The following is a 139,584-nucleotide window of genomic DNA, read 5'->3' on the forward strand; positions in this document are numbered from 1 at the left end:
ATGTAAGCTTCATATTATAAATAAATAACTATATATAATAATTTTCAGCTGTTATTTGTTTAGAAAATTATATATTTAAGAATTATAGAACAAGAGAAAAATAATACTGTAATAGTAAAAGTGTTTGTAAATAAACAAAAAAATGTTGTATAAAACGATTATTCAGTCCAACTCATCACACATTTTTTTCCATACTAAACTAACTAAGAAAAAAATCGTAATGTATACAGATGAAGCACCAGATCGATCTTTGATAAGGTATTGAGAGTAACACAAAATTTTTGACTGAAGTTTTTGTATAAAAAAATTTTTTCCAAATATTATATTCTTTAATTACACATTCACTTGTGTTTAAGTTCGAAACTCTTATTTATTACGTTTTAAAACTTTCCAATTCGTTTAAAAACCTACAATTTTTTTTTTAATTTAAATTTTCAAGATGCCGAAATTTTGAATATTTGGAAAAATGACAAAATTAGTTTATAATCGTGCTCATTTAGTTATTAAATTATTTTAATGAAAGTGATATTATTAGTGGGTTATTAATATCATTAAAAGTAACATTAAGGTAAGCGGTTCTTTTTCGTAATTGTGTTAAAAACTTTATTAAATTCATTTTTAACTTTTACTATTGTTACTTATAGGTATAAAAAGTATTATTAAACTAGTAAATCGCGCAAATGAATCACACACTGGCATTGTAAAGTGAAGGAGGAAATGTAGAATATAGAAATATAAAATGGAACCGTAATTGTAATATGGTAATGTTCCCAAAACTGCTTCTATTGTTATTACTGTTCCTTCTTCCCTTCCTCCTCCTCCTCCTTCTTCCAAATAAAATCCAAATTGAGCTTGCTGCTTCAACAAGAATTTTAAAATAATAGCGTAACATAATATTTTTATGAAATTCGGTGAGTAATTATTTCGTTAGTTACTTTTTATTACATTAAATAAACGATATAAGTAACATTTTACATTTTTCTTTCCAATTCTCATCTAATTTTGTTATTAGATATTGGCTTAATGTTTTATAAAATTTCTTGAGAGCAATGGAATTTGTGTAATAGGATGAGAATTTGTTGAATAAAGTTTAGCACTATACTGTAATTATTTAAGGTGGGCAAATTTTCTATTTAGAATTAAGTAATATACCTTGATCGTATGTTAGTTGTAAAGAAATGGTCGTATGTACCGTAAATTAATTGCATTGTTTTTTTTTTATGTCTTGCTTAAGGAAAGAAATTCTCTAAAGATTAAACCTAAAAATAGAGATTCTATTACGAATATTAAGTAATAAATTTTAGCCACAATTCGAATTCCAAACTATTTTCTAGAAATAACCGGCATATAACCCCTTTCGTGTTTCGGACTGTTTCGTGAAACTCTTTTTGACCAACCATTAATCGTTAATCACATTCATCACATTTTTAACAATATAAATTTGTGGCTTTTCTATTTTATTCTTTTGATTATTATCATTCTGCTTTCTAACTTATTCATTCGATAAAAAAAGACGTTGTTGAAAGAGATATCGTTACACTAGCGGTATCAATCTACGAAATCTTAATGATATTTAAAAAAGTTCTAATTTTGGAAATGTTAACAAAGTCAAATAATTTTGTGTAAACCTTTTAGATTTACAAAGATAAGGAGATAATGACTTAAAAAAGGATTTTTATTGTATCCAATTACTAAAAGTAGCGTAATAAAAAATTCTCTTAAGAATTTGTAAAAAAGACAAATGGAACACATAATATTGTATAACCATGTGGGCCAGAGTTAAACTTGGCACCGAATATTTATAAATGCCGAAATGTTGCCAGTTTTTTTTTTACTGAAAAATTTTAATCTTAAAATTCATTCTTTAAAAAATGAGTTTGCAAAAATTAACATACGATTGTTTCTATATTCTTTTTAATAAACATCTTTACAATGATCGTTCAACATTATTTACCTGTTTATTTGTAACTCGATCCTGGGGTGAAATGATAACTCGTTTACTTTATGCAAATCCTTTTGAAAATCCAAAACATAAAAAAAATCATATTAGAATAATCTCAACATTAAAAAATTTCTTAAATCAAAGAGAAATGGATCAACTTTCTCGCAATGGAATTATAATCAAAAATGTACGTAAAACGTTTTATAATTATCCTAAATATTTAAAGGTATATAATCAAAAAAATATAAGAAAAGTAATTTTAAATTGGCTTGATATTAAAAAAATAGAATTAAATGATGAAACTAAGGATAATATTGTTTCATTATTTCATTATATGCTATTAAGACAATGTGAGAATATTAAACAAATGAATACTTCTTCAACTTCGTTAATTAGAAATATTTTTAATAATCGATTTATTGAGAATTATATTAAAAATTTATCAAATTTAAAATCAATTCAATTTGATTTTGTTGGAGGTGAATTAAATAATAGAATCTTCTTGGAATTTTTAAGAAAACTTTCAAATATTTGTTTAAATCTAGAATATTTACAAATTAATATAGATAAATATAATTCAAATCCCCAACCAATTAAAGAAATTTGTTCAATTATTAAAAATCAACGTAATCTTAAAAGATTTAAAATATCAAATGACGAATCTCGTACACATGCCTTTCGAACATCAAATTCTCAAAATAAATTATTAGATGATATATTCTTATCTTTATATTCAAAAAAAGATTCTCTGGTTTCATTAGATTTCGTATATATTAACTTCAAGGGAGTCTCTTTTTTTAAGAATCTTAAATGTTTGTCAAATTTAAAATATTTAAGATTTCGTAATTGTAAAAAGATAACACTAGATAATTGTGAAGAATTAAGATCTTCATCTTTTGAACTTTTGGAGTTATCAATTCAATCCTCAAAATTAAAATCTGAAGTTAAAATTATGATGATCGAATATTTGGGTGGATCATTACGTAGATTAATGATTGATAAACCTACTATTCCAATTATTGACGCATTATTAAATTATTGTTCATGTCTTGAAACATTAGATATTAAAATTAGTTCAAATGTTACATTACAAGTATTGCAAAATTTTAGTAAATTAAGTAAATTAAATATTAAAAATTTAAATATTACTAGTTCATCTGATTGTAGAGATAGTATCTTTAAAAATTTAGCACAAAATTTACCTACAAGTGTTGAAGTAGTATCAATTCGTTATCCTCGTTCTTATAATATTAAACAATTTCTAGATAATGTTCATTGTAATTTGACAACAATTAATTTACAAGATAATATTAATTATAAACCAATTTTGGATTATATTGAAAGGAGTAATAATCATTTAAAATTTTTGGGAATTGCAACATTAGAAAATAAAAGATCAAGTGCATTGAAGATGATTAAAGATAAAGGTATCAAGGTGGTGGAATTTAATAGTATTTATAGAGAAAGTGATTATGAATAGTTAAAATATTATCATTATTATTATATATATATATAATTATATATACATCATATTTTATTTCAATTGTATATAATAAGGATGGGTATTGTTAAAAATAAAGTAAACATTGGATGTTATTTTTGAATTATATTTAATATTTATTTATTGAAATTTATTATAACTTAATAAAAATACAGTCTGCCCTCGATATAACGAATTTGGTGTCCGGGCCGATCAGGCCTTCGTAATACAAAAATTCGGTAACACTATAACGAAATATTCGGTATATCATAGCGAATAATCGGTATGCCACTATAACGAATTTTCATTATATTATACCGAATATTCATTAAAAATTTATTATTATTTATTTTAAGAGATAATTATAAATAATAAATTACACGATTTTAAAATTTTTAACAACATTTTATTATACTGAATTATTTATGAAAATGTAACAAAAATTGAGCCTCTTAATTACATGAATAAATTTACTTAATTATATTAATATAACTATCAAGATTAGTCTGTTTTGCAGAAATAACCCGTTGTTTTAAAGCTTCTTTTTTTAGCTTTTTAACAAATTTCAACTCTTCTTTTTTTGTATCAAAACCGTCTTCCTGTTGCTCTAAATATAAAATCACCTTATCATAAAATTCAATAGCTTCATTATAAGTAATGGTTGGTAAAGGAATCTCCTCTACTTCCTCTTCTTGATTATTATTGGAAAGAACGGTTTTCAAAATTTCTTCATTGGATATCATTTCCGTTGTAATTTCTTCCCTATCACATTGAATAAATTCTTCAGCAGTAAAAGGTTTTTCAAAATCAAGTTTATCAATCAACATTTGAATCTCTTCCAATTCCTTAATATGTGTAAGATAAATTTAAGTATCGGCATGGTCATTGGAGTCATGGTCATCATGGACATGATCATCATGCTCACGATCATCATTTCTAACTTCGTCTCCATCATTATCTTTAGGCAGGATATCCGCTTTTAGCCAACAGTTTTCAATGGTAGTTTTTGTAACACTATCCCATGCACGTGCAATATATTTGATGCATTTTTTAATATTAATTTTAACGGGTTCAGTGCCATATTCATTAAAATTATCATATGATTTGACTTGATTGTGTAAATATAGCTTTCGATATTGTGCCTAAAATAAACAACGAATTTTTAAAATTTCAAGTATAAAACATTACTACATTCTGAATTGAATGTTCATTAATTGAAGCTTACCTTGAAGCTATTTATAATACCTTGATCACATGGTTGGAGGTGTGCAGTAGTGTTTGGAGGAAGAAATTCAAGCGTGATATTTGTAAGGCGTGTGGTTTCAAATAGAGCATGAGTTAGAGCATTGTCGACTAAAAGAAGAATATTTTGACCTTGTGTTCTCATTCGAGCATCAAGTTTTTTAAGATATTGGTTCCAGATCGAAACTTGCATCCAACTTTTTGGATTCCAGTGATAATCTACTGGAAGAGTTTTCTTATTGATGTTTTTGAGGGCTCGAGGGTTTTCATATTTGTGTATGAATAATGGACATAATTTTTCACTCCCAGTTGCATTGCAAGTAAGCAAAACAGTTACACGATCTTTTAACTGTTTTGTTCCAGAAATTGGGGCATTAGAAATTGTACGACTAGGTCGCATTTTTCAAAAAAAACCTGTCTCATCACAATTAAAGATGTCTTCAGGGCATAATTCTTTAAAACTTTACGAATTTCTTCACGCATTGTATCAAGTTCTTGAATAGGTGCACTTGCTGCTTCTTCATGCATGTTGTATTGCCTAAGATTGTGCCGCTTTTTGAAATTGTCAACCCAACCATTTGACCCTTTGAATTTATCTTTTCTACACAAAAAAGCAAGCTCTAAGGCTTTGCTTGAAAGAATATCATCATTGATGATAAGACTGACTTGAAGTGCACTTTCTACCCAAAGAGTTAAAGTCTCTTTAATGATAGGAAAAGGAATCTTTTTTTCGCGTCGTAATCCAGCTTGATGTGAATCAAGATCTACAACAAGCCAACGGTCTTTTTCCTTTAAAATATCACTGATCATTCCTTCACTAACCTCATATTCGTTGGCTAGTTCTTTTTGTTTTAAGGAGGGAGTAGAAATTTTTTTCAAACAAATTTCTTTTTTTTGTGCTGCTGTAAGAGATTTACGTTTTCTGGGGATTCCATTAAGTTGTTTATTACCAGGTTTTACAGATTTGGCTTTTAGCATTTTTAAAAAATATCCAGAGTAACAATGAAGTGTAAAATAAAATATGAAGTATGAAAGTATCCATTATAAATTAATTTTATGATGTGTGGTTACTACATTGAGAAATATTTCATGATAAATAGTCCTTTATAGTAAGATTCATTTCGCAAAAATTCTTCAGTATATTCATAAAAATTCAAAAAATTCGTTATAAAAAATAATTCTTCGGTATATTCATAAAAAAATCAGAAAAAATCCGTTATAAAAAAAATCTGTTATAAAAAGGATCATTTTATATAAGCATGTTCACACACTTTATTTCGTTAAACGTTGTATGAAATTTAATTAGTAAAGTTCGGTTTGACAAGGTTTTTTTCATATGTCAAAATCTGTACCACGCTAAAGATCCGCTATATCGTGTTATTCGTTATATCAAAATTCACTATAAAAAGGGCAGACTGTATATATAAACAATAAATTTAATAATAGTATATTTATTATCTTTTTATATATCTTATGCAATATTATTGTTTAATAGTTAAAAAATTTGTTATATATGCTTTAATAAACTTTAATACATTCCATTTAAAATCAAAAAATAATACACATAAATGCATTTCTAAAAATTTTTAATTATAGTTTTATAAATTATTCTTATTCTTTAAAAATTTTATTGAATCTATAAGTACATACAAGAATCTTTATCATATGGGCCAATCCTTGGAATCTAATTTTTTTACACAAAAATAATTTTATTAAAGCAAATATAAATTATCATTTATATAAGAATAATAAATTTATACCAGATAATGCAAAAAAAACTAATTAATTATATAATTTTTAATTTTTTTTTAATATAAGATATCATTAAAATTTAAAAGATCAAATATAACTCTCATGACAAAATCATTGATAATTCTTCGTAGAAATAAGCTATACAAATAAATTTACATTCATTTGAAAGAGAAAATCGAGATCTATCTAATGAATCTAAAATCAAGTGAATTGAATCACTAGTTGTTCAGTAATCACGTTCAGTATATTATTGAATTTTATCTAAATTTGATCATTAATTACTTCACATATAGTGATTAAATTTGAATGATCTTTGCTCCCTAAGGTGATGCCAACTTTTATCTTTAAAATAAATTAAAATAATTCGTTTAATATATGTAGATGTTTAGGAATCATCAATTATATTATTAATATAAAATTTTATAAGTTTGATAAAATCTGATATAAAAATTTTATTAAATACCTGTAGATGCAAGCTACACGAATGAAATTATATTCATTTGAAAGAGAAAATTGAGGTCTATCTAATAAGCCTAAAATTGAATGAATTGAATCACTGGATTGTGAATAATTACGTCTAATATATTTATTTTTAATTTTTAAATTTGATTTGACTTTGATCGTTAATTACGCCTCATCCAGTGATCCAATTTTCCTGATCTTTGATTCTTACGATAGAGCAAATTCTCAGCTTTCAAATGAATGTAAAATGATGACGTTAGCATATCTCCAGGAATAATAATGCACGATTTTGTCACTTGCATAAAGTCCGATCTGAAAATTTTATTTCTTACCAAAAAATGCTTTCATAAGAGAATCCCAAATTCTTTTACTTTATTTAAAAGATTTTATTTGCCATTTAAGGATTTTAGTAGAATAAATCTAATAAAATAATTTTAAAAGATAAAAAACAAATATATAATTAGTTATTTTGAAAAAAAAGAATATCTTATTATTCATTTTACAACTATTTTACATCATAATTATTTTTTATTTGCATGTATTTTTTACAAAGAAAAAACAATAAATTAAAGCTAAAAATTATGAAAAAATATGTCTTATCTATGTATATAAAATATTAAGTTTTTTCTTTTACTTACCACTTAAAAATAACTGCTATATTTGCTTATAAACTTTTTTGTCATATTTAATAAAAGTGAATAGAAAAATGATGGAAAAGTGATGGGAGTGATGGGGAAAAAGAAGTGGTTATTACCGTTATTTTTGAATATTGATTAAAAAAATTTTTTTTATTTTTTATTAAATCTGAGTTACGTAAATATGTAACACATATTTAATTTAGATTTGTGTAATGTTAATCTTACTAAAATATTAAATTTTTATAAAAATCTTAATTTAGACTAATTCCAAAAATCGGCACATATGTGAAATCTGAAATATAATTCCGGCTGAAATTAACATATTTCACTTAAATATGTAATTTCAGCTGAAAATTATAATTCAGCCAAAACGGAATGCAGATCTTTCCTTTTTTGGCGATAGCCATTCCACAAAAATTGATTTTAGTGTGAACGACACTGGAATTTTGTGTAACATCACTTTTCTTTTTAGGATATTTGTTAATTTCTGCTAAAATTAAGTGCATAATTCTGGTCAAAATTACATACGTAATTTCAGAATTACGGCATTATGGATTAGTTATGGCATTAAGACCTAATTACAGTATTATGACCTAATTATGGCATTACAACCTAATTACAGCATTACAACTTTTACTTTTTAATGTAGATAAGTTGCAACCTATTATATATGACACTGTATCTTAATATTACAGTTATGGCTAGCATCTTTATACGCCATTTTGTATTAAGTGATTGTCTGTTACTTAAAAGCTAAAACACAAATAAACGAATTAATGTGTTTGCTGATTGCTTGTAATAATATCAGAGAAGGCATTTACCTATTGTATTCGATTATTACTAAGTCTGCAACTGTTGGTAACTCTTTTGGAATTAATACTCTTGAGCAAACTTGATTCCATGTCTTTTCAAAATATTTGATATATTTTGTTTTGAGTTCACCGCAATACATAATCGATGATAAATACCTGTAGTAGTCAAATGTGTAATATTGCATAAAAAATACGTGCAATATCATATTAATGTCTTTTGCATAGGATAAAGTTAGGTTGATTTTCAATTTTTCAATTGCTTCTAATTGTAGCTTATGAAAATCAGCACCAAGGCTATAAACTCCACTATAGCTAGGGATTCTCCATCTAAGAGCATTTTAATATTCACCTTCAATTTGTCAAATCTTAGATTTTTGAGTATTGAAGATAGGCCTTAGACTTTTGTTATAAAGAGAAGAAATGACAACATCTTTCTCATCATTATCACTCCAGCAATACGATTAGGAGCAGATATGTTGTGTCCATCCTGCATTATCCATTATAAAAAAGAAAACGAGATTAGAGTGTTATCAGAAGATGACACAAATGACATTTCTAATGCTTACATCATTCTCAGAAATATTATTTATGGCAATATTATCAGTGATATGGTGCGTAACATCTAAAGTCATCAACAGTCCAAAATTTCAAAATGACGATTGTCACGTGATTTATCATGTGCAACAATTTTTATTGGATAAGAATAGCTGAATTTTGTTACATCGTTATATAAAAAAAATTATTAAAAACAAATTTAATCATTTGTAAATTTATTTAACTCTTCCAAAACACATTCTGGAATTCTTCTGTGAGATTTATATTTTTTTATAGCATACTCCACCAATTTTCTATCAATATCTTTTCTACAAAGGTCCATATAACACCAAAATTTTCTTGAGAACTTTCTAATAGTTGTTAAGTTTACCGAATTAAGACTTTCATAAACAATTTTTTGTAACCCCTTCCACAAATAATCACAATTTTCACATGAATATCTTTTAGCAACACCCCAATACCTCTCAATAAAGTTTAATTTGCAGTGAAATTTAGGGGAAAAAATGCATTTATGGCCTGCATTTTCAATTAATTCCTTAATAGCGCCTTTTTGAGCAATAAAATTTGGTTCCAAAGATATTATTACTTGACGTGCACAACAGGTAGTTCTTGAAATGTCTTGAATCTTTTCTTTACATTCTTTGCAGTCTAATATTAATCCTCCAGGTGGCCATTTTTCATACTCTATTAATACTTGTTTAATTCCCTTAGGTTTACCACGAAGTTTTTCATCATGATATGTTATTAGAAACACCATTGTTTGTAACTGATTATTTGGCCCAAAGTAAGTATTCCGCATAACTGGTTGTTTACTGCTTGAGTTTAGGTTCATTCAGCTTGCAACTAAAGCATCTTTGCTAAAAGCAGCATGATTGGAACTATTATCAAAAGCAAATACAGCTATGCAGTCTGGATATAAAGCTTCAAAAATAGAGATTGCTTTACATTCAATTTGTTCAAGAAGATGTTCTGCTGTCCAATAACCCTCTTGATTTATGCCAGGTTTTAAAAAATATCGTGCTTTTTCAGGTATATATGGATGCTTTTCTATATCAGCTTGTTTCAAATGTAGGCGTCCATTAATCTCAGTTAGAAATTCACTTACCATTATAGATCTCCTGTTTCCTTTTTTTTGAAGTGGCATCTCACCATTTTTAGTCTATAATCCATGTTTCCCATCATTTGAATAAAAAATGCATTCATCATGAACCACAAGAACTCTTTCTTTTTCTCCTTCAGGTAAGTTAAGGTATATCTGATCCATAAATTCACCTTCATATTTGAACATGTATTTCTCATGATTAAATATATATATTTTCTAGAAATTCTTTTCGATATTGTAAAACGTCTTTTTTTTCATGTTCATCATAGTAGATTCCACGATGGTATTGTTGAAATGAGTAACCAAGAACCTTAAGCCTTTTATTTTTATATAACCAACAAATTTATTAATATTAATTAATATAATACTTGCATATTTAATTTTAGAATACTTACATCTTGTTGCAGTCATTATAGTAATAGATTTTTCTCTAGCAATTCTAATAGCAGGAAATAATTCATTTTCAACAAATTTTTTAAATGTAGTTGGTGTAGTATTGAAGTTTTGTTTTCGAATCCAAATATGAATTCTTTCTGCAACATCTTCATCATCAATTACTCTAATCATTTTTTGATGTTTCCTGTGTCTAGATTCTGAAAGTTTATTATTAAGTAACCAGTACTTTGTAAAGTTTTAAATTTTTCATGCTTTTTATACATCACCATTAATATAAATTTTTTGAACAACCTTTAAACTAATATCCACCTTTTCACGTCCATTATTATTATTTAATAAGGTAAGATATTCAAATATTACTCTTTTATAATTGTATTCAATAACTGTTAATTGATTATGTTGTTTTTTTAACTGTTCTTTTAAATCTTTTATTTTTTCAGTTATTTGGTAATTACGTGAACAAACAACTTCACTTTCTAAGTCACTTAAATTCGTATCACTTAAAATATCATTTAATGTATCTTAATTAAACAATTGTAAATCGGTAGCTTGGGTATCACTGTTATTAAAAAAATTTGTAATTTTTTTTGTGCCAGCTGCTGCTTTAGTTAATGAACCACTTGGACCATATTTATCATAATATGTTGACTTTGGTGTTTTACCTATCTTATATGGTTCTCATTTTATTTTTTCTAAATGATTGTCATCTTTCCATATCAAGCCAAAATTTTTTATTCTTTGATAAATCTTAAGTTCAGCTTCCATATTCTCCAGATCATCCCATTCACTATCATTATCATCACCTCAATCTTCATCTTCATCAAAGAATTCTTCAACCAACGCATCACCACTGTTATTATCAATTAATTGCTGGCTATTCTTATTTGCTTTTTTATCAAATTTACTATCTATGGTGCGTATTTGCTCCTTTAATTTTCTTTTCTATTTGAAAAGAAGCGGCATTTGCAATTTTTCATTGTTAAAAAAAAAAAAAAATTTTAACAATATTTTATAGTGATTGATTATTGTCACGTGATTATAATCTCGCATTTTTATTGGTCGATTTGTAGATTTACCCCTGTAAATACCCCTGCAAAATTAGTCTGAATTTGGCCAACTAATATTAATGTACCATATTTTTAAATGCTAATAACTTCATAAATAATTAAGTTAATTGAAAATGTAAGCCGATTTTCTGAAAGAGCACAGCATAAATTATATAAAAATCGGTTTAATTATTTAATAATATGCAAATTAAAAATTAGATACATTTTAAATATATGCTAAATTTTTGATAACTTTAGGTATTACGTACCATATGACTCTACGATTAGATATGGGAACAGTTCGTTCAGTTCCATTTTTATTCACCGTCGGTTACATATAAGTTCCCATTAAGAAAAATATGAGCTATATGTGTCAAATTAAAGACATCATATATTGATTATGAATTAAAAAAATTTTGATTGGTTACCAATCAATAGTTGATTCATGATCATCATAATTTTGATATTGATCATATTTTGAACCAGTTTTTAGAACTGGTTCGGAACCAGTTCAGTTCAATTTTTAAAAGTTACTTCACTAAAAATGGCCAATTTTTTGAAATATTTTTATGACCTAGATACAATAGCTTTCAAAACAATTGTGCAATTATTTTGTAAAATTTTTAAAATATATCAAGATATATTTAAGGTATTTTTGAGATTAAAATATTACTAAAATAATATCAAAGTTAATTATATTATAATAATAAAATAATAAAAATATTAAAAAATTATTGTGATATTATTTTGAGTTATTTTTATAAATCTAGATACAATATAATTACAAAATAATAGCAAAAATATAATAAAAATATTTTGATGTATTAAATGTATTTTTGTAGTATTTTAAAATTATTACAAAATCATTTCAAAAAATTGGCCATTTTTAGTAAAGTATTAAAAATTGTTTTAACTTATAAATTTTCTTTTTTTTATTTATTGTAAAAATATTAGTGTTTCTCTATTTCCCAATAAGATTTTTGGCTTATATAAGTTCAAAACTCACAAGATTTTGATCAGTTCTAAAAACTGCTCAAAATTACGTAATCAAATTGACCCCATTCCTATTCACGATAGGACAATCTTAAATAATATGAACCAAATTAACTATTATTTTGAAGACTGATGTTAACAATTTATGCTAACCTTATATTTAGTAGAACTTTCTCCTGTCTGTGTAATGAAAGGATTATGGTCATCTTTGTATATTATGCCTATATTAAAATTACTGTAGTCGCTTGGCTTTAAAAGGAATACAGATTAGAAATGTATTGCTTTACAATATAATACAGAACGTAAAACAAAATTGATCAGTCAGGAACTGAGCTACGCTCAAAATCCTGAAAGAATTTCTTGTAGAATTCAAGTCAAGAAATTTACTGAAAAAAGAGATGAATCAGTTTTCTTCTCCTTAGCTGAACTAGATGATTTGTCATCTACTCTTCTCTGTCATTCTGAAGTTCATCCTTTATCAACTTCAATAGTAGTAGTTTTAATCTACACCAGAATTATTTTCGTTTATGATCAAATTTAGGGAAGAGTCTGGTTTCAAATTATTGGCTAAGAAATAAAGGAAACTTACGGGCTTTTGTTTTTTTTCTTCTCTCATTTCTTCAATGCCTGATTGTTTACGATTTTTATAAAATCTTTTATTCTCTCAAATAATATTGGAAGATCTACCAATTTGTATTTCGTTACAGGTCAGATCACAAGATAAAAATACATTTTCAGCATTTATCTCTTTATTATCCGCCATGTTATGATGTTTTGATCTAGGCAAAGATTTCAGCCAAAAGTTATCACTTATCAAGGCGTCCCATCTTTTTAGAATTAACCTTATATGAAAAAATATATAAGTTAATATATCATGGCAATCAAAAACTAAAAAACAAGAGGACTAGTCACAAGCTGACTACAGCAAAAGCGAAGTCCATAACCATGCAAAAATGAAGTTCTATGGGTAGCTGTAGCCAATGGCAAAAGCGAAGTCCATAACCATACAAAGATGAAGTTTTATGGGTAGCTGTAGTAGCGGAGGTGAAGTCCATAACCATGTGAAGATGAAATTCCATGGGTAGCTACTGCAAGCAAATCTGTAGTTACATAAATTATGGGAAACGCTAACCTGAAATTGTTCTTTGAGATGTATTGCATTTTTTTTCACTTCTTCTATGCCTTGTTCTTTTATCTTCTGCAACTGTGTGTTAAATCTTCTTATTACGCTCACTTTATCTAAACTGAAGTTGCTTTTTTTCCAAAACTCGTGGTACTGAACCACGTCCCAGTTATTGCGCAGAGTGTTCAAGAAATAATCAAACCCCGGTCCAGGTTCTTAAATTTCAGATAACATGTTTTATTGCGTGAAAAATTTGTTTCTGGTTATTAGACCTCTTTTTTATTTATACTCGTCGAACACATCTTATATTTCCAAATAAAGCAAGTATATCAGATATTGCAATAGTTTAAACCTGATATAGAAGGTGCGTCTGAAGTTTTCTGATTATCACATGAACATTTGATATTTGGCTAAAAATAAAATAAAATGCGTTCATGTCACGTCTCTTATACATACATTGACCTGACGAGCAAACTACAAACTGTTAAAGATTATATAACATCTCCATTATTCTGGTAACAGCAAAATAGGAAAAATATGGAATATACAGTTAAAAAGTAACAAAAAGCTAAACACCATAATAACACTAATAATTAAGATGAAAATAAAATCACTAAATTAGCCATCTCTTGCTATTCTAAGACACCAAGTTTCATTCTAGAAAATCATGGTTTACGAAATAATTCAGGATGATTTTTGTAATTCTGTAATTGTCACACCAATGCACAATGTAAATAACAGTTATACAGACATACAGTACAGTACTGGTATCAATTGGGTTGTGATGTTTTATGCTGTGAACCGTATAAAATTTTTTGGCCTGATTTAGTGAAACTAAGCTATGCTCACCGATATTAAAATTATTCTTGGCTGACTTTATGTAGTTCCTACCAAAACGCAGAGTTTACAGGATGATCATTCCCATGACCGAACAGGTAGTAAGGTGATGATTTTGTCACATGGTCACGTGATGGCGGCGGTTCGCATTTATCTCAGCGACTTATACAATATAATTTTTATTCAATAACTAAAATTATAAATACCAATGGATGATAAATTGCACAACACCAAAAAAAATCTAGATTCTTTTTTTATATTATTTATACTAAATGTTGTACGTGTCAACAATGAATGATATACAATTATACATATTGGCCGATTGGAAAAATGACGTGTGATATTTTAAAAGGTTTTTTATAGCTGTGTGTAACATTTGCAAATTGGTAATGAATGATATACTGTATTATTAATTCGGGGCGTGCAAAATACGATATATTTTTTTAGGTTGTTGATTAATTAACTTGTCAAAAAGACTAAGATTTTATTAGTAACACAGGTAACACATTATAATGAATATTATAAGAGTAATTTACTTGAACCCTTTTTTTTATTTGTAACCATAATGCAATATATTAATATATATGTGTTATGGGGGATTAACAAATAACAAGCTATTCTGAGAATATACGGAAATAATTATCGTATTATGGAAAGATGAAAAGGAATAACTTTTTTTTGTGACATGGGCAAAGACAACAACCGGGAAAGATCCACAATCCACAAAAAAATTGTAAGCCAAATCGGAGTTATCATTATGTAATAAATTTTTTTTTTTTATATTGTAATATAATAATGGTAATATGGCAACATCACCTTAAAAAGGTCCGGAATTTCTAAATAATAAAACGATATTTAAATTGAGTATCAATAAATAATAACAAACTCAAATAAAATATTAATAATAAATAATCACCATATATATTAAAATTGAAGGGGAGAAGGAAGAAAAGAAGAGTAGAAAAGGTAATAAAACTTAAATCGCCCCAATTCCCCAAATAATTAGGATCTACTTTTATTATTCTTTTTCTTTGTTTCGGGCTTTTCAGCTAAACGACACGAAAGTTTATTTCAAGTTGTAAACAAATTGTAAGTCGTTCGCGAAAAATAAATAAGATTTAGAAAGAACGGTAAATACCGGATAAACAAGACCATCAAAATATATTTTTCTCCTCCTTGTGTATGTGTTTAAAAGCCGCGAAAAAAAATGATCAAATGATGATAATCCTAGCTAAATATGTTTAGCTAAAAGGAAATTCAACTTTAAAAATAATGAATGAATTAAAAAAAAAAAATGAACTCAAAATAAAATCTATTTTTATTTTTCTATTTTAATATTATCATATTTATTTGTTCACTCATTTTGTTGGTTAGTTTCAACTGCTCAATTATTTATTCTTTTTTTTTTTATTATTATCAATTATAGCGCTTCACTTAAAACTTTTTTAATGTAAGAGATTAATAACAATATTTATTTTACATTAGTAATAATTATATAGGGAACGCCGGACTTTAAAAGTCTTACGCTAATCTTACTGCGAAATAACCGGCGAATAAGGCATGAAATTACGATACAAGACTACAAGAGATTACCAACTCAGATCGATGATTAATTGGAATTCATATTGCTTTATTAAATTAAGTTATTATACATTAAATAAGCTAATATATGGACAATATTAACTTTCACAATAATATGATTAACAAAAAAAAATCTATCGACAACATTAAAAAATTGGTTCTCATAACCGTCCGACCTAGTTTCAAGAAAATTTACAGAAAAAATTGCTAATATTAATAATCAACAGGTTATTTAAAGAAAAAAAAGTTAAAATTTGGGACTACCATTTATTTTTACCTTACAAATATATAAAATTTTTAAATAAAAATACCGTCCACCGACCTCAAGATTTTAAATCCATGAAACGAGAACCAATTTTTTAAACATTGTGTCGCCTAATTTTATATATACGGTTTATAGACTTGCTTCGTTAAACTGTATACAGAATTTTATTAAAGTTTCGTTATATTAATAAATAATTTGTGTAACAAATGATTAACTTATAATGCCACATGGTAATACAATTTCTTGTATGAAAACATTAATAATCATTGCATTGAATTTTCTTTCATCTTTTTGTGAATTGACGATCTTTTTTTTTTTTGAAACTTTTTTTGAAACACTATTACTAGAGTCTAGACTCTAGAGTAAAAAATATCATCGATTGTTTACCATCCCTATAAAAAATTTTTATCCGTTATTTCTGTAAAAACTCCGTCTTTCATGGATCCATTCACAATTCCGGAAATATGAGCCTTTTACGGAAAAAGATGGAATATAAAAAACGGGCCGACATTTTTTACAGAGCTATAATGTTTAGGACATTTTTACGCTTACATTACTTATTTTTATGCATAAATCCTTTTAGATTTACATCTGTGCCATTTATCTTACGTTATACGCAAATATAAATACAAGTATCTTTTTTTTGAGCCCTATTAGAGTTCTAAAAAAAACTATTATTAACTCCTTTGCTGCAACATTTATTATTTACATGAATTATAAGTTCTCCCATTGCGTTTTTTTTTGGACCCTACTACAAGAGATTTTTTTTTAAAAAAATATTATTAACATGATCTTCAGGCATTTCTTTTTATGCTATTTTTATGTAACCTTATAAATGTACCGTAACCATTTTATGCATTAATCTCCTAGTATGTTGTCAACCTTTTTATTATACCATTTATAAATTTCTTTAAGGGTTCTAAAAAAAACTATTATCAAACTTCTTTGCATAACATTTGTTATTTACATGATCCCAACCCTTGGCCATTGCAGCTTGCAATTTTTTTTTTGGACCTACGAAAGTTTTTTTTAAAAAAAAATGGTATCGAAATAAACTCCAGAATAAGCAATTATCGGTTAATAACAAACTCTTTTTTTAATTAGAAGGGAACACAATTTTATATTTTAAAGTTGTGTTTATGTTTGCATCAAATTATAGATCATGATGTACTATTTATATATTTGAATGTAATCGAAATAAAGGATTATGCCGAACAACTTTTTTTTTTTTTAAACATGCTTGTCATAATTGTCATACCGTTTTTTGATCCTTTTAATACACCTTAATACACACCTTAATATACCGATGAAATTATGAAAACGCGAATATAAATACAGGTATTTTAAATCTTATCAACCTCCCAAGTCCCAACCTTGCAATTGATGACCTTTTAATTGTAAAAAATATTATCACTCTCTTTGGCGTTTGGCCAAAATATTTAACATCGTCCTCTATAAGATACCAATCATTGACTTGTATTTATTATTTCTCTTTTTTTGGTTTCATTTTTTCTTTTTGCTATTCCTCTCTATTAAAGTTCATGTAAAACATATATAGGCACATTCAGATTTAATTCAGTTCTCTATATTAAAGTTCATATAAAACATAAATATAGCACATTCAGATTTAATTCAGTTCTCCTTTTAAGAAGAAAAAAATCTAATTTCTTCAAGAATTTTTATAAATATATAAAATTTTTACAATGGATCATGAACAACCACCAACAAATCAAACAATAAATGCAACTCAAATGGAACGTGCTCCTTCAAAAATTCCACGCGATAACTTAAACATTTCTTGCGACTTTTCAGATACAACATCTAACAATCCATCGTCCTACACTAGTTTTGCTATTCGTAGACGCCGAAATCAACGACGGTTAAGACATGAAATTACAATTAATACGTATATATTGAATCACATAAGACGATTACCGAGACAAAACACAAACGTTCCATTTACAAATCAATTTTTTAATGGATCCACTTTCCCCTAAAAATGATCCATCGCTTATTAATTAAATAACATATCTTCGCTTACGTTTAATCGAAATCGTTATTCTAATTCCGTCCGCATTCAAACGCAAAATCTGTATATGACATATCTCAAACATCATTGGCAAATCTACTCACTTTCGAAGTTAATTTTATCGATCTAATAATCTTCATAACAAAAAATTTCGGCAAAATTTATGTATCGAACATTATTCGTTAATAATGATCACCACCAATATTTTATTATTTAAATATGTTAAATTAATACATACACAAGTATACATTTCATTCAAACAAATACTTCAAAATTTTTACTATTTTCTGAGCGAAAAATTAAGCTTATTCCATGATTTTTTTAATACTACTATTATTAATATGGATTGTTGTATAAGTATATATTATATTTTGAAACTTTTTCTTTTTTTATTTTCTCCATGAAAATACTGTATCCGACGACTACTATTAGTACGTTTTGGTTCTTAAGACTATAACAGTCACTGGACATTTCCGGAATCAGGGTCACTAATTAAATTTAATGTGACTTGTCGATTTATGATTTATTAGTAAATACTGGTTTTTTCATCACATGTAAACTTTAATTTTTATCCAATAAAATTATGCGTAAAAAAATTTTTTTTTCTTACAGACACGCCGATATAATTTTCCAAGGGTTGTTTATTAATGAGTTAGAAGAATCTCTCCTTGAAGTTGACTATTTTTTCGTTAAAATACTATAAATTTACAAATAAATAAATAGAATATTTTCACCTATAAAAGCAAATTTAACCTTCAAAACTATACTACTTTTATTTAAGATCTTGTTTTTAAAAGAAAATAATATTATTTTAGTTGGTGGCCGTCATATAAATCTGATGTGGGAAAAGGATAATAGAAAAAAAGTTGGTGAAGTTTAGAAGTTTCTGTATTAAACTAAACATTTTTTTGGTTCTGACGCTTAATGTATAATAAAGAATTCACCTTCTCAGCTTTTTATCAACAACGTATGTATAAACTTCCTCTTGTTATATTAAGTCAAATGACAAATTCTATATAATAATATATGCAAACAAATTTATATTGGTTTAAATTTACTGTTTATTAAATTTTATTAAAATCGCTATTTATAAAAAAAAATTGACCATAATTGGCACATATAAAACTTTGGTTTCAAGCGAATTGAGATGGTTTCATTTTACCACATATTCCCAAATAGTAGATGAATGTATGATAAAATTTTCAGAGTTCCCCGAAGCTTACCATATATCTGCAAATTAAGCCCAAAGCTAATTTTTGTGTTACACCGATTTTCACTATATTATTTTTACATTATATTCTAGTTATCTCGAACCAATAAATAAATAAAATTTATGGATTCGCCTAATGTGAATTAACTGCAAATGATCGACATCGTGTCCGTTTCTCAAATCACGGGATGATCGGCTAATTAGATTTCACTTCCCGCATTGCATTCTCGCTAAAGGTCCAGCACATTTCTTCATAAAACTGGAACTCTCACAATGTAAAAACATGTCATCTGTTGAGTGGACTGACGCCCAGGTTTGCTTTCTCATTGACGAGTGAAAGCTGAGTATCATGCTACTCCAAATAAAATGTAACGACTTTTTTGGGATGACATCGCTAGACAAGAATGTTATTCCGATCAAGAGGAAAAAATTTGCAACCCTATTTTTTCCTTATGCACCACATAAAAACGTATTCTTTGAACTTACAGGCGCAGTAACCGATGCACAATGATGGTAACTTAGCCGTGGTATTAATGTTAAAAAGGTAAAGATGCGTCATTTTATTATTGTGTATTAAACTTACTTTATATACTGTATATTTAGATATTATAAAAAATTTTACAGTGAATTTTACAGTGAATTTACATTAATATAAGTAAATAATGGGATGAAAATAGCTGAACTGATCCTAATGAATTAATTTCTTCACTTGTGGAGATTCCGGAAGCTTACGCATAAAAGATACTTGTGTAGGTGGTGTAGATTCACCACTTGGATGTTTTCGATACTTGTAATCCTCCGAAATTTTCCCAACCCGTTCCTGTCATTGTAAGGGCAAATAGAAGTAATAAGCAAAATACCTTATTGTAATCTCAAAGAAGAGCATACCTACCTCCAAAGCAGCTAAATGACCTATTGCCGATTCAGCTAGTGGGATTGTGGTCTTGTCGGTCACAAGTCTGGTTGTTAAAAAAGGCCACGAACGATATAATCCGTCATATTGTAAGTCCATGAAGAACGACTCCATTAACTCCCCTGGTTATCACAGAAATTAATAAATATATCATAAAAAGTAACAAAGTAAAATATATTATATATTACAAGCGTACATACCCATATTCAGAAATATCCCAGCTTCACCTGGACCTCTCTTAGTACGAAGTTGTAGATTAATCGATTTTCGGGCCTTTAATTGTGCTTTTATTCTATCCTTCTTTTGTTGTAATGGTGTATGACCTAGTGGTTTTATCTCCGAATTTAAAATTGATACACCGTCTACTGTACAGGATAAATCCGGCCTTTTTTTTGAGCCCTTATCAGCGCGGTTCAATCTGAGCTCGTATTCTTTTTCGGGACCCGTAAACAATGGTCGACTTATCGGATGAAGGAACATACAAGTATGTTCGTCCTCGGATAGTTTTATTGGAGCAACACACTGAACACAATTAAATCTATAATAAACAATATATAAGCAATAAATTTATAAATTATAAATTATATAATAATTTTATAGACTTACAAATCATTAAACGAGCACGCGACCGCTCTGCTCAAATCCGAACTTTCACAATCCATAAAAACATTTTTATTAACTAAATGTCCACGAGTCGCATTGTAGAGAGATAATGAAATCTCAGGCGAAAGTGGAGGTTCGTTTAAAACGTATGGATTGGCGTTTGTTATTTCCCTCCACTCTCGTTTCGTAAACATGGGGTACGGGCATGGCCAACAAAGTACAATAATTGATGATAACGCTCTAAATGCAATGAGAAAAAAGAATAATATATCCTGACATAATCATTTGTAAACATGCTTCAGAAAACTTACAAAAGTTCGTAGATATTGTCATATTTTAAGCCCTCCCTCTCCGCCCTCTTGATCACTTCTTTTTGGTACTGCCGAAACCGATCGGTTACGTTTATACAGCCAACTTTCCACTAAAAAAAAAAGCGAATTGTGAAATACGTAAAGTAAAAGAACAAAAATCGATGCGTCATACTTTGCATGTTGGTTCGCGTTCTAGCTCTACCGAAATATTAGCTAAATCAAATTTTATTACTTCATCGTCTTCATGATCTTTAGCACCCTCATCGGAGGGAACCTCGAAGGAAGACTTCTCGCTGTTTCTTAATCGCGGATGCTCCACGCTATAAGTACTCTTCACGGTCTTTTTTGACTAAATACAGAAAAATGTACATGAGCTTTTACGTTCTTGTAGCTTTCACCACCTATAATTTTTTACCTTTTTACGTGTAAAAACGTCTTCTTCGGTTTCATTTCCTCGTTTATTAGTTGGTAATTTCACACCTTCGTTTGAAATTTCTTGTAAATATGCATACTGTCGCAGAAAAAAAAGCATTAGGACAAGTAGAACTTTGATATTTAAACATATTTTCAATGAGAATTATCATACCTCATCCTCGGATACTAAAAACGATTTATTTTCGGAACCATCTATAGTTGAATTTTGGATTTCATCCTTGTTACTCCCAGGTAGTTCTTGATCTTGGTTTACTTTAGTTGCAGTTAATTTCAAGCTTGAAAGAGCACTATCATTCAATGTAGACGCGTATGATTGGCTTTGGCTTGTAGCTTGAGCAATCCCTTTAATCTGTTGTATTCAATCATAAGATAAAAATTGCGAACAATTTGTTTCAAATGTTTATACAGTTAAATAATTACTTGAAGAATTTCCAAATTCATCTTTTCTTTATCTACCTGAAGAGCACACATCTTGTTTTCAATGGTAAGCCAAAGTTTATCTATATCGTTGCCTTTTTTCCGTTGATCCTAACAAACATTAAAAAAAATTTTATTAGTTTGATCTTAATGAACAAAATATTTTCTGCGAATCAATAGCAACAAGTGCTACATCAAGCCACAGCAAGCTAAAAGCCACACTTCCTAGCCATGGATGCCTAACAGACATTTAGAGTTTCTACTCACTAATAAAAACCAGAGACTACAACGAGCTAAAAGCCCATCAGAGGAATAGCTAAAAGCCATACCTCCTTGTTATAGATGAAACATTGAATTATGCCCGTATAACAGCAATGATTTGTTTCATATAAAAACTCTTATTATGACGTAGCATTCAAACAAAAAAAAATACTAGAAGTAATTTACTTTAATATCAGCCAAAAGGCTCTTTGCTTTCGTAACTTTTTTATCGTCTGAGCATTTATTGACAATCGCACGGAGACCTTTGGCGAGTGTATCTGAAGACTTATCGTAAGCTAGATTTACCGGATTCCTTTGGATCCACTCTATATGAAATTGTAAAACATCCCAATCTTCTACATCGGTTTCGTCAAAATAAGCGTGCCATGAGTTAGCCATGATAAACGAAAGAAAATTTCTGGGTTAATTTAAAACGAAATATAAAAAAAAAAAATCTTTCAAGAGTTCAGACACGCGCCGGTCCGAAATGTGAGGAGTGATTTTACGCGTCACTGATCACGTGTAAGCACGAGTTCACACTAAATTATCTGATTTTTTTAGTCACACAATTCGAACGTGCCAGACACGCACATGGGAATAACCAGTCTCGACAGACACAGATCTGCCAATCACATTTGCTGATGCGTTTAAAAGTGATTTGTTTGCATTTCTAACGAAAAGTGGAATTCGTTCCCGGCTAATTAATTATAGTATTAAATGAAGAAATACAATATCAAAGACTTCTTAGACCTCAAATATTTCGTACACAACTCACAATATCTGAGAATAAAAGCGAAAAACAATTTTTGTAATAACTCAGTCAAACATAATGCTAGAAATGTGATTACTGCCATTGGATTTCTTATCGCAAATGAATATCTTATTTTTTGTGGTAAATGTCTAATATGTCTAATAAAGTGTTGACTAGTAGTATCGCCTATGATCTATATTTTTTTGATTGATTTATTGTAACAGGTATATTTTTTGTTTAACTAGACTGCTTATCAAAAAATTCTTCAACTTGCATATACTGAAGAATTTCTAGAAATTTTTGTGATAAATTTTTTAATCGTAATTCGATTATGATGATGATTTTGACATAGTATTAAATAATATCGAAGAAACTTTAATAACGTTAAATTCTAAAAATGAGGATAAGTACTAATCTGATTACCTGATTTATTATTTTTTAGGCTCACGATAAGTTATCTGTAAAATTTAAAGAAATTGCAGAAGGATCAAAAAAACTTAGTAAATTCGTATTACATTATCAGTTTATTTTTAAGAAAGATAAAATAAAAAATTCTTTCTCTATTCAGGTGTAAATGACTCTCACGAACCTGATTATCAGTGAAGATGAAATTACTCGTAATATTCAAGATCTTCATCTACGTAGTGGAAAGCGAGGACGCGGTTTATGAAAACAGTCCGGAACATCTAACGAATCTAATGTTTCATTAGAGTAAGTTTAAAAACAAAAGACGTATTTATTTTAAAAAGCCTATTTTGATTAATAATAATTGTTTGTTATATAATAGCGCGATAAGAAGTAAGTTAGAAAGAAACAACGCGTGTATGGGATGATAAATTGACAAAAGAAAAGATGGAAAGTTTGGATTATAGTGAAGATAAAAGTGATAGCGATAAATCGTCATCAGTAGATCCGCAAAATTTGGTTGACCTAGATTAATTGGGTCAATTACAACATGGGTATTATGAAGTACTGAAGCTGATGATGATGATGAATATGAAGAGGATGATTATAATGAAACAACAATTCAGCCAAGAATAATAGCGGATCTAGCATATTTCCATTTCTAAAAATATCACTAAACTGAAAGAAATTACAGAACAGGACCTCGTTAACATTTAATTAAAAAAATGTTGCAGCTGATATTGCCATTTGTGATTCCGTTGTGAAAAACTGATAGGACAAAAGACTGGAAGCTTTAAGAGTATGTTATTAGTATGTTTATTCTTTGAATAAATTTTTGTTTAATTTTGTCATTAAAAATTAATTTTAACTTAAAGAGGAATTTAGTCAACTGTGAACCATTCTGTGGAAATGTCGTTGAAACGTATACTCACCTCAAAGACATCAGTTTATTTGCTACGTGATATTGTGCAAGCTCAGTCTGATTCACGTCCTTATACGATTTACTTTATTGGAGTAACGGTGGGTTAAATTTTGTAAGATAAATAACAAAATTAGAAAATGCTTACATACTTATAATTTATATAGGTGTTGGTAAATGTTTTGCAAAGGGACTAAAGTTTTAATGTCCAAATGTCGAAGAGCTCAATGTGAGAAATCAATTTATGGAAGATGATGACAATCCGAGAACTATTCAGCCCACTTCTAAAAGTGAAGGATGTACTGGGTTATCCAAATGTTGGAGAGATTATATTTGGGAGATACCGATTAAAGATTTCTTGGCCGCGTCAGATGAAGTACAATGAAGTTGTCTTGTGCCTAAACCAAATCAAGTTATTTTTAAATCTGAGCAAAGAATATTTCGCGTTATTTTATCAAATTTCGGCTGCATCATGGCTTGATTGATGCTTGAGTTGGTGTTGGAGTTGTAAAATTACCCACATTTATGTCAATGAAATTTTAAAAGCTATAGAACAATGCAATAAAATGTTGAATTGGCGATGTATGAAAGAATTACGTAAAACTATAGTATATGATTCAGGATGGAAAATTCTTTTATGATATTGTAAACAGGTTCGCAGGACATTTTAGACACTAGATATTATGATTGATGAACTCGATCAGGTTATTTTGTTTTTTTACGAAATAATATTTCTTTAGTTGTTGAAATCGGTTAATTTCATTCAGGATGGCAGATTTAACAGTGAGTCATAATGTGAATCTTTATTTTGTCTTATTTTTTTTTTTTGATTTATTATTAATTAATTATAATTTTATGGTTCAAAGACTTGTTTCTGTTTATTACAAAATGGATTAAAGATCCCTATTGCAGCATGTAATACTTTTAAATCAGGTGCCATAGAACAATTAAGAGTATATGTTGCTTTAGGTCAAAATTCAAATGTTGACGCGGATATGGAAAAGATGCTGCTGGGATAGCAAAGGATTGCTATTAATTACGGTGTATGTAAAATTGACTCTAACTCTATGGTGGAGAAATTTGTTACTGACATATATTTTTACATCTTTAGCCAAAACAAATAAATTTGATGTATGCAGGACAACGAACCATTAATGAGAGTGTACGGTACCGATCTTAATACATGTTGGTCTTTTTGTTAACTAATTTTAATTTATACTAATAGTTAGTTTCAATAGATAATCCCGACACAATTATATTCGCAATGAAGCCGTTGATCAACTTACGAATTTTAATTAAGCATTAGAAGATTTTTCTGGGTTACAAAATCCAAGACATATAGATGGAATGATGATGATAAGGTTTAGCGGAAATGTCCACGGTAATCAAGTATTAGTTTAAATTTTTTTATTTTGGAACGATGACTTGTACAACCGGACAACCGATTTATTCGTTTGGATTATTGGTGATCATTTATTAATGGCTAAATAATTGATATTTTTTTTTATCGGTTAATCCTTTGATACAATAATAATAACATGATTTTGCAATTTATTTTTTATATCTCTGATTTAATATTTAAATAATTTTTTTTAAAAAAAATTTATTATATATAATTGTAAATTTTAATTTAGCATACCAAGTAAATATATAACTTTAAAGTAATTTTTTTAAATAAATAATATAATTAATTGTATAAATAAAAATTAAAAATTAAAGAAAGAAAATTTGAAAGTCGGAAAATAATTTTCTGGATATATTTATAATTTTTTTATGTAACATGCAAAGGAATTAATTAATTTTAATTATTTTTTTTTTTACAGATAAAGCATGAATCAGATTATCAAGTAAATAATGAACTATAGTAAAATTAAACCAACGCAAAATAACATGCAGGAATTCTTTACTGTGTCCACGAAAAAGTTTAAGTATGGAATGATTGCCATTAATGCGTTTAATTTATACAATTTATACACGCGGTTTTGGACGTAACAGTCATAACACTTTGGGTGCTGTCAGATTACCTAATGTTTTAGGGAGGCTACAAATAATACTATATAAGGAATATAACATATCTTGTCTAGGTAATGTCAATGTGATAATCCTTGCTTATATAATCTCCTAAGTAATAGATTGAAACCATTATCTTAATGGTTACCCTACGGACACATCAGGAGTCAATTGTAACAATTGTAATAAGATCACGTGTTAGTGCATTAAAGTAGGATTGACGCGTATTTATGTGTGTGCCCGTGACGTTCCTGATGAGGGGGTTTTCTTATCTTAATATGAATCTACACTGATAAAATCAAATGATTGATTTGAAGTTTAAAATGAACCAATATTTGTGGCTCACGCGAAAAAAAAAGTCCATTGTTGCGAAAAAATTTTTTTTTTATTTTTATTATTTTTATTATTTTTAAGTTTTTTTGTATTACGTCATCTTTGCCCTGATTGTTGGTCACCTGAAACGATTAAAATTGATTTCTTGCCCGACATTTTTACGATAAATAATTTGAATGACAAAAATGTCCAAGATAGACTTACTAAAATAATAAAATGATTTAAAATGTACAGTTTAATTTTATCATATTATAAATCGTCATTCCGATTTTCTCGTTTGCTTTGTGTACAATTGAGTTTGTACAATATCAAATTTGACACAAAAAAAAATTGATTAAAGGTAATAATAATATAATATAATAATAAAAGCAAATCTAATCGAAATTTTAAAAAGCAAATATTATGCGTAAAAAATAAAAATATAAATAAAAAAATTTTTTTTTAATTATGCAAACGTGTGGTGTGTTTGGTAAATAATACATACCACATAAATTTAGTCATAATAAATTAATTATATCCTATCTCTCGCAAATTAATTTTCGCTTTGGGAAAACAGGTATAACTTTTTTGTACCACTCACTAAATAAGAAATGAGATAAATTCCACTATAACTGATAACAGTTGAAATTATATAATTTAATTTAATATAAAGCTATCTTAGTTAAAAGATTAGGCTTCATACAATTACATACTGTACATTGATACAATTGATATATGGGTGTACTGAAAAATTGACATTGTGATATTTATAAATATTTTTTTTGCAATTTAAAAAATATTTACGTTATTAAATAAAAGATTATGTATATTATATATAATAAAAATTATATATAAATTATATTGTATATAATAATAAAAATCATTTCTTTTATATATATAATAAAATATATATTTAGAAACTTTAGTAAATAAATTTTTTTTTTTTATACCGACCAATGATATAGTAAAAAGTGAGAAAACGCAGAGGATCAGTTAATTTTTATATAAAATAACCCTCTTGGCGTCTAACTCAAATATTCAAAAATTACTTTATTTCCTGCTTTCATGACTTTTTATTTCATATATTTTTTATTTTCTTTGAAAATTAAGTAGAAATTCTTACACTTTTCTTTCCCAAATTATCTTTTAAAAGTCTCTTTTTTATATGATATATATTTATGTATAAATATATAAAAAAGAGACTGCAAGATTATTTTTAATTCAGTTCTCACCTTGAAGAAAAAAAAAAGAATTTAATAAACTATTTCGAGAGAACATTTCTAAATTTATTTCAAGAAAATTTAAAAATATATAATTTTTACAATGGATAATCCTTCAAAAATTCCATGCGATAACTTAAACACTTCTTGCGACTTTTCAGATACAACTTTTAAAAATCCATCGTCCTACGCTAGTTTTGCTATTCGTAGACGCCGAAATCAACGACGGTTAAGACATGAAATTACAATTAATATGTATATATTGAATCGCATAAGACGATTACCTATGCAAAACACGAACGATTTATTTACAAATCAATTTTTTAATGGATCTACTTTCCCCTAAAGAGTGATCCAATCGCTTATTAATTATCTTCGCATACGTTTCGAAATCGCAAAATCTGAATATATGGCAAATTCGAACATCTCAAATATCGTTGGCAAACCTATTCACTTTTCGAAGTTAATTTCATTTTATCGATCCAATAATATTAACGGCAAAATTTAAGTTCGATCATTCATTCGTTAATAATGATCAACATTTGTATTATTTCGTAACAAATATTATGTCAATACACAATTTATTATTGGCGAAAAATTTTTATACTACTATTATTAATATGAATTGTTTGTATACGTAATATATGTTAAAACTTTTTTTTTTTTGGAAAATTATTTTATTTTTTTAATATATTTATTAGTGTATTAAATGTTTTACGGGTTATCAGTTTATCATTATCGCGTAAATGTGTCCTTTGCGTTTTTATTTATTCATTCATTCATTCATTTATTTATGGAGCCACGTTAAACTATAAAAAAAAATAAAAAATAAAAAATTTATTTATTTATATTATGAAAATTTTTTTTATTATGATAAAAACTATTTACCATAGACTTTATTAAATTTATTAAGGATTCCACTATTCTTAAACAAATAGTGAAGTTCTTGTCTTTATCAGAACTCGATGAACTAGAATTAAATATGGATTTTGATCAGGTAGACTATTATTTGATTGTACAAATGGTAGAAATGATCGACATCACAAATCACGTGAATGTGACATTTTTCTGTGATACTGAGGAAGTTATATTATCCGAAGAATTTTCTATTGTTGCGCACATCTATCCACTTACGTCACATTGTTTATGACGTTTTCGTTTCATAGTTACATACCTAAAAGAGTAATTTATACTGTACGCCAGTATTATGCCAGTTACTAAAAAGGTTTTGTACACGGTAATAAAAAAGACGTACGATACTCTACAAATTTATCGCCTGATATTCCAAAATTATCAATATATAAAGGATACGAGAAACTTGTTTTAAAATCATTACTATAAGTTTTAAATTATGTGGGAGTTTGAAACTATTAATCCAATAAAGCACGTTCTGAGGATCAGTGAAAATCCATCTTCTATGAACAAATGGATAACATTAATCACAGTACTCTCTTCATTGTTAGAAGCAGTATTACTTCCAGTATTAATTTCTCTGACATGGATAGCTATATACAAAATAAAACGTAGAATGAATGGTAGTGAGTTTAGATTATGCATGCAGGCTACTCATGGCAATATGTTTAAGCTTTTCACGGAATTGATTCCTAGACATAAAAGGTTATCAATGATAATGTTTGGATTTATTATATTATTGTCTATAATGATCATATTAGGGAAAAATATACCAAATGTTTTGCTTGCACAGGTTATTGGGTTATATAACTTCACAGAAATTTCACATATAAATGTGAATTTGTTTAGAAACGATTCGAATTGCACGTATACGTCATGTCTTTCTGATTTAGATGAAGAAAATTTTGCGTTGGTTAAAAATTCTACTACATTAAAAAATACTTTGCGTATGCATAACGTGAAAAACACTTATTTGAATTTAAGTGTTGATAATACTTTGTATGCAGTACGTGTCAAGATCAACACTACGTCATGTGGGTTTGCATTTAATGATTATAATAAGTCTAAGTCAATATCTAGTCAAAATATGGATAATGTGACGGATACAACTTTCATACCTACATATGTTTATGAATTCTTAGTTGACACATATAGATATTTTAATGGTTTAACGGCTTACCAATCAGAAATTGGTTTTAATATCAATATACAAGATAGATGTGATATACCTTTTAATATGTTGTATATTTCTCCCAATTTTAACCCCAATGTTACAAAACTGGGTAATTTGATAAAAAGTCGATTTGATGTAAATCGGTCAATTGGACGTACGTGTCGAATGTCTTTTGGTTGTAGTGCAAGTGTTGAATGGAAAAACATGCAAATAGTTGGAACTACGCCAGATAATATAAAATTATTGAAAGTGGATTTTAATAACAGCTTATACAAACTCGAGGAATTATTTTCTACCAATGTGCGGGACTATAGAAAGGTTGGAAAATGCTTCGGAGAAGGGCTTATGGATAACACTTTAGATAAAATGGTTACATTTCTAACAGATTGGAGAGAAATTATAAAGTACAAAGGAGGTAAATACAATTACAACCTTTTAAACGAATTTGAAAATGTATTATCACAATCATTGGTATCATCAGTGCAATCTATGACGAATGATATCAACGTTTACACTGTTCAAGCAAAGAAATTGGAAGCTCCGGGAATTTGGATAGAAATGACTATTTTATCATTAGCAATATTTTTTGTTTGTAGTATTTTAATGTTAATCTTGACAACCAGAAATGTAAAAATGTTGCTTCCACTTAGTGTATTGGATCTTGGAATCATAACTAATGTTATATTCAAGGAAGATGGTTCTAATACAAAAACTTCTTGGCCATTTGAACTTGATTCTTATCAAGATGAGTCTACACATTTACTTACGGCAAATGAAATTAGTTAATAAAATAATTAGTCAGTGGTATTTAAATAAATTCATATGAGAAATACTATTATAATAACAGGAGAAATTATTTATTTATTGTAGTCGTATAAAATTCGAGAATGAATAGTAGATATAGTTAATTCTATTTTATAATAACTAGTGCATTCTTTTTTGAATCCCTTTTACTTCATATAAGATTAAATAAAAAACAAGTATCGTATAGTATCACATGTATGCTATGTATGGTAATGATTTCATACATAGTAGCATACATGTGACACCATACATGCATTATACATCGGTATTAAATAGTAATGGCGTTCAGGGATTGGATTTATTCAGGAGTAAATATGAATCTAAGAGCATTATAAATACTGAAAGAGTTTACGATAAGAATGATCGTTTTGGAAAGAATAGATATGAACATTTTGATGGAACAATTACAAATCAATTTGCCAATTTGCAAAATGCCGGTTACATTTATATTTTAATGAAATGGAGACCAAAAAACCCATTCATCCAGAAGCAGTTTATACTAGCCGTTCGTTTAGTTATAAGAGTTTACAGGATGAGATTGATATTTTTCTAAGTCGAAGAAAAAGCAACCAAAAAAGTAACCAAAAAAGTAACCATCTATTGTTAAATAGGTAATATCTGAATATTTTAATCAGTTTTTATCTCAATGTCGTAATCGAACATAAATCCATAATATATCAACATATACTTTTATCCTTAATGAAGATATTTGACGTTAAGTTCTTTTTTTATTTGATATAATTGATAATTGATGTTACATTATAGATAACTTCGAATAAAAAATTGTGTACGCATCGCAATCTTGCCACAGGTTTATAGTTCTAATGGTAATTGATTTACGATGAAACTATAATTTATCTATTTTAAAAACATACAAGGTAGTTTTCTCGAAAATATAAAAAATATTAGATTTTTAAGCAATATAAACAAGAAAGATAGATAACCCTTACCTTGATCGCATAATAAGCATATTCTTCTTCTGAGAGTTTTAGTGGAGCAACTTCTGGAACACAACTAGATCTGTAATAAACATTATCTATTAGTATATAATAAATTCATGAATTATGAATGATAATTATTAGACTTACAAATCATTTAAGTTCAAACTTCCACCATTCATAAAAACATTTCCATTAATTAAATTTTTGTGGGTTGCATCATGAAGAGATGATGAAACCTCAAATGAAAGTGAAGATTCATTTAATATATAATGGTTGGAACTTGTTATCTTTTCACTTTCTCTTTGTGAATATGGGGTATAGGTATGGAGAACAAAGCACAATGATTGATAATAATGCTTTGAATATAATGAGAAAAAAATTATTAATATATTTTGATATAAATATTTTTGAAACATTTACAAAACTTCATAGAGATTATCATATATTAAGCCTTCCTTCTCCACCGACCACCCTCTTGATAACTTCTTTTTGATATTGTTGAAATCAATCAGCCACGTTGATAGGACTCTGCTTATTCCTAATAAAGGTTTTCAGGAAAAATTTCAAATTTATTTACTAGTAATTTTACCTTACTCCAATTCTTAATATTATTGGTTAATTGATTTAAAAAGAAAAAATCATAATAATGCAGTGTAATGTTTCCTTTCTTAGATATAATTTATCTATTTACAGTAGGATCATCAAAATTTTTTTCTTAGTGATTTTACCTCAGAGTTACAGTGACCTTTATTATAAGTAAATGGAATCTTACATTGATGTAACCAACTTTCCACTTAAAAACAGAATCAAATTTCAAGATATGTAAAATAAAAGAATAAAAATTGACATGTATCATACCTTGCAAATTGGTTTACACTCTAATTTTATTGAAATACTTAATAGGTTAAACTTGATTTCTTCGTCAACTTCATCACTTCCACTAGAAGAGGAAAAGTCAGAGGAAGACTTCTTGCTATTTCTTAATTGCGGATGCTTCACACTATAAATACTCTTTATGGATTTTTTTACCTAAATATAGAAAATGTACATGAGCTTTTACATTTTTGTAACTTTTACTACCTATAATTTTTTACCTTTTTACATGTAGAAACGTCTTCTATTTCATTTCCTTATTTATTAGGAGTTGGCAATTTTACACCTTCACTTAAAATTTCTTGCAAATATGCATACTGTTTACAGAAAAAAAAGAATTGAAGCAAATAGAACTTTGATATTTAAACATACTATTTTCAATGAAAATTATCATACTTCTTCTTCAGATACTAAAAAACAGTTTACTTTTAGAATCATTTGTAATTGTTTTTTGGATTTCATTTATTTTAATAGTAGTAAACTTCAAATTTACAAGACCTTCAGTATCATTTGCATTACAGAAGAATATGAGTTGTGAACCTAAGGAAAAAATCCTAAATCAAAATTTTCTTTGAAGTCATGTGCTTCAGACTTGACCTGAAAAAGATTTTCACATTAGCAATTATTCAGTCTTTTGATTGCTATGAATAGTCAGAACATCATATTATTTGAACAATTTGTTTCAATATGAAATTGTATCTTGTCTTTCTCATCATCCATTTTGTTAGAACCTGTTTATTGCTTAATTTTTGCTGTTTCTTGGCTGAATTATCCTTTTTTGCAAAAAGAAATTGGACGATTTTTTTTTGAAAGGAATTTTAAAGAAATTATCTATCTCATAATTTTCATCATTATCATCCTAAAATATTAAAATGCAGAAATTAGTTTAATTAATTTTCAATTTTTAGTTAAAAATACACACTTCTCCTTGATCTGACTCTACATTTCTGATCTGTATGCATATCAAAAGAAGAAAAGGTGAATGACATTTTTGTGTTATTTACAAATTATATTCTTGTATTAATCTTCTTAATCCTCTTAGAAGAAGTTAATATTGTATTATTTAAAGTATATTTAAATGTGAATGATACATTAACAGGGAAAAAGTCTGAAAGCCCTTCTGAAATGAGATTTCCAACATTGTATTTTCTGGTTTTATCTAAAATATTTAGACTTTCAAAAATATGAATTCGTTTGACTTTTAACTGTTTTACATGTTAATCAAAATTGCAACATCTTGGCAAGAATGATTGATATAAGGCTTGACTTACTTTCTTTCTTTTATAAATCACTTCCTTTCAATAGGCTTGCAATCCTTTATTTAAACGTTCAAAATCTACCTGTTGTAGGAAGCATATTATGAAATTTAATAAAGAATTTAATAGTTAGTATACAAATAACAACTTCAAGTGAAAAAAATGCAATTTCATAATAGCAAAGGTCCAGAATGTAGACTGATTCTCTGATCAGAATGTAGATTGATTAGAAGTGCTATCAATATTACTTAAGTTAGAACATGAACTGAATACTCCTGATCAGAATAACGTGGACTGAATAAGAGCTTCCTTGGCAAACAAAAGAAAATATTACTTCTTCTTTAAAGTTGAAAAATTGTCTAGATTGATCTCTTCTGCTTCTTTTAAGAATTTGTGAGTCCAGGCAGGATCCTGCTTACTTATAATAAAGATTACTGTAAAAAATTGGCTCTTTACTAATAGTTTTTACTTTACTTTTTTCTTAAATTCTATTGGTTAATTAGCTAAAAAGGAAAAAAATCATAATAATGTAATATAAAATTTCCTTTTAAAGTAAGATCTGCAAAGAATTTTATATATGATTTTTACCTTAGGTCTGGGGGTAACCTATCTTATAAGTAAGCAGGGTCCTGTCCAGGTACTATCAAGACCTTCCACTCTTTTAAAAATGGTGGTGAAAAAAAAAATTGTGTTACAGTGAAGTATCAAAAATTCGTAATATGACCAGTTTAAGTGCTCGTTTAAGTAAAGATGCAAGAGCTGGGATTAGGTCAAAAGCTTTAGAAAAAAGTACTCAGATCGCAAATTAAGCCACAAATTTACCAAAGTAACCAAGATAGTATTCAAGTAAAGACATATTTGTAAAATATTAAGGAATACAGTTAACTCTCTTTATAGTCACATATTTGAAACAGTTCATATTTGGTGATTATAAAGAGATGTGACTATATAAAAAATTTTTTATATTAGTATATCATAATTCTGGCCAAAAATTAACATAATTTTAGCCAAAATTTAGTATTCCGCATGAATTGATTTATGACACGGTATGACCCTGATTGCTTCTTATTTTGCGAATAACTTTTGATCTAGCGATCTGATTTCAATGATCTTTTTTTTTATTTTAATCAGGCAATGAAACTTATCAATTAAAAAAAAGATCATCAAAATTAGATTACTAAATCCTGAGATAATAATTTTTGAAGGTCGAATTGAGTCTGAATTGAATTCGAATCAAATCGAATTTCAGAAGAGAAATTTGATTCATGCAGAACACTACTAAAATTATACTCAAAACTTTATTGTATCATAACTTTGCCAATATTAATTGTAGAGAGATGATTTTACCTCCATTCGATTCGTCTTGATGAGATGATTCTAATGGTATAAAATACATCAAAATCCAATTACTAGATTAATTTTTGAAATTAAAAAAATATTAATGGTTTTTGTGTAATAACTCTGCCAATATTGATCTTAGAGAGACGATCTTACTACCATTCGATACAACTTGATGCGACAAATCTTATGATATAAAATATATCGAAATTGCAATTACTAGATTAATTTCCGAAATTAAAAAATATTAAATGGTTTTTAAGTAGTAGCTCTGTCAATATTGATCACAGATAGATGAGCTTACCACTATTCGATTCGTCTTAATGAGGCAATTCCAACGAGCTATTAATTGTCTTTTTACAATTACTAGGTACTGAGAGATTTAGCAAAATGTTAAATAGCGCAGTAAACATAAATCAAGAAATATAATAATGCTGATGCTTAATATTTTGTTGAATAACTTATCAGCCAGTGATCGTAAAAGAATAAAACTAGGAGGTCACCCTATCCCAGTGGTTAGTCACTAAGACCCTCATTAAGCCTGAATATGGTGAGGTTGCAGGTTCAATTCCCATGACTATGGAAATAAAAAGAATTTTACTGCGAACGCTACAACCAATAGCGTGAAGGTACAGGAATTAGTGTAGTTGGACTGCATCATGGTGAATTAGTGTGTACAGTTAGGCCGCACATTTCAACTAAAGGTCATAGTGTCCTTTTAATGTTTCCTATGAGGCCATTGACATATGTGCAGTCCTGTCCTCGAGGTTACTACTATACCTTGAGGAGACTTCCTGTCCAGATGGTCACTCCACAATACCGCTTAGAATCAGTAATGGCTAGATGGTCATCCTAAATGGTAAAGCTGAAGGTGCAATGTTTTAGTGGTAGTTTGACCTTCTGTTAAGTCTTAGAGACTTAGACCAACCAAGATGTTCGTACACAGAACAGGTAGCATGGTTATGAGGTTCGATTCCCCACTTCTTGGATCCTGGTTGGTGATCTCTGGTAGTTGATACCCACCATAAAGGATGATTCTGGACAGATGCGCGCAGATTTTTAAATAAAAAACCTTCAAAATACCTCAGCAATTTTTTACAGTAAAAATCTGCGTCACAATAATACAAATTAATTTATTGCATTAATTACTAATTTATTAATATAATCAAAATTACTTTTTTATTATATATTTAACAAGTTTACAAATACAATTGAAATCTATTACAAGTCATTGCTATTCATCATCTCTTTACTGCACATTCACATGTTGTTAATGGTTTGGAACATTGTTCCAGTTGGTTTGATTCTAACAAACAATTAGCAAAATGGAAAAAAAATCTATACAAAAATAAAGGAAAAACGAACATTAGTATAAAGTTCGTAAAGTTCGTTGAAAAAAAAGTAAAAGAAATTTCAAAGTAATTACCTTGAAGATTACTTTAAAATTTTGTTCAGAAATCCGTCTAATGTCGTAAACTTAAAAAAATTGAACGTTAGTTAATGTTCATCAAATAATTTATTAAAAAAATAAACTTTTGAAGATTTTACCTTCAAAAATGAGTCTGGAACTATACTTTAGTGTTCTGGATCTACAAAATATAAAAACGAACGTTAGATAACATTCGTTAAATTAAAAAAATTAAAGAATTTCAAAGTTTACCTTTGAAATTCGCGTCTGAAAAGCCATGGGCCTACAAAACCTATAAAAAAATACAAATAAAATGTTAGTCAACGTTTCACTAAAAAAATTAAAAACTTTCAAAAATTATACCTTCGAAATGATGTTCAGAGTACTTTCGGTGTTCTGGACCTACAAAAAATAAGAATGAACATCAGTAAACGTTCGTTAAATAAAATAAAAATTTAAAATTTTAAAGTTTTACCTTCAAAATTCCATCCAGACAGAAACAGGAGAGCTGAAACCCTAAAAAAAAGAGAAAGACGAAACATTAATAATGTTTCACTAAAATAAAACAAAAAAAACAGAATTTTAAAGTTTACCTTTGAAATTCTGTCTGGAAGACTACAAAAGAGAAGCCGAAACGTTAATAAATGTTTCGCTAAATAAAAATAATAATAAAAAATAAACAGAATTTCGAAGTTTACCTTCGAAATTCTGTCCAAGAGCGTCCAGAAAGCTGAAAATCTACAAAAAAAAAGAAAATTGAAACGTTAATAACGTTTCTTTTAAATAAAATAAAATAAAAACAAACATTCTGATAAAATTTTTTTAAAATAAAATTTCAAAACGTTAAAAAACGTTTTGTTAAATAAAAAATCGAAACATTAAAGAACGTTTTGATAAAAATAATTAAAATAAAAAAAAGAAACGTTAAAAATGTTCCGTTTAAAAGTTAAAAAAAATCAAAACATTTAGTAATGTTTCGTTTAGAAATTTTAAAATAAAAAAATTTCAAAACGTTAAAAAACGTTTCATTAAAAATAAAATAAAAAATAAAATTTTTGAAATGTTAACAAACGTTTCGATAAAACAATTAAATTAAAAAAATAAAATTTTAAAACGTTTAGAAACGTTTCGTTTAGAACTGAAAGTAAAAATAAAAAAGTAAAATTTTGAACTTACCTTCGAAATTTTAAAAAAAACTTCGAAGTTGGATGAAATTACTATTTTTGTTTGTCCTGTACTTTGAAATTTTCAGAAACTTTGTAGGGCTGGAGTCCCTACAAAAGTTAGTCTTTTTTAAAAAAAATTTTGTCTTTTTAGTTAGCTTCGAATAAGGTTGCTTGTTTAAACCTCTTCAAAATCCTACGATTAGTTTTGTCAAAATTTTACTATAGATTTATTATAGTTTCAGTAGAGTTTCGGCAGTTTCAGCATTTATAATAAGTTTTGGCAGTTTTACCTTTCTCCAAAGTTTCGCCAGTTTTTTAATATAACTTTAATATAGTTTCAGCAGAATTTCACTTTTCAGCGAAACGCCATCTTGCCTAAACCCCTAGGTTTTGGCAAGCAACCTTAGCTTCGAAACTTTTTAAGAGAAAAAGATTAAGTTTCAAACTTTATCAAATAGTTTAAATAATGTCTAAATTCGGCTAGTGACTGATCATCTCACATGACAGTTAGAGTTAATCAAAATGATAAAATTGCAGATTGATGAACTGATATTTCAATGAAAAATAAAAGTAAAAATCTGCAAAATCGCAGACTTCTGCAAAAATTTACATAAAAAGAAAAGCAGAAATCTGCAAAATCGCAGACTTTTGCATAAATTCACATAAAAAAAAGCAGAAATCTGCAAAATCGCAGATTATTGCAAAATTTTGTAAAAATTAAAAAGTGAACTTAGTGAAGATCTGCAAAATCGCAGACTTTCACATAAATTCATATAAAAAATGCAGAGATCTGCTAATTTTACAAATCTCTGCAGTTCTGCATTTTAAAAAATTTTCCGATGAAAAAAAAAATGAAAAAATGCTAAACCTGATGTTTTTCATTAAAAAAAACAAAAAAAAAAGTTTTTTAATAAAAAAATATTGAATCTGGCATTTTTTTATTAAAAGAAACATAAAATAATGTTTTTTTTTAAACATCAACAGATCAGGTTAGATAGAACCCGTTTACTTATAATAAAGATCACTATAGAAAATTGGCCCTTTACTAATAGTTTTTACCTTACTTTTTTTTTAAATTCTATTAGTTAATTAGCTAAAAAGGAAAAAAATCATAATAATGTAACATAAAATTTCCTTTTATAGTAGGATCTGCAAAGAATTTTATATATAATTTTTACTTTAGGCCTGGGGGTGACTTATCTTATAAGTAAGCGAAGTCCTGGTTAGATACCTGATTTGATTTGATATAAAAACATTTTGGCGTAATATATGAATGTATAAAAAAGTGTTAAAATGTTCTTTTCTATAAAAATAAAACGTTCAGCATTTTTTCTTATATTTAATATAAAAAAATGCTTAAACATTTTTTTTGGCCCAAAATATATCAGGTCAACTAGTGGTCAACTAACAGGTCGAGTATTTAAACCGATCTGTGATATTTGGATTAGATCATTAAATTAATGACTCACCTCAGATCAGGTTAAGCCAATTACCTGATGCAACCTGACTTATTATGTAACTCTGATCGTGAACTTTACTCTCCATAATTTTCTTCACAGTTTTCTGAATTCTAAAATCATCTAATCGTCTCTGCATGATGAACTGGTATTCGTTTGAGCGATTGATTAGCAAAAATAACAATCCAATCATGATAAAATAGTCCAAAATGTAAATTTTCTACAATTTGGCAAGCAAGAAATAAGCATTATGGCATATTTTTTACCTTTACCCATTGTTTTTATATATTAAAGTATAAGATTCTAAAAGACAAAATAATCAATAAATTGCCATATGCTGATCTCTACTTTGTATAAAGATTACGAATTAATAGCGTTTCAGTGAAATCAAGAGAATTACCGGCAGTACATACCCATAAGGCACCTTCGGGTATAATAATTTTTTATTAAACGAAAGCTTAGTTCTATTTCCAAATTATAAAAATAGCAGATAGTAAATAGTAATATTCTATAAATTCACGAATATGAAATTCCATTTAGGAATGAGCCATCGAGAAAGATTATAACTGTGCGTAATTATTTTTATCTGTATTGAAGCAAGTCGTATTTGGACCACTTCTTGTTAAAACAATAATGAAATAAAAATAACGATTTATTTAGAAAATCTTGTAATTATATAATTTTTTCATCTGTTATTAATGCCAACATCATATTACTTTGCCATTATGTTATTTTTTTGATTACAAAAATAATAGTGATCATCAGTTCAGAAGACTTTATTTTTGAATATTATATGCTATAGTAAAAATACTATTAGTAAATTGCGTAGTCAAAGAAAAATTTTCCACTAAGGAATTAATGAATTTTGGGGACACTGAATTTAGTCAACCAAAAAATTATTAGTAAATCTGATCTCATATACTATAACAAACGAATTTTCTGATATTGTAAACTGTTCTGATAGATTCTTTTCTATATTAGGAAAACTTAATGTTAATGGAAAGTACAAAACCTCACTGATCCCAGTTCAATGTTATTAGGGCTATTGATATGCATAATTTGTTACTCGCTATATATGATTATTATTTGACTATTAATCAAGAAAATGAATTATATTTCAGAATTATCTGATGGTCAAATCTAAATTACATGATGACATGGTAAACATGGTAATTTAATAAGAATATTTGTAATTATTTAGAATTTACATGTTAATGATATGTAATTTTTATTGATAATTTTTATACAAATAATTTGGATGGGCAGAATTATACAAATTATACAGAAAATTGATGGAGATGATCAAGAATGAGTGATTAACTATAGAATAATTAAAGAATGAGTGAAATGAAGAATAATTTTAAAGAATGAGCGATTAAGAGTGAGTGATTAAGTAAACATAATTGAAGGGTATAATACTGTATCATCTCATCCTAGCAGCTGAATATAAAGTTTGATAAACTTGGCTTTTTTTATAACAATTTTATACCCAAGTATTTAGCAAGACGCTTTTGTCTTGCATCGAGTCCTCCAGTTACTTGTAAACCATAAAAGGCTAACAGAGTATCTAAATTTTGACCTTTAATTAAAAAAAAAAGAATATTTTATTAATTAAGAAAAAAAAAGAAACCCAATTAAATTACAGATGTACAAGTGTACAGACCAGTTAAACCACGAAGATTCCGGACGTTAATAGGGAATGGATTAGGATATGCATTTTGAAAATTGGGAAGCGCGATGATGGCCTCATTTTCACTAGTGATACGTGAATTGACAGATCTGTAATAGGATCGCATATCTCTAAAATAATGAAAAGGATATGTTTATCATGTTACAATTTTAATAATGTAGCATAATTTTTTTTTAAAAAACATACACAATCTGGATGTTTTGCTGAATTGTTGCTAAAGTCATTTGCATAGTTTGCTGCATCGCAGTCATATTTTGCATATTTTGCTGCATCATAGCCATATTTTGCTGCATCGTAGTCATATTTTGCTGGATTACATTTAAAGTCTGTTGTATATTTTGCTGACCAGTCTGTAGAGCTTGAATAACATTCGCATTAGGGATATTTTGTAGATATGATAGTTCCTGTATGATTGTTTGAAAAGCCTGGTTCATTCTGTTAAAGTTTGGTAGTGGTGGTTGTTGTTGTGGTGGTTGTTGCTGAGGTGGTGGTTGAGGTTGTTGTGCCTACAAAATACAAAATGATAAGTCTTCAACAAGGAGATATTATAAAATATTTAGTTCTTTACCATGATAACAGTATTTTATGATCGTGAATCGTGTAAAACAGAAAAATAATTAATATTTTACTTGTATTTATATTGCAAGCTTTTACTTTTTTTTCTAATGACTGATGATTGATTTGATTCATATTTAATTGTTTATCACGTTTTATTTGATTTTGTGTAATTACTTGTTTTGGAATAAAACGTGCATGAGAAAATTATTATAATCATCAAGAAAAATGTCACGGTCCCTATTGAGTACACAGTGATGTCCGTAATTGCTCTTAACATCGACGTATTTTCTTTTACATTGTCGTAATTTAGTGATATAAATCACAGATATAATCTTCGTCTTTGTACTACGTGAAACAAGGCAACTGCGACCTTGGGTCACGGTCTCGTAGTTGTGAATAGATTGTATCACATAGAACAACGTGAAAAGATATAATTATCATACTGCGTATCTCTAACATATAATTTTTTCTTTACTAACTGTTCATCTTTATATCATTTATATCACGAAAATATAAGAAACGATTAACTACCCCAAGAGCACCCAGAAAATTCTTCGGCACGTGACTTTGGCCGGACATGGCGGAGAAGGTCCTTGGACATATTATCTGGTTGTTGGAAGAGTCACAAAAGGCGGACTCAGCTGTTAACGAGAAGATAATAAAAAAGCATAGATCATCGAGCAATCTTGCAGAAAATTCAGATACTGTAGTTACGTCTTAGGATAGAAATTTCATATATCGCGGGCAAAGTCCCGAACCTTTGTATTTATTTTTCACATGTATACCGAGCTTCGTCACGAACTTTTGTATTTTGTATTTTAATAAAAAAATTCAGCGAACATGTTCGCCAAAATCATGTGATTATTTTTTTTTTCCCGAATGTTATTCTATGTATTATAGGCTGCGCCATGTAATTTATTTTTAGTATTAACGTTTATAAAAAATTTTCCTGACCATTGGGCAGAATGCCACGCGAAAGTTACATTAAGGTTAATAATGAAATCATTTACTAGAATTGAACTAATGAAGTGATAACCCGTATTTATTTTACAGCAATGTATTTAGAAAAAAAGTAAAAATAATATTTCAAAAAATACAATTATCCTATAAACACGAATCTCGCTTAGCTAATTCTAATAAATTACATCGCTCCCTACATTTTAGCCCTGCAAAAGAAAATTCCATAAGAAAATTATTTATAATCAATCCGATCTTAAATACTTTCCTCTTACCTTTTTTGATGTACTGAAATTCAGAAGAATTTTTACTATAACGTTTCATTACTCCATTTAAATAGTCTATAACATCTTTTGGCATACTTATGTAAAGATAACTTATTTTCATAGCTAAATCTTCGAAATCTTCGATTTTACATCTCTCTAAGTTATTGCATTCAATAAATTTAAGTATTTCTAATTTTCCTAACTTTTTAATTGTTTCGTTTATAGGTTACAAACTGAATAATTACGAATCCTTATTTGTGTTTGTTTCTTGAGGATCGCAGTAGATAAGTCACAATCTTCAAAAATGTCGAGATCACAGATATCCGTAGAGATTATATGATCAAAACTTCAGTTTTACAATTTCTACAATTAGCTGTTAATGTTGAATCAAGACTAAGACGGCAACATTTTAAATAAACGAGATTTGAACCTTCCATGGCAGCCTTAACTAACTCTCATTTGGAACGAAGATCCTCTATATCGAGGTATTTGATACAATTTAGATAATTTAAATTAAACATCGAGTTCTCATTAACCGTTACATTGAAACCATGATGCATTATGTGACTTTTTCGTTCAGGAGGTAAAAACTTGAATAGTGCCGTCAAAAACCCTTTCACGTTTTTATTATTGATCTTTAATGGACTTCCCCATAAAACGCGAAGAGCCTCAGAAGCCCAGATTGTATTTAAAAGACAACGTGAAAGCAAGATGCGGAGATTGTCGGGATCTTCCGCTAATATTAGAAAGAATTTTATTAACTGCAATATCATAATATATATAAAAATATATATATATAATAATAATAATATAATATAAAATAAAAAATAAAAAAAAAAAAAAAAAAAAAAAAAAAAAAAAAAAAAAAAAAAAAAAAATAATAATAATAATATAATATAAAATAGGTATAAAATAGGAATATATATATATAATAAAAGAAAATAAAAAAAATATAATAAAAGGAAATAAAAAAAATAATATATAATAAAAGAAAATAAAAAAAAATATATAATTAATAATAATATAATAAAAAAATATATATAATAATAATTACTAATGATATACTGGTAGTTATTCTGCAATGATTATTTTTTCGTAATAATGATGATAAAAAAAAAATATACAATTTTTTTTTTTCACAATAGTTATCATTTATATCATTATATGCTTCCTTTTAATTTTAATACAAATCTTTTATGACCCATAATAGTATAATATCCGAAAAATCCGAACAGAGTTTAAGCTTAATCTAAGAAAAATAGTACACGTTAATTCTTCACTTTTTCGATGGATTATACAGTATGTGATCAACAATTATTGAAAATGACGCAGCTCTCGATTAGGAAAATGATAAACTACTTTTATACTTTCAGTTAAACTACAAGTTTAAAACTATATAATTTTAAGATCCCTAGCTTTTAATTTTAATTTTATTTTTATGCATAATATTTGATTATATTTGTTTTTACTACTATTATTATTATCTGTTATTATTTATTTTATTTTTAATTTGTACATTAAAATGATTTTTCTCCCGTACAAAAAATCATATCCTAATATACTGTATATCTACACTGCATGTGTAATTTATAAAATAAAATGATTGATTGTATTTGTGGCTCAGATGCGAAAAAAAAAAAAATTTTATTTTTGGTTGTTTTTTTTTGTTTACATCATCTTGCGCATATTTTTCAAATACCCGACTGAATGGCGATTGCAACAAAACCACTTTACCCCATTTACCCCCAAAAAAATCAATTGATTTATTATTGATATTACTTTTTTTGTTGCCCGGTTGCCGGTTGCCTAAAATAGTGGTCGGTTAAATTTGATTTCTTTTTTATGCCTGATTGACATTTGACATTTTATAATTAAATTAACTAAAATAATTTGACTAAAACTAACTAAAATAATTAAAATGATTTAAATGTACAGTTTAATTTTTTTTGGAACTTACTTATGAGGAAAACAAGAAAACCTCCTTCCAAAAGGAAAGTAACACTTACCCTCAAACAATATACTAGAATGCTTTTCCCTTTCTTTGTCATAATAATAATTTTAATCATAAATCGTCACTCTGATCTTCTCATGTACATGTAGTATGTGTTGGACCAAATCGGTTAAACGATATTATGATATATACCTACGATGTTGCTTTTATCTTTACCGTATAGTTTTTTTACACTATACTTATATACTATACACCATCGGAGGACGGAGATATATATCATACTCAATAACTATATTACAAATCAAGTATAACTTGTTTACCTAATCTCTGTTTCTATTGATATATAATTTCGGAAATAATAAAATGGATTACGTATATTGTTCGGAAATTTTGTTGGTAATATATAATATCCACGATTTATATATCCAGTACTCACCACAGAACATGGGACTAATGGGAACAAATTTGAGCGTATTAATTAATAGCATCACGGGATCAATGATCGGGGATCAGAGAATATATTATTTTAATTTAAATAAATTTCAGAAATTTCAAGGATGATTTTTTTTTAAATGAGATTTTCGTAAATGGTGTAAATCATCATTAGAATAATAAATGAAAAAAAATAGTTTCACCCGATGTATTGTTATAAAATTTATTTATTATTTAAAAAAAAATACAATAAATTAAAAAAATCAATGCAACACTCGCATTATTTTACGTGACTAACAAATGATTGCACATTTTTAATACATTTAATAACTAAAATCAATGAAAGGAAATATATATGATTAAAAAAATAAAATAATGTAACAATTGAAAGTCAAAGTATACGAAACATGTGCATATACCACAATCAGGAAAAAAGGTGAGGATTCAAGGTAGAGATGTTGTTCAACCTCTACTGATACTCCAAAAGACATCCTGATCAATCAGCGCATTCTCTCTGAAACCTATGATATGGGAGGTGTTGAGTAGAGTATCTGCAGCAGGCACTTGAGTCAAAACTCTGAGTGGCGCTGTTGCAATTTGTTCCATATGATTGCAGAAATCTTACCCAATCTAATCTCTTCCAACATTTGATAGAATTCCATATCATCATTCTGGTGTTGAGGAGTCTTCAAGAAACCCAGAATTCTCTTAGTTCCTGATCACCTAAGTTTTCCTCAACATAGAAATTGTTATCAACATTTCTGACTGTCTTGGTGATTAGTCCTAAAATTATACCATTTAAACTGATCATAGGCATATTATCAAATCCCATATTATCAATCAACTTAACAGACATTGTGTTAACCTTTGATGTTTATAATTCATAAGAAAAAAAAAGTTAATCAACAAATTTTTATTAACTGCAAAAGGATATGTGCAAAACAATACATACACTAGTATACCAACTGGCATAAGTAATGAACTTTCCTTTTAAGAAATCACCTGGCCATTAGTAAAATCTTTGATCCAACATGAAATATTTGGATCTACTGGAATGAAGGTTTTTACTCTCAAATATACAATTTTTGTCAAATTATCATCATTCAATCTTGCAACAGCCATAATTTTCTTAACTGTAAACTCCTAAGTAAGCTGTTCAGTAAAATCATGAATATAACACATCATGGAGGTTTCTGTAGGCATATTCTTTTTTGTTAAAGGGTAATTAAGAGTAAAAAATTTTTTTCTCATTAACGTACTCATACTACACATATATATATTTTAAATTTTTGACATTTCCATAGCCAACTTCCCAATTCTTCAATACCCAATGCTCAACAGTAAACAAAAAGCCAGAGGCTCTATAATGTATGTTTAATTTAACTTTTGAAAAATATTATTTTGTTTTACTTTATGGGAAGATAGAATTTTTTATTTTCATTTTCAATTTACAAATAAGGGTAAATAAAAAAAAAATTTTTACTCATATTTATATACATTGCGTCATTTGAATGAATGAGCACAATAGGATATTATAATAACTGTGGTCTAAGGAGGTGATTAAGTCTCAATATTTCCTAAGAAGGTAACGAATAGAGATGCAAACAAAACTATGCCCAATTTAGTCTTATAGTATTAATTTAGCCAGACGAAACTGAGCGAAACTAAATATCAGCAAAAAATTTCTCCTTTTTTTATATTTGATAATATTCCAACATATTATAACATAATTATAATAGGTATACTCATTTTAAAAAAAACTATAGTTTTATTTTGCTTATAATAAAAATTTTATTTATTTGAAGAAGGTAAAATAGATAGTTTAGCTCTCACTTTTTCAAGATTAGATTTTGTTTGCATCCCTAGTAACAAACAACTATAATATCATTGCTAAAATTAGTCACTGGAGGCTTATCAATTATTAAATATGTTAAGAGACAGATCATCACTCAACCAGAGAAAATGATTGACATTCTATAATTAATTTTGTAATAATAAAAAAAATTTTTTTGGAATTTCTTGTTCTTTACTATAAATTGTTTTCCAATAAGTGAAAAAAAACAGTATACAATAACTTTTATGTCCAAAAAAAATATTTCATAAACTTGCACTAGTATAGTAGGTATACATATATAGTTTTAGTAGGAACTGTACAAGTTTAACAAAGAATGTAAATATTAAAAAGATTCAAATATAGCTAAATAAAGATTTAAAAACTAAATAAAAAACCAAATATAGCTTAGTTACAGTGAAAAATGTTCAAAAATTTTTTATCTAATATTTGAGTTAATAGGAAATTTACCATTAGAATCTTGCGTTCCTACATAGAAAAGTCAAAGACGTGAAACTCTAACGATTTCAAACTTTGCAAGTGGCTTAGCTAGGATTGTCATTATTAATTACCGTCTTTAAAATTTGTGTATCATATCACATGATGATATGACAATCTGGTAAAAAAGGAGTATTAGCTATTTTTAGCGATAATTTGCATAAATTGGCATTATTAAAATTCTCCAATTGAATGGCGATTTGTCTCTTAAATTAATTATTTGCTTTTTTTTTTTGACATGTAATAAATTCATTTTCGTAAAAAAAAATTTATTATTAATTAGGATTTTTCACCAAATTATTCCTTAAACGTACAAGTAGATCGCAATTTTTTTTTTCTTAAGTCCTAAATAATAAACAATTTTATTGTGGCTGCGAATTTGTTAAATTAGCTGTTGGGGCTTATTGATTACCTTTTTTCGGATTTAATTTCTTTTTTTTTTTCACAATAATAAATCATTTTCATAATGAAAATTTTTTTTTATTTTTTTTCACAATTATTTATTATTTAGGATTTTCACCAAATTATTCTTTAAACGTACAAGTAAATCATAATTTTTTTTTAATAATAAATAACTGCAGTTCGTTAAGCTTCAATATTTCCTTAATAATAAACAATTTTATTGTGGCAGGACCCCGGATATCTCCAAAACAGGTCATAAGTCACACTTTCGGCAGATTGGCCCATTTTTCAGGGCTCAAAAAATCGTTTTTTGTAAATATCTCGGCATCCAGTGGTCCAATTTTGATGAACATTTTTTTAAATTGTAGAGCTAAATGAGGGCTACAAAATAAAAAAAAGTTCATTAAAATTGAATTACTGGATGCTGAGATATTTACAAAAAACGATTTTTTGAGTTTCAGCAAAAAGGGGTGTTTTTGGCCAAAAGTCCATTATGACCTTTATATTAGATATCCGGGGTCCTATTGTGGCTGCGAATTTGTTAAATTAGTCGTCACTGGAGTTTATTGATTACCTTTTTTCAGATTTAATTTCTTTTTTTTTACATGTCATAAATTCATTCGTTAAAAAAAATTTCATTTTGCATTATAAATTTTTTTATTTAATTATTTAACTATAAATAAGACCCAAATTTGCAAGGTAAGTGGAGTGCTACTCTACTCAATAATGACTAATGATTAATGATTAATTAAAATTTCACCCATAGTATTTCCTTAAACGTATGAGTAGATCATTACCAAAAAAGAGTATTTGTTGCAAGTGTTTTAAAGATCTTTGTATGGAAACTTCACAGAGTACATATATAAAAATAAAATAATTATTTACTTAAATAATCTTTGCATTATAAGGTACAAATAATAAAATAGGGAAAATGTAGGACTTGTTTTCTATCCTACGATAAATATATATTTATAAATAAATTTTTTATAGAGGATCAAAAAAAATAATTTAATTTTTTATATAAATCCTCTTTGGCATCTAATGCAAATATATATAAATTCCTTTTATTTTCCTGCTTTCACAAATTTTTATTTCATATATTTTTTATTTTCTTTGAAAGTTAGTAGAAATTCTTACACTTTTCTTTTCTAAATTATTTTTAGAAAATTCTTTTTTATATAATATATATTTATGTATAAATATATATAAAAAAGAGACGGCAAGATTATTTTTGATTTAGTTCTTACCTTGGAGAAAAAAAAGAATTCAAGAGAACATTTTTAAATTTATTTCAAAAATTTTAAAAATATTTATAATTTTTACAATGGATAATGAATAACCACCAACAAATTAGGAACGTGCTCCTTCAAAAATTCTATGCAATAACTTAAATACTTGCAACTTTTCAGATGCTAGTTTTTGCTATTCATAAACGCCAAAATTAATAATGGTTAAAATATGAAAGCACAATTAATATGTACCATATATCGCGGGCTATAGTACCCCTATGCATAGTACCCTCTTGAAAAATTTCATAGAATTGTATAGTACCTGGGAGTAGACTTGGGTGCCGAAACCTATAGGTGCCGAAACATGTTTGGGATTTGACATATGCCGAAATATAGTTTCGGAATTTTGCCGAAATCCCAAATCCCAAATCCCAAACTACTGCCAAAATCCCAAACCATCGTCAGAATCCCAAACCATCACCGAAATCCCAAACCATTGCCGAAATCCCAAACCTTTATTTAAATCCCAAATAATTGCCAAAACCCAAAACCGTTTCCAAAATCCCAAACCTTTATCGAAATTCCAAATAATTGCCAAATCCCAAAACCGTTGCCAAATCCCAAAAGTATAATAAAAAACTAGCCAGTACTTTTTTCCCAGTACCCACGGTTTATATAGGACACGGAGAAGGTGACACAGTAGAATAATTCATAAAAGTTTTGGTAGTGATACCTACCAACATACTGTATCACTCAAACCCACTGGAGGCATCGTATCAAAGTCCTCACCTTAATAGAGGTCACGTTGATCTTATTATTTTATCAATCAAATAATAAAGTTAATGTTTAGTAATTCAGTAAAAGAAAAAAAAATATTAATTATTATAAAAACTTACCCTGCGCAGGCTACAAATTTCTCCTTTAAACATATCACATCCTCCTTTCAAAATCTTCAATCTGAGTCTCGATATTCTTGTCAGAAGGAATAAATGCTTTTATCTTTAAATAAATTATTTTTGTTGCATCATTCGGGTCCAACCTCGACACAGCCATAATCTCTTTAACCGTATATTCTTGCATAAGTCTTTCGTTTGAATCATGTATGTAGAAAATGGTAGAAATCTTAGATGGCATCTTGTTTTTGTAAAAGAAAAATTTTTTTTTTTTGTATAATATTTTCATAATAAACACTGAAAATAAAATAAATTAAATGGAAGAAGGGAGTTTTTTTAATTTATTTTACAATGTTAACCATATTATTTTTTTTTCAAATTAATTTCAAATTAAAATTTTTCGTTAGACTTCAATCAATAATATCAAAAAAAATTTCACGAGGCTTCAACAAATTTTTTTTTACTTCGCTATAATTTATACTTCCTTATACGGGACATACAATACAATTTTTTTTCGCAGGAATTATCAATTAACCCTATAACTCTACTTAAAATAGAAAAAAATCATATATTTCGTAAGTTAAAAAGCCAGTTTTAAAAAAAAAATTTTTTTTTTTTGACACATTTTTTAAGTGTTTGAAATGATAAAATTTACAAGATAAAAGTTAGTTTTTGAAAAAAAAAATGATTTTTTTTGAGAGTGAAAAAAAAGCCATAATCACATGGGACAATAGGTTAATATAATAGTTCATTCAAAATAAATCATATACCAGCCAAGCCACTTAATTTTCATATTCACAAGGGGTAAAACAAATTAAATCTACTGTACCATACGTAACATATTTATTTATTATTACAAAAAAAATGGAAAAAAATGGAAAAATAATATATATATGACACGCGTCCTATGGAGGGAGAGTGACGCGAAATAATATATAATCCAAACAGAATCGAAATAGAATAGATACCAAATCTAAGATCTAAGATATTAAATTCACATCGTTTTTCGTAATGAAAATTCAAGCAAGTGTTTTGATGATCCTAAGTCAGGAACCTCATGAGAAATCAATACCTTAAACAAATGTGTAGAATAATACACAAAACACTCAGGAAAAAAGTACCTCCTATTATTTATCCTACGATAAATACATGTCGATCTTCTAACGTTTGGATTAGCCTGTATAAATTAATTTTAAATTTCTGATCCGTATTCTTTATAGCTAAGACCCACTTGATCAGCAAGTCATGTTTTTATATCTAATCATCCAATTCCGGTTAATGAAATTATACTAGACCTATTTTTAAAATTTTATCCTTCTTTCAAACCGATTTGAATTCTTTCAGTTCCCTTTTTTTTAATTTTCATTTTTTTCCTTGAATCGATCTTTTACTTTCGGTTCTTTCTTTTTTTTTAAAATTTCCTCTTTTCATTTTCGAACCTTTTTCCTTTTTCTTTTCCTTTTTTTTAAAAAATTTTCATTTTTTTTCCTCTTTTTGGTTTGGATTTTTTTTTCAACCGAGAATTTTATTGGTTTTTTTCCCAAACTGAAAATTTTTTTTTAAATTTTTTTTTCAGTCTTTTTAAACCAGATTATTGTTCTTTTATTTCAGAATTTTTTTCGGTACTTATTTTTTTTTACGGATTCCTTTTTTTCGAAAATTTCCCTTTTTTTAAACTGATTTCTTTCTTTATCCTTTTTCTTTTCCCCCAAATTTTATTTTTCGTTTTTCTTTTTCCCAAACCACATTCTTAAACCATTTGATTTGGATCGGATTGACGCTGCGGCACCACGGTAATTGCGATTCTTATTATTATTATTAGTAATAATATTTTCCCTAATTATTTTTTAGGCTCAATATATATAAACTGACATATAATTTACTTATTTATTTATTTTTTGTAACAATAGATCGGTATAGTAAATTTTATGGGAAATTGTTTTTTTCATGACAATGGATCGTTATAATTGGGAAATATTTTTTTTTCATAACAATAGATTGTTATAATTGATTTTTAGGGATTTTTTTCATATTAATTAGTGATATATTTTTTGGGAACCGTCACCTGGGCGATCACTGCTTTTTCAAATATGTCACATGATGTACAAATTTACGATGGCTGATTTTTTTTTGATCGGTTAAAATTTTTTTGCATATTTATTCAAGATAATTTTATTTAAAAAATTTTATTTGCAAATATTAAAATTTAAGTCAAACATTTACGATTTTAAAGAAAAAAATCACCGTATTTATTTTTAATGAAGTGATACAAATAAAAAAAACAATAACAATAAAAAAAAAGATAAGTAAATTACAATGACCAAGGATAAAGATGCTAATAAAGAAAAATGAAATAACAATGGAGTAATGGAAAGTAATAGAAGATGAAAGGAAGTAAAAAAGAGTAATGAGAAGTGATAGGAAATAAAAAGGAGAAATAGGACATGATGAGAGACGAAGAGGAGTGATGGGAGACGAAACGAAGTGATGGGAGACGAAGAGGAGTGATGAGAGGTAAAAAGGAGTGATGGGAGACGAAAAGAAGTGATAGGAGACAAAAGGAAGTGATGGGAGACGAAAAGAAGTGATGGGAGACGAAAAGGAGTGATGGGAGACGAAAAGAAGTGATGGGAGGCGAAAAGAAGTGATGGGAGGCGAAAAGAAGTGATAGGAGACGAAAAGGAGCGATGGGAGACGTAAAAAGTGATGGGAAGATGAAGAGGAGTGATGGGAGACGCGTGTTATTATTACTCTCTTTATTACTCTCTTACTTGATAGGCAAGTATCATTCCCGCTGCAACGCAACGGGTTACGCCTAGTTATTTATATAAAAAACATCAAATAAAAAAAATATCTGATTGATCAGAAATTGGTCGGCATTCAGCAAAATTGTATACAATTATGCATAATAAATGAAAATGTTATTTATTCATTTTATCAAAAATTTATTATTACATTTACTAAAAAAAAATATTACTACACATTAAATCTTTCGAACATTTTTGCTAATTCTTCTGGATTATAGTCACCTTCTTCATCATATTCCATTAACAAATTGGTATAATCAACTGAATCATCATTTTCATCACATTCCACATAAGGTGTAGAAGCATCATGTAAAAATCGTGAATTGGACAAATTCAGAGCTTCCTCAAGTTCCAATGGTTCGTCATTAATGGCTTCTAAATCATCATCAATAGCAGTCTGTTCCAAATTAATTTCAGTCATAATTTCTTCCAAAGTTATTTCTTCTTCTTCTTCATATAAATCTGCATCTCTTAAAATTTGCTGAATCTCCTCTTCAGATTTTTCTACACCATAATGTGATAATTCAGATTTGTTATTAAAAATATAATAAGAATGGATCTGCGCAATTGCATCAAGATTTTTCACCAAAATTTTTGTACGACGTGTTCCATGGATCCAACCACAAACTGACCAAATACGCTCACAGTTAGCGGCATGTGGTGAAACGGAAAACATTTTAGTTGCAAGGTATTGAAGATGGTGGCTTCATTTCGCAAGTTTGCCACCATCTAATAGGTGTGTCAATATTGTAAATATATGATGGTAATTGCGCTATAAGAATTTCACCAGATTTTCGTTTACTATGCTTATTTCGTTTTACCATAGTTAAAATTTCAGGAATTCGTAACATTTGTTGCCATAATGCTACTGCTGTAGTACTAATACGCACAAATTGGCCTTCAACAATTCCAACGCCTATAACAAATAAAGTCAAATATATATATATATATATTAATAAAACTATAACAAACTATTAATAAACAATTAATTAATACTTGCCTCTATATCCTGGGTGCAAGTAATATGCAAGTAGATGTTCATCAAAATCAAATTCCTTAAAGCGCTTATTAAAACTTTTAATACAATGCCGACGAAACATTTTATGAACTGTTTCTGGAATGTTCTTTATTACTGCTCCTAATTTTGCAAGTAAAAAGAAACAGTCAGCAAGATTAGCTTCTTGATTTTCTAATAAAATAATTGATTCTTTTATTGGTTTAATAATCATCGCTAAATCCTGAACATCTTGAAAAAAACCTCGTTTGTGCATTATTATATTTTGTACACTTTTATTAGTGATTATACGAGGATTTTCAGTGATAACCTTTTAATAAAAACCAAATTAGAATAAATATTTATAAATTATAAGATTAATTATTTTTAATTAATAATATAATTTACCTCCTTTAAACATATTTCCAACCGAAAGATTGACTGAAGCATTTCAAAAGCCGTTACCCATCTTGTACTAACATACGTCTTTAAGCCTCCTCCTTTGATACTTTTTTCCTTAATTTTGTCTTCAAGAAGACTTTGAGGTAAATGGCTCTTTTTAAAATAGGTTGTTATCATGTTTGACCAATTTAAAATTCGGGTTGCAAATGTATGTTTTATAAAATCTTTGGTTATTAAATTTAGACAGTGTGCCATGCATTTGATATTAATAATATGAGGAAACTTATGAGTAATAATTTTTCGTGCTAAATTAACATTTGAACCAGAATCTGTCACAATAGCTGAAAATCTATTTGTTCCAATTTCATTTAAAACTGCTTCAATTTTTTGAGAAAGGTGTGGTTTTGATCTGATAAATCAGATATTTGCCAAAGAACATCCTTGCCATCTGGGGTATGTATGACAAAATTTCATAAAGACTTTCCTGCTGGACTTGTCCATCCATCAATCGCTATAATTAACAAGATAAATTAATAATTAAATAAATAACCAATAAATAAATTATAAAAAAATATATATTTATATTTACATAAGGTCAAATTTTTTTCTTTTTTAATTAATTGATAAATTTCGGTATTAACACGAAGGATCTCATTATCTAATAAAGTACCAGAAAGAGTTTTTCTATTTGGTAGATTATATGCAGAACGTAATTCTTTAATGAATTCAACAAAATATGGGTGTTCTACAAGGCGCCAAGAAAGCCCACAACAAACAAAAAGTCTAATAAGTGATAATTCAATTTTAATTCTTTTTTCTTCAGACAAAGGTAAAGCATCATAGTATTCTTCCAAAGTTTTTTGATCATCATCAGTATTTCGACTCATTTGAGATTTATTGCGAGATTCTATAATACATCGTATTGCTTCTCTAACTTCTGTCTTAACTTTTTTACAGTCAAGTAAGATATGACGCTCCATTGCTGATGCTTTTCCTCGTTTCCAAGTTGTATTACAAGCAGAACAAATAGCAGACCGGTGACCATCACCTTGATCTGGACCCTCAATAAAAAAATTCCATATCACTGCACGAGGCCTTCCACCTTTCTTTATTTCTATATCATTATCTGGTTCAACTTCACCTGACATTTGTTTTATTAAGAAATGATACAGAGAGAATTTTTAGTACATTTCTCACGTCAAGTAGTGTAACTACTTTCTTACATCACATGGATTTTAATTTTTAAGTAACTTGTTATGACAAGTTATTTTATATTCTAATACTTGCAACCCTAATTATGTTCTAATGTTTACAACCTTAATTACGAAATGTGGAATCTTGTATTACATTTATTATCAATTTTAGAATTTATCATATGCTTGGATTTTAACAAAATTTATCCCCCCTGCAGGTCATCTGATATATAGAATTACCAGATTACAGATCGACGTAATATACAGAATTCCAAAAATTCCAATAATGTACAAATTTTAATTATTACAAAACTTTTACTTTAAAAAAAAACGTCATTTAACAATAAAACTGTTCAGCATTTCAGCGCAGTATATCATATGATATACATGCATTTCCGATGTGATTATGCTCGAAACTATCCAACCTGCAGTAGCTGATTCGATTTACCGATCTGATCGGCTGATAATCTTTTTTTATTAAAAAAAAAAATACCTTTAGTCTTGTAAATTGACGAAAGGTGTCTTTTATTTTTGCTTTGGGAACAATGCTTGGATGGTAAGTCTATTCATTCTAATTTTATGTATTTATTAAACTTAATAACTAATTTATTTAATTTTTTTTTTTACTATTTAGGTTTCTGTTGTTGGACTACTGATTTAGACATTCAAGAGCGGTAATATTAAAAGGAAGTTTTTTAATATATTATTATAAGAACGTATAATAATGTATGTTCTTTTCTTTTTCTATTTCTTTTTGTAGGAATGAACCTCCTGACGTATTTCCTGGACTTGGAGGTACAGCAATTCAAAGCGGAAAAGGTAATTTGATATAAGAACGTTTCATAACGTTCTTTTCTTTTCTTTTTTTGTAGGTTCCAGACTGGAGCCTTGGAATTGGAGTGAGTATATAGAAGATGAGAGTGGGATAATTTTTGGTTTAAAACATGTTGATATTCTTTTTCCTTAGTATAACCTTGGAACTGGGCAGGTAGTCGGGTACTGTATGTAGGAGTGGGAGATGGGAGATAGGAAGGTGTTTCAGAATGTTTTACTAATTGTAGATTCGAAATAATTTATTTTTTTTTCAATTTTTTTTTTTGTTGTATTAGTAGTAACTTAAGTGAAAAAAATTAATAAAAAAACTTTACCTTAATAACGAGCAAATATGTATATTTTATATTAAATAATTTAAATAGTGATGTGTGTAAGTGTAAAAATAAGTCAACTGTTTTTTATTATAAAAATTTCAAGTTACTGGGTTACCCGAGGTGACCTGATGCTTTTGAATCAAACGGGTCAGATCGGGTCAGAACAGATTACCCAACCGAAAAAAAATTTCGGTTCAGTTCAGAACTCTAGTTTTGGATTTTGGCAATGATTTGGGATTTCGGCAATAGTTTGGAATTTCGACAATGATTTGGAATTTCGGCAATAGTTTGGGATTTCGGCAATGATTTGGGATTTCGGCAATAGTTTGGGATTTGGGATTTCGGAAACTATTATATGCCGAAAAGTGTTTCGATTTCGGCATATAGCCGAAAGGTTTCGGCACCCAAGTATAATTGTATCACATGAGATCTCCCTAGTTTCCTGTGCGAAGCGCCTACGGCCCAGTTCCTTGATAGTTCTAGGAGGGTTCCAGGAGCTGGCGAGTTTCGATAAATCACGAGATGATCGGTGCCAATCAGATTCGGAAAAAATATTACAGGCATATCAAGGGAGGAATTTTTTATTCGCATTGTAGATTAATTTACACAGAATCGCATATTAATTTCGCAGATGAAGTTAAAAAAGGACGAAGTGTTAACTATTACTTTTTATTTATGCATAACTACACGAAAATGAAAATTCTGGACACGCGTGTCCACTAATTGTGCAGTAATCTGGCACAGTAAACGCAAAAATAGATCTCACTAATCCATGTTATTTTGTTCTCTTCCGCAAAGCATTCAGTAAATTTTCACTCAATAAAGTCAAAACTTATACATTTCACAGAGTAAACACTTTTATTCTTCAAACAAAGCAAGATTATTTATTAAATTTCCTCCAACATCGTAAAAGCTGTATAATACAAGAAAAAAATTTTTCTATTTATTTTTATATAAAACTATTATTATTATAATATCAGATTGATTTGTACTTTTAGAGCCCATTGCTCGACATTTTTAATGGCGGGATTCATTCTCAAGACTGGTCGATCTTCGTTAGAATCTTTATCTCGAGTTGTGTAACTTTGATGTTTAAATTTGTCGTATATGTCATCTGGAACCACGAAGTAAAGTTGAATTTTAGCATTTTGATCACTAATATAGACTGGCATGTTTGTGATTACTTTTGTCAGCTCAACTTGTTTTATAGGATGATATTCCGACACCGTGACTTGAAAAATATAATTAGGTGTTACAAATAAGTCTACCGCACCAAAATTTTGTTTATCTGGTACGATAACTATGTTTTCTCCAGAATACTTTAAGAGATCGGATAAATTTCTTACAAACCCAGCTTCTGGCTTATGATGTACGAAAAATTGATCTTTTTCTTCACCTGTCAGCTTCCTTACTTCAAATTTCTGGTTTCCAGTACGAAATAGGTGGATTACATAACATTCAAATAAAAATCCCTTTGCACTAGCCTCATAAGGACTTCGCATAAGTCGTATTTTGTGCAAACAATCGACCCATGCTGTCTCTTCTAATTTTTCCTGAATTCTCTCGAATACATAGGGAGAGGCCCATTTGTAGTGATAATTGCGATGTGTGTCATCCGGCCATCTGTGAATGATTCGATTGCTAATTTCGACACAACTTTTTTCATCTTCAGTAAAACATTTAATAATCTTATCGAAGTTATCGGTCTTTGAAATGGCTAATTCAATACGACTATAAGCTTTTTCCTCAATTTTTTTCTTGTCTTCAGCATCCAGTGTTTCTTCTTTATTTCCAACAACATCTTTTATTGACGCCTCAACATTTCGAAGGACGTATCTAGGTACTCCACCTGCTTTATGAAAAAGATTAGTCACTATTTCTTTCGGCACTAGTGGAAAAGCATGCTCCCGACAATATAATAATTCTTCTAATGTCCACGGACCCATATAATATTCAATTGGATGAAGCTTATCAAATTCTTGAAATTCTGTTTTTGCAATTCCATTTGGTGATAGGGAGACAACTGTTGTTCCATACACTAATTTTGGGGATGTAATACCATCTGCAAGGTACCAAGTTGTAGTTAAATTGAGTAAATATTCGAAATCATTATATGTTCCACAGGTTATTATTTGATCCTTAAAACAATAGAAATCTTGACTGTTGATAGGCTGAGAAATTACAACGACATCTTCACATAAAAGTTGCATTAAGACGTAAACTAGGAAACATGATTTTCCGATACCCGATGTACCGGTGATAAGGAATTTCTTTAAACCGTAACCTGATTTCTTTTTCAGTTGATCGTAAAGATACTTATATGATTTTCTCACATAAAGTACTTTCTTTTCAATCACTGCAAGCTCTTCATTATGTTTAATAACATTATTTTTTTGTTGGTCTTGTTGCATTTCAAGAAGTTGGTCCTTCTGGCTCTTTGCTATATTATAAATGCTCTCAAACAACGGGTCTGATAGGTGATGTAAAGTCATTAGTTATGGATTCTGGGACTCATTTTACACTTTGCAAGAGCTTACTTAATTTTTGCTTCTTGTCAAATTCATTCGACTCTGTGGATTTGCGTTTCCCTGGCATATCTGCACAAAAAAAAAACTAACATTAGTTAACGAAACAACATCCAAATAGTTGTCAAAAGAGGTTAACGTATCACGTTCGAGATGACCAATCATGACGACGCAAAGGCTTACCATCTAAATTGGGTAAGGAGACCAAAAAAGGCAAAGTTAGTCCGAATGTTCAAAGAGTGTCATTTCAGTAAGTTAAATGCTTACCAGAAGAAGCAGTAACAAACAACAGAATATTCTTTGCGAAAGAATCTTTAACATTCGTTTCCTCAATATTGAAAAGTCTTAAGACAGAAACAAGTACATCTTTCTCACGTAGTTCTACTGCCTCATTTGGATTATCATTATTATACGTTGCTTTGAGAGTGAGACTTGACGAAGTGAAAGTATCGAGTTTTGGAGCCATTTCGATTTTTATTTTTTTCTTGAGGTCGTCCACATCTTCAACTTCCTCTAATGAAACTTTAGTCCAGTTATCAGTAGGATTTATAAGTTTAAACCAAACCTTTGGAGTTATCATGTTGAGTTTTGTGAATGAAAAAAAAGAGAAATAATAAGAAACGAACAAAGTGATTTTACATTTATATTCATCAAATTATAAGTCCGAAGTATCACAAACTTTCATTAAACATTCTATCAAAAGTTTTTCGTGTAAATATATAATAAAATCACGCGTCATTATGAGATATCTGAGATATCTTGACTCATCATATATCAGATATGATTTATTATAATCTTATAATCCAAATGCTTTTTATTATAAACAACGCGTAACTTTATTGATTATTTTTTAGATATATAACTAATCAGAAAATGCTAGAGAAGCGAATGAAATATATGATGCTATCAAAGAGGGAGGGAGTACACAGATCCGACATGTCTCAAGAAGCTAACTGAGCAACAAAACCAACATACCTTGATATTAATTTGCGGAATATACGAGTTCTTTTGATTGTTGATTTCGATGATGTTGATAGTGGTAGATTTGAAATTTTATTAGAAGTTTTCGCTCTTTCTTGATCTTTGATCTGCGAAAGAAAAAGTTATCTTTTACTTCGAGTTGCAGAGTAATATATAGTTATTATCTGTTTCTTTTTTCCGAATCTAGGAGGAAAAAAGGATTTTTGCTTATATTTGCACAAGGCGGATAAAAAGATTCACTAACTGGGGGCGGACACCTTTTTATATAATTTACAATAGGTCTAAAATCGACAGGACTTTTGGAATACGCTTTGGACGATCACATCATCATAGTAGCAATTACTCAAAATGCGCTACCCCTATTCTATTGTATTCGCAAAAAAAGGATAAAAAAAATTGGAATAATAGTGTATACGCGTAATATTGGATGGGCTAACGTCAACAGGGTAATACATCCATTCTGAGATCTGATTTACAAATTTAATCATCATGATAGCATGTATAATATACAAATTCAAGGGGCAGTTTTTTCAAAGTTGCGTGATGAACATATATGCCAGAACATTCGAGCGCCATAATTCATAAGGCGCTTCGTATGATGAATATAACATCTATTTCTTGGCCGGTTTTATTAATAGATCGATCGTATTGCGACCCTGCCTTTAAAAATAGACATATGTGACGTGATTACTATGCGTAATGCATATACTGCGAGTGTTACATATGCGGAAAGCTTCTTTATTATCATAAATCAAAAGATTCATTATTCCACAAGATCATGTGATTTTTAACTTGAATGTAAGATTAAATATTACCCAATTACTCACGCGAAAAAATAATAGTAATGAAAAGTTTTTTTATTACAATATCAGATATAATGTGAGCTACCACGCAAAATAAAATACAAAGTTCGGGACTTTAGTCCTATAAATATTTACCAATTACATTATTATAACCAGATTCATCCATATCAATGTATTTGTGAACATTTTTTAAATTTCCCACAAATTCAGATTCAGTTGGTGAGGAATCTCCTTCATCCTCGTTTCCATATTCAGGTCCATTTTCACCTGCATTCTCGTTGTTTACGTTGTTTATATGAAAATCAGAAATTTCATGTAATTTAAATGATCTATCAAGGCATATCTTACATTTGTAGCAATAACCTAAATTGTTATCAATCAAAAAAGAAAATATTAATATGCTATCATAGATATAATGGCATTGTCTTTTAGATCACAAATACCTTGAATGACAAAATTGTAATAGTTTTTAGGTGGGTTTCCAAACGTATCTTCAATATTTTCCGATCCATATTGCTCCTCACCATTTAACATTATCCTAACGGTACTGGCCTCTTTATTATTTTTGAGATTATCAAATATTGCTTTATTTTCAAAGGATACTTCCACTTTCCATAACCTAATGCCATAGAAATCATTATCCGAAAAGGACTTATAATATTTTTTCATAATGATCTCCTTAAGATCGACAATACGTTCATTTTTTTCTATTTCTATCTCGAAAAAGCCACAAGTACCTAAACTTCTAACGACGCTGTGAAGAGTAATTTTGGTCGTTTCTTCATACATAGAGCGTGTTAAAATTATGATCATGTCTTGATAAAGAAATACATTGCTAAGATTAACTAGACCTACCTCGATTAATTGCCAAATTTGCCATTTGTTGATTTGCTCTCATCAATGGCGAATCGACAATAACATGAATATATCCTACTTTTGGAAGTTTCTCACCATTCCAATAATTGCTAATAATTTTTCTGAGTTTCTTTGCATACCTCTCTTCACCTTCTTGTAATTCAAGGCTTAAAAATTCGTTTTCATCATCATTAGGAATTTGTACCTTCCATAGCATTAAGTCATCAGCCTTAATATCGGGGAAAATATTATTTTTCTGCTTGATGACTTCATAGATTTTATCTTTAAGAGAATCAACGTAATCGCTAGAGTTAATTTCAATATCAAATTTCTCAGCGAGACTGGAACATCCAAAAATTTCTTCAAAGTCTCGAACGAGATGACAAGTGAGCTTAATGTCCTTCATATCTCTATAAGGATTACCCATGATTAATAAAATCCACGTATTTATAATTCAATTTTTCAATTTCACCCTTTTCCACGACAAACCTGTTATACGCCAAAAAAAAAATGTCAATTATTGCGCCTAATAAAAAAAAACATCATTCATATGAAAGTTGGTTTCGATCGTCCTGGCTAAAGGTAGATCTGAATCGAGAAAGATCAAAGTGATCAACCCAAATCGCAGAAATAATATTAACCAATTTTTTCCATCTAAAGCAATTATAATGGCCTTGAGTCCGTTTAATAATAACAAAATTTACCGTTTATTTCTTGTAGAATGAATACTATTGCCCACCCCCTATTTCAATTGTAATCACAAAAAAGAAATATAAAACGGAATATTTGCTCATCATGGATAGATGACGAATCGCACATGTTGGGGGTGTGTACCACTAATTCCTATTCAAAAACAGATTAATGTATGATTAGCCATACACGTAATTTGAATGCGCTAACGTCAGTAGGATAATAAAAATATACCGTTTATTTATAGACAAATCTGTAAATCATAGATTCTAATCGGCTCTATTTCCATTTTTGAATTCTTTTTAACGACGCCCTGTCTTACGATCCGCATGCAAATCAGGATGTGTTTTTTATTAGTAATTCAGAACTGCGTAATGAGTGAGATAGAACTAAACTTCTGTTTGCTATAGTTAAATGCTTGTTCATTTTCTTCTGCGATAGTTTTTAAGTCTGAGGATATTTCCTCTATAGATTTATTTTTCTTAGTTCTTGCTTTATTTGTATTAAATGAACTTCTATTTTTGTTATAGGTTGTTTTGATCCTTCTGCAACCATACCACCTAATCCTATAATAGAAGAAAATAATATCAAGTTATGGTTTATAATTTATTCGGGATATTATTTATTAAGAAATTTATTTATCTACATACTTTTTGATGTAGCATTTTTAGATTTTTTTTTGGGTGCCATTTTTATTTAGAATATTTAGAAAGAGTGTGGAAATCAGCTTACATTTATATTAATGCAGTAACCGCGTTAACTACGCGAAGAATCTTCTGATCACAAATGAATCAGAATAAAGTACACGCTTGAAACACGAAAAAAAGTTCAAATTTTTTGTCACTATTTTAGGGGGCAATTTTCATCAAATAAAGCAAAGTGTTTGATCTGACATAATAAATCACATGAGTTTATATTTGTCATTACGAAACAAACTTTACCCCTGACATTTTCAGCGATTGTTATTATCTAGCTTTTTTTGTTCATGGTAAAGGTCTTGTGGATTGTTAAAAAATTTATTAAGTACGTCACATCTCCACGTTTTAACGAATTATTGAATTATTATTATTACTCTATTTTATAATTTACATTTTTATCATTTATATGATTTAGCGAAAAAAAATTAAATTGAACCTGGCAGTAAATTTAATTTCTTACAAATGTAGAGATTGTTAAGTATTTGTTTACAAACTTAACAATTTATTTTAATTTGTCAGTGAGCTTATGTTACTATTTTGTAAATCACATTTAAATTGGAATAAAGAAATGAGCAAAAGTTTGTAACCGGTAACTTACATAATGGTAACGTATTGGCAATGACAACCAATCTTTAGTATTCTGAGACAATATTCTGGTCAATCATGAACGCGAATCTGTCAGTGAGATATCTCAATAATATACCAACTCTGATTGAAGATCACCGGCTGGTACTCCTAAAATTTATTGTGTGTGAAAGTTTTTCTCTCCCTTTACTGATTTCATCATAACACTAAAGTAAATGTATCTTCGATAAAAGTCATGGAGAATTTAAATTTCAACACAATGCCTTCATCGGATTGAATATTATGGTAGTAGCCCGATGAAAACATTTTTTTGCCATGACATAATGTATTTTCTTATATGAAAATTTAGCCAATAAAAAATCATCTCCTCTCATCAATTTCGATAAAAAAAAAATTATTTTATAGCGAAAAAAAATCTTTTAAAATACTTTAAAAATTTTTTTTTTTTAAAAAAAAAGGAGCTAATAATATTACATATTACATAAGAAAACTTAATTCTTTTAGAAATGATAATCCAAACAAAAAAATATTTTTTTTAAACAAAAATGATACACAAAATAGAAAAATGTATAAGACATGCGTTCCTATCCAATAAAAATGGAATGGGAATCCTAATCTATATCTGCCGGTTGGAAAATCCAGATCTTCAACATGTAAAATAAAAAGCAATCAGAAATTTACTTATTGTTGGCAAACCGACAATTATGCCAATTAGACTCTATTTGTCAATGTGATACATTAAAATGGTATATAGAAAATTAACTGGTTGAGATTAGGGGTACAGACTTTTTCTTTTTTTAGCAGTGACGTTACGGCAGTTACGTCGGTAAAGTTTGTTGCATGTGAATTGTCAAGGCAAAATAAATCAATCGGTAGATCAGACTAGTCAATTATGGTTTGTGCTGAAAGATAATCTTTTTAGCGTTAATAAACTTAAAAAAATTTTTTCCTTTTTAAAAAAATTACTCTCACGGCTTCGTTTTTTAGGTATGTATCAGCTTAGATTTTTGCGCTTTGGATCGGTAAGTTAGCTTCGAAACTTTTGAAAAAAACTTTTTAATTTTTATTTATAGATATCGGTTTCAAGGGGGGGATGTATTTTTAAAAAAATCGTTTTAAACTTTCATTTCCTTTTTTAGATACCGGCTTATTTGGATCGGTAAGTGCTTTGGATCTTGGATTTGGTAAGTTTCAGTTCGGAACTTACAATTTTATTTTAATTTTTTCTTTTTTTTAAATTCCTCTTTTTTTTGTAGGTATCAGTTTCTTCAGCTTTGGGGTATGGTAAGTTTTGATTTGAAACTTCAAAACTTACATATTTTCTTTAATTTTTTATTAGTTTTTCACCTTTTTTTTTTCTGTAGGTACTGGATCTTTTGGCATTGGACTTCGGACGTTGACTTCTTGGACTTCTTTGGTTGGATTTCTCAACATTGAACAGCACTTGGCTGTAGGTCAGCGTCTTGGAGTATTTTCTCTTAGAACGATAAGTGTCTTTGGTGGGTATGGTGATGTTAGCATTATTAAATTATACCAACGCCATTTTTCTTATCTAAAAATTTTTTTATTATAGGACCTTCGGAACCAAAGGAACTCCCTGAGAGGTAATTATTAAAAGTAGGAGGGGAGTTTTTTTAAATTGAGAACGCTAGTAAGCTTCGTCAAAAAAAAAAAACGATCAACCGGACAATTTTCTCTTTTACGAAATCCAACCTTTTATCTTGCGGAGTAATAATGTCAAACTTGAGTAAATTGAACATTTGAAGGGAAATTTTGTAAACAAACGAATTGAACACCGGGTAAAGAAGAAATTGCGGGGAAAGACATCGATTTACAAGCGAAATTAATCAACAACGAATTGACGCGATACTATAACGACATTTTAGGAAAATCCTAGTTTTACTTTAAGGTCATGATATTATTGATATATATAATTAATTAATTTAGGTATATAAAAATCATTAAAATATTAGTATAATATGTATAATATGTATATTCGTTTCACACATATTATCATATATCCGAAATGTCCGAAGCACTCGTTTAAAATCACGTGTCTTATTGGTTAATCACGCGTGCAGACATACCTTGCATTACAATGTGTCTAACCGTTAATGACTTAATGTCCCGCTACGCTTTGGACAATAATAAATATTAACAATACTTTTTTTTGCCATGCAAGTGTGTCATGTGTGTGTGTCATGTGCGTATCGTTTAAAAAAGATTTATCAAAAAAAAAATTTTTTAGTAAATGTGTGGGGTAAGGATGCATTTTTTTTTTCTTTGTATGTAGTCATTCTTAAAATGGATTTCGTTTTTAATATATTAATCCTTTAATCATCACGTAAAAAAACATGCCAGTATATCACCAAAAAAAAACCAGCATATAATCAGGTTTATAAGTAACACACACGTGGTACAACTTGTGCTATTTAAACAATCATTTAATTAACAATATTATAACTAAAACTAGAATGTGATATTTAAAATCAATTGTAGGTTAATATTGTTCAAAAAATTTTGGCGTGGGATACTTTTTCATTTTCCTAGAGTTTTTATAACCGAAGTATTAAAGTGTAATGCGACTATAAACATTAAGGCAATCAAGGGTTGATTATTTTTGGCGGTAAACAAAAAATTCTTAAATTCGCGCCACATAATTTTACTTTAACCTAAAAATTCTTATGTTTTACAAATATTACGTGCTATTTGTGATTTCCATCATCCGCGGAATCTTAAAAAAAAATTCATTTATTTTAGAAAGGGTTTCCTAGATTGGATAACAATCCAATTCCTTTGTTATGCTTTACTGTGATTATATTTTTTAAACTTTCATTTATATTATTTTTGTGACTTAAATATGCTTGGAAAAAAAAATTTTTTTCATACTCTCTTGCATGAATCAAGTATTTAAGGTTCAATTCACGTGATTTACATTTTTCAGCGGATACAAATAAATTTGTTGTCCGATTTTATTATTATATGAACAAAGGAAGGTTCATTGATTGAATTAATAAAATTTAAACAAAGATACGGATATTTATTTTTAATTTTTTTTTTTTTCGAAATTTTACGTAACGAAAATTAAAATTTAGTCTGATTACAGTTAAAATGGTGATGTCAAAATGAATAGGTCATATGCACGCACATTACATATTTAATAAAATATACTAGAACTTACTATACATTATAATAAATTATATACAGTCTAACCTCGATATACCGATATTCGATATACCGATATACTATTAAAAACTTGATATACCGATAAAATTTTATTTTCCCACTATATGTGAGGACATATAAATATCGGTATAACTTAGATATAACGATATTTTCTAAAAATTTTATATATGTCCCGACATATCGTTATATAAAGGGTTGACTGGACCCCGTTGTGCTACATTACAACATTGGCCACATGAACTTCCAGTTTTTTATGCAAATTTAATTTTGTTCCTTCCTTTTTTAAAGTGTGGGTGTGATGTGATGTTACTATGTATTGTATTGTTATGTATAATGTTGTTAGTTTTTTGTTGTACATGCTTGGCGGAGGGTTGGTAACTAACTCCAAGGCTTATTGAATATCTAAATTTTTTTATTTTCTCATACTTATTTTAATCATAAAAATAGTACGGAGTATTGTACGCGATCTTTTTATCTATTATGTTGTAATTGCGTGATTTACATGTTAAATTTGGGTTCTTTCAATTCTAAGTATTTTACACATAATTTCGCTTTTGTACGATCGTAAAAAAAAAAAAAAGTTATTTATGGAGTAAACAAGTTTTTAAGATATGACATTTTTTTTTTCAATGCATTAGATGCAATTAGAAGAGTACTTTAATGATTTGAGTTAGATAGATTAAATTGATGATTACGGAATGTGATGAATTCAATTGAAATTTTCAATAGAATTCAAACAATGCATATTCATTTAATGTTTCGCTTTTTTATATTTGTTGATGTTTTCTCAGAGAAAAAGGATGATATATTAAATTTATTAAATTTATTACATTTATTACATTTGAAAACGTTTTACCTTATCTTACTTCAATTGAACCTGAATCTCTTTTTTTTTTTTGATTGAAACTTTTGAAAAGAATTAATTATAAAATAACGATTGTTCAATTTCATGTATAATTACAACAACGAAATCTTTATGGATCTAGGTCAATTTAAAAAAGAAGTTGTAAAAAAGAAGCTGTTTGAAAGTGTGACACAAAATTGTGAAATATATTGTCATATTACTTTTTTTTTTAAAAAAAAAGTCCGATATTATTTTACTTTATTTATTAAAATCATTTTAAATTCACCCCTCAGTGACAATTTAAAAAATATGTATTTTTTTACAATAATAATAAATACTTTCAGCGCTAAAACCAATTTATTATTATATCGTCGCATTCCATATTTAGGTTTATAATCCGGGTTCATGCATATTCAGTTATACACACAAATAAATATATATTACAAAATAAAAATAAAATGAAACACTAATTATCGATAATGAATAATGAGAATATGGGATATATTAAAACAAAATGGTTTTTTTTTATTTAATTTTTTTTTGTAACAAATAAATAAATAAATAAAAGGAAAATTTTTTTTTAAAAATCATGTGTAAAAAAAGAAAGTACGAAAAAATATTCTTGGGTACAGTTAAAGATCTTAGACTTTTTTTTTTTATGTTTTTTTTTTCAAATTGGCGTATTTTTTTACCGCATATCTTTTTTGATTAGAAACTGATCATCATGACTTGAAAAGAATTTCATGCATAATTTACTTAAGTTTTAATAGAAAAAAAGAGTTAATGGAAGAGTTTCAAAATATTTTGACGCATTAATGCATATGAGTAAAAAAAAGAAAATGATTCATTTCATTCGTTCTTGATTGTTTATTAAAATTTATGAGAGAACAAGAAGAGGTGTAATGAATAAATTCTTGAGACAATTTGAAACAATGAAATTCCATGCTTGGTTTGTTTATGAATTTCGATCATGTGGTATTTAATGTGGTGTATTATTTATTATTTATTTATTTTTGAACAGCTGATTAAGAAATATAAGAAAGTAAAAAAAAAATGCAGGGATTAAGTTTTTTATTACTTTAAAATGAAATTATCACAAAGTGATGAACAAACAACGTAAAAGAAGTTAAAAGAATAAGGAATAAACTTAAAACGCAAAAACAAACGTTGACAGAGGAAAAGTTGAGAACCGGGAAATCCAATTATTCTTTTGAGAAAGAGTTGGGGTAATCAACAAAAATATCATATGATTGAAAAAGAAAGAAAGAAAAGAAAGCAAAAAAAATATACAAAAAAAAACGCGGTTTTGGAAAAAACAAAAAAAGCTTGAATTATTTTGTATTTTTATAAAGTGTATAAAAAAAATTATTCATGTAAGTCATGTCGTAATACATAATCTTTTTTAAATGCAAGAAATGCAAAGGGCGTCTTTTATAGAATAATATACATATAATTGACCTATTTTTTTTATTTTTTTTCTCACAATAAAAAGATGATGCAATTTTTTTTTTGGATCAATGATGAAAATGTTTGAAGTTGGTGAAACAATTCAAGATTTTTTTTTTTCGATAAGTTTGATAGTTCGGAACAATTAAAAATGATGTGCGGAGTTTTTTTTACAATTATTATTTTTCATTGTAATTAATCTAGTTATATTATTATTTATTCAATGAATACAATTAATAAATTTCCACGTTTATATCTATAGTAGTTCATGGAAAAAAAAAAATGTCTGAAGGGGAATAATGCCCAAATAGGTTTTATTTAAAAACTGCGGACAATGAACATCTTACTCCCGGAATTTAATCTTATTTTTTCCGACTTTTTTCACGTAAATATTTTATCGAATATTTTATCGTATTGATCACTAATACCAACCTTTAATGGTTTATTTTCTCGTACATCAATCAAAAAAAAATTTTTTTTTCTCTTTTCCCAAACACTAAACTAATCGACTTCATCTCTAAAAAAACATCAACGCAACACAAATATTCATAATAATAATTCATGATTCCAAACAGGATCGATCTACCAATTTTCAGATCTTTAAAGAAAAAAATTAACATTTTCCGATAAAGAAACAAATGAAAGATAAAAAATAAATTTAACCTTTTTAAATAAAGTTATTATCCATTAAAATTTAAAGAAATACAAAAACATAACAAGATTTTTTTCTTGAGATGACCTCTAAAAAAAAAATACAGTAGTAAATAGTAATAAAAATGATAATAAAATAGTAATTAAATAAACGTAAACAATAAATAAATAATAAATAACTTTAACTATAAATCCGATTTCCGGAATGGAATCGACTTTTTAATCTCATTCATATGAAAAACATGATATCTTTTGTTTTGGTTCACGAGGTCTCATTGAACAAAACATTTTTATTATATAAATCGAAACTCTCAACTCTTTTCGTTGAAATTTCTAAATAAAGATATTTTTTCCCCTTCTTTTATATGTATACATTTCGTCATAGAACGTTTAGTTTAGAGCGTTTAGAACGTTTACGTTTTATTATTACTATATTAACCTTAAATATTGTTGTTAACATTTCTACCGATGAAAAAAATAATGTTTTTTTAGAATACTATAAAAATACTATCAAATACTATCTTGTACTTTAAGATAATACTTAGATATACGTTTTATCGGGGATCAAAAAAAAAACGCTAAAAAATCGTTAAATTTTATTGGTTTTCTTATTATTATTTAAAAGGAAAAAAAAACAATGATATAATGATAAAAAAATGATATAATGATACACACCCTTTCACATCTCCATCCTCTCCCTTTATAAAAAAATTATATATTTAGATCCATACATTTTTACCAATTTTATTATGATTTTAAACTATAACTCTATTAAAGTTACATATAAAATCGTTATATAATGATATATAAATGTTATAATAATGTTATATAATGTTATATATAAAAAAAAATGTAAGCCATGACATGTGCATGCCTAGTAGTAGTTTAATGAAATTGTTTTTGTGATGATTTAATTAGGTTTTAAAATTAACACCACGTTGTTCGGAAGATTAACTATTAAAAAAATTCGTCACATACGTCACATCCATCACATCCTAGTTTTGCTGGCTTTTTTAACGTATGACAAAAAATTTAGCCATTTTTAAACCACAATTTAACGCATTTAAACAATTTTGCAAGTGTATGCAAATTGTTTGAATGCCAATTTAAACAAATTTTTAATCTTTTTTTTGGAATCATCACAATAATTAATAAAATCATGTCACCATAATAGTTTCTCCGTGATTTTGTCACCTGCATTAGTTTGCATTGCATTAGTTTGCATTGCATTAGTTTGCATTGCATTTGCATAATCACCAAAAAAAAAAAAATTTTTTCTTTTTTTTTTTTAAAAAAAAAGAGAGGAGAATGATGAGAGAATTCTGATCCAAATGTGATTTTCTGAGTAACGCGAATTTTTTTTTTACGCCAAGAAAACATTTCATCAGTGACGATACTTACCTTCTAATTTGCTTCTAATTCCGGATTTCTTATTCAATTTTTTTTTTCATTTACGTTTATTTTACGATTCTTCGTGGGATATAAGTTTAGTTTAGTTTTACACGTCTAGGAAAGTATAACGCCAAAAAAAGAATTTATTCTTGAATTTCCCAGATTATAATAATAATATTTTTTTTTTTTCTGAGACGCGAAAAAAAAATAAAATATAAACAAATCTTTTTTTCTTTGATGATAAATTTGTTAACTTGTTAACACCTCTTTTTTTTTTTATCTTTTAAAATAAAAAAAATAAAAATAAAAATAATCCTGTAGGAGAAAAGATAAACAAACATTCCATAATGAAAAATTATATTTTAATATAATATATATCTATATAATTATAAAATAAAATAAAATTTTGATGTTCTTAAATGCAAAGTAATAAATCAATATTTGTGGCTAGACGCGAAAAAAAAAATCACTTTTCGTTATTTACGTTATTGTTGCGAAAAAAAAAATTTTTTATTTTTATTATTGTAAAAAAAAAAAGAGTTGGTTAAGTTTTTTTTTTTTTTTTGTTTACATGCGCATATTTTTCAAATACCAGACTGAATGGAGATTGCAAAAAAGCCACTTTCCCCCATTTTACCCAAAAAAAATCAACTGTTAATTGATTTATTATACTGCTCGGTTGCCATTTTATAATTAAATTAACTATAAATGTACAGTTTAATTTTTTTTGGAACTTTCTTATGAAAACTTTAGAAGAAAACAAGAAAACCTCCCCCGAAAGAACCTTTCTTTATCATAATAATTTTAATATTGATATATAATTTCGGAAATAATATAATGGATTACGTTGAAGAAGCAAGAATTATCACATTGTATACAGTCAACTCTTCTTATAACGAATTTTGATATAACGAATTTTACGGATCTTCAGCGTGGCACAGATTTTAACATATGAAAAAAAATCTCATTAACCGAATTTTACTAATTAAATGCCGTATAGGCGTATACCGTTTAACGAAGTAAATTTTATAATTTTAGATATTTTGTGTAACTTGCGTGCGTTTTTGCATTATAAAATACAATTATTATACAACAATATACCATAATATACAAATATTTTCCGGGTTATACCAGATTTTCCCATCATATTAACGATAACGATAACGAAGGCCTGATCAGCCCGGACGCCAACTTCGTTATATTAAGAGTTGACTGTATATAATATCCACGATTTATATATATAAAATATATATTTATAAATAAATTTTTTTATAGAGTATCAAAAAAAAATAATTTAATTTTTTTATATAAACCCTCTCTGGCATCTAACGCAAATATTTAAAAATTCCTTCTATTTTCCTGCTTTCACGAACTTTTATTTCATATATTTTTTATTTTCTTTGAAAGTTAAGTAGAAATTCTTACACTTTTCCTTCCCAAATTATTTTTTAAAAGATTCTTTTTTTATAAAAAAGAGACGGCAAAATTATTTTTGATTCAGTTCTCACCTTGAAGAAAAAAAAAAAAAAAAGAATTAATAACTATTTCGAGAGAACACTTCTAAATTTATTTCAAGAAATTTTAAAAATATATATAATTTTTAAAATGGATAATGAACAACCACCAACAAATCACGAACGTGCTCCTTCAAAAATTCCATGCAATAACTTAAACACTTGCGACTTTTCAGATACAACTTCTAACAATCCATCGTCCTACGCTAGTTTTGCTATTCGTAGACGCCGTAATCAACGACGTTTAAGACATATTACAATTAATATGTATATATGGATTCGCATAAGTAGATTACCCATGCAACCCACAAATAATTTATTTACAAATCAATTTTTTAATGGATCCACTTTTCCCTGAAGAATGAATCAATCGCTTATTAATTATCTTCGCTTACGTTTAGTCGAAATCGCAAAATCTGCAAACCTATCCAATAATATATGATCAACAGTAACAAATATTATGTCAACTCTAAGTATATATGATCAACAAAAACAAATACTAAGACTATTTTTACGTTAAGTGTAAATTTTACATTATAAAAATTTTTACTCTCTATTTTGCTTTTGGGCAAAAAATTTTTATGCTACTATTATTAATATGAATTGTTTTGTATAAGTAATTAAGTATATACTGTATGTTAAAAATTTTTGAAAATATTTTATTTTATTTTTTTTTCTCTCAATATATTTATGGTGTATTAACATTGTTTTATATATGAAATTCCTTTTTTTTTAGTTTATTAAATATTTATATTCTCTTTATATTTTATTTTACTTAGAATTATTTAAAATATTTTTTATATTCCATAACCTTTTTGTGTTATATCTAAGTACGGTGTAAAGTGTGCTTTGCGTTTTTATTCATTCATTCATTTATTCATTTATCCATTTATTCATTTATTTATTTTTGGAGCTGTAATTTATTTATGAAATTTTTTCACGTGATCAAGGCATAATTGCGATGTTTTGAAAATAAATTTTATTAAAAGTTAATTTAAAAGTTTAAATATGAATACATAATAATTTTACAGTTTTACAATGCAATTTCAATTATAAATTCCTTAATTATTCTCACTAAAAATCCTTTTACTTTAGTTTCAACTATAATTCATCAATTTTTCTCGCTAAGGATTCTTCTTTTACAATTACGCAAATCATGACCTGTACCCCCACATCCTTTACACTTTCTTTCCTTCTTATCATTTCCATTAACTTCTAAGTTGCCTTCAGTTTTCTTTTGTTTCTTATTCTGTCTTAAAGTTTCTCCTTCACTTAAGTATCGACCTGGGATCGTCCACGCCGTCTTGAAGTTACTGGATTAGAACATTCAATATTTTCTTGTACTTTCATCAGTTGTTTGATTACAAAGTAATTCTTGTTGCTTTTCATCAATATATGTTTGGAGTAATCCATTCAACTCATTATAACAATCTAATTTTTGTGTTAAATCCAAAGCCTTTTTTGCGAAACCAAATGCTTTTCCATATTTTAATTTTGCCAAAATGATTCCTTGAAGCTTTTCTATATAAACTTGTTGATGAATATAATTAAAATTGATTTCTTCACAAACCACTGCTGAAGAACTATGATCTTTAACAATTGATATAACATCTAATAAAGCTATATCTTTATCATCAATATTTAACTTTGAATCTTGATACCAGTGCTGATTTATTAAGGAAATATGAAATTTTGCTTGCGAACTCTTCCTAAGAACTCTATAAAAATGTCTACATGAAATACCATATGATATTAAAAGGTTACAGGTATAAGAAAAACTTCCATCTGTCATCAAAACTACGGAATGTAATTTTGTTTGTGACAATTCTGGCCTAACTTTCCAAATAGAACTCCGAACAGGTCAGGTAGGGTCAGGTAATTGACTTAACCCGACCTGTCTCATTTTTTTCAGATTGGGTTGAATATAAAAATAACTTGACCTGACCCGATCCAACCTACCTGATTTTTATTAAAAAAATTTTTTTTTTTGACCTGCTGTTATTATATTTTATGTTGTATTTTATTACTAAATAAAAAAACCATAGAAATCATTTATAATATATAAAATAATATCAATAACAATGCTAATTAGTTAAATTTTATACAACTGGAAAAATTTTATTATTAATAACTATAAATTTTAATTAATTCTACAATGATTTAATCCTATAAACAAAGAAAAGGAAACGTTCCTTAAAAAATTAATGAACCCCTCTCACTGTCTCACACACATACTACGGCCTGTTCAGCTTTCTGAGTTATCCCAAGGCCGTTTTCTAAAAATTAAAAAGAAAGGAAACGTTAATAAACGTTCCTTAAAAAAAATTATCAAATCTCCCTTTCTAATACACATATTCAATTGTAATTAGAATAAAAGTATACTCTAGTGTAAAGGTAGACTCTGGTAAAAAATGTAAATCTGGTTATCTGGTCAAATTACATGATTTATATCAATCATTTTCTTTTTAGATCGAATATTACATGAATTTTTAAAATCAATAAGATCAATTTTAGAAAAAATATTTTTGTAGAACGAATATCATCAAAAAAAGGAAATGATCTATATACCTGTAATTGACATTATGTAATCAGATAAAATAACAGATTGAATGGATGATTAGACCCTAACTTTACTCTAATAAATCTATTATCTGATCTGATCAAAAAATAAATTATCTGAATTAAAAATGAACAAATTGTGAATTTCTTTATTTTTTGTTTTAAAAATATTATTAATGTTTTTTTTACTCCATTTCTTTAGAGAACATCTACTTAAACAAGACCCACTTACTACTAATAGATGTTACTGTAAAAATTTTTTTATATAAACCTTACTTTAAGAATTACTTAAATTCTATTAGTTAATTGGTTAAAAAAAAAAAAATCATAATAATGTAATATAAATAAATTTTCTTTGAATTTTAACAAATTTTATATATAAATTTTTACCTTAAGTTTAGAAAAAGTAAGTAAGATCCTGTTGAATCTGTATTTCAGTTTGGATTATAAAAGTAAGTATAAATTTTTTTATTTTTTGTTTTAGTATCATTATTAATATTCCTTTACTCCATTTTTCTTTAAAAAGTATCTATCTGGATTTGAATTTGATTTGGGTTACAAAGGTAAACATCACGGATTTCAAATTATTTTAGATTATCTTACTGTAAATTTCTTTATTTTTTATCTTAGAAAGCATATTATTAATGTTTCTTTTACTCTATTTCTTTAGAAGACATCTGATTTTTAGCTTTAAACTGTAAAAATAAATTAGGAGTAAGGGTTTTCATTTTTTTGCTAAAAAATTTTACAGTAAATTTATATTAATGTAAGTGAATAATGAAATAAAATAGCTGAACTAACTATAATGAATAAATTTTTTCGTTTGCAAAGATTTTGAAAGGTTACACATAAAAAATACTTATGTAGATAATATAGATTCATAGGACCCCGGACATCACATATATAACTCATACATGAATTTAAGTACTTTTTGCTCCTGCTAAAATAGACCTAATTTGCTAAAAATCAAATTATCACATTTCAAATCTATACTAATTTGCTAAAACTCAAAATATGAGTTAATAATCTTTTCTTTTGTTATCAATAAAAAAATAAATGATTAATATAAATTAAACTGCCAATTTTTATAATTAAAATATGTAGATTATAGATAAAATAATAATTAATAAAAATAATAAATTAAATAAATAATTATTAAAAAATAAAATGTTGCGAAACTAAACGGACGGGTTTTGGCCCGCATTATGCTTAATTTTGGCCGGAATTATACTTAATTTTGGCCAAAATATAACCCGGACCCCGAAACTAATATTTTTAAAAATATTATTTATAAAGTTAAAAAAAAAGGATAAGTTAAATTTAAAAAAAGTACCAATTTGCTCAAATATAAAATATGACTTTGTAAAATCAATACAATTTGCTAAAACTCATAATTATGACTGATTAATTAATTTTCAATCAATTTGCTCTATCTAAAATTATGAGTTTAACCTAATTTTGATTGAATTTGCTAAAACTCAAATGTGAGCTATATATGTGATGTCCGGGGTCCTAGATTCATTATTTGAATGTTTTTGATATTTGTAATTTTTCAAAATTTTTCCAACCCACTTCTGTTATTATAAAAGTAATAAGCAAAATACCTTATTATAATCACAAAGAAAAGTATACTTATTCTAAAACAGCTAAATGACCTATTGTTAATTCAGCTAGTAAGATTGTAATTTTATTAACCATAATTCTAGTTGTTAAAAAAAACTACAAATAATATAATTTGTTATATTGCAATTTTATAAATAACAACTCTATTAACTTTTCTAGTTATTATAGAAATTAATAAATATATTATAAAAGTATAAATATACTATATATTACAAGTATTTAGAAATATCTTAGTTTTATCTAGACTTCTCTTAGTACGAAGTTATAAATTAATCAATTTTTGGACTTTAATTATACTTTTAGTTTATTCTTCTTTTGTTTCAATAGTATATGACTTAGTAGTTTAATTTTTGAATTTAAAATCAATATACTGTCTACTGTGTAAAATAGATTTAGCCTTTCTTTTTAAACTCTTATTAGTATAATTTAAGATTATATTTTTTCTTAAACTTGTAAATAATAGTTGATTTATCAGATAAAGAAATATATAAATATGTTCATCTTCAGATAGTTTTATTAGAGCAATATACTGAATATAAATATATAATTGAATTTATAATAAACAATATATAAGTAATAAATTTATAAATTATATAATAATTTTATAAACTTACAAATCATTAATTAAACATATAATTACTCTACTCAAATCTGAATTTTTACAATTCATAAAAATATTCTTATTAATTAAATGTTTATAAGTTGTATTATAAAAAGATAATGAAATTTTAGGTAAAAATAGAAGTTCATTTAAAATGTATAGATTGACGTTTGTTATTTTTTTCTACTCTCATTTTATAAACATAGAATATGAGTATAATTAACAAAGTACTATAATTGATGATAATACTTTAAATGTAATGAAAAAAAGATTATAATATATAGTATTCTGATATAATTATTTATAAACATGCTTCAGAAAATTTATAAAAGTTTGTAATAAATATAATCATATTTAAACCTTTTTTCACTGCTCTTTTGACTACTTTTTTTTGATATTATTGAAATTGATCAATAATATTGATATAACCAATTTTTACTAAAAAATAAAAGCAAATTGTAAAAATGTAAAGTAAAAGAATAAAAATTGATGTATTATATTTTGTATGTTAGTTTTTATTTTAATTCTACTGAAATATTTACTAAATCAAACTTTATTTTTTCATTATTTTCAGAATCTTTAGCATTTTTATTAAAGAGAACTTTAAAAAATATTTTTACTATTTCTTAATTATAAATATGTTATGTTTTACTGAAACTATTTTTACAATTATATTTAAAAATTTTATTCAAAAATGATTTCAGTTTTAAAAAGTTTCAAAAAAAATGGTTTCAATTCCATTTTTTAATTTGAAATAAAACTGAAATAAACTGAAAATCAACTAAAAGTTTAATCTGAAATTTTTTCATTAAAAATTTAAAACCAAAATTTTATATATAAAATAGATTAGAACTAAAAATTAGAATTAAACTGGAAATTCAAAACTTTAGTTTGTAATATGTACTTTTTATATGATATTAATTATTAATATATTTTTCTTTAAAAAGAAATTCAATATAAATATAAATTAAAATTCTTTTAATAGAATTTTATTACTATAAAATCTAAATATTTCTAAAATAATAATTAGTCTATTTTTTTAAAAAGTTAAAAATTAGAATTATATGATTTTCTCAATATTTAAATGATTCAATTTTAATAAACTATTTTTTTCATTTTGTAAATTTTACAATTTAAAAAAAGTTTATCAAAATTGGATTATTAAATACTAAAATATATGTAAAAACTAATTTTTTGACTTTTAGTAAGTAAAAGTGATTTTAGCTAAAAGTCTATATAATCTTTATATTAGATATTCAATCTTATTATTATAATAATTTTAAAATAATGAAATTTTAATATTTAAAGAAAATAGTATTAATAATTTAAAATGCCATTTATATAGAAAATTATTAATATATTATTACTAGTTTTATATTTAAAAAAACTGACTTTTGAGAAAAAAACAAAATAAGATTAATTTTATTTCTTAAAAATAAACTGTTAAATATAATATTTTTTATTTATATCAGTAATGTTTTAAAAATTAAAATTTTTAAAGATTCTTTATAAATAAAATAAATCCTTAATTGGTTATAGAATTTTTTAAAAATCTTTAAAGATTTATGGATTTTTAAGAACTCTATAAAATTTTTATTAAGGATTCTTAAAAGTAAAAATGATTTTTTAAGAATCTAGCCTTATAAATTTAATTAAAGAGAATTTATAAGAATTCTAATTCCCAAAATATTGCTAATAAAATCAATTAAATCTTTGCCAAAAGGTAAATCTAATAAATTTTTTTAATTAAAAAAAATTTCTTTTTTTACATATATTTTAAATATAAAATAAGTTTTTAAATTAATATATATACAGTATATATAATACCTCATTTTTGAATTTTTTATTAAAAGCTGATATAAAAATAATTTTTTTTATTTTTTTCTTGAAGTAAAGCACCATGTCACCTTAAGCTTAAACTAAAATTTTTGAATTTGCCAGAAAAGTTTTAAGTGCAATAGAAAAATTATGGGAGAAAACTGCACAAAATCTTAAACATATTGATGCATATTTTAGCTTTCATTCTATTTTCCAGTATTTTTCAATTTATATATTATGTATTAGTAGTAAGTTCATTTTATGTGTCGAATCATTTGTTTTAGCAGGTAAAGAAATTTTAAATAATCAAATAATCATAAAAAAAAAATTGGCAATGAATTTAAGGGAATAATAATTAATACTGTATAATTAAAATTAGATTAAAAAAATTATGATTACAAATTTATTCATCTTTTTTTATAGAGCTTTTGCTGATTTCGTCTTTATTGGTTAAAAAAATTTTCAACCAGTAATTAATTTTCTGTATAATATTTCAAATTATTTAAAATATTTTCAAAATTTAATAGTTATAATCATTTTTTCATGGGTTAAGAATTCAAAAAAAGAAAAAAGAAGTAGCTTTAAAAGTAATTAAAATTTTTACTGGTATTCTATTATAAAATGTACATGAAATTTGATAAGAACCTATTATAATGAAAATTCTAAAATTTACAAGTAAATAATTGTTTTCTTCTTCCTCCTGTTCTTCCTATTCTCTTTCTCCAATTCCTCCTTCCACTTCTTTTTCTAAATCTTCTTTCAGCTATACGAAAAATATTAAGAACAACAATCAAATTACAGTGATACCTCACCTTCCATTCTACTATTTTTTTACTACGGTCCCAAGGGGAGCGCACTTAGAGAGGTGTCACTGTATAAGGAACAAAGTTAGTAAAATTTCGGATACTGTTCATAGAATATAAAGCTCGAATTATAAATTATGGTTACCTTTCATTTTTAAACTCCTCCTTAACTTGGGAGCTAAGATAAAGTGCATTAAGTGCATTTATATCATAAGCACTTAACCTTACACGTTGGCCTGAATTGTGGAAAGATATTTTTTATTAGACGAAGCTGACTGTATAAAACAAATCGAAAGGAGTCATATACAAACCCATAGCATTTGTTCTTTCCGTCCCTGGCTTCGCTTGTATACATCGTCCTTGGGGATAACATCCCAGGGAATAATGCATGATTGATTCTGGATCATACGGACCAAAACACACCACATCCATCTCACACACTTTTCCAAAATCCGTATAATTTTCTTTAGCTATAACGGTCAAATATTTGTCACGGTCTGGACGACAGCGTTCATGGTAGGACCCAAGCGCGTGCATCAGTTCGTGGATATTGGTCCTGTGTTGGTAGGCGAGGAAAAGATCAGGTACTTACCATATTTGTCTATATTCAAACTCGTTATCTCTCTCTCATTCCATTCCACAATTATAAAGGAGTTATCGGTAACCAAGGACTTACAACATCCCGAGGGTATACTGACCAACGATTTTTAAGTAACCTGATTGATCTGTTTTTATCACGAATTTTACTGAACTAACGTCGGAGATCATTTTCATTGCGTATAACACAATGAGTTCAAGTTCCAAGGACACATTATTGTCAAAATTCATATGGAACAACCATAGGTTTATTCGTTTTTTGATACAGACATCAGAATATGGATTCTCTTTATAATAAGAGATAAATCAGTATCGGTCCATTTGGCAGTATAAGCGACTGATGGTTGTTCCATTCTTTCACGTTGAGATTGTTGAGATTATTGTGCTTGTTGGGCAGCTTTTTGAGATAGTAGTTTGAAATGGGAAGAACTTTTTCCTAGTTCTCTTTGACCTTTTGTTCGTGTTCTTCACGCAATTCCTCTTGAACAATATCATGAGTTTGACCCATACGCTTCCATAAAGCGTTCTTCATACGAATTAAACGCTTCTCTTCTGCGCGTAAAGCAGATTCTTCTTTTTGTTGTTTGAGTTGTTTGCTAATGTTTCCAATATTTCTATAGTAGCAACATTGTCATTTCTTCCACGTTGAGAACGTTGAGATTGTTGTGCTTGTAGAGCAGCTTTTTGAGATAGTTGTTTGGAATGTGAAGAACTTTTTCTTTATCTTCTTTGACCTTTTTGTTCGCGTTCTTCACGTAATTTTTCTTGAACAATATCAAGTTGTTTGCAAATCTCTTTATAAGAAGAGATAACATCAGTATCGGTCCATTTATGAGTTTGACTGAGATAATCAACAGATTGAGTGGCACAATAAGTTACTGATGGTTGTTCCATTTTTGTTATTTTATTTTTTTTAAAAAAATTAGATTTTATACAAAAAGTTTTTTTTTAAGTGTAGCTCAATAAACTGGTTGCTAAGCCGCTCCCTAATTAATCTATTGGATCATTCAATAAACATTATACCATGTAGATCATTCCTTCTCCTAAACATTTGTCCTTTCCGGCTGTGTTCAAAATTTTTTACAAAATTAGAAATTTTTTTTTTTCGCGAATCGAATTGTTTTTTATGTTTTAAATCAAAACACTTTCTAAGTGTATCTCGTTTTTGTTGTTGCCAATCGTGGGAATTGTAAGCATTTCGGACCGTACTTCAGTACAACGAATAATCATTAAAAAAAAAGAAGTTTTTATCGAACATTTTACTTTTTATATATATAAAATTTGTTTTTTTTAGATATATACAGTATATAAAAATATATATCACATAAAAAAGGAACTAATGAAAATTTTTTGTATTAAAGGAGTTTTTAAAAAAAATTTGAAAGGAGAAGTTTAAAACTTCAAAACTTTCAAAAAAAAAAATTACTGTAAAATGAAAATATAACAAAGCAGAAAAAGGAAATGTAATATTTGGGAGAGGTATTTATACTTAAAAATTTTTTTCATAATAAAGTATATGTCGATCACAAACTTTATGACTAGTTTTGTGCATATAAATGAAATATGATTAATCATAATAATAAAAAAAATCATTATATATAATATAACGTAATATAACGTAATATAACGTAAACGTAAATGAAATTTTTTTTTATACAGTTTTTTTTTTCAGTCGAATCTTTTATGACCATTTAATAGTATAATAGGGAAAAAAAAAGGGTGTGATGTTAACGTTTGTTCGCGTTTAATTTTAAATTTTATTTTTATGCATAATATTTGTTATTTTATTTTTAATTTGTTTTCGGCTATTACATTAAAATGATTTTCTCCTTTTATTATTGTAAAAAAAAATAGTTGGTTAAGTTTTTTTTTTTGTTTACATCTTCTTGCGCATATTTTTCAAATACCAGCCCAATGCCGATGCCGGTGGTTGCCTGATTAGTGGTCACCTGAAACTGATTTCTTTTTTATGCCTGACATTGACATTCAAAATTGAAGAAAACTAATTAAAATGATTAAAATGATTTACTAATAATTAGGCACTTTTAAAACTTTTTAACTTTTTTTAAACAATTTTCTTGTTAAAAATTGTAAAAAATGTTGAAAGAGGAAAACAAGAAAAAGGAAAGTAACCCTTACTCCGGTTCTTAGTACATCAATTTTGTACACAACAAAACAAATATCAAATATTGACACTATAGGAGATAAAAAAAATCATTTTAAAAATAAAAAGGTAATATTCGAAAACTTAAATGAAATAAATAATACAATCAAATATTACATAACAATTTTTTCAATTATCATTAAAAGCAAGATAATTGTGAAATTTACTTATTGAGCAAAAGCACATGCAAACTTGCGCTTTGGTAAACAGAAATGTAAACTAGAAAGATATATAACGTTTGAAATTATATATAATATATTATATTATATATAACAATAAAAATCATTTTTATTTATATATATTATATTAGAAACTTAGCAAAATCAATGATTTAGTAAAAAGTAAGGAAACGTAGAGGATCAGAAAAAAATAATTTAATTTTTTTATATAAAATAACTCTCTTTAGCGTCTAACGCAAATATTCAAAAATTTCTTTTATTTTCCTGTTTTCACCACTTTTCTTTCCCAAATTATTTTTTAAAAGTCTCTTTTTAATATGATATATATTTATGTATAAATATATAAAAAAAGAGACTACAAGATTATTTTGATTCAGTTCTCATTTTGAAAAAAAAAAAATTCAATAAACTATTTCGAGAGAACACTTTTAAAATTTAAATTTATTTTAAAAAATATAAATAATTTTTACAATGGATAATCCTTCAAAAATTCCATGCGATAACTTAAACACTTCTTGCGACTTTTCAGATACAACTTTTAAAAATCCATCGTCCTACGCTAGTTTTGCTATTCGTAGACGCCGAAATCAACGACGGTTAAGACATGAAACAATTAATATATATACATTGAATCGCGTAAGACGATTACCCATGCAAAACACAAATAATTTATTTACAAATCAATTTTTTAATGGATCTACTTTCCCCTAAAGAATGATCCATTCGCTTATTAATTATCTTCGCTTACGTTTAATCGAAATGGCAAATCTGTATATGGCAAGATTCGAATATCTCAAATATCGTTGGCAAACCTACTCACTTTTGAAGTTAATTTCATTTTATCGATGGCAAAATTTATGTACGATCATTCATTCGTTTAATAATAATCAATATTTGTATTATTTCGTAACAAATATTATGTCAAACTCATACATACATAAGTATACATTTCATATTTCAATTATTTACCCTTTCCCATTCAAACCAATAATTCAAATTTTTACTATTTTCTATTTTGCTTTTGGGCAAAAAATTTTTATGCTACTATTATTAATATGAATTGTATATATGTTAAAAATTTTTTTTTTTTGTTTGAAATTATTTATTTTATTTTTTCTCTCAATATATATTGTAGTGTATTAGATGTTTTACGGGTTTATCACTAACTCATTGTTTTATATATGAAATTCCTTTTTTTTTAGCTTATCCAAGTATTAAATATTTATATTCTCTTTATTTTTTATTTTAATTAAAATTATTTAAAATATTTTTATATTCCCATAATCTTCTCGTGTTATATCTAGTATGGTGTAAAGTTTGCTTTGCGTTTTTATTCATTCATTCATTCATTCATTTGTTCATTTGTTCATTTATTTATTTTTTGGAGACTGTAAAAAAATAAAAAAAAAAATTTATTATGATTAATCCTTTCCTTCTGCGCAATTTTGACGAGCCCGACATCAGAAAAAAATAGTATTTCCCTATTTCGTACACGTGTGTATTCAAATATATAATAAAGCATTTCCCAGGTTTAAAGTTTATAGTATGTTCTGCATGCGTTGGATCAAAGATCTGCAGGTAAAAATTTATTAATTGAAAATCTCGTGACTGAAAATTTCGGCCGGGGCCCTTCTAAAATTTTTTTATCTTCCACCTTGCAGTTCGAAGAACAAGAGGGCAGATTATTCCTTGATTGCTGAGTACTGTTCCGTTTTTTCTGCGCAATTTTATTGAGAAGTGTTACATATATTACGAGTTAGTTTCCCATACATCGTTATTCTATTGCGTATACCTTTGTGTTATCTTTGATGATAGACTCAATTATTTATTGTGAGATGAAAATGATTCCCAAATATTATTGTAGGATAACATTATAATACTTATTTAATTCTGATGTTTCGCGCAGTGTCGTAGCAAAAACTTTGTTTTATTTCTTAATGTGAGGCCGATATCTAAACAATTATTATTAAGTAGTATTGAGCTTTTATTGGCGAGTGATTCCTCCTTTAAATGTCCGCTACAATAATTTGGTCATTTATTTTCCCATTTTATAAAATAATAGATTTTTATTTGTTTAAGCAATTGTTTATTGTATTATATTATATAAATTTAGCTATTGCGAAAAAGACTAGCATAAAAAAACAATAAAGCATTTAAAAATCAGAAAATAGAGTGGAAGGGAAAAATTTCTATCTCCATTCTATTAAATTATCCATTTCTTCAAACCAATCGGTCATTTAAAGCATCAATTTCAGTTGGTCGTTATTAGAAACTTCAATCATCAACCTATCACGAAAAATTTTGAGTCCTTTCAGAAAGTGTACATTTTACTTTATCCATAAGTTTCCCGATCATCCAGATATCACCCGATGTTCAACATATATCGATCCCATTTTCGTATTCTGGAGCTGTAATTCTCAATGTATTTCTTTATAACAATAATATTAAAAATTAGTTAATAAACTTAACCGCGTGCTTAAACAGTTCGATTGCCATTACTACTATACCTTTCATCTCCAATTCTGGCAGCTTTCTCAAAATCAATTAACAACCATTTACCATCTGTGAACTTTACAACATTATCCCAACGAATGTCTCGATGGACAACCTTCTTATTATGAAGTCTCTAAAAAAGGAGAAAGCGCCAAGAAGGTCAATAACAATTTACATATATATATATATATATATATATTAAATGAGGAGGTAAATATTGAGACATTTAGAGATATGGAGGTAATTAATAGGAAAGAATATGATACAGTGCAGGTATTACGTATTTTTAAACGGAAATTTCTTGTTCAAGAGGTAAACATTGGGAGCACTTACCAGTGGTGAGGGTCAGTGGTTGTATGATGATGTGAAGATATCCTTTTTAAAGTTCTTTGTCAATTTGATTAAAATAATCAGCAAATAACGAAAAAGGATCCATCCCCGTGCGTATAGTCTCACCTTTGATTTTATTTTCAAGTTCCCCAAGGTCAAGTTCAACTTGCAAAAGATTCATATTTTCAGAATATTGAACTATATCTTTTACACTTTGCTTACGAGAGAGTTGCTCTTTGAAATCTGAAATGGTGAAGTCTTCAAAGGAAATACCAATACCGTTGTCATTTGTGCAAGTTTCGCCAACTTTTTCCGTGAAACGAGTTTTTGAAGCAATTTAGTGATAATAACATTTTGATGTTAATTCTTCTGAAATTATGAAATGATTTTAGAAAGAGATAAAGGGTTTTGAGAAAATTGAAAAAGTTAGAGGGTATATATATACCTTTCTGAATATATCGTGGTTAATAATAAGATAGATGTTCCAAAATAAAACGGACATATTGCTCTTCTTGTTATATGTCGCGCTGAGAAAATCTTATTATCATGCGACAAAAATAAATTCCCGTGATGAGATATTATCTAATCAACTTCATGTGTATCATCAGCGTAGTAAAATTTATGATAAGCATCTTCACGTGCCGAATTCTTGAAACTTTGCGCAGAATTGTACTGGCGATTCCACTCCTTGTTTTCTTAAGTAATGATGAATCATCGGTCGTAATGGGTAATTACTAGGTCTTCAAATAATTAAAGGCCGCATTTCTCGATACAACTTGAACGAATCCATTGTTAATTTTTTAAGGTCAGGTTTACAAGGTGACCCAGCTTGTTCCCCGATAAAGACTTCTTCACCAGTCCTCTACATCCTCGCCAATAAATCTGCACTCCCTCCCTCTTTGATAGCACCACTTATTTCTTTATATTTATCACTTAGCTGCCTTTTTCTTAATAATAAAGGTTTACTCTGACCGGGTTTATAAATTTAATTTGACTGATAAGGGCTGTAACCACCAAGAAATACCAGAGACTGACACGAAGCTATGGCTTCTAAGTATCCAAAAACACAAAGAAAGTTCTCACCGCCAGAGACTGGCCGACATGAGAAACTTCAGCATATAGTTACATAAAATTTTTCTACCTACGTGACTTTTTAATTCGTCTCCACTTTTTCACGAAAAGCTTGAGTGTAGAAAGCTATGGTTAATTTATATTTACAATAAACGCGCTTTTTATAGATTTTGTAATATTAATTTGAATATTAACATGTGTCACGACTGTCACGTGTTTTATTTATTTTTGATTTGGCGCGAACCTGGCAAATTCCAGGCAGCAAAATTGCTGAGTGTTTTGAAATTATTTGTTTTTTTTTTATTTTTGTAGTGTAATGTTAGCTTAGATAGCTTAGACAAAGTTGTTTAGCAGGTATGGAACCACTCAAATTGCAATAGTATATTTTTGCATGGAAATTACTGTGCGGCGCGCGGTTGATTTTTTCACTTTACAGCGTAATTTTGGTACTTTTGTTAATGAAACAAGTCTTTGGAGATTAAGTAAAGTTGTTAGCAGGTGTGGGATTATTTGGATATTTTGATTGTTCGGATTTTTGATCACAAAATTCGTCGAACATATGATCAAATCAGAATTGAGAATTCTGATTAATGATCAGACCATATTGAATAATGAAAATTTTTTTTTCAAAATTATTATTAAAAAAATTTTTTTTCTTCACCATAAGTTATACTAATGACATATTGGCAAAATATTGAAGATTTATTGCTGGTGCATTTATTAAATCAAGTCAAATTTTTGAGAATTCTGACAATAAATCAAATGATTTTGGAAAAACAGCTTTACCAATTTAATAGAATTTATTGTTTGAGAGTTCAGAATAGAGAGTATTACAATTTACATATACTTTAAATAAGTTAAGTCAAACTGGATCAAATCTCAAGTCAAGTTAAATCTAGTTAATTCTGAGTCAAATAATTTTTTATATTAAATTAAGTCATAAGTTAATTATAAGTTAAATTAAATCTGAGCCTCTTATTATTAAACTTAATTGATTCAGTTTAGAACTGATAATTAATACTTATTTTTCTATTTTAACTATAAGTCTAAACTCTAAAATGAATCTAAATTCTTCAAGAACTTATAGTTTAGCATAAGCACACTTTACAATTATTAATTAAAGATACAGTGTAATTATTATTTATAAGTATATTATTTAAAATTATTTTAATATAAAAATGCCAAATGAAAATACTAGACTATACTTAATATCAGAATGGATTTCATATCACAGGTCAAAAAGTGAAAAATCAGGCATCAATCAGTCACCAATCGGTCACCAATCAGGTACCTGATTGGTGACCGATTGGTGCCTGATTGGCATTTTCGCCAAATACTGTCACCAATCAGGCAGTTTGCTAACTTTTGATCCAGTGATCAGAAAAAGATGAAATATAGCTCATTGGAATCGTCTCAACAAGACGAATCTAATGGTAGTAAAATCGCATCTCTAGGATTAATACTTGATGAGAAATTAAGTAAAATATAAAAATGAAAATGTATCATTTATATTTTATTTAATTTTTTATTAACTATTAAACCTAGAGATGCAATTTTACTACCATTAGATTCGTCTTGTTGAGACGATTCCAATGAGCTATATTTCATCTTTTTCTAATCACTAGATCAAAAGTTAGCAAACTGCCTGATTGGTGACAGTATTTGGCGAAAATGCCAATCGGTCACCAATCGGTCACCAATCAGTCACCAATCAGTTACCTGATTGGTGCCTGATTGGTGCCTGATTTTTCACTTTTCGACCTGTGTATAATAATTTTAAAAATATTGAATATCTAATAAAAAGTGGATTATTATTAATATATAGTAAATTTAAATAACAAAAAAAACATATAAATAAACTGGTAAAATACATCTAACTTGCTATATTTTATTATGTAAATGAGATTTGGTTTTTTTTAAGTCCTTATTAATATGATTTAATCTAAGCTTATATTTAATAAATAAAGAATAACTTATAAGGTAAAGAAATATACATACATATTTTTCTTCAAATAGTTACAACAGAGCTACTTTTAAAACACAATTAAATTTAAAATAAACAATAAATTTAATAATTTATGAATAATAATATTATAGACTTACAAATTATTAAATAAGTGAATGACTATTTTGCCTAAAATCATTTATAAAAATATTCTTATTAATTAAATATTTATAAGTTATATTATAAAGAGATGATGGAATCTCAGACAAAATAATGGTTTATTTAAAATGTAAGAATTGGAATAATAGTATAGTTAGCCAAAAAATTCAGCCAAAGGCACAGTAAATTTTTGGCTAATAACACCTAGCTGAAAAAATTTTATGTTGATTTTGAATATTTTATTAGTTCAATATCTAACTATTTTTGACTGAATATTTTTGGCTAAATACACTTTTTTTAAATAATAGTGTAGTTAACCGAAATATTCAAATAGCAATCAATATAAAATAATAACAAAATTTTATTTATTATAGAAAACAAGAAGTACATAATATTATATACTTATTTTTAGATAGTGCATTATTATTTTTTATTAAATAAACCTACAAAATATTTGTTATTTTTAACTCATTTATTTCTGTCCAATCATACTTCAGTATTAGATTTTTAGTAATTTAATTGTAAAAAAGAAATATTTTTAATATTTAATTGTTCTTTAAATTAATAAATAGTTTATTTAACCATTAAAACTATAACAATACAATTATACAAATAAAATAAAAAAGGAAAATTTTTTTAAGGAATTTGAATTGTATTTAAAAATATATATACATTTATTTTATTTTTTTAAAATATTTTTTGTTTTAATTTAAAGTCTTATATTATTCATTATCTTTGACAAATTTTAAGTTTTTTTGCATTATTTTTATTTTTAATATAGCTAAGATCCAACTCAAAAAACAAAAAACATTTGAAAAAATATTTCAATAAATACTTAGAGATTGACAAGAAGTTATATATTTCATATTTAGTTTGAAGATTATTTTGTATATATATGATATTACATTTTACCTGAAATTTCAATTTAACCATTTTAAGTCAGAATTAAGAAAATTTTGGCTAGAATTATGGATTTAAAAATCATTAATTTAGCCAATTAAACAAGTTTAAATTGATTTTAAACTTTACAAATGTATTATATATTTGAAGAGAGTGCTATTGCTATAATAAAGTGAATTAGGAGGTTACATGAGCAATAACTATTATTTGGATATTTTAGCTAATATTTTGGCTAACCACACTATTATTTAAAAAAAAGTGTATTTAACCAAAAATATTCAGCTGAAAATAGTAGATGTTGAATCAATAAAATATTCAAAATTAACATAAATTTTGGTTAGATGTTGTTAGCTGAAAATTTACTGTGCCTTTAGCTGAATTTTTTGGCTAACTATATTATTATAGACAAAATACTATAATTAATAATAATACTTTAAATATTATAATGAAAAAAAAATATTATTAATATATTCTAATATAATTATTTGCAAATATATTTCAGGATACTTATAAAAGTTTATAACTTCATTGTAATTATTTTAATTTAATAATATCCCAAAATATCTATATATTTTTTTTTCATATTAAAAGTTACAGAAGTAAAAGAATAATTAAAAAAAAAAATTAAATTAAATTCTGAAGGTAAAATAAATAATTAGAGATTACAAATAAATATAATAGTTCTTGATATTATAATAATATAATAGATATTATACAAGATCGCATCTATAATAAATAATATATATATATATATATATATATATAATAGGAAATAAAATTTGTGCGCACTCGCGCATATGCGCACTCCTCCATTTTTGGTAATTTTATATAGTAAATTTGTCGATCATTAATTATCACGTGATTTTAGTAAAATCCCGATTTTTTTAAATATTCATGCTGCAACTCTCACGTACATATTATAGAGCCTTAAAAATTTATTTACTATGTGTATTTTTGCCTATTCTACAACTTTACTTAATGAGCCATGAAGGGTTTAGAATGTCATTTTTGACTTTTATATATAATATATCATGGGGGTATGCACATGCGCAGGTGCGCACAAATTTTAAACCCTATATAATAAACATCATTAATTTTTATATAGATTTAAGAAGAAATTTACTAAAAATAATATAGCCTAATATATAGTTAAATATTTTAGGTAATTATTTAATATAAATTTAAAATATCATTAAATATTTAATTGCTATTAAAATGAGAATTTTTCTAATTACTGCCACCAGTAATCATTACTGCTATTACATGATTGATATAATATGTAATATTTACAATATGATTGCAATCATTTACTTGTAAATTTTAAAAAGTTTTTAAGCTTTCTATACAACTAACTTTAACCTAACTCTAAGTTCGACCTTTAACGCAATAATATTCATATGCAACTAACTCTAAACTAACCCTAAGTTCTATTTTCAACGCAAATAATATTTTCAACACAATTAAATCCATCACTTTTAATACAATCGATAAAAAGAATTAAATTAGTAATCAATTTTATTACATAATAAAAAAAAGCATTACAATATTAAAATTATAGAAGTAATTACAATACGTTAAACAGTTATAGAGAATTCTGTTATGGACATTTTCTCTTGTTACGAGCATTATGTTCAAAACTACCACATACTCTATACTTATACTTATTTGCTAAACCTTCATCTTGTAACTGAGTATCAATTAAAGTTTCATTTTCTTTATCAATAGCAATAGAATTATTATGTGTTTCTATAAATCTAGATGACTTAGATCGTAAATTCTCATCTAAAGGTACCAATGCTTATTTTTTATATTTTCTTACTGTATTATTATTGCTCTTAGTTGATGATTTTAACCATTTGAAAGGAGCACCTCTTTTTCGAACTACAAGAGGATCAGTTATAGAAAAGATCTCTGAATTTGGATTTTTATTATTAGTACTTGTAAAAATCAATCTTTGCTTATCATCAATAAACTGATATAAAATACCTAATAATTCATCATCACAATTTAAAAAGATAGCTAAATTTAATGCTTTTTTAAAAATACCAAATCCAGTTGAATATCTCATCTTTTTATCAATTTTATTTGATTTTTCCAGATTTATCATTACATTATTATTAGCTCTCATTTGTTTTAAGTACTCCAAATTAAAAGGTTTAAAAAATATTTTCTCTGGTGAAGTTGTTATATTTGTTGCATTTTTCAAGGAAATGTAAGAATAATTTATTAATAAATCCAAATAACTAATGGTTTGTTTTGAGTCTTAATATCAACGTGTAGATATAAGTGCAATATGAAATTTTCTGCTGAGATGAAAAACGACATTATTTGGAAGAAATATTTACATACAAGATCTTGATTTATGATAAACATGCAAGTACATTTGTGCATACCATCTATCATAAAAATAATATAATAAGTTACAGGAACAACTATACATAAAGTCAAAATTAAAGCCCAAAAGTAGAAATATTTCAACTTGGGAAGATCAAAAGTCAAAATTAAAGTCAAAATGGTCGAAATTACATCATAGTCATGTGATTTTTATAATTATAATTTAATATAAAATTTTAAACGTGAATAACTCTGTCAATATTGATGCTACAGATATGAAATGCATATCATTGGAATTCTCTCTATGAGCTGAATTCAACCGCATAAAGACATAAAATCGAATCACTGGATGCAGAGATCGTTAACTTTGAATTTTAAAATTATTGTTTATATTTAATTTTAAAATTCAAAGACTATTTAATACCAAATTTTAAACGTGAATACCGTATATCGCGGGCCATAGCACCCTCCCTATGCATAGTACCCCCTTGAAAAATTTCATAGAATTGTATAGTACCCAGAGGGATATTTTACATTTATCTCGTGATCTAGTGATCAGATTTGAGCCATATTTTTTTTGTTTGATAGCTCTCATTGAGCTCTTCAAAATAAAAAAAAGATCGTTCAAATTGGACTGGTAGATCGTGAGATATTTGCAAAAAACGGAATTTTTAGGCTTTGTTTAGTACAGGGTCAAACCCCGATTTTTGCAAGATACCCGGGGTTATACTTGTGGCCGAAACCTTCCAGAGGTATGGCCGAAACCGAAATTCCGAAACTCAAGTCTGAAACTAATGCCGAAATCCGAAACTATGGCCAAAACTTTATATAGGCCGAAACTATTTTTATTATAGGCCGAAAGTCCAAAACCACTTTTTTATTATTTATTTATTTATTTTATTATGAAAAATTAGCATTTATTTATTTTATTATATTATTTTTATCATTATTATAAATTTGTAATTATTATACTCAATTATTATTATTATTATTATGCTAAAAGTTAATTGCGAAAAATTAATTAAAAATATTAGTTTTCATTATCATCCATTTCTTTAGCTATTAATGCCTCTATATCAAAATCTTCACGTTCTGGAGCTAATACAACAGTTTGTCTATTTTGATTGACTATTACTTCATTCTCAGGTTCTCTTCGTTCCATATTAAAAATTCGTGATTCAATATCTATATTCAAAGCAACATCTAGATCATATGATTGAGACATATCAATAACCATATCAATTACGTTTTCATCATATAAAAATTTAAAATCATCAGCTTCCAGCTCATCACTAATTTCAACAATAGTATTAATCATTTTTTCACGCATAGAATTTTCTGAAGTCCATCTCCTTTCTTTGAAATACTGGATGACATTTATTTAAATTTTTAATAGGTAATATTGTTATACAGTTATAAACTAAAGCTCTGAACAGTTTGGGCTAAACTGGGGAACCGATCCGAAACCGGCTCAAAATTCGGTTCGGTTCGGTTCGAGTATTAGAACCGAAAAACCGGCGGTTCAGTTCAGTTTAGTCTGATTTTTTATAAAAATGCGAAAAATCGAATAGCCGGCCATCTAGTGATCGTGCAAAGTCGAGCCATATATCATTGGATTCCTCTCGATGAGACGCGTCGAATGGTGGTAAGATCATATCTCTAGCATCGATAGACCACACATTAACCCACGCTAAATGATTTATCGATAATTGGAATTAGCAAGCTATCTATCGGTGCTAGAGACATGATCTTAGCACCATTCGACGCGTCTCAGTGAGACGAATCCAATGAATATAAATACGTTCGTGTACGACCACTGGATGGCGAATAATATCAAGTTTCGCATTTTTTTAAAATTTTCAAGCGTTAAAAATTAAAAATTCCGATACATGAATTTATTCGTCGTCCAATGGTTGTACAAATATGAATTAGGACTCAATGGATTCGTCTCGATGAGACGAGTCGAATGGTGGTAAGATCACGTCTCTAGCATTGATAGATAGCTTGCTAATGCCAATTTTTTATAAATTATTTAGCGTGAATTAACTTACGATCTATTAATGCTAGAGACATGATCTCACCACCATTCGACTCGTCTCATCGAGACGAATCCATTGAGTCCTAATTCATATTTGTACAACTATTGGACGACGAATAAATTCATGTATTGGAATTTTTAATTTTTAACGCTTAAAAATTTTAAAAAAATGCGAAACTTGATATTATTCGCTATCTAGTGGTCGTATACGAACGAATTTATATTCATTGGATTCGTCTCACTGAGACGCGTCGAATGGTGCTAAGATCATGTCTCTAGCACGATAGATAGCTTGCTAATTCCAATTATCGATAAATCATTTAGCGTGGGTTAACGTGTGGTCTATCGATGCTAGAGACATGATCTTACCACCATTCGACGCGTCTCGTCGAGACGAATCCAATGATATATGGCCCGACTTTATACGATCACTAGATGGCCAGCTATTCGATTTTTCACATTTTTATAAAAATCAGATTAAACTGAACTGAACCGCCAGTTTTTCGGTTCGGTTCTTACGGATTTCGGCTCTAATCTGAACTGTCTATAATCCAGACCAAACTGACCCGTTCAGAGCTTTATTATAAACTTATAGCTTTTATTATAAAAGAATAAGGTGGAAAACTGAAAATTGAAAAAGACGAGTAATGAGTAAAGGTAAAAAAAAGAATGTAAAATAAAGAAAGTATGTGGGTTAAAGTGTTAAACTTTAAAGTACGAAGACAAAATACACAGAAGAAATGTTTCGTGAGAAAATTTTTGATGTAGATCTAGATTGATAATTTATGATTAATCATTAATATTTCCATTTTTAGGTTTCAGACTTATAATAGGTTTCGGACATAGTTTCGGATTTCGGCCAGGGGTTTCGATTTCAGAAAGCAGTTTTTGAATACCATAACTGTCTGAAACCCGAAACCGAAATTAGGCTGAAACTAGGGGGATTTCGGCTACAAGTATACCCAGGGTACTGTAGCCTGCTATATATGGTAACTCCGTCAACTAATATTAATGCTACAAAACAAATATGAAATACATATCATTGGAATTCTCTCGATGAGCTAAATCCAACCGTGTAAAGATCATAAAAATCGAATCACTGGATGTGGAGATCGTTAACTTTGAATTTTAAAATTATTGTTTACTATAAAAATTATAATACCAAATTTTAAACGTGAATAACTCCGTCAATATTGATGCTACAAATATGAAATACATATCATTGGAATCCGCTCAATGAGCTGAATCCAACTGTGTAAAGATCATAAAAATCGAATCACTGGATGCGGAGTTCGTTAACTTTGAATTTTAATATTATTGTTTATTATAAAATCATATGACTATGACATAATTTCGACCATTTTGACTTTTGGAGGGGCTCAAGTTGAAATCATTTTGACCATTTTGACCATTTTGACTTTTGAAGGGGCTCAAGTCGAAATCATTTTGACCATTTTGACCATTTTGGAGGTCAAAATTAACCAATTTCAGTTTTATATATAGGAATAATGATTCCTTTAATCTGCCATATTTCTTTAATATCATTGTAGTCAATATTTTTTAATAAACTTGAAAATGAAATTCAGAGATAATCATTAAGATCTTTAATAAAATTATTATTAGGAACATTATTATTCAACTATGTTTCAACCATAAATAATAAAAATGTTAATTAAATAAACATATAAAATTGAGATATGTAGAATCAAACCTTACTTGAATTTTATCAAAATCAGTTATATCTAAACAAATAGTATGATAAAATAAAGATTCATTTATTTGCTATCTTTGCAGTGATAGTATATGTGATGTAACAAAATCAACTAATAGTAAATCTATTTCAGGAAATAGAACTTGTGAAGCTATCAGTAATCCTCAGATGGTATATTATTTTGGTATTCATTAAGTTGTGTATATTGTGATTAATTATTAAATAGCCTTTGACATTCTTTATAAAGTTTATATAAAGAAGATGTATGACTTACACCTGTTTTAAATAATGCATTAAGTATTTCAATTCTTTGACTTAATTGTATATCAGCAGTAAACCAAATGCTCTGATACTACAAAACTCAAGTATGATGAATAGGATATAAAGTATTTTGCAAATAATTATTTGCTTAGGGAAATTGCTCAATCATTCTTGCCCAATGGCGTTCAAAATCTAATTCATTCAAACTGTTTCGTGATTTATAAAAGTTTTTAAAAAAAACTTCATATTTAGATCCTAATTTTTGTTTCAATTTTTTATGTATATTTTGCTGAATATAAAATATACATAAAAATGCTTAGTCTCAGAAAGTATAATAGAAATAGCGTTGATTAAAGCTGGTTCAAACTCTGAAAATAGTACTTGAGAAGCTAAATCACTAATAGCATCTCTAAAAATTGAAAAAACTATTGATAACTGCCATTTGTTTCATCTTCAGATAATAATCCCTGACAAACTAATCGAGTTTTGGTATTATTATCAATAATGACAAGAAGATTAAGATACATATCAAACCAGTTTGTTTTATTTACATGTATTATCACAACACTGGTCGAAATAGTCCAAATCGGCTAGAAATCAGATGTCTGATTTTAGGCTGAATTTGGTGATAAAGATGGCCGATTTATTAATTTAGGCAAAGTTCTGATTAGCAGGCCAATCGATGCCGATCAGAATGTCTGAATTGTATCTGAATTGCTTAGTATTTTTAATCCGAATTGTTTAAAAAATATTATTCATAAATTTACTGAATTGCAGTGAATTTATTCTGAATTATAGTAAATTTGTGACAAAATTTTCTGAATTGTAGTAAAATTTATTCCGATTTGTAGTAAAATTTATTCCAATTTGTAGTAAAATTTATTCTGATTTGTAGTAAAATTTATTCCGATTTGTAGTAAAATTTATTCCGATTTGTAGTAAAAAATTTATTCTGATTTGTAGTAAAATTTATTCTGAATTGTAGTAAAATTTATTCTGATTTGTAGTAAAATTTATTCCGATTTGTAGTAAAATTTATTCCGATTTGTAGTAAAATTTATTCTGATTTGTAGTAAAATTTATTCTGATTTGTAGTAAAAAATTTATTCTGATTTGTAGTAAAATTTATTCTGATTTGTAGTAAAATTTATTCTGATTTGTAGTAAAATTTATTCCGATTTGTAGTAAAAAATTTATTCTGATTTGTAGTAAAATTTATTCTGAATTGTAGTAAAATTTATTCTGATTTGTAGTAAAATTTATTCCGATTTGTAGTAAAAAATTTATTCTGATTTGTATTCTGAATTGTATCGCAAATTACAGTAAATTTTATTCTGAAATTTAAAATATTACATATACATATAAAACAATTTCACAAAAAATCATCCCAACTTTCTAACAAATCCAGTATACGTTAAATTCCTTAATTCCCATTTGTTTCTACAAATTGGAGATGATTTTCCTACAAAAAAAAAAGAAAAAACATTAAAATAACGTTTTTTTTTAAGTTTCAAGTTTTAAAAATCAAAACGTTACCTGTAGGATGGCAAATCGGAGCCAATTTCCATACAAAAAAATTAATAAAATATAATAAAAAATGTTAAATTAAACATTTTTATTAAGTTTCGTCAAAAAGTTTTGAAAAATCGAAACTTTACCTGCGGGATTCCAGTACAATTTGGAGCTGATTTCCCTGCAAAAAAAATAATAAAATCTAATAAAAAAATGTTAATTTAAACGTTTTTTTATTAAATTTCGTAAAGTTTCAAAACTTTGAAACTTTACTTGCAGGATTCCGGTATCCAATTTGGAGCCGATTTCCTGCAAAAAAAAATAATAAAAAATAATAAAAAAAACGTTAAATTAAACGTTTTTTTTATTAATTTGCGTCAAAAAGTTTTGAAAATCAAAACTTTACTTGCGGGATTCCGGTATCCAATTTGGAGCTGATTTCCTGCAAAAAAATTAATAAAAATAATAAAAAAATGTTAAATTTAAATGTTTTTTTATTAAGTTTCGTAAAGTTTCGAAACTTCAAAACTTTACCTGCGGGATTCCGGTATCCAATTTGGAGCTGATTTCCTGCAAAAAAAAAATAATAAAAATAATAAAAAACGTTAATTTAAACGTTTTTTTATTAATTTGCGTCAAAAAGTTTTGAAAATTGAAACTACTTGCGGGATTCCGGTATCCAATTTGGAGCCGATTTCCTGCAAAAAAATTAATAAAAATAATAAAAAAACGTTAAATTTAAACATTTTTTTATTAATTTTTTTCAAAAAGTTTCGAAAAATCGAAACTTTACTTGCAGGATTCCGGTATCCATATTGGAGCCGATTTCCCTGCAAAAATATTAATAAAATATAATAAAAAACGTTATATTAAACGTTTTTTATTAATTTTTTTCAAAAAGTTTCAAAAAATTAAAACTTTGCATGTGGGATTCCAGTATCCATATTGGAGCCGATTTCCTTGCAAAAATATTAATAAAATATAATAAAAAACGTTATATTAAACGTTTTTTATTAATTTTTTTCAAAAAGTTTTGAAAAATCGAAACTTTGCATGTGGGATTCCGGTATCCATATTGGAGCCGATTTCCCTGCAAAAATATTAATAAAATATAATAAAAAACGTTATATTAAACGTTTTTTATTAATTTTTTTCAAAAAGTTTTGAAAAATCGAAACTTTGCATGTGGGATTCCGGTATCCATATTGGAGCCGATTTCCCTGCAAAAAAAATAATAAAATATAATAAAAAACGTTATATTAAACGTTTTTTATTATTTATTTTCAAAAAGTTTCGAAAAATCGAAACTTTACCTGCGGGATTCCGGTATCCATATTGGAGCTGATTTCCCTGCAAAAAAAATAATAAAATATAATAAAAAACGTTAAATTAAACGTTTTTTATTAATTTTTGTCAAAAAGTTTCGAAAATTCGAAACTTTACGGTATTCCTACAATAATATTAAAAAAAAAAACGTTAAACATTTTTTTCAAAGAAGTTTCGAAAATGCGAAACTTATCTGGAATATCGGCGTCCACGTTGGAGCCGATTTCCTATACAAAAGTAAAAAAAAACATTTTTAGTAATATTAAAAAACGTTTTTTAAAGTTTCGAAACTTTTGTTTCGAAACTTATCTTTGGAAATCGGTATCCAAGTAGGAGCCGATTTCCTATATAAAAGTATAAAAAAAAATGTTAGAAAACGTTTTTTTTATAAAGTTTTGAAGAAATTCTTCGAAACTTACCTTTAGAATTCGGTATCCAAGTAGGAGACGATTTCTTATTTAAAAGTATAAAAAAAAATGTTAGAAAATGTTTTTTAAAGTAATAGTTTTGCAAAAAAAAAATTAATAAAATCAGAACGTTAACTAATGTTCCGATTGAAAATATTAAATGAAAAGTTAAAAAACGTTTCATAAAAAATAAAAATGTTAAAAATTGGAACATTATTTCCGATAAAAAATTAAAAAAAAATCCCAAAACGTTTAAAACTGTTTTGTTTAGGAATGAAGTTAGATGAAGATAAAGTTTCGAAACTTTAGTTTAAATAAAGTCTAAATTCGGTAATAGATCAACTAATTGCCAGATTAAATTTACTGTGGCTGCGCTTAAGACATCATAAGTTGATTTTGAAAAATCGTTTATTCGAATAACTTCTGAAATTGAGCCAATTTTTCCATGCCCGAAAGTTTTGATTTTGACCAGTGCAATTTGATATAAAAGTGCCATAAATCAGACAATATTAGGCAAATTTTAAGCTGTTAATCAAATATGATAATTTTTTGCTAAATTTTTATTGAATTTTTATTGAATTGTCAATTTTCCATAAATCTGAAGTACATATTTGAATATTGGGTAAATTTTAGGTTGATTTGCCATTTTGTCAGATTTTTTTTTTTTAATTTCAACCAGCATCAATCAGCCATCAATCAAATATAATGATTTTTTGCTGAATTTTTATTGAATTTTTATTGAATATTTATTGAATTGTCAATTTTCCATAAATCTGAAGTACATATTTGAATATTGGGCAAATTTTAGGTTGATTTGCTATTTTGTCCATTTTTTTTTTTATTTCAACCAGCATCAATCGGCCGTCAATCAAATATAATGATTTTTTGCTGAATTTTTGTTGGATTTTTATTGAATTTTTATTGAATTGTCAATCTTTCATAAATCAGAAGTGCATATTTGAATATGGCAAATTTAGGCTTGATTTGCCATTTGTCCATTTTTTTTTTTGATTTCAACTAGCATCAATCAGCCGTCAATCAAATATAATGATTTTTTGCTGAATTTTTATCAAATTGTCTGATTGGCATCAATCAGATGTGCCGATTTATAATGTTAGTCAATTTTGGTCTGATTTTTGGCCGATTTTCCATATGTCCGATTTTTTTGATTTTGACCAGTGCAAATAACAATATCACAGTATTTAATAAGAAGTTGAACTTGAGTTGGATTCATTTAAAATAAGCCAACTAGTCAATTATCTGGTCCTTCAAGACGCATTTTAATAATTCACTCTGGTTCTTCATATTGCAGTTCTAAAAGTTTAATAAGAATTGATTGTCCATTACCTGCCTTTGATGATTAGTAGTAGTTTTAAAATGATAAATAATATTATACAAATCCCTTTTATAAATGTAAATATCAGAATATTTTGATGACAATAAACAGTATTGCATTCCTGCACTTATGTGATCGTCCAATGTAAAAAATCAGATATTACTAAGTATATTTGAAGGTAATTTTCAATACTTTGGAGCATATTGAGCAACATTATTGTTGCAATCATAGTTATGATGAGTAACAAAACTGGTAATTTTTACAGAATCTGTATTCTTTATTCTATTGACATTACATACCCAAGAACAATTTATCTTTTCTAATTGTCGATTTCTTTGTTGCATAAGATCAATAACCTTCTTTGATTTACAAATTCTTCTATGATAACATTCAAAAGACCTTTATACAATAATTGATTTATTAGTTTTATCTTTCTCTATTTGTCCTTTTATGATTACAAGTCCATTTGATTTTGCATACTGATTAAAAAAACGTTCTGCAAAGTTATAATTGTCAAAAATCATTCCAATTTCTGGTGAAATTGAATTCAGATCAATTTCTGTTTCCTCTTTTTGGTACTCAAAACCATCTATAGTTGAAAATTTAGTTAAATATTAAAAAAATCAACGTTAATAAAACAAAACTGTATACTAATACTTACCGAATTATTAGCAATATAACTGTAGCTATTATTATCATCAAATATTATTGTAGGATCATTCAATTATTATAATTATCAATATTCATTTTGGAAAGAAAAGAAAGTATATATATGAAAAAAATAAAAAGGAAGAAATATTTTGTAACTTTTTATCAAAAAAAAAAATTTTTTTTATACATGAAAAGAAAAAGATACTCTCCTGAAATTATTTTGATTTGATTTAAATTAGTAAATAAAATAATATCGTAATAATCACGTGAAGTAAACTTTGCGATGATGATTAAGGTTGCGTGCCGAAACCTAAGGGTTTAGGCAAGATAGCGTTTCGCCGAAAAGCGAAATTCTGCCAAAACTATATTAAAGTTATATTAAAAAACTGGCGAAACTTTGGAGAAAGGCGAAACTGCCAAAACTTATTATAAATGCTGAAACTGCCAAAACTCTGCCAAAACTATAATAAATCTATAGTAAAATTTTGACGAAACTAATCGTAGGATTTTGAGGAGATTTAGACAAGCAACCTTAATGATGATTACCTGCGATAATACTAAGATTTTATCTAAAAATGAAGTCAGATTTTATTTTATAAAAAATTATAATTTCATATTTTTCAAAGTAATAAAATTTAAAAATAAATGTTTTATACTAATTATTAAGGGTAGAGTAAACATACATAGTAATTCGCATGCAAATTTTTTTTCGTGTAACAATAACTGATCTTTGTGTAACACTGTAATTTCGGCTGAAATTAATTATGAAATTATATTTTATTATATTTATACTATAATTATTTTACATAATAATGCCAAGTTTGCATATTAGCGTTTGCTTGTGCATCTCGTACCACACCTATTACTACAATACTACTAGATAAACTTGTACCACCTTCAAATGGTTTTCGCAGTATTATTTTCTCTTGAACTAAACCTCGAACAACTAATTCGGCCAATGCAAACTGAACTAGTTCTTTAGTTTTTAATACCTTTCGCTTTTCAGTTGGGAATATAGACAATGTATCCCATTTTTTTTGTTTTATCCTCTTTGTTTTTCCACCTCTAAAAACATCAATAATATCATCTGGACTAACTTGTTCTTCTTGCGTAAGAAACTCAACTACTTCTAGTAATTTCATTATTTCTTCCTTTCCATCAATTAGTTTTGGTCTATTGGCAATTCTTTTAATACAGTTATCACATCTTTCGCATACAGATGGCTTCTCTTCATCAGGCCATGCTTGATACTTCCAAATTAATTGTTGATGACATTCATATTGCGAAATGCAATAGTAAAAAACTTCAAAAATTTTACTTGCAACTCGTTCAAGTTTATTGGTCAAATTCTGTTCACTGGCCGTAATAGATTCTCTATCAAAGTAAATACAATTAAATAACAAGATGAAAAGAATTCAGTAATAATAAAAGGTAAATATTTACGTGTCTCGATATTCTGCTATTATTGAATAATTTGTGCGAATATCTTTTTTACTAAAAAATATAACATGTATCGCAGTGTTTCCATCACGTCCTGCACGCTCAGCTTCTTGAATAAGATTAGCTGCAAAAGATGTACGATTAGAATATTATGATAAAAAATAAGGTACTATTGTATTATACTTTACTCATGCTCATTGGTGCTTCCGCATGAATAACTGCACGTATATCATTTGAATTAATCCCCATTCCAAATGCAGATGTTGCAACCATTACTTGTATATGGTTATATTTCCAATTATTCATTGTTATTTTTCTCTCATCATCACGCAAACCACCATGAAAATATCCCACTGAAATATTTGTTAAATTTTCCTGTAATTTATTATACAAGCGCTCACAGTTGGAATGTGTTGCACAATATATAATAAAACGTCCAGGTAAATATCTTTTTATTATATCTACAATGTTAGTAATATATTGATTATGAATTTCTTTTCGTTCATTTACATTAAAAATTATTTCTGATCGATGACTTGTAGAATCACGAACTAAAGTGAATTTGTCATTTTTAATAGTCAGATTTGTGAGAATTTCATCTACTTCTGATCGAGTACATGTTGCTGTAAGTAACATAATTGGTGCTGATTTCCATTGTTGTTTTAATATTCCAAGTTGAGTCCAAGCTTTTCTAAAATATATATAATTATTTGTATTTGTAATTATAAAAAATTGTAAGCATTTATTATATTTACCTAAAATCTTGATATGCTAATATACAGTGTGCTTCATCAATTACAAATTGAACCTTTTTTTGTTCATAAAGTTGTGAAATAAATCTACAAAATCCTCCATTAGATATTAGTTTTTCGGGTGTAACAAATAACACCTTTGTCAATCCACATGCTACTTCTTCAAATATTTTTTCTTGAATACTAGTTCCTTGTGTTAGATTAGCATATAAGGTTGCACATGGAATGCCTACTTTTATTAGTTCACGCTAAAAAAAAAGAAATTAGAATAATGCATTATACTAATACAATAATAATGATTATAACCTTTTGGTCTTCCATAAGTGCTTTAAGCGGACTAAAGATAATGGTAAGACCTTTGAAACAAATAGCCGATAAAGCATAGCACAAAGTTTTTCCTCCACCGGTTTTTATAGATACAAATGTATCATTACCATTCAAGTAAGAAATAATTGCTTCCAATTGTCCATTTCGAAGCCTATCAAACCCAAAAACATTTTTTGCGGCAAAGATGATAAGTGTTTCTATTTTAGGTATTTCTGGTCGTTGTCATTTGGGTATATATTTATCATTAGTAATTATTTGTTCCCATAAACCAGTATCCACGTAAAATGAACAAACACTACATAAACCACGTGAACTTTTTTTTGCAAATGCATGACATGCAACACATTTTACAATTACATCAAAATCCGTTAGAAGTTCTCCAAATGATGGCCAAAAAGTATCTTCATGAATTTGTTCAGATACTTTACTTTTATAAGATACCAATTCCTATATAAAAATTATTTTATTTATCAAATATATTTTATAATTGACAGATTTTTCACATACCTTATCAAAATCAAAACCGGCAAGTTCTTTTTTTTCGTTTGCATATTTTTCTTTTCTCATTTCATTTCTTTGTTGAATGGTATTCTGATTTTTAATAACCTGCTAAGATCTTTCGTGAACAAATTTCAGTATATTACATATATCAGAATATGAAAAATCTGTTCCGGTAGCTGCTATATGGACTTTTGAAATCATTGCATCTAATCCATCATTTTGATCAATTACTGCTAATGCATGTCGTACACTATATGAAGCCCAATAATCGATTCGTTTATCCAAGTACTTGAGAATTTTCCTGTTGAATGTCTCATTATGAGAGGTACGGAGTGTAGTTACAAGTCCTTGGCCAAATGGTACACGAAAAATTGTTGTAATAACATCTCTAAAATTATTAATTTCGGCTTTGGTATAATTTTTTAGAGTAGGTTGTTGCAACTGTAACTCTGGGTTATCTTTTATCCAACAAACATCACTCCAACATATACTATGATCATCAAGTAAATGTCGAATCAAACCCTCCACTTGTATATACCGTGTTTCTTCTTCAGTCGGTATATTGTTTTTATTGTTTTTTCTTTGAATCCCAGCACTAAATATACAAGAGTTGAAATATCTCATAATATGTTGTTCAAAGGAATGCCAACGTGAATATTGCTTTTTTACTATTAATTTATTTGTATATTAGTATTAAAATTGATAAATAATGATTATGGAGTTTTTACTTACATAAATTCTTTCGGATATTTTTACTAACATGTTTTAGATCAGCAAATATGCGGCTTACTGCAGGAACACATGCCAAGGTTCGATTAGTTTCAAGATCACCATCTACACATATATGTAGGGTAAAATCAGTTTCTTCTAATATAGGCATTATATCATCTAATAATGCAAGCAAGATTGCGTGTTCCATTTGTCTTGACGTTCCATTGAAATTTCCATTATGTACTACAACCGAAGATTTATCAGATAATTGTATTGTACGAGAATTCTCTATTGTATGAAATGCAATTACAGGTTGGTAATCATATCCTAAAAATAAAATAAAGTTTAATTTAATTATTCTGCTCATTTATTATATGACATTTATATATATTACCAGAAAAGTCTCCTAAATATAAGAATTCTCCACTGGCTTGATGTGCATTACGTGAATGTGACCACGAACAATCAAAGCCTATAGGCAACACTTTTTCTTGTCCTGGTAAACATGTATCTTCCAAATGATCCAGAATTTCAAGTAGAATTGTCCTACTACTCATTTTTGCACTTTCAACAATGGGTTTATACATTCGATTTTGATAATTATGGTAAGATGTTTTGCTGCATTGGTTCGTTACTCCAATCGTTGCTAATGCAGTTTGAAGAGAGTTTCGGTTTATTTCACCAGAAAGTGTTGCCCCAGCGACTAAATGAGAATATTTTATTTCTGGATCTTCATTTGAATATTGCGTTGATGTTTTACAAAGAAGACAATCAATATTACAAGTTATATTAAACCCTAATACTGTAGTATGAAATTTTCGGTTAGATACTACGTTATCAAGACAATTAGGGCATGGTAATTAAAGAAGGATGGAAAGATAATGTGAAGTACTCATAAAAATGGTTGAGCCAAGTTTTTTTTCTTCAATTTCATTTGCTACCAATTTTTTAATTTCTCTTTTATTGTCAATATCTGTTTCATTTTTTGGAGTAATTTTTTCTTTTAATGTTTTAATAGTTCTATTTTGAGAATAAATAGTTTTTTTATGTTCCATATTTTTTAACATCAAAACTTGTGTTTTTTTCGGGGATAACAGTTTTCCTCTAGATTCAACCTGAATTCCATGAAGGATAATATTTTCACTATTTTCATCATTTTCATAAAGTATTGTATCAATTTTTTCTTGATCTCGTTTTAAACTACAGCGTAATGTTGCTTCTTTTTTTTTTGCATTGGCTAATTTTGGATTTTCCGGTTCTTGATCCTGGAAAAGAGTTGCAAATTTTTCATAAACAAGTTCTTTTAACTTGTTAACTATTTCTGGAACATTGAGGCCAAAAATGTATTGAATGGAATTGTTAGAATCAAGACCATATTTTTTTAGCATATAATGAAATGCAACTCGCTCAAGGCCTTGTGCTTTTTTTTCGGTATATAATGTATCAAAGCCAAATTCCTTCCAATAAAAAAGTAACTGATTGTTACTCTCTAAAATTGACAATTTGAATCTTTTTTTGCCTATAAATAATAAATTTATATTATTAATGGTATTCTATCTAGATCCGAGTTAGAATTCAAAGTTTTGCTGATAAAGTAAACATACCTGCAATTGTAAATACTACATAACCCAGTAAAAGTGGTATTAATGACTGATCTGTTTCTTGATTGCGAATAAAAAGATAACCGGCATTAGAATTTTTTTCCTCAGCAACTAAGGTTGCTTGCCGAAACTAGAGGGTTTCGGCAGAATGGCGTACGCGAAACTGCCGAAACTAGTTTCGCGAAATCATCGAAATGCCGAAACTGCGAAACCTATCAAAATCGCGAAACTGCCGTAACTTGCCGAAACTGTTTCGGCGTTTCGGCAATACTTTCTATATGATTTAATTAGAGTTTCGGCATTTAAACAATTTATAAGAATAAAGATTAAAGACAATATGATTTTTTGTATGTAAATATTTATTTTATAATATTTAATATTAAACTAATAAAATACACGATTAAAAATATAATAAAAATTAAAATTTAATAATATCTTTATCTTCTATGTGGGGACCTGCTTCTACCTCTTCTTCTATCTCTACTTCTGTCCCGTCTTCTATCTCTACTTCTATCTCGTCTTCTATCTCTACTTCTATCTCGTCTTCTATCTCTACTTCGATCTACTTCGATCGGGACCTGATCGCGACCTTCTTCTTTCCCTTCGCAATCTATATTCATATCGACGTCGATCATGCGCAGCATGCTGCCGTCGATACTCTCGTCTAAACAGATCTAAAATCCAATAAAAATATTAATGAATTGAATGAATTGCCTAAATAAAATTAATTTAAAATAATAATTAATAATAATTACCAGTTTGTAACCAGAATTCATCGTTCATATCAGCAAAACACGCTCTATCGAAACTATTTGGGCTTATAATAGGAATGTCGTCATCATTATTATTTATTATCCTACTGAGGTTTTCATAACCTCGTTTGAGGGCATTCCATTTTGTTTGGCATTGCCTGGGTGTCGCTGCAAATTCCGTTCGCAACGAACACCCTATTTGCTATTATTGTCCATGCATTTACATGATGACGGTTTGCAATTCTTTCGAATTGCTGATGTAAGTTTCTCCGCTCCACGATTAATTGCCTAGCTGCGTTAATCGTCCATTGGAATACTGGTGGTGGCGGTGGGACAAAAGGTACTAATGCTGCCATTTTTTATTTTTATGATTTTTTCGTAACTTGAAATTTGAAAATTAAATACAATTTGAAAATTAAAATACAATTTGGTTTTGAATTGCGAAAAAAAATTCAAATTTCATAATATTTATAATAATTTTAAAATTCGTTATAATGTTTAAAACATGAACTGATGAACATAATAACATTCTACATAATTAAAGTATTTGTAACAAAATAAACACAGTTTTGATTCTAATGTAATAAATTTAATTAACGCAGTTCTAAATTTTTTTTTGTAACGCAGTTCTTAAAATTTATTGATCTAATGTAATAAATTTAATTAACGAAGTCCTTAAAACTTATTGATTCTAATATAATATGCTTATCCTTATTCCTTAATTAAATTGCACTATTTTTAAAATATAATATGCTTATCCTTATTCCTTAATTAAATTGCACTATTTTTAAAATATAATATGCTTATCCTTATTCCTTAATTAAATTGCAATGTTTTAAAATATAATATAAAATTACAATTGCCTGCATTGCCTGCATAATTATATGTTAACTGGACTTTGATCGCGAATATTTTGCCCTGCATAATTACATCATTTATTTCCTAAATAGTATCATTATTTAAATCACATGATATTAGAATTAATTCTCATTGGATTAACTATTGTAATTATTTCTCATTATTATTATTCCTCATTATCATCATAATTATCGTCATTATTATCACCGTCATCCATACCTAATACATCATCTATATCATAATCATAGTCACCTTCTCCGGGTCTCTTGTTATTACCACTATCATCAACTTCATCATCTTCCGCATTATTTTCATCTGAATCATCCAATATATCTCTTGGAATATCGCCGATTTCACTAGTAATTGAATCATGCGATAAATTAACAAATTGATCAATCCATAGACTTTCGATTACTACACGGCAATTGTCTTCGGGTATTGTTTCGCCGCTTGTAGTTAATCTCTCGAGTAGAAGCTTGCTCCTCATTATATTCCTCATCGTCATCTTCTGCAAAAGCTTCTGCAATACGTATATTGATCTCAGCATCACTAAGACGAGTATTCTTTTTTTGATCAATTCCATAAAATCCAAGTTCAGTTTTTGAATTGGATTTCCAATACAAAATTAATTTGCACATGGATTCTAGTTTATCCACATTAAGATTTAAGCGACGTTTATGAAATAGCCATCCTAAAGTCGAAAATCCACGTTCGCAAGTTGCTGAGTTAGGACATATTGCAAATAGATAACTTGCAATTCTTGGCAGGACATCTGGTTCTGGTTCGGTATTAATATATTTCCACCAATTCACGGGATTATCTTTAGCAAAACCGATATCTAGGTCAAATGGCTCTTGCTCATTAATATATTTCTGTATTTGATCGCATAAAGTTTCAGCTTCGTAACGGTCGAAACCTAAATTTTTCCCGATTGAAGCTGCACATTTGATAATTCTCATGAGGGCGCATTTTTTAAGTGGCGCGTTTCTAAATCTGGGATCCATAAAAAAACAAGTAATATACTTATCATCATCGAATTCATCAAATCTTTCATTTATTACTTTGATACAATGACTTCGGAATGCAGGATTTAATGATTTGGGTAACTTTTTTAATGTAGCTGCAAGTCTTGCCAAGCTCAGGAAACAATCTGCAAGTGTAGCTCTTCTCGATTCTAATGAAAGTACCGCTTTTCTTAGAGGATCCAGAACAAACCCAAGAACTCGTAAATTTGAAAAAAAAATTCTCGATTGAATAATCGGTTTTATTTTATCATTTGTTAGCACTTTATCGTGATCGCTGGCCATTTCTTCTAGTGCTGATTCCAAATTTATTACTGAATTTACGGATTCACTAGCAGTAGTCCAGCGTGTCTTGCAATATAATTTTAATCCTCCTCCACTAATTCCTTTTTCTTTAATTATTTGAGCAAGTTTTGCATTAGCCTGATGAGAACTTCTAAAAAAGGTTGTCAAAATATTAACACGTTTTAATAAACGTTCCCCAAACTTCTCCTTGACGATGTCGCATGCAATTAAATTGATAGAATGTGCAACGCATCGCACATTCTCAATCTTTGGATGATTCTCATGTATAATTTTTCGTGCATTACGAACATTGGCCGCATTATCGGAAACTACAGCACATATTCGATCTTCTCCAATACCTTCTATAACCTTTTCAATTACCGTAACTAGATATTCTGCAGTGTGCGAATTTTCAGACAAATCAGAAAGTTGATAAAGATATTCTTTACGCGACGGAGTCATTACAATGAAGTTCCAAATTGAACGATGTGTACCAGACGTCCAACCATCAAAGGCTAAATTATAAATTAATATTATATAGTAAGTAAGATTAAATAAAAATGACGTATGATAGCCTATTTAATTTAACAAACCTAACGTTAAATTCGTTTCCTTTTCAAGCTCAGAATTAACTTTGAAGTTCACTTGAGCCTAATTCACGTTCAAGTAGTTGATTTACTAATACTTCCCTTGTTGGTGTATTGTACCCGGCATTAAGCTCTTTTATAAAATTGATGAAAAAGGGATGTTCCACTACTCTAAACGCAATTCCGCACGCAATAAAAAATTTAACTAATGCACGATTAATTCGTGTACATCTTTGTTCGTTAAGCTCTGTTGAATCATGGTAATCATCCATGTTACTTTGACCTTAGAGTATTTTCTTTTTTTGGATGACTTGACTATCTTGCCGTTCCATTACTTTAGTCATATACCTTCTAACAACTGCTGCTGGCGCATTTGGACAATGGTTTGAAAGATGCTCTTCGAGCTTTGAAGCTCACCGCGTGACCATGTATTCTTACAGTACTTGCAGGAGGCGGCAAATTTGCCAGAACCAACAGCTTCTCCTTTATTAATATCTTCCCAAATGCTATTAGGTGGCCGACCTCCTCTATTTTTCATTTTAATGGGTGAATCTTCTATGTGATCAGTCATTTGAAACAGTTTATTATTAATATTATTATTAAGAAAACGGAAGAAAGTAAAAGAAACTTTAGTTCAGTGTTAAAGGAGATGACGGAATTGGGTTTATTAAATGCATGTTACGCATTTTCCTTTAATGAATATAAGCCCCTTAAAAAAAAACTGTAAAAACGTGTAATATCATAATATTAATATGGGAGTTAGAAATGAAAATTCTAACACTAGATAAAGCTTAAAAGAACTAAGACGACGGTAAAATATTGAAGTTTAATCTTTTATCTGTAGATTATTTGATCATCTAAATTATATTATTAATTGGTGTAACTTGGCGTAACTATATGCAAATCTTATGATCAACTATGCCGAAACTACGGAGAAACCTATTATAGAGGTTTCGGCATGTTTCGGCAGTTTCGCAATTTTGACAGGTTTCGCAGTTTCGGCGTTTCGGCGTTTCGGCACTATATAAGAGGTTTCACCTTTCGGCATTAGGCCAAACAGGTTTCGGCAAGCAACCTTATCAGCAACAGAGGTAATTTCTGTAGTCTCATAAGTAAAATCAAACGCCTTTTTCTCATTATGCAAATCCAAAACACGAAGACCAGAAGAATAATCAACTACTATCCAACTGCCATTTGACCGTTTAAAAGCTTTACGATTATTAGGATCTTGTGCGACCAGTGCTGTATACCATTTAAAAGGCATTATCTATAGAATATAATATTCATTTTCATTAATATGATAAAATCTTCTATTTAATACATAACAACACACAAACAAACTTTATTTTCTGAATATTTATACGTTATTTCGCAGTTTTACTTAGTATAGTTTTGTTCATGAGAAAAAACTGTGTTCATGAGAAAAGTGTAAAGTCACTTTTTGGCTATTTTAACGAAAATTTCTCTAAACCCTATAAAAAATATGTATACGGTTTTTACACTGTATATACGTATTTTTGATACAGTTCGCATTTTTACATACGGCATATCAGTATAATGTATACTGTTTGCAAAATGTGTTTAGTAAAAAATACAATAAAGTATACGGTAAACATACTGTGTGATACGGTATATTAAATTCATACGTCTATAACGTATACCATTTCTACTGTATATCGGTATTTTGTATACGGTTCACAAAAATATTGTAAATGAAGGATACGGTATACGTATTATTCTACAGTATATTAAAATTCATACGTTTATAACGTATTTTCTACAGATATACACAGGTCAAATAAATAAAAATCAGATTTTTGCCTTTTTAATATGGCTATCTGATTTTTTGGCAATTTTAATATAATATTTCCGATTTTAATAAATATTTTTGATTTTAATATAATATTTCTGATTTTTAACATGAAATTGCCGATTTTTGGCTATTTGTAGTAGGATTTTTCGATTTTAATATAAAATTTCTAATTTTAATATATAACATGTGATTATGTATTACGGTTTAATATTTATTTATTAACTTAGATTTTTTTTATTTCAGTTATAATTATTTTTTTGCCTCAAAAACTTTACTAAAATACTTTTTAAATACTTTATAAAATAGAATTAAAATATTTTTTTTCTTAAATATAAACACATTTAAATTAAATAACTCATAATTTAAAATATAAACAAATATTATATTTTTTTTACACATATTTCAAAGTATGGTTTGAGCATTTTGGTTAAAGTAAATCTTATTCTTTTAATTAAAAGTAGTTCAGTAAGTTTAAAACTGTTAAGATATTAATCTTCATAAAAGTACAGTTAATATTTTTGGAATTATTTACATTTTTTATATAATACAGTAGTATTAAGTTACAAATTTTTTTACCTTCAGAACGTATTTTGAGATCTTTATCCAAAGTAAATCAACTTCTTATATTAATTGTAAGTTGTTTAGCATGTCAAAATCTACTTGAATATTAATTTTCACGAAGGTACAGTTAATACTTGATGAGTTATTCACGATTTTCACAATGGTACTCATTCACGAATTTTATTTTTTTCCGTTTTGTCACTTCAGAGCGTATTTTGAGCACTTTATCCAAAGTAAACTAACTTTTTATATTAATAGAATGTTGTTCATCATGTCAAAATCTACTTGAATATTAATTTTCACGAAGGTACAGTTAATACTTGATGAGTTATTCACGATTTTCACAACGGTACTCATTCACGAATTTTATTTTTTCTATTTTGTCACTTCAGAGCGTATTTTGAGCACTTTAGCCAAAGTAAATCGACTTCTTATATTAATTGAAAGTTGTTCAGCATGTCAAAATCTACTTGGATATTAATTTTCACGAAGGTACAGTTAATACTTGATGAGTTATTCACGATTTTCACAACGGTACTCATTCACGAATTTTATTTTTTCTATTTTGTCACTTCAGAGCGTATTTTGAGCACTTTAGCCAAAGTAAATCGACTTCTCATATTAATTGAAAGTTGTTCAGCATGTCAAAATCTACTTGGATATTAATTTTTACGAAGGTACAGTTAATACTTGATGAGTTATTCACGATTTTCACAACGGTACTCATTCACGAATTTTATTTTTTCCATTTTGTCAATTCAGAGCGTATTTTGAGCACTTTAGCCAAAGCAAATCGACTTCATTTATTAATTGAATATTGTTCAGCATGTCAAAATCTACTTGAATATTAATTTTCACGAAGGTACAGTTAATACTTGATGAGTTATTCACGATTTTCACAACGGTACTCATTCACGAATTTTATTTTTTTCCGTTTTGTCACTTCAGAGCGTATTTTGAGTACTTTAGCCAAAGCAAATCGACTTTATTTATTAATTGAAAATTGTTCAGCAGCTTAGAATCTACTTGAATATTTATTTTAATGAAGGTACAGTTAATATTTGTGGAATTATTAATTTTTATAATTGTGCATATTACATTGAATTACAAGTAAATTTATATTCTTAAATGTATTTTGTTTAAAATTTAATTATTTAAGATTAGTTTTTTATTTAATATTGCTTAATAAAATATTTTTTAAAATTTAATTCAATATTACAATATAATTTTTTATAAAAATATATATTTCATAATGTACAGTATATACAATTTTTTTGTATAGTGAAAAAACTGAAAAATGTAGTTAAGAATTGGTAATACGGCTGTAAAAAGTCACAAATCAGACAAATATAGCTAAAATCAGCAATCCGATTTGAATATGCAATTTAAAAATTGGCATATCCAATTTTTGTCAATTCGTACTAAAAAATCAGCTACAAAAAGTTACAAATTGGACAAATATAGCCAAAAATTGGCTATCTGATTTTTTTGCCAGTTTTTATTTATTTGACGTAAGTTTTTCTACACTTTAAAGCATCAAACAATACTAGTATCCACTAATATATACTACCCAAAAACTCACTGATGTAAAATCACAATTATTAAAAATTCGCAAGAATTTTTGTTAATACTGTTTAATTTTTAAGTTCAAAGTCTGATTGATAATACTAAATTCAAAACTCAATTATAAATCATTTTTATAAATTAGTATTAAGATTTTAATTTAAAAATTAAGCAGTATCAAGGAAAATTCTTGCGAATTTTTCTTAATACTGCTTAATTCTAATTTAACTAATTTAGTATTAAAGCTTTAATTTAAAAATTAAGCAGTATCAAGGAAAATTCTTGCGAATTTTTCTTAATACTGCTTAATTCTAATTTAACTAATTTAGTATTAAGGCTTTAATTTAAAAATTAAGCAGTATCAAGGAAAATTCTTGCGAATTTTTCTTAATACTGCTTAATTCTAATTTAACTAATTTAGTATTAAAGCTTTAATTTAAAAATTAAGCAGTATCAAGGAAAATTCTTGCGAATTTTTCTTAATACTGCTTAATTCTAATTTAACTAATTTAGTATTAAAGCTTTAATTTAAAAATTAAGCAGTATCAAGGAAAATTCTTGCGAATTTTTCTTAATACTGCTTAATTCTAATTTAACTAATTTAGTATTAAAGCTTTAATTTAAAAATTAAGCAGTATCAAGGAAAATTCTTGCGAATTTTTCTTAATACTGCTTAATTCTAATTTAACTAATTTAGTAGTATTAAGGCTTTAGTTTAAAAATTAAGCAGTATCAAGGAAAATTCTTGCGAATTTTTCTTAATACTGCTTATATTCGCCAATTTGTGGAATTAGCCAAAATTAAGATTTTCATAAAGATTTGCACATTTTAACAAGAATTATGTTTCACAAGCTTAAATTATATGTGTTACATAATCAGATGATCTAAATCTATCAAAAAATAAAAAAAAATTTTTTAACGTTTATTCAAAAATAACAATGGCAACTACTTTCTTTTTTAATCACTTTTCAATCACTTTTCAATCACTTTTCAATCAGATTTTTGTTAGGTGACTTAGAAAAGTTTATAGGCATATATAGCAGGTTTTTTTTAATCAATAATTAAGAAAACAAATATTAATAATTTTTATTAATAAGAAAAGTCTTTTTTCATTTATTTTTAACCTTATTTCCTTCTTTTTTTTAGTAAAAATATATACAAAATAAAAATGTGAGTTATGATTTAGAGTTTTTGAGATGTTTTTTTTTGTTTTTTACTATACTAATTTTATTCTACTTGTTAATTACTTTTTAAAATTGATTTTATTAATTTATTCAATTTAAAACAGAAATAGCAAATAAAACCTTATTAAGTAAAGTAAAAAGAGCTCAATAATACCTGTAAAGATCATCTTTTGGTAAGAATTATAATTTTAAAAATTTTTGTATCAGAGTTTTATTCAATTAACAAAATCGTTAATATATCAGCGTAAATACATGCTAAACACATATATTTATATTCATATGAAAGGCCAGAACCTAAACTACCTGAACGAAAAAAGATCATTCAAATTGAATTACTAGATGTGAAGATATTAACGATCAAAGTCAAAAGTTAAAAACAAATACATTGAACGTAATTATTCAGCAACTTGTGATTCAATTCATGCGATATTTGGTTTATAGATAGCTCTTGATTACCTCTTTCTAATGAATATAAATTCATTCATCTAGCACAGATACACGTTAAGTTATTCAATATTTTGTCATGACAATTATATTTAAATTTTTTAATTTTAATGATATTATTAAAAAAAATCAAAAAATAATATAATCAAATCAATTTTATTTATGTCAGCTGGTGTGAATCTATCATTTTCATGTAACTTGTATTTGCATTTGCTTAATAAAGTTAGTTTTTTGAATATAAAAACTTAATTCCATAAATCAGCCCATATTACGTTAGAGGAGTTACACATATCACGTAATATTCATTTTATTATAAACCTTACCCCACCCCCCCCCCTGTTAGATTTCATAACCAATCAAATTATAATATTTATAAATCATATGATTTAAATAAGTGTAACGTAAAATTTTAACTACCCCCTATAATAATTACATAATATGTGTAGTACTCCCTAATTCTAATTTAACTATTAAGCAGTATTAAGGAAAATTCTTGCGAATTTTTCTTAATACTGCTTAATTCTAATTTAACTAATTTAATATTAAGGCTTTAATTTAAAAATTAAGCAATATCAAAGAAAATTCTTACAAATTTTTCTTAATTCTAATTTAACTAATTTAGTATTAAGGCTTTAATTTAAAAATTAAGCAGTATTAAAAAAAATTTTTACAAATTTTCTTATTAAAAAAAAAGAACTTTTAAATTACTAATTGAACTTTAAAAACAATCTGTATGATTTAAATTTTAAAAAAATACTTCTGCTTTTTAATTTTCGCATTTCTATATTTAACCAATTAAAATTCAGCTGATCGCTGATCACATGCATTAATAACACGTTATTGTTTATTTTTTGTTTATTTTTTCAAAAATATTCTTTTCTCTTCTTTTTTTTAGAAAAAAAAAAGACAATAAAAATGAATACCAAAACTATTTTAACATATAATGATAAAAATTAAATAAAAAACTTATTTTGATAATATACAATATATATATTTGTACTAAACTACTAATTATACAAAAAGTGATACGCACGTATATCAATTAACAATTACTTTCGCTAATATCTCTCTGGAATTGTAATGGTGAATTTTAACAATATTAATTAAACAACTATATGTACACCTTTTTATGTTTTTATTTTTATATTAATATTATATGTTAACATATATTAATTATATTTTTTTTACTTTTATGTATTTTATTTAATTTTTTTAATATATTACTAACATTACTACTATCGTTTTATTACTTTTTTATATCTAACTAATATATTAATAATATTACTAACTTTTTATTATTTCTTTTTTATATTTAAAATAATGATAATATTACTAATTAAGTTTCTTTTTTTCTAACCTTTTATTATTCCTTTTTTATATTTAAAATAATGATAATATTACTAATTAAATTTCTTTTTTTTTGTTTATATTTTGCTAATATTATTTTTTTTACAAATAGTATATTATTTTATACTAGTTTTTTATTTATATTATTTATAAAAAATATTTGTATATTTAATATTATTTAATAAAAATTTTATTGATTATAAATGCATTTTAAATTCTGTTTGCAAATATAAAATATACGATTTAATTGAATAATATATACTATTTGTCAGTACAAAATATGCAGTTTAAACTGGAAAAAAGTACTGTTTATCAGTATAAAATATACGGTTTATCCTGGAAAAGTATACTGTTCGCAATATAAAATATAAAACAATATACTGTTTACAAGTATAAAACATACGGGTAAAACTGGAAAAATATACTGTACGCAAACCGTATATATGATACGGTGTGCAGAATACCGAATATATACAGTATGTGAAAATACTGTAATCATACGGTAATAATACTATAAATATACTGTTCGCAAAATACGAAAATACAGTATACTAACCGTATATATATTTTTTATAGGGAAATAATATAAACTTTTTTACCACAAGTTTGAAAATTGAGGCTTTTCGTATCCTGTTTATTACAATTTAAAGGTTGTTCTAACTTTTTTGAGAGTTAGCTATATGTGAAAGTCATGGTAAATTTTTCAATTTTTTTCGCAGTGATCTACTAATTAATTATGACATCATTGTACTCTACCCTTAAAAGTTCATTTTTTCTGTTTTAATAATAAGCATTTATTATAACTTTTAAAAAAGCTGTATAAAATAAAAAAAAATTTATTTTTGAATATTGAATTATTTGAATATAAAATAAAAATATAAAAATATATAAGAAATTGATTATTATACAAATTATTTGTAATTATTTACAACTTATAAGTTACAAATAATAGAAAGAACTTTTAAAATAAATTCAGATAAAAGATTTTTGAAATTAATTTAGATATTTAAATTATTTTATAATTTACATTTAAATTTTCTATTACTTTTATAATATTTTAGTTTTCATAATTTTGAAAATTTTTTATTACATTTAGTATAAATATATTTGACTAATGACTATTATGATATTTTAACTAATATATAATATTTATAAATTTTTTTTTTTTAAATATAGTATCATAAGTATTATATACCGTATATCGTGGGCCTATAGTACTTCACTTTATGCATAGTACCCCCTGAAAAATTTCATAGAATTGTATAGTACCCGGGGGATATTTTACAATTATCTCGTGATCTAGTGATCAGATTTGAGCCATCTTTTTTTGTTTGATAGCTCTCATTAGGGCTCTTGAAATAAAAAAAGATCGTTCAAATTAGGACCGGTAGATCGTGAGATGCAAAAATGAAAAAATGGAATTTTTAGGCTTTGTTTAGTACCCGGGGGTACAGGGTCAAACCCCCGATTTTTGCAAGATACCCGGGGTACTGTGGCCCGCTATATACGGTAATATTTATAAAAAATTTATTAATTATATCACTTGAATTTTACATCTTTTAATACTACTATTACAAGTTGTACTCTAAAGTTCTAATAAATAATAAATAGTCAATTAAATTTTTGTATTTCAATTTATAAATTTGAAATTTTAATATTTTTATTATTATTTGCATCTTAACTAGAGTTAGACTTTTTTTTATATCAGATTTAGTCTTGGGTTTATATATATAAATCAGTTTTAGAATACTTTTTTATATTATAAAAAATTGTTATACTATAAATCTATAATAGAATTCCTCTATTACTAATATATGTTACCAGTAAAAATTTCACTTTCATATGAAACCTTATTTTAGGATTTGCTTAAATTTTATTGGTTAATTAATTAAAAAGAAAAAAAATTATAATAATGTAATATAAAATTTCCTTTTATAGAGGACTATTAAAGTAGAGTAGAATCATGTGAATTTTAAAATTTTTCTTGTTTTTTAAATAAAATTATTTATTATATATAAAATTTTTTAAATAAACATATATTAAATGCATTTTGACCTGTTCTACAAGTTTACTTAGAGTACAAATCGATTTATTCAACTTTTTCAATTTTGTAAAATTGATCTATTTTTTTTTGGGTATGATCAGCAAAATTCATTTGCTTATATGTAAAGTCAAAAACATTATTTAAAATCCACTTTTTCTCCCTAAGTAAACTTGCAGAGCAGGCTGAAATACACTTATTTAATAATTTTCAAATTCACTTTAATTTTAGTTTATAATAATTTTAAATCACGTGATTCTATACTGCTTTAATGGGCTCTCTTTTATAGTAAGATCTTTATATATAAATCTTACCTTAGGCCATAGGGTAACCTATCTTAATAGTAGGTAAAGTTCTACTATAATATAAACTTTGATCTTTAAGTAAATTTAAGTAAATTCAAATTTTTAGTATTTTATAATTTTTATTAATCCTGAAAAATTTATATATAATTCAAATTTTAATAATACTTTTATCTTTAGCAGATTTGTATAAATGAAATATCTTTAAAAAAATTTTCATATATAATAAAAAAATTCTATTATATTAAATAAAGTTTCAAATAGATTAGGGTACTGTCAGATATTACCTAATATCACTTTAATATAAGAGCTTACCTTCTTCCCCTAAGTAAGATATGTTATATATAATTCCTTATACAGTCAACTCTCTATAAATGCACCACTTATAAGTGCATTTCTTTCTTAAATGCATACTTTGATTCAGTCTCAAGTATATATGACCTCTAATTATTTACTCTTTATAAATGCACACCCTTTGTAATCGCACACTTTTATCCAGTTCCAAGAGGGGTGCATTTATAGAGAGTTGACTGTATAGTATTGTATGTAACCTAAGATCTTTATTTACCTCCCTCCCCTTAAAATATTAGGTAATATCTGACAGCACTCTTAGGTTAAATTAGATTAATTGATAAATCTGTTCTAAAATTTTTATCAAGTTATCACAGTTTTCAGAATTCTGTGTACATTGTGATGATTGATTGCAGGATGATTACAGGATGATTACAGGACAACATTATCCAATTTTTGTCTGATAATTATCCTATAATCTAATAATTTTTTTATTAGATAATTTATAGGTGGTAGTACACTTTTGAAAAGTGCAATAAATCGGTGTCAAATTAGGTTATGTTAGATTATTTATTTGATTTGATCTGAAACCTAAAAAAAAATTTTAGATTATATGAGAATCTGAATAATGAATACTTTCAGATTAATCTGAAAAAAAAAATGATTTGTTTTTTCTAATCTTTTTTTTTTTATTATATTATTATTTTAATTTATTTATTTTTATACAAAAACGTTCACTTCTTAAAATAAATAACTAAGTTATTACAATTTTGTATAAACTATCAGTAAAATCAGTACCGTATTTTATCGAAAATAAGCACCTATCAAAAATAAGCACCTCCCCTTATTTTGTGCGATTTCATGCAAAAATCAAAAATAAGCACCTTCAAAAATCAGCATCCCCCGGTATTTTATTAATTTTATTGACAATAGAAAAAAAAATAATTTTTAACTATATTGATTTTATTGACTTAGAAAAAAAAATAAAATTTAAACAAATATTATTAATTTGTATCGATAAAATCAATTTCATCCATTTCCTCATTTTCATCTTGAAGTTCTTTAAGAAGTTCATCAATTTCTTCATAAACAAGATCATCTTCCGATCCATCTAAATCATTAGATATACCACATTTTTTAAAAGAACGGATAATAATATCATCCGAAATATTCTCCCATGCACGCTTAACCCATTTACAAACATCACTTATTTTAGCACGTCGAAGGTTTCCTGAAGTAGTATACCCAGCACCACCATTAGACATCCAGTGGTGCCATTCTTTACGGAGGTTGTCTTTAAATGGCTTGTTGATTGCAACATCAAGTGGTTGACAAATGCTAGTCAAACCACCCGGAATTACTGCCAAATCAACATTAGTATCATGAAATGCGTTTTTAACAGATTCTTCTAAATGTCCTCTAAAAGAATCATACACCATCAATGCAGGAGAGCTGGATTGACCGTTTGTCATTATTCTTGAACGTTTGAGATAATCAACATACCGTTTCATTAAGTCTGTATTCATCCATCCACTCTCTTGGAACCAAACAATCACACCAGAAGGTGCTTGTTCTCCGCGTGGCATTTGTTTTCCTTTGAAAATACAAATTGCCGGAAATTTAGTTCCATCTATTATAAATAAAAAAAATTGTTATTTTATTTAAAAACTAATAAAAACCATAAATTTAATGTAAATCTTACCTGCGGCACATGTTAAAACTACTGTAAATCTGTTTTTTTCATTTCCTGTTCCACGAATATGAATTGTCTTATCACCTTTCGTATGAATGGTAAAATTTCCAGCCATGTCAAACCAGACAGGCGTTTCGTCCATATTAAAAATATTACACAATTCAAAAGATTTTCTGACCCTAATTCGAATGACAAATCTGCGAAATTTTTCCAATAATTCTTCTGTTTGTTCAGGTAGTTTTTGTGACACTTTTGTACGCCGCCGTAAAGCCAATTTATACCTTTTCATAAATGCAGATAACCAACTAGATGTTGCCTTAAATGTTTCTATTGAATTACCATAGAGAGAGATCATTTCTGGCCGGTCTAAAATTTCAAACATTGAAATTCGTAAATTCACTGTGGTTATAGCTAATGCCATTTTTCTTTGTTCCATAACCCATTTGTATAACTCCACTTCTGCTTCAGGATAAAATGCTTTTCGGCCAGAACCTACACTCATGTTTGTTGCTTTTGTTTCATCTTTCCAGTTTAAACTTGCTTTGACCCACCTTCCAACCATACTAGCATCAAGTTCAAAGTGCCTAGAAGCTTCATTTCTGCCACGTTCCTTAGCATAAGCAACGACAATTTTTTTTTGCTCAATAGAATACGAACTACGTTGGCGTTTTGAAACTTGTGGCATAGTATTAAAACAGGTTTGAAATTGTATGAAATTGTGAAAGTTATAAAAGTTGTATGAAAGTTATGAAGGTCGTATAAAAGTTTCGTGAAAGTTACGAGGTTACGCGAAAGTTATAAAGTCACGAACGCGAAATAATACCCCTAATTCACATGGTGAAATTCCCGAATTAGTAAAAAAAATTTCCAGAGTGATAAAACCCCTTGATTAATAGATAATCGTATTTTAAAAAAAAGTCTTGAAAATAAACACCCCCCAAATTTTTCGTCCAGAATCCTTGCAAAAATGGGGTGCTTATTTTCGATAAAATACGGTAATTTACTTAATAGTAATATATGCAGTTATGCACCATTTGTTGGTCTAAATGATTATCATCTGCCAATCACATTTGCTGATGGTTTAAAAGTTATCAGCTTGTTTACATTTCTAACGAAAGGTGGAAATGTACTTTGGTCAAAATCTTGGGGTTCCTTGAGGGTGTATGATATTAAAGTACGAACTGTCCGGAATTAACGTTGACGCTATTACTTGCAAGGGCATAACTCCTAAACTTCGAGCCAGTTCGTATGTTAATATCGTACACTCTCACTGTACGTTAAGGACGCCCCAAAATCTTTACTCGTATTACTTCGTTCCCGACTAATTAATTATAGTATTAAGTGAAGAAAGAGCTAGAGAAATATATATCAAAGACTCCTTAGGACCTCGAATATTTCGTATGCAACTCACAATATCTGAGAGTGAAAGTGAAAAACACAATTTTTGTAATAGCTCAGTCAAAATTAATGCTAGAAATGTGATTACTTTCTTATCACAAATGAATATCGTGGTATATATCTAATAAAGTGTTGACTTTAGTAGTATCACCTATGATCTATGATTCTTAGTATTTTTTGATTGATTTATTGTAACAGGTATATTTTTCTAGGCTGCTTATCAAAAAATTCTTCAACTTGCATATACTGAAGAATTTCTAGAAATTTTGTGATAAATTTGTTAATCTCATTCGAGACGCTGCCCAACTTCGCAAATTCGATTATGATGATTTGACATAATATTAAATTATATCGAAGAAAAGGATTCCAAGAGTTAAAATATTCTTTAATAACGTTAAAATTCTAAAAATGAGGATAAGTACTAATCTAATTACCTGATTTATTATTTTTTAGGCTCACGATAAGTTATCTATAAAATTTAAAGAAATTGCAGAAGGATCAAAAAAACTTAGTAAATTCATATTACATTATCAGTTTGTTTTTTAAGAAAGATAAAATAAAAAATTCTTTCTCTATTCAGGTGTAAATGACTCTTACGAACCCGATTATCAGTGAAGATGAAATTACTCATAATATTCAAGACCTTCATCTACGTCGTGGAAAGCGAGGACACGGTTGATATAAACAGTCTGGAACTGCCGAACGATCTAACGAATCTAATGTTTCATTAGAGTAAGTGTAAAAACAAAAGACGTATTTATTTTAAAAGCCTATTTTATTAATGATAATTGTTTATTGTATAATAGCGCGATAAGAAGTAAGTTAGAAAGAAAACAATGCGTGTATGGGATGATAAATTGACGAAGAAGAGATGGAAAGTTTGGATTATAGTGAAGATAAAAAGTGATAGCGATAAATCGTCATCAGTAGATCCGCAAAATTTGGTTGACTTAGATTAATTGGGCCAATTACAAGTTGGAAGTACTCAAGATGACGATGAGTATGAATATGAAGAGGATGATTATAACGAAACAACACTTCTGCCAAAAAAATAGCAGATCTAGCATATTGTCATTTCTAAAAATATCACTGAACTGAAAGAAATTACAGAACAGAATCTCGTTAACATTTAATTAAAAAAATGTTGCAGCTGATATTGCAGCTCATTTGTGATTCGGTTGTGAAAACTGGTAGGACAAAAGACTGAAAGCTTTAAGAGTATGTTATGAATAAATTTTTGTTTAATTTTGTCATTAAAATTAATTTTAACTTAAAAAGGAATTTAGTCAACTGTACTAACGTTCGTACTTCTTTTTTTTTAGGTGTGAAACAACGTATACTCACACCAAAGTCATCAGTTTATTTGCTACGTGATATTACGCAAGCTCAGTCCTATTCATGTCCTTGTACGATTTGCTTTATTAGTAACGGTGGGTTAAATTTTGTAAGATAAATAATAAAATTGGAGACATGCTTACATACTTATCATTTATATAGGTGTTGGTAAGTGTTTTGCAAAAGGAACCAAAGTTTCAAAGTTTTAATGTATGATGGTACCCAAATGTCGAAGGGCTCAATGTGAGAACTCAATGTGAGAAATCAAGTTATGGGAGATGATGACAATCCAAGAACTATTCAGTTCACTACCAAAGATAGAAGCATAATGTACCGTGTTATTCCAAATATTAAGGGTCCTGCGAAATTTTTCGATAATATATTATTGTACTCAAATTTGATGCCGAGCCATACGTGCGAAGTGAAGAAATTCCCATCGTAAATTGTAGTCCAGAGATTCGCCTCTTTTGGTATGAATATGATGCAAGGAATATTATGATCATAAAAAGAATGATCTTTTTATTACGGTCTCAGCAAAGATTATAACCAAGAGAGTAGCGATGCGAGAAATGAGAAGACCCCCAGATTTCATTTTGGAGATACCAATTAAAGATTTCTTTGCCCGTCAGATGAAGTTATCTTATGCAAGGAAGATTTTAAGTGAAATTTTTGGAGTAAACTCTACTAATTCTCAAATTTCGGCTGCTTCATGGCACCATTTATGTCAATGATATTTAAAGGCTTTAGAACAAGTAAAACTATATCATATGATTCAGAATGGAAAATTTCATTTATGAGCGATAATGATATTGAAACCGGGTTCCTTGTCCATCTTCAAACGCTGGATATTTTAGACACTAAAAAAGTGCTACCATTTATTATGACTGATGAAATCTATCAGGTTTGACGAATTTTTTTTTTTATAATAATATTACTTTTAGCCGTTAAAATTGGTTAATTTTGTTCAGGAGAAAAAAATCAATTATGTTAATTAATTTTTTTCAACTTGAATAGGTTTGTTTACCTCTTGCTAGAATTTTAGACATTAGTGATCATTTACTTACTAGAAGAGAACAGAAATTATAAATTTTGTTTACGAGTACGATGTGAACAAATCTGTAAACCTGTAATCTAGCGAACTTATCAGGATATTATTCTACTTAAATAGTTGCAAACATGAAAGAGCGTTCAAATAATATAACGAACCCATCTTGTCGTACGATGATCAGTGGTAATAATTTTAAATAAACTTCCTTTAGTTGTCTCACGTAAGAAAGTATGATCATCACAAATTTAATCGTGATATGGTTTGGGGATTTAAAGTAGAAAAGTTGGCTTTGGTTCATAATATGGATCCAAGGGTGATAAAAACGAGCGCACAGACTTGACAGCGAGTCATAAATCTTTCCCAACGAAAAGAATGTTGGTGCGATGAATATTGTTAGTCTTTATTTTATCTTTATTTAAAAATAAAATACATGTTTTTTTTTATTTATTTATTATTTATTAATTATGTATGCCTTCTCTTTTATTAGTCCACAAATTTGCCAAGACTAATTTGGTTAATACAAAATGAATTAAAGGTCCTTATTAGATTAGGTGGCGTAGAACAATTAAGAATACATGTCAGAAATTTGAATGCATTGAGCCAAAATTCAAATGTTGAATTATATGAGTAAGATGCTACAGGGATAGCAAAGAATGTTATTAATTGCGGTAAAATTGAGGAGACATTTGTTGTTGGCATATATATATATATTTTACATTTTTAGCCAAAAACAAATTTGATGTTGTATTGATCGATACGATGGGACGCATGGAGGCGTTAGCGAAGGTACGATATGATCGAAATAATGTTATATTTTACATGATCTTGTTAATTATCTAATTTTTAATTTATAATATTAGTTGATTTCAGTGAATAATCTCGACAAGATGATATTCGCGTTAGTTGGCAATGAAGCAGTTGATCAACTTACGAAGTTGAATCAAGCTTTAGGATTTTTCTGGATCATGGAATGATTTTAACGAAACTTGATATAGTTGATGATAAGGTTTGGCAGGAATGATATTAAAAGTCTTCCAATTAACTTATGGTAATCAAACATTAATTTAAAATTTTTATTTTGAAACAGGTTGGGGCAGCCTTATCAATGACTTATACAATCGAACAACTGATTTTATTTGTTGGAACCGGACAGACGTATACAAATTTAAAGAACATGTAGCGATTATACACAACCGACGGTCTGAAAATTGGACATATTCGATCTCTTCTTAAGGCATGAAAATTTGGGGCTCACAAATTAGTCTGATTTAACGATGAACATGGTGAACATTTAATATATCAAATTATCTTACAAGAATTTTTTATTTGAGAAAATTAATAATGTATTTTGTTTTGTTTTATTTTATATTTCTGTTAATTGTTTAATATCAAAAAAATTAATGATAGAGTGAATATTTGTGATAGGAAAAATACATGTAGTAGGTACATACATGCTGAATAAAAAAAAAAGAAATTGAAAATGAAAACCCAAATCAAATATCAATCAAGATCATGCATGGATATTTCTATTGATAAAACATTTTGCCTTTATTTTTACTTTACCTCAATAACAGTTAGCTTTTACAAAAACTATAAATTATATAAAATAAATTTTATATATAGTATATAGAAAATCTTAGATTTGTTTTTATATGTAAATCCAAATGAAAAGCTAAAATATAAGTAACATAAATTTCTAAAAAAAGGTAAAATTTTATTATAAATCATAATCTGTTATAAAAAATCACTGATGGAAATATTACTAATATTTATTAATACAACTTATATTAATTATAATTAAAAATCATTATACAAAATTACAATATTTTTGCACAAATTATTGATAAATAACTTTTCCAAGTTATTATTATTAGGAATTATTTTAATTTCTTTTGCCAGCATAATCATTTGATTTTTAATAATAACAATAGGTATTTATTTATTATTCTATTGATATTTGATATATCTGGTAGATTGAGCTTTAGTTGCAATAAAAGTTTTTTTACAATTTAATTTATGGATCTGCTTTATATATATATCTAGGGTTTTTTAAATATATTTATACTTGTTTATTAGAATTCTTTATAAGTCTAGATTATTTAATGAGTATTCAATAATTTATTTATCTAAGTAATTATAGAATAATCTTTTTTCTTTATTTTTATTAAATTATTAAGATTTAAGTTTTTCTTTTTATATAAAAAATCTATAATTCTTAATAATATCAACAGATATTTTATTATTATTTAATGCATTCTAAGTAAGTGTAAATAAGTATTTTAATATTAGCTTAATAATTCAATAGCTTATTTATCTAAGTAATTATAGGATAAACTTTCTTTTAATTTCTATTAGATTATTCAGATAATAAGCATTTTAATATTAGTTTAGTAATTCAATAACTTATTTATCTGAGTAATTATAGAATAAACTTTCTTTTTATTTTTATTAGATTATTAAGATTCAGATAATGAGTATTTTGATATTAACTTAATAATTCAATAATTTATTTATTTGAATAATTATAGGTTAACTTTTTTTTCATTTTTATTAGATCGTTAAAATTTAAAATTCAGGTTTTTTTTTATTATATAAAAAATTTATAATTCTTAATAATATTAACAGGTATTCTTATTAACATTTAATGCATTTAATAAAAAATTTATAAAGCTTTTTTATAATTTAAGAATTTTTATTAATAAGTAAAAAATAAGTTTAAATAATTTATTTAACTATTAATATAAAATAATTTTAATAATAAAATATTATATAAAATAATATTTTCTTTGAATATAATATTTTTTTTTTAAAAAAAAAAATAGTAAGAATTAATAATAAAATAATAATAAAATTTTTATTAAAACTATTATATATTTTAAAATATTTTAAATTTTTATTGATATATAGTAGTTAAATTTTAATTTAAAATAAAAATAATATTTACTTTAAATAAAAAAAAAAGCTTTAAAATATTTAAATTGATTTTTTATATTAATTATAAAATATAATATTCTAAGAATTTTATTATTAAAGAACTATTTTAATAATAAGTAAAAAAAATATATAATTATTAATTAATAAAATTTAAAGGTTAAATAACTATTAAAATCAAAAAAACCAAAATTTCTTTAAAAAAAATATAAAAATTGCAAATTTATAAAAATTGCAAATATTTTATAATTTTATAATTTTTTTTATTGAATAAATAAAACCCGAATATAATAATATAATTTTTTTTTTTTTTAATGATTTATATATGCTTTATTGATATTAAGTTTATATACTATACAAACAAATTATCATGAGCTATATCTATCCAGCAGGATGTAATCATCAAAATACAGATAATAAAAGAAAAATAATAGAATAATAGTTGATACTATACCAATTAATTTGAACTACAAGATTTTGAGGTTTTTTTTTTTTTTCCAATTAATGAATTTAAGTTCAGAGTAAAATTAATTATGTTGTTATTAGATCTATTATAACATTGTTAATAATATTTTTTGTTTTCTTATATGCCCAACTATACCACCAGTTATTACTAATTAGTAAACTCATCTGATCTTGAGCTTTTTTTCCCACTCTATAACACTTTGATATAATGTGATTTTCATTTAATGAATTTTCAGACTGTACTGAATCCAACTCAATTGATATAATAATATAATTAATAATTTTACTTTTTAATATTAAATAAATTATTTCTTCAAATTTTCAAATTTTCAGATATTTCCAATATTTTAATATTTTATAAAATTAATTTAATTAGAAAAATACTAAATTATAAAACTATAAAATTATATGATATTTAAATTTTAATATATTACTGAAATTTAATAATTTTACTTTTAATAATAAATAAATTATTCTTTAAATTCTTCAAATTTTCAGGTATTTTCCAATATTTTATAAAATTAGTTTAATTGGAAAAATAATAAAACATAAAACTATATTATATTTAAATTTTTAATATATTAAATGTTATGCAATATTTCAAATTAGTAAATATAAAATAAATATCAAAATTTATAGTACATATTGAAACTTATGTAAATTTTTTTTTATTTTTTTTATAATAACTGTAATAACCCATTTCTTTATAATTATAAACTAAATCTTTTGCTATATTTTAAAAACAAAATCATTGGAAAAGAAATAAAAAAAAAATAACTGATCATCAATTTCAATATTTAAAAAATTTTTTTTTAACAAAATTTTAACAAAGTCTTTAAAGAATAACAGATAATACATTTTAATATATAATTAATAATAAATGAGATAATACAAATTACAAAATATCAAATATACCTAATTAACAAAATTTTAATCGTTTTACAAATTAAAATGAATGACTGAATGTTTAAATGAATATTGCTGCGGAATGTTTACTGTTACTGAAACACTTGTAATAGTGTAATTCATTTTATTAAAAAAAGTTTCCATACTTTTCTATTTAATCATTTATAAGCTTTTGTTTTTTTTTCCACGCATTTCATATTTATTCTTTCATTATTTACGGTTGATAGGTCATTTGATTATTATTGTAAAAATAAAAATAGAAATGAAAAAATTTTTTTTTTTACTTTTATTCGTCCCTAAAAAAACATTTCGGATAATAAAAATCCGATTAAAATCATTAAAATCTTGGTATTTCTTTTCATTACCAAATCAATAAATAAATGAAATTAAAATTAGTAAAAATAACGTAATAAACCCAAATAATTATAATATCATATAACAATGGACTCCGTAAAAGAAATTATAATAATTATAATAATAATTCCGAAATCATCGATTACAAAAAAAAAAAAAAAATCAATCAATCAATATTTATTTGTAGATGGATATTTTTTCTTTTTTGATCAGTTTATTTCATAAATAAATAATTAAAACAGATGTTCTAAGCAGAATACCGAAATGTATGCAAGTTGGCAATGATGATGATTATCTTAGCCAACGTGCATACAATTTCATTGTGCATTTATTCCATTAAACAAGTACAGTATAGTGTTATAATATATCTTCCTATATTAGGGATTTTTATTTTATTAAAATTGATAATTCCGATGATGTTTTTTTTTTAACAAAGGTTTTAGAATTTCGGACCGATTAAAACAGCTTAACTTTTAACGTAACGTAACGCAACGCAGCGTAGCGCACGCACGTACGCATGCGCACGTACGGGATTTTGCTATTGAATAGAAGAAAATTCCAAAAATTTAAAAGGGAAAAAAAAAAATCCCCAGATTTAATAATTTTAGTAATTATAATTAAAGTATTGTCCAATCGGATGGATATACAAGATATACAACATTTATACAAATCTATCTGATAGGCCAAAATCACCTTGTTTTTATTACCAATTAAAATAAATAAAATAAAATGTGATCACACGTAAACTACCAAATATAGTACAAAATGGAATAAAAATGGGGGGATAAGGGGGGTGTCATGAATAAATGGGCGGATTTTTAATCGGTTGATAGAATGTTTTAAATGGGGTTTTCCTTTGTTTTCTATTTATGCTTAGTTAACAATGAACCCGTGACGTAAGCATTAGAGGCTATGCTAATTGCGGTGATTGCGGTGATATACCGAACTGATGTTATTCATTCACTCGTTATATCTCCCCCCAAGTATTTTCCCCAAGTATTTCCCCCAAAAAATTTCTTCCACTAATTAGACTTGTCTAGAATTTCTTCTTTAATAACAACAAAAACAATAAATCCAACAATAATGTAAACACCCCAATTTTTTTTTCGCTCAATGATCAACCTTTTTGTTTGTGGTTTTCTTTTCGTGCTCACTTCCACAACTTGCTCAGCCAAAAAGTTTAAAACCTAGGAAAATAATAATAATAATAATAATAATAATAATAATAATAAATAAATAAAAAATAAGAAAAGAGAGTAAAAAAAAAAAAAAAAAAGAAAAAAAAAAAAGAAGAAAAAGTTGTTTAAAGTTTTGATTATTTAGGTTATTTCGTACTTCGATCAAATATTTTGTAGTAATTAATGCAAAAAGGCTACCTAAACCAGTTTTTTGGGAAAGATATATTGGCGGGCATTATTTGTGTAGCGGTCTGTGTTTGATTTTGATGTATTTGATGTTTGTTGTCAAAATATTGATCTGATTATTCTGATGACTCATTGAGTGTGAACTCTGAGATGACTCGGAGACATTCCCCCAAAAACCAATCAAGCACATGACCAATATTAGAAGTAAAGAAAACATCTTTGTTGGGGTGGACACTGTGGTGGTCTGAGTTTAGAATAAAAGACAAGGTATTTTACCTGTTGATATTCAGTAAAAAAGAATAAATGAGTTGGTGGTGTGTGCACAACTACTCTTAACTTCTTTTTTTTTTGTTACAAGATACGAAAAAAAAAAAAAAAAAATAATTTAAAAAAAATAAAATAAATTTTTTTTTTATTTGTCATACAATAACAAAAAAAAAAAGAAGAAACTTTAAAAAAAAAAATTTTTTTTTTTTGTGCTAGTTTTTTTTTCTCAGATTTTCTTTATCTTTTTAAAATGATTACTCTTTTTTTTTTTTTAACCATTTTTTTTTTAACTTTGTTACCGGTTAATTTTTTTTTTTAAAAAAAAAAGATAATTATAATATCTTAAAAATAAAAAAAAACTTATATGAAATATTCTAGTATTAATCTGGGATACAAATTTTCGTGTGAGCAAAAATGTTGTTTATCAATCAAGTTTTTTTTGTTTACTAAAAAAAAAAAAAATATTTTTTTTTCGCAAAAGAAAAAAAAAGGTATTATTATGTGACACAACATTATAACGGTTGGTCCGAGTTCCTACCCTTTTTGTTAGAGTTTTAATGGCCTGATTTAAACATTTAAACGACCACGCTAATCATTAAAACATAAATAATAACAACAGGATATGGAAATCTTTTTTTAATCCATTAATAAAAGATGCGTAGTTTGTACAAAAAAAGAAAATGTTTTTTTTTTAAAGTGTGGCTTCTTGCATATTATTATAAACACAACAAACGAAGCAAGTAATAAAGGAATTCCCGTTCTAAGATGTCTTCTAATGCATAAAAAAGGGCCTTGTATAAAAAAAGATTCGTTCATTTAATATAATTAATATCGTGGAATAATAATATTGGATGAATTGAACGCGTGACCTATAGAACCTATACAAATATGGTTCACCGAAAGATGAACTAAAAAAAGGGTAAACAAGGGAAAAATCAAAAAGAAAAAAAGGATATCAAATATCAAATAACAAACTAAACGAACCTTTATTAAGAAATAACGCGTTATGATACAGTACATTTTGGCGGATGGCGGAAAAAATAATAATAAATAAATTCATTATTTGGTAAAGATTCGATAATCGAAAATTAGCTTTTCTAAACTATATTTTTTTTTTTAAACTTTTTCTTATTACTAACCAAAATAAAGTAATTTGGCGGATTCATTTCTAAACAATTCATTAAAGTTGTTTAAAGTTTATTATTTAGTGATCATCTTTTGTCGGAAGTATTCCCCTTAAAAATTTTGGTGACAATAAAAAAAAAAGATTGATTTATTTGTTCAAGATATCTAAAAAAGATTATTAAAAATTTTATATCAGAAATTATACCAAATATACCAAATATGCAACGCGTACTATCACATAAATGACCTCGTGACGCAATTGTTGTAAATGTTGTAAACTTTAATGTAAACTTTATTTTATTTATATTTATACTTCAACTTTTAAGGTTATTTAAGTCTAAATAAATTAGTTTTAGTAGTATATAAACTATATAAACGCGTAAAAAGAAGTAAAAGAAGTATAAATCGAAACCCAGCTGAAACTAATTTTATTTTTGATTTTTTGTCGCGTGCTCATTACGCGCAATTATTATTTATAATTGTGCTTTAATTGTGTTTTGTGTTTTAATTGTGTTTTTCGACGTGACTTTAACCCATGATCATTTACTCTATAAAAGTTATACTGTAATATGTTGAATATGTTGGTTATGTTAGTTGTAAGTTGTATTCATTTAGCATATTTAGCATATTTAGCCTATTTTTCCTATTTTGCATATTTAGCCTATTTAGCCTATTTAGCCTATTTAGCCTATTTTGCCTATTTTGCCTATTTTGCCTATTTTGCCTATTTAGCCTGCAATACTCCTGCAATAATCTTACAACAACCTTACAGCCTGTAATTACTGTAATTAACTGCAACTACCTTACAGCCCATTTAACCTTCCTGTATGGCATTTAAAGAAAACCTGTAAGGGAACGCTAAGAAAATGTTGTATTCTCTTAATTCTAATATATTCTTATTATATTCTTATATTCTTATTCTATTATTCTAATTTTACCAATTTTTTTCTGGGGACAATTAAAAAATTGAGAAACAAGTAATAAAAATATAAATATTTTATTCAAAAATAGTTACCATAATTCTAATAATATATTTATACAACAAAAACAACAAAAACGCGACCGCGTGGTTATTGTGGTTATTGAAATATTGACTCTGGTCCAACCAGGATCCAAGGTCCAATAAATACGACTTTTAATGGACAAATGTTACAAATAACCTGATCACATGAACTATTAAAAAAAAAAATTTTTTTTTTTGTCTTTGTGTGAGCTTTATTTGTACGCGAAAAATATTATGCGAAAAATATCTTACAAAATATAAATACGTCATGAGTACTAATACGTTGATTGAACATGTTTGAGTATGTGAGTACAAAAGATACAAGATTAATATTATCAATATTTTAAAACGAAGATAACTTGTCTTGTATCACATTACACCATCATTAAAAAATCTATTTATTTTTGGTTGGATCAATATCAATTAAGGATAATTAATACCCGTAAAAAAAAAAATATGTTCAATTTCGTGTATCAATAATTAAATTGGTACAACTTGTCAAATACATCAAAAAAAAAAATACACGATAAATTTTGTGTTACGGTAGGAAAATTTTTATTAACAAATCATCAACCTTTTTAAATGAATTTTAAAATTGATCTTTTTTTTTTAATAATATTTTTTTTTAAAAAAAAATAATAATTAACTTTGCATGAAATGTCAAGAATCGTATATCCGATATCGCATATCGCATATTGCATATTGCGGGGAAACCATTTTATTAATACGAAGATAATTGGTAATATGTTATTTTTAACCAGTAAAAATAATCCTGCTAAATTTAAAAATGAAACACCAAGTATGATGTGTTTTATGATGTGTTTTATGATGGTTTTTTATAATGTTTAATATATATTTAATAATAACAGATAATTTTTTTTATTGATAAATATCATAATAAATATCATAATATATATCATAAATATCATAAATATCATAAATATCATAAATATCGATATATAATAACTATGTAATATACGATATTCTTCCGGAGAAATTATTTATTTATTTACTTTTATTTATTTATTTATTACTATTATTATTTTTTTTTTTATATTTTTTTTTTTTTTCTCGAAAATCATTTTTTTTTTTTGGAAAAGTAATAATTAATAATTTAAAATAATAAATTAAAATAACAAAAATCGGAGAGTCCGGTTCACGGTTTATCTTTCGGTTTAAGACCCGTTAAGGTTTTTAGGGATGAAAATTGATAATTAAATAATTATATATAAATAGTAATATAAATATTTAACATTCATTCATACATTCATTAATACATGATTAATGGCTAAATATATTATTTGAATTTTGTTATCTGTTATTACGTACAATGTTACATAATCAAAACAAAATTCTTTTTTTTTTGGAATTAATAATCTTATTATTTTTTTAAATACCGAGCAAATAAAAATTAAATAAAAGTAACCGACAAAATACTATGATACCAAATATAACATTGATATCCAAACCATACAAAAAAAAATTTATAATTTTATAATATTTATAATATTTAAAATAATAAAAAAAAATAATAATAATACCTAATACCAATAATACTCATACCAAATAACGAAAAAATGATACCCAATAATAAAAAATTTCTAAACGAATAATTTTTCGACGAATTATTTGAGTTTTTTTACGCCTTTTACACTACATTATTAACTTCGTTACAAACTTCTTAAAAAGTAATTATAATCATTTTTTAAACAAAGAAAATTAATAATTTTTTTTTTTTTAAAGTTTTTTAAATTATTTTAATTATAGTTTAGTTCTCTTACAAAGAAAACTTTGTTACAAAAATAAGCAAGCAATCAAAAAAAAAAATATATTTTGACGGATTGAAACAAAAAAAGAAAAAAACGAAAATCGAAAATCAAAAATTGGTACAATTTTTTTTTTAAAAGTTTAATTGGGCGGGAAAAAAAAAAATTAACGACATTTTTCTTTAATGACATTTATTAATGACATTTTTTTATTTATTAATAAACTTTATCAAAAAAAACCCTTTTCGGTTTTTACTTTTTGAACCTTTCCATTCAAATAATTACTATTTTATCTTTTTTCATTCAAAATAATAAAACGTTATATTTTGATATTTTGACAGGAATACTTAATTCGGTTTGATTTAATTGTCTTTTTGATACTTTTTTCTCTTTTCTTTTTAAAAAGGAAACATGGCAAAAAAAAGTAAAAAATGTTCGTGTTACCAAAATAACCCCCTATAAATGGTATTATTATATAAAAGATATTCCGAACTATACCCGAAATTGGATTCCTTTTAAACAAAAAAAAAATTACTATTTAAATTACACGCATAACACGCATAATGATAATGAGAAAACAATGATGTTTTTTTTCCCTATTGTTTTTATTATTTATTTATTTATTTATTTATAATATATATATATGTATATATGTATATATATGAATATATTTTATATAACCATATAATAAATCATATAAATTATTTATATACATATACATATACATACATACATACATGTATACGTATATATATATATATATATAAATATATATATAGATGTATAGAATATTATACATTATATATTATATAATATATTAACATATTATTAATTCTTTTTTAATGATTTCTCTCCTATTACTATCCGTTGTATCCGTTGTATCCGTTGTTATGAACGAAAATCATTTCTCCGAATATTAATAATTATTACGTATCATATTTACATACATAGTTAACATATATTCTCATCCGTACATTCCGTACATTCTATACTATTCTATATGACTTATTTTATATTATACTTTACATTCAAATGAACAAGTTTTTTTTTTTTCAAGAGTTTCAGGTCATTCAAGTCATTCAAGTATTTTTTTGGTTCTTATAGTTTTTCTCTTTTTTGATTTATTCATTAAAAAATTCAAATATAACCTAATAGAGTCCAATAAGTTCAATAAAATCGAATCCGTTATTTACGTTATTTTACATTATTTTACATTATTTTACATTACTTACATTATAAACATTATTTACGTTATTTTTAGAAATTTTTTTTTTTCGCCACAATTTACAAAATGTTAATAGCCACACCGAGGGTTTCAATCGGTTTCAATCGATTTCAATCGATTTGAATCGAGTCTGTCAACTTTTCCGTCATCATTTTCCGTACTTGTTATGTAAGTTGAATGAGCCACAACTAAAAAAAGATAATCAAATAACCAAAATGACTCACGAAATTCTTTATACGTTATTTCCCGTAAAAAATTCGGCGGAAGCAATTATCCGGCGGTGTATATATGTTGTTATTATTGTTATTGTATGATTTTGTATAATTGATTGATTTAGGAATTTCTTTAAAAAATGTCGTTAAATGGCCTGAATATGAATGGCCGCAAATATCCGCAATATGCCGTAAATCAATAATCAATAATCAAAATAATCAAAATAATCAAAATAATTCATTTTTTTTTTTGATCCTTTATTTGATTTCTAAAAAAAAAATAATTTGATTAATAAAAATGATGACGATAATTATGATGATGATGATGTTATTTTTACATTATTTACATTATTTCATTATTTCATTATTTCAATTACTTCAAAAGAAAAGTGATTTTTTTTTATACAAAATATAAGATATAACTTTTACTTTATTTTATTTTACTTTTTTTAACAAAGGTAAAATACAATTTTTGTTTTAAAATAAAATAAATGGCGATAGTTAGTCATACTACATAACTGTAAAAAAAAAAAAGTTATTATGAACGGACCATATAAATTCTTTAAAGGAAAAAAAAAAAATTGGCGACCTTATGATCTCACAAGTAAAATAATAACCCTCATGAGGCAAATATGTAAATAACATTTGATTGATTGTAAGTACATATCTGTTAAGGTACTGTTTAAGGTACTATTAAGGTAACTGTGTATAATAAGGTAACTTTGTATAAATAATCTATAAATAAGATCACCAATCATATTATAACAAATTTGTTCATCTTTAAGCCAGAAAAGAAAAAAAAGGGAAAAGAATTGATTTTCCGGAATTAAATCAAGTTTTTTTTTTTTCTTGTTGTTTTTGTTGCTTTTTTTTTCTTTTGTTGTTGTTGTTATTTCTATTTTTCTTTATTTCTTTATTTTCCTTTCATTTTTTTTTTTTCTTTTACATTCTTTTTCGGTTTTTTTTTGATGCAAAAACTTCAGATGTTCAAAAGGATTTCACATTCCTTTACATATTAATCATTATTTAGAATAGGTCAGGAATGTTCTTTGTTATGTTAAATGACGTGATGTCGCTTGTTACTCTTTAACTTATTTTATATTCATGATAAAAAATATTATTTCCTGTTATAGTTTTATACATGTTTAGCCGCGCTTTTCATTATCCAATTATTTATTTTTGATAGCGCAGTTGTTATTTTAATTGTACATTAGGATTTTGTTTGATTTGCGATACCGCTTCAGCCCAATATTTTTTACTAAGCCATATTTAAATAAACGCTTTTTTTGGCGCTTTTATTTTATTTTATTTTGTATAAAAAAAATCAATAATAAATAATAAAAAATCAATAATATATATATATATATATATTTTTCATTCTCACAATGATCGACTCACCCCTTCCACACTTTTGATAAGGTATGTAATAATGTACTCTCCGCAGATTGCATTACATAATACATTAGGAAATACCTTTTTATGGTTTAGATTTTATTTATAAAATTCCATCATTATTTATTTTAAAAACATAATATATTATATATATTTATTTTTTTTAAATGATTATTTAAAATGATTATTATTTATTATTTAATTATTATTTATTTAATTATTTAAGTTTTATCTTTTTTTGAGTTAAAAGTGAGTGAGTATAAAGTGAGTGTAAAAGTGAGTTTATATATATATAGGAAAGTGAATAAATTATTTATATGATATTTTTTTTTTATATTTTTTTTTTATATATATGAAAAATTGATAAAATTGAAAAAAAAAGTTTGTTTACTTTAAAAAAAAAAAAAAAAAGTTCAATTAAGTTTTTTTCAAATCATTTCAAATCATTTTAACCCGCCCGTAGATCATTAATATTACTCCACGTGATTTGCATCATTAATCTTCGGCAATTTCTAAATGGAGAATTAATTTCCGTTATTATTATGTTTATTATTATTATTTACTACGAAAAAAAAAAAATACATGTAAAAAAAAAAATCGTCGACATGAATGATGAAAAATCCTTTTTATCTATTGGTAAAAATTGTTTGTTGTTTAGCAATTCAATATTTTTAATTGGTGGTAAAAAATTATTTTGATTGTTAATATAAATTATTTTTTGAATTATTATTGGTGGTAATAAGGAGAAGAGATAAGGGTCGAATCATCAAGAATCATCAAGAATCAATCAAGAATCAATCATAATCAAATCAAATTTCAAAGAAAGAAAACGAAACATTTGAAAAAAAGATGATGGATACACTTGTAAAAGGATGCAATGCAGTTAGATACGATAGATACACTTGTAAAACTTGTAAAAAAAAGAAAACACTTGTAATAAAAAAAAATAAAACACACTTGTAATACTTATAAAGAAGAACGCTTCAAATCATCTTTCTGTAAAGAGGTAACCCTTTTGAAAAAGAAACACTTGTAATACTCTAATACTCTAATACTCTAAAAGAACGCTTTTCACTTGTACCTGTACCTGTAATACTTTTTTTTTTGTAAAGAACATTGAAATATTAA

At 26.8% G+C, this 139,584-nt stretch overlaps 34 protein-coding genes across 34 annotated transcripts; 13 read left to right on the top strand and 21 right to left on the bottom strand.

Moving 5' to 3' along the window:
• Positions 1–1,871: 1,871 nt before the first annotated feature.
• Positions 1,872–3,422, top strand: OCT59_009503 (uncharacterized protein; the record flags this gene model as incomplete). The annotated part of the gene is made up of 1 exon (XM_025327937.1): positions 1,872–3,422. The coding sequence occupies one exon, from the start codon at positions 1,872–1,874 to the stop codon at positions 3,420–3,422; it is 1,551 nt and encodes a 516-aa protein (XP_025168859.1).
• Positions 3,423–3,892: 470 nt separating this feature from the next.
• OCT59_009504 (uncharacterized protein) lies at positions 3,893–4,249 on the bottom strand (the record flags this gene model as incomplete). Its single annotated transcript, XM_066133616.1, has 1 exon — positions 3,893–4,249. The coding sequence occupies one exon, from the start codon at positions 4,247–4,249 to the stop codon at positions 3,893–3,895; it is 357 nt and encodes a 118-aa protein (XP_066000040.1).
• A 4,833-nt stretch (positions 4,250–9,082) lies between these two features.
• OCT59_009505 (uncharacterized protein) lies at positions 9,083–9,682 on the bottom strand (the record flags this gene model as incomplete). Its single annotated transcript, XM_066133617.1, has 1 exon — positions 9,083–9,682. One exon carries the CDS (start codon positions 9,680–9,682, stop codon positions 9,083–9,085), a length of 600 nt encoding a protein of 199 aa, XP_066000041.1.
• Positions 9,683–9,715: 33 nt separating this feature from the next.
• On the bottom strand, positions 9,716–9,991 carry OCT59_009506 (uncharacterized protein; the record flags this gene model as incomplete). The annotated part of the gene is made up of 1 exon (XM_066133618.1): positions 9,716–9,991. One exon carries the CDS (start codon positions 9,989–9,991, stop codon positions 9,716–9,718), a length of 276 nt encoding a protein of 91 aa, XP_066000042.1.
• Positions 9,992–10,042: 51 nt separating this feature from the next.
• Positions 10,043–10,552, bottom strand: OCT59_009507 (uncharacterized protein; the record flags this gene model as incomplete). The annotated part of the gene is made up of 2 exons (XM_066133619.1): positions 10,043–10,155; positions 10,381–10,552. The coding sequence occupies 2 exons, from the start codon at positions 10,550–10,552 to the stop codon at positions 10,043–10,045; spliced, it is 285 nt and encodes a 94-aa protein (XP_066000043.1).
• A 2,336-nt stretch (positions 10,553–12,888) lies between these two features.
• On the bottom strand, positions 12,889–13,481 carry OCT59_009508 (uncharacterized protein; the record flags this gene model as incomplete). The annotated part of the gene is made up of 4 exons (XM_066133620.1): positions 12,889–12,924; positions 13,010–13,047; positions 13,126–13,262; positions 13,333–13,481. 4 exons carry the CDS (start codon positions 13,479–13,481, stop codon positions 12,889–12,891), a joined length of 360 nt encoding a protein of 119 aa, XP_066000044.1.
• A 4,448-nt stretch (positions 13,482–17,929) lies between these two features.
• OCT59_009509 (uncharacterized protein) lies at positions 17,930–18,223 on the top strand (the record flags this gene model as incomplete). The annotated part of the gene is made up of 1 exon (XM_066133621.1): positions 17,930–18,223. One exon carries the CDS (start codon positions 17,930–17,932, stop codon positions 18,221–18,223), a length of 294 nt encoding a protein of 97 aa, XP_066000045.1.
• A 1,772-nt stretch (positions 18,224–19,995) lies between these two features.
• On the bottom strand, positions 19,996–22,804 carry OCT59_009510 (uncharacterized protein; the record flags this gene model as incomplete). Its single annotated transcript, XM_025321455.2, has 10 exons — positions 19,996–20,285; positions 20,358–20,500; positions 20,579–20,916; positions 20,985–21,221; positions 21,293–21,402; positions 21,465–21,641; positions 21,708–21,803; positions 21,879–22,076; positions 22,148–22,255; positions 22,592–22,804. 10 exons carry the CDS (start codon positions 22,802–22,804, stop codon positions 20,154–20,156), a joined length of 1,752 nt encoding a protein of 583 aa, XP_025168858.1. The 3' UTR covers positions 19,996–20,153.
• Positions 22,805–23,276: 472 nt separating this feature from the next.
• On the top strand, positions 23,277–24,865 carry OCT59_009511 (uncharacterized protein; the record flags this gene model as incomplete). Its single annotated transcript, XM_066133622.1, has 9 exons — positions 23,277–23,297; positions 23,599–23,724; positions 23,833–23,867; positions 23,944–23,954; positions 24,337–24,360; positions 24,437–24,445; positions 24,508–24,581; positions 24,648–24,653; positions 24,758–24,865. 9 exons carry the CDS (start codon positions 23,277–23,279, stop codon positions 24,863–24,865), a joined length of 414 nt encoding a protein of 137 aa, XP_066000046.1.
• Positions 24,866–25,248: 383 nt separating this feature from the next.
• OCT59_009512 (uncharacterized protein) lies at positions 25,249–25,748 on the top strand (the record flags this gene model as incomplete). The annotated part of the gene is made up of 5 exons (XM_066133623.1): positions 25,249–25,263; positions 25,347–25,433; positions 25,500–25,523; positions 25,592–25,642; positions 25,719–25,748. The coding sequence occupies 5 exons, from the start codon at positions 25,249–25,251 to the stop codon at positions 25,746–25,748; spliced, it is 207 nt and encodes a 68-aa protein (XP_066000047.1).
• Positions 25,749–28,125: 2,377 nt separating this feature from the next.
• OCT59_009513 (uncharacterized protein) lies at positions 28,126–28,368 on the top strand (the record flags this gene model as incomplete). The annotated part of the gene is made up of 1 exon (XM_066133624.1): positions 28,126–28,368. The coding sequence occupies one exon, from the start codon at positions 28,126–28,128 to the stop codon at positions 28,366–28,368; it is 243 nt and encodes an 80-aa protein (XP_066000048.1).
• Positions 28,369–29,373: 1,005 nt separating this feature from the next.
• Positions 29,374–30,894, top strand: OCT59_009514 (uncharacterized protein; the record flags this gene model as incomplete). The annotated part of the gene is made up of 1 exon (XM_025330791.2): positions 29,374–30,894. The coding sequence occupies one exon, from the start codon at positions 29,374–29,376 to the stop codon at positions 30,892–30,894; it is 1,521 nt and encodes a 506-aa protein (XP_025168855.1).
• Positions 30,895–31,725: 831 nt separating this feature from the next.
• OCT59_009515 (uncharacterized protein) lies at positions 31,726–33,164 on the bottom strand (the record flags this gene model as incomplete). Its single annotated transcript, XM_066133625.1, has 6 exons — positions 31,726–31,770; positions 31,863–31,932; positions 32,001–32,209; positions 32,626–32,646; positions 32,712–32,882; positions 33,123–33,164. The coding sequence occupies 6 exons, from the start codon at positions 33,162–33,164 to the stop codon at positions 31,726–31,728; spliced, it is 558 nt and encodes a 185-aa protein (XP_066000049.1).
• Positions 33,165–40,823: 7,659 nt separating this feature from the next.
• On the bottom strand, positions 40,824–41,612 carry OCT59_009516 (uncharacterized protein; the record flags this gene model as incomplete). Its single annotated transcript, XM_066133626.1, has 4 exons — positions 40,824–40,930; positions 41,015–41,151; positions 41,228–41,547; positions 41,610–41,612. The coding sequence occupies 4 exons, from the start codon at positions 41,610–41,612 to the stop codon at positions 40,824–40,826; spliced, it is 567 nt and encodes a 188-aa protein (XP_066000050.1).
• Positions 41,613–45,893: 4,281 nt separating this feature from the next.
• On the bottom strand, positions 45,894–46,327 carry OCT59_009517 (uncharacterized protein; the record flags this gene model as incomplete). Its single annotated transcript, XM_066133627.1, has 2 exons — positions 45,894–46,070; positions 46,208–46,327. 2 exons carry the CDS (start codon positions 46,325–46,327, stop codon positions 45,894–45,896), a joined length of 297 nt encoding a protein of 98 aa, XP_066000051.1.
• Positions 46,328–50,095: 3,768 nt separating this feature from the next.
• OCT59_009518 (uncharacterized protein) lies at positions 50,096–50,299 on the bottom strand (the record flags this gene model as incomplete). Its single annotated transcript, XM_066133628.1, has 1 exon — positions 50,096–50,299. The coding sequence occupies one exon, from the start codon at positions 50,297–50,299 to the stop codon at positions 50,096–50,098; it is 204 nt and encodes a 67-aa protein (XP_066000052.1).
• Positions 50,300–53,034: 2,735 nt separating this feature from the next.
• Positions 53,035–53,286, bottom strand: OCT59_009519 (uncharacterized protein; the record flags this gene model as incomplete). Its single annotated transcript, XM_066133629.1, has 1 exon — positions 53,035–53,286. The coding sequence occupies one exon, from the start codon at positions 53,284–53,286 to the stop codon at positions 53,035–53,037; it is 252 nt and encodes an 83-aa protein (XP_066000053.1).
• A 256-nt stretch (positions 53,287–53,542) lies between these two features.
• OCT59_009520 (uncharacterized protein) lies at positions 53,543–54,438 on the bottom strand (the record flags this gene model as incomplete). The annotated part of the gene is made up of 4 exons (XM_066133630.1): positions 53,543–53,781; positions 53,866–53,874; positions 54,124–54,190; positions 54,268–54,438. The coding sequence occupies 4 exons, from the start codon at positions 54,436–54,438 to the stop codon at positions 53,543–53,545; spliced, it is 486 nt and encodes a 161-aa protein (XP_066000054.1).
• Positions 54,439–54,731: 293 nt separating this feature from the next.
• On the bottom strand, positions 54,732–55,409 carry OCT59_009521 (uncharacterized protein; the record flags this gene model as incomplete). Its single annotated transcript, XM_066133631.1, has 2 exons — positions 54,732–54,772; positions 54,851–55,409. 2 exons carry the CDS (start codon positions 55,407–55,409, stop codon positions 54,732–54,734), a joined length of 600 nt encoding a protein of 199 aa, XP_066000055.1.
• A 180-nt stretch (positions 55,410–55,589) lies between these two features.
• Positions 55,590–56,426, top strand: OCT59_009522 (uncharacterized protein; the record flags this gene model as incomplete). The annotated part of the gene is made up of 6 exons (XM_066133633.1): positions 55,590–55,672; positions 55,973–56,010; positions 56,089–56,128; positions 56,215–56,249; positions 56,327–56,353; positions 56,422–56,426. The coding sequence occupies 6 exons, from the start codon at positions 55,590–55,592 to the stop codon at positions 56,424–56,426; spliced, it is 228 nt and encodes a 75-aa protein (XP_066000056.1).
• Positions 56,427–57,570: 1,144 nt separating this feature from the next.
• Positions 57,571–59,707, bottom strand: OCT59_009523 (uncharacterized protein; the record flags this gene model as incomplete). Its single annotated transcript, XM_025332679.2, has 3 exons — positions 57,571–59,072; positions 59,140–59,199; positions 59,395–59,707. 3 exons carry the CDS (start codon positions 59,705–59,707, stop codon positions 57,571–57,573), a joined length of 1,875 nt encoding a protein of 624 aa, XP_025168849.1.
• Positions 59,708–61,032: 1,325 nt separating this feature from the next.
• Positions 61,033–62,193, bottom strand: OCT59_009524 (uncharacterized protein; the record flags this gene model as incomplete). The annotated part of the gene is made up of 3 exons (XM_066133634.1): positions 61,033–61,274; positions 61,355–61,690; positions 61,767–62,193. 3 exons carry the CDS (start codon positions 62,191–62,193, stop codon positions 61,033–61,035), a joined length of 1,005 nt encoding a protein of 334 aa, XP_066000057.1.
• Positions 62,194–64,631: 2,438 nt separating this feature from the next.
• OCT59_009525 (uncharacterized protein) lies at positions 64,632–65,518 on the top strand (the record flags this gene model as incomplete). The annotated part of the gene is made up of 8 exons (XM_066133635.1): positions 64,632–64,634; positions 64,727–64,761; positions 64,879–64,923; positions 64,996–65,023; positions 65,104–65,134; positions 65,194–65,238; positions 65,313–65,343; positions 65,506–65,518. The coding sequence occupies 8 exons, from the start codon at positions 64,632–64,634 to the stop codon at positions 65,516–65,518; spliced, it is 231 nt and encodes a 76-aa protein (XP_066000058.1).
• Positions 65,519–72,863: 7,345 nt separating this feature from the next.
• On the top strand, positions 72,864–73,130 carry OCT59_009526 (uncharacterized protein; the record flags this gene model as incomplete). Its single annotated transcript, XM_025327935.2, has 1 exon — positions 72,864–73,130. One exon carries the CDS (start codon positions 72,864–72,866, stop codon positions 73,128–73,130), a length of 267 nt encoding a protein of 88 aa, XP_025168846.2.
• A 753-nt stretch (positions 73,131–73,883) lies between these two features.
• OCT59_009527 (uncharacterized protein) lies at positions 73,884–74,564 on the bottom strand (the record flags this gene model as incomplete). The annotated part of the gene is made up of 2 exons (XM_066133636.1): positions 73,884–74,056; positions 74,117–74,564. 2 exons carry the CDS (start codon positions 74,562–74,564, stop codon positions 73,884–73,886), a joined length of 621 nt encoding a protein of 206 aa, XP_066000059.1.
• A 5,643-nt stretch (positions 74,565–80,207) lies between these two features.
• Positions 80,208–81,667, bottom strand: OCT59_009528 (uncharacterized protein; the record flags this gene model as incomplete). Its single annotated transcript, XM_066133637.1, has 6 exons — positions 80,208–80,244; positions 80,322–80,412; positions 80,488–80,673; positions 80,769–80,847; positions 81,225–81,346; positions 81,508–81,667. 6 exons carry the CDS (start codon positions 81,665–81,667, stop codon positions 80,208–80,210), a joined length of 675 nt encoding a protein of 224 aa, XP_066000060.1.
• A 1,920-nt stretch (positions 81,668–83,587) lies between these two features.
• On the top strand, positions 83,588–83,827 carry OCT59_009529 (uncharacterized protein; the record flags this gene model as incomplete). Its single annotated transcript, XM_066133638.1, has 1 exon — positions 83,588–83,827. The coding sequence occupies one exon, from the start codon at positions 83,588–83,590 to the stop codon at positions 83,825–83,827; it is 240 nt and encodes a 79-aa protein (XP_066000061.1).
• A 7,784-nt stretch (positions 83,828–91,611) lies between these two features.
• OCT59_009530 (uncharacterized protein) lies at positions 91,612–92,142 on the bottom strand (the record flags this gene model as incomplete). Its single annotated transcript, XM_025327934.1, has 2 exons — positions 91,612–91,796; positions 91,884–92,142. The coding sequence occupies 2 exons, from the start codon at positions 92,140–92,142 to the stop codon at positions 91,612–91,614; spliced, it is 444 nt and encodes a 147-aa protein (XP_025168843.1).
• A 10,245-nt stretch (positions 92,143–102,387) lies between these two features.
• On the bottom strand, positions 102,388–104,676 carry OCT59_009531 (uncharacterized protein; the record flags this gene model as incomplete). Its single annotated transcript, XM_025309563.2, has 7 exons — positions 102,388–102,964; positions 103,034–103,154; positions 103,219–103,721; positions 103,786–104,030; positions 104,089–104,306; positions 104,379–104,556; positions 104,617–104,676. 7 exons carry the CDS (start codon positions 104,674–104,676, stop codon positions 102,388–102,390), a joined length of 1,902 nt encoding a protein of 633 aa, XP_025168842.2.
• Positions 104,677–104,718: 42 nt separating this feature from the next.
• Positions 104,719–106,709, bottom strand: OCT59_009532 (uncharacterized protein; the record flags this gene model as incomplete). Its single annotated transcript, XM_066133640.1, has 4 exons — positions 104,719–105,278; positions 105,343–105,648; positions 105,716–106,150; positions 106,214–106,709. 4 exons carry the CDS (start codon positions 106,707–106,709, stop codon positions 104,719–104,721), a joined length of 1,797 nt encoding a protein of 598 aa, XP_066000062.1.
• A 4,543-nt stretch (positions 106,710–111,252) lies between these two features.
• On the bottom strand, positions 111,253–111,690 carry OCT59_009533 (uncharacterized protein; the record flags this gene model as incomplete). The annotated part of the gene is made up of 2 exons (XM_066133641.1): positions 111,253–111,264; positions 111,502–111,690. 2 exons carry the CDS (start codon positions 111,688–111,690, stop codon positions 111,253–111,255), a joined length of 201 nt encoding a protein of 66 aa, XP_066000063.1.
• An 11,474-nt stretch (positions 111,691–123,164) lies between these two features.
• Positions 123,165–124,607, top strand: OCT59_009534 (uncharacterized protein; the record flags this gene model as incomplete). The annotated part of the gene is made up of 7 exons (XM_066133642.1): positions 123,165–123,176; positions 123,421–123,435; positions 123,517–123,600; positions 123,752–123,795; positions 123,870–123,880; positions 124,386–124,493; positions 124,561–124,607. 7 exons carry the CDS (start codon positions 123,165–123,167, stop codon positions 124,605–124,607), a joined length of 321 nt encoding a protein of 106 aa, XP_066000064.1.
• A 500-nt stretch (positions 124,608–125,107) lies between these two features.
• OCT59_009535 (uncharacterized protein) lies at positions 125,108–125,484 on the top strand (the record flags this gene model as incomplete). Its single annotated transcript, XM_066133643.1, has 2 exons — positions 125,108–125,299; positions 125,413–125,484. The coding sequence occupies 2 exons, from the start codon at positions 125,108–125,110 to the stop codon at positions 125,482–125,484; spliced, it is 264 nt and encodes an 87-aa protein (XP_066000065.1).
• Positions 125,485–125,574: 90 nt separating this feature from the next.
• Positions 125,575–126,077, top strand: OCT59_009536 (uncharacterized protein; the record flags this gene model as incomplete). The annotated part of the gene is made up of 4 exons (XM_066133644.1): positions 125,575–125,629; positions 125,722–125,759; positions 125,818–125,838; positions 125,934–126,077. The coding sequence occupies 4 exons, from the start codon at positions 125,575–125,577 to the stop codon at positions 126,075–126,077; spliced, it is 258 nt and encodes an 85-aa protein (XP_066000066.1).
• Positions 126,078–139,584: the final 13,507 nt, after the last annotated feature.

This window comes from Rhizophagus irregularis, chromosome 17, assembly GCF_026210795.1.
Source record: "Rhizophagus irregularis chromosome 17, complete sequence".
Classification (NCBI taxonomy): Eukaryota; Fungi; Glomeromycota; class Glomeromycetes; order Glomerales; family Glomeraceae; genus Rhizophagus; species Rhizophagus irregularis.